General features: G+C 42.7%; 2 protein-coding genes across 2 annotated transcripts; one reads left to right on the forward strand and one right to left on the reverse strand.

Moving 5' to 3' along the window:
• Nucleotides 1-37,232: 37,232 nt before the first annotated feature.
• On the reverse strand, nucleotides 37,233-106,321 carry LOC124616565. Its single transcript, XM_047144885.1, has 7 exons — nucleotides 105,892-106,321; nucleotides 56,979-57,086; nucleotides 46,224-46,323; nucleotides 43,469-43,648; nucleotides 43,139-43,196; nucleotides 42,801-42,971; nucleotides 37,233-42,709 (listed from the first exon to the last, which is right to left on the reverse strand). The coding sequence occupies exons 1-7, from the start codon at nucleotides 106,319-106,321 to the stop codon at nucleotides 37,973-37,975; spliced, it is 5,784 nt and encodes a 1,927-aa protein (XP_047000841.1). The 3' UTR covers nucleotides 37,233-37,972.
• A 9,665-nt stretch (nucleotides 106,322-115,986) lies between these two features.
• LOC124616566 (piggyBac transposable element-derived protein 4-like) lies at nucleotides 115,987-117,639 on the forward strand. Its single transcript, XM_047144886.1, has one exon. It carries the CDS (start codon nucleotides 115,987-115,989, stop codon nucleotides 117,637-117,639), a length of 1,653 nt encoding a protein of 550 aa, XP_047000842.1.
• Nucleotides 117,640-121,896: the final 4,257 nt, after the last annotated feature.

Raw genomic sequence — 121,896 nt, forward strand, 5'->3', positions numbered from 1 at the left:
TGATTATTGATGTAACCGAATAAATGAACAAAAAAACAAAAAAAAGGCTGTTATAGAACAATAAGAAAAGGAAAAGAATCAGATTTAAAATATATATAAAATCAAACGTGCTTCAGAAGCACCATTCAGAATAGCAAACACGTTTTTTGTTAGGTCTTGGACAGTATTTAAAAAAAAAACTATGTATATTTTGTAAATGATCCTTTCATGATAAGTAATTTTAGCATTACCTGTGCTACTCTGTGGTATAGAGACACCTATATGGACACGTATGGATTGCTGCGTGTGACTCAGTGACAAAATAATGGACACGTGTGTAAAATCGTAATTTGACACATGTATGGACACTAAAAACTAGTTATCTCTTGTGTGAATAAAAACTGTAATAAACTTATGGACACGAGTGATGTTCCGCGTGTGAGGTAGCATTTCAAGTATTCTCACGTTGCAACGACGATACAGTGACTATCAGTCAAAGGATAGACAAGCTATTGTACTCACTGCAATAGGTGACAGTAGTCATTTTCATCGATGACTGTTCTTCGTCGCTGGTGCAGTCAATTTACCGTCCAGGTTGACCATGTCGCCTTGACGAGCTGCTCCATTACCCACGATTCAACAAAATGCACAAGTTAAAAAAAAAAAAAGGGTTGGCAGCCACAGAACTATCTGCCTCGTGCAGGACGCGGACTGCCAACGCTGTTAAACCGCCAGTTCGTTACCACGTGACTGTGAAGCACTGTGGCAACATTCAATGTCTGCTCGCCGGCCCGTACTCAACAATAAGCATTCCTCTCCATAACGGGCGCGAACGTGCTCCAGATTTGAGATGAAAATGGACATAAAAATAATAAAACGTTGATAAACTACGCACGATTTTACTATATTTACATTTAAAGGACACTAATGATGACTTTTCCTTAACTATGAAAATTGCTACGGCAATATTGCTAAATACATTGCTTAAGAAAGACCTGTACAAGACGAAACGTGTTTTGCTAATATTTGCTAACGAAAGAATATAAAACCTAGACAAAAAATATGAATAATATATAATGTATATGTACATAGTCTATGTAGTAATTTTTATTGTCTTAAATTCTTACTCTATATTCCCTTAGATTAAGATGCTAGTTAATGAGCAAGTCCTAATACAGATTTTTTTTCTCTGTATTTTCATGTGCTGAAACATGAATTGGAATGAGATTAAGACAGCCACCAAACTGACTCATTCGTCATTGAACCAGTCATCAACTTTCCTGATTCCCGACATGACACGATGGATCGTCGAGTCAAGAAATATCACTTTCCCCTTCACATAGTGAAATTCCCAGTGTTTTCCACCAGAATGTGAAAAGGTGATCCCCAGTTGTAGTGCAGTGAAAAGTGAAAGGCGAGGAAAGAATTCCCCTGTGAAAATCACCCGAGTTCATGGGAAATACTCCCAACTACAAAGTGAAGAGTGACGTCGCTACGAGAAAGACTGATAAAAGTTTTATGTTCTGTTCAAAATTGGTGGAAATGCACCAATGCTGTAATCGAATTTTTTTTCTTCTTGTCAATATTTATGTATATATGTATCTGTATGTGTATTTAATTTGTACTAGTATCTATGTTAGTATTTCAATGTTTCAATTGATGAATGAGAGTAATTCTTGAGAACACGCAAAAAAAAAAAAAAAAAGGAATCCTTGAACACTTATGATGGCATCATGCCACAACCAAGTTTGTTAATGATCAAGCAACTGTGAGTAGCTTTGACGACTTAGTGTGAAACGTATATAATTGTATGTGCCTTATGTTATGTTTGTTTTGCTCCCTACAAGGAGAGATCCTTAAATACTTCATTCACTAAGTACGTGAATCCAATAATATTACGACTGCGCGTGAGTCGTAACGATCTTTCAGACTCATTACTCCTCACGCGGAAAGCGGTGTAATATTATTGGTATTTCCGTCCTATGAAAGCTTTGAGTACCCTTTGAAAGACATTTGTTTTGTATAATTTACATAACTGTAAAGATGCGCATCTAGCGCGGACGCTAATACATCGATTGCGCAGTCAAAGAAACATTTTAACAGAAGCTGAACTGTCGTTCCGCTTCGATCTAAATAAAAGATGACAGTAAAAAACGTTTGTAGATCTTCAGATTTTAATGTGCTTTTGCTTGTAATGTGAAAACGTAAAGGAGGTAGACTTTAAGTTAAAAAAGTGAGCGGTCTTGCTAGCGTGCAGACAACATTATTAATTAATAAAATTAAAGTAAGTCATGTTCGAAACTGTAATTCAGCAAGTTGTTGTTATCGGAGGTGTTTAACAGTGCAAGAATTGTCTTCAACGAAAGGAGAAAAGTAGTGACTATAATTTGTCACAAAAAAAAAAACGTGAACCAAGGAGACAGCACAGGACAGGCTGAAATCTGATCGCACCATACTGTTAGAAAAGTAATTATGTAAGTTGTATTGTTTATAAATAAGCCCTAATTTGCTAGTGAGAATTGTTTGAATATATTTAGTGTTTACCAGACTTCTTATTCTGTTCTTTTCCTTTATACTTTTTTATCCTCCGTGCCATATTATATTTATAAATGTCAAACAGCCTTTACTACAGCAGAGAATACTGGTCGTAGACAGAAGGCCGCTCCTTGTCTTCTATACAACTCATAGCTGCCCCATTTATTAATGATTTCATTTGCAAAAGCAATTTTTTTTACTATTCATTGTTAAAGGTCCCTTAGGTAATTATAAAATTCATACTGATTACGTAAAGAAATCCGGGATGTTCTTTTCCAAATAATAGAAGTCTTTGCGTAATCAGAAACTAACCTCCTTCTGACAACGATCAGGAGCCGACCAGAAGACGGACGTCTTCGACCGCTTTCGTGTGTCCTGTGGCAAAGCTGTGCCAAACTGGGAACACGGCATTCTAGTATGAAATACAGATTTAAATTGATAGAACTGAAATATATTTAACGTAATAATAATAATTTTTTTATCATACTAGAATGTCACGAACTGATATATACATTATGACTTTTGAACACTATTAAGGTAAATACATTGTTTGTTCTCTATCAAAATCTTTCATTTGCTAACTATGCCTATCAGTAGTTAGTGCCTTCAGTAGTTTGAATCTTTTATTTAGCTGGCAGTAGTGGCGCTCGCTGTATTGCAACAGTTCGTGTAACGAAGATTTTTGTGACGTAAGTGATTTGTGAAACGTATAGGTTAATGTTAGTCAGGGCCATTCTCTTGTAGGGATTATTGAAAGTCAGATTGAGTTGCGCTAAAAATATTGGCTGTCAGTTTAGTGTTGATCAGAATAGGTAAAAAGCGAAATGTCTGAGTACGTTCAGTTCTGCTCAGCTGTTTGAAAAGCAAATAACGTAAGAGGCTTATCAGCACAGCAATTCATTAATTTTTCTAAGGGGACGTTTCATGATGAACGGATTATAGGCGGGCTATACGTCGCGCCTCCTATCTCATGAGTGCAAACAAGTGCTTAAGCGTTACCAACTATTAGAGTGCAATGTTATTACAGAAAAAAAATGTGGCTGGAAGTTCGCTATTTATGGTCGTAATGATCGTTGCACCCTACAGGAAAACGTTATTTTCCAGCAGGATGACGCACGACCACAACGGAATTCACGTGTTCGTGACTGTGTGGACGGAACATTCCTGTAGCGATGGACGGGACGCGGTGGGCCAACCAAGTGGCCAATACGATCTTCGGGCACAACACTTGTGGGTTTCTTCCTGTGGGGTTATCTGGAAGACGTCGTGTATGCCTGAGCTGTACGTCACCTTGGCGACTTCTGCAAAAGAATTTCTTCCGTCATGCCATACATGCTTCCGCACACGTGGGTCGGGATATAGAATCGTCTAGACATTTTGCGAATTACTGAAGCAGCCCACGTAGAAGTATGTTAAAGTTTGTGCAAACTTTCTTGACCTATTTTACACGAGCTTCAAACTGCAAATATCTATGTGTCACAGTTTTTTTAAATTTCGTTTGGAAATCCGAGGAGGGGGGGGGGGCACGCTGTACAATACAAACGATGAAAATCGGTACAAAACGGATCAAACTCGATGATAAACAACTACATTGTATTCGATTCAGTCGTCTTTAACAGACCTGAACTGTACGTTAAAAATTTTGTCTGATGCCTTGGACAACCACAAACAACCACCATAAATACAAACAGAACTAAAGTAATGGTTACAGAAAAATGGAACAAACAAGTAAGAGCAAACTCTAAGACAGAAAATAAAATGCTAGTGCAGTAAATAAATTTTGTTACTTGGGACGTGCAACTACAAATGACAACAGAAGTATAATGAATATGAAAAGAATAATTCCAGTGACTGAACAAGACTTCAGAAATCGGAGTAATTTATTAACAGTGACCTTAATATAGAAACAAGAAAGAAATTCAGAACGACGTTTATTTGGGGTATTTTAGGCTGTAATTGTTAAGTGTGGTCTCTGGGGGAACAAAAAGGAAAAAGATGAGAAGCAATGAAGATGTGGATATGGAGAAGAGCTAAATAAAACATCCGGACTTACAGAAAATCTACTGAACAAATACTGAAAGAAAGTAAAGAGCAAAGGAGATTGATTAACATGGTGTAGAGAAGAAAAGCTCAATTAATAGGACTAATTCGACATAACAGCACCATAAGAAAAAATCTTAGGAAGAACGATCCTGAGGAAAAGGATCAAGGGCAGGCCCAGAAAATCATACTAAAAATTATTATCGGTGGAATGAAATGAAGTAATTACAACCAAATAGTGCAGATGGCAACGGGTGGAGAAGAATGGCCATATCATCAAGGCGTTGTCTGTAGTGTATGATGATGATGATGATGATGGTGATGACGATGATGATGAGTCGCATAATCCCAGAGAGTTTATTTCGTCAAACGAAACAACGAACGAGGAATGCGAATGAGAATTTGAATTTAAAAAAATCATCATTTCACCAGCTACCCGTAATTCTGGGCCCTCCTGTCATCGGGGGGCCGGTTAACTAATAAATCTGGTAAGGGCAAGAGCTACGATACCGTGGTTCGTCGGAAAATTAGTTGGGGAATGCGACAATTGCACCTGGCAGCTTCAGCTGCAGCCGCGGCGATGACAGAACGGCACGTCCTACATAGAAAACCGGTCCAGGCAGTGTACGTAGCGGAGGGCTGCTGCATATCGTTTGTATTCGTTACTGAGTAAAGACATTCCATGGAACCCCAAGTACCGTTTAGGCACTGCCTCAAACGTTTCGTTACCAGCCTGTATTCGTTCCCGCACGCTTCGTGCCGAATCGGGAGTTATGCGTAATCATCCAGTCTCTTATTCTGATTGGAGCAAGTCGTTAATGACACAGAGTACCGTGTATATTTTGTCAGTCGTCATGTTTCCTTCATGCAATTCGTGTTCGACTCGGGCAGAGTCGGCAGTATTCGTAAATCTCCGGTTCCTTATTCGTCGATACGTTGAGTGCGACCAGTAGATGGACTGAGTTATCTTGTACGGGAACTGAGTGTCACCCACTTCTTTCTAAGTCAAACAGTCTCCATCAGAAGTCAGAATCACAGGTGATGCGTATTTGTGCAACTCACGTACACTTTCCTACTAGTTATTCCCGCCTATATACTCAGCTGTGAAGAATAGGCCTTTTATGTACGGACATATTAACTGTAGCCCACGATACATTCTGTAGCGAGGTAATGCATCAAGTGAGTAACATTTTATATGTTGGCATGCCATTTTCAGCAATGTATTTAACAAATCGTACCAAAACAGCGAGGTTTTCATAACTTTCTAACGTGCCTGTGACTGGAAACAGCATTTTTTTCCTTACGCAATGCAGAAACTAATGCCATGCGGCACTTTACCTTCACAACTGTGAAATCAAATGTAACGTCAGAACATAACTTTAACTGCGATATTTGACATCACAAAATAAGCGATTGTCCTGAAATTTCCGCTCCATCGCCTGTCGCGCCGTTTGTTTGCCAACAAACACCAACACGGTCACTTTTACGTAACACGCAAGTGGCCATTTTGACACAGTCCAAGCTAGTCCGTTTTCACGTACCTCCTTTTGCAGCTTCGGATAACCTCTAAACTCCTTCGCTTTCTATACAGTAAAAGGACAGTAATGATTATTTATACTGACTTCTTCACTTGAATGGTTGTTATTAAGTAATGAACGGACATAATTCCAGTTGCCCAAACTGTTTCAACGCTAAATAGTAAAGATACCAGAATGTCACAAAACAAGATATACCTTAACATACCTGCTGTTTCCTTACAGAGATCATAATATACCATCTGCTACCGAAACTATTTATTGTAACGTTTCAGGGCTGGCCAGAGTGGCCGAGCGGTTCTAGGCACTACAGTCTGACACCGCGCGACCGCTACGGTCGCAGGTTCGAATCCTCCCTCGGACGTGGATGTGTGTGATATCCTCAGGTTAGTTAGGTTTAAGTAGTTCTAAGTTCTAGGGGACTGATGACCTCAGAAGTTAAGTCCCATAGTGCTCAGAGCCATTTGAACCATTTGTAACGTTTCAGGGTTCATCAGGCGTGGAAAAATAGAGCAACAGAGGGGAATTCCCCATTCCGTACAGTGAGTTGATGGACGATGGAGAAAAATTTGATGAATATTTCACAATGACAGAAAATTCATTCAACTTACTACTGAACAAGTTGGAAGTTCATCTGAAAAGCGAAACACACACCAACGGTCGGTTGGTATACAGTATAGTTAACACAGACTATGACAGTTTATAGCTACTGAAACATACGAAACCAACATTCATCGTTATTGGTTTCTGTTGTAGGGACTTGAGCGTTTTCTTCTGTTTCGCACTGTACTGATTCATTACCGCTGAGACCACTTGTGAAATGTTCGTTTATTATATCCTCACTGTCTACCTTTTTTCAGAAATTTAACCACTGAAAAAATGGAAATGAGCGTACGGCATTGTAGGCTAGGAGTCCCCCACTCAGGGAAGTTCGACCGCCGAGGGCAAATACTTATTGCATTCGACGCCACATTGGGCGACTTGCGCGTTGGAGATGGCGATGAAATGATGAAGAGGACAACGTAACACCCAGTCCCTGAGCGGAGAAAATCTCCTGCCCCAGCCGGGAATCGAACCCGAGCCCTTTGGCGTGGCATTCCGCCGAGCTGACCACTCAGCTAACGGGGGCGGACTTAACCACTGGAGAAGCGCTAGACACGATTTCATTTAATAATCATTTGGGGCATAGTACGATTCACAAGACTGTACTAGAAACCTGCGAGATAATTACCACGATATGATGGACGGGCATTCTCCATGATAACTAATGAGGAGGTACTGAATAGAATTGGGGGGAAGAGGAGTTTGTGGCACAACTTGACTAGAAGAAGAGATCGGTTGGAAGGACATGATCTGAGGCATCAAGGGATCACAAATTTAGTATTGGAGGAGAGGATGGAGAGTAAAAATTGTAGAGGGAGACCAAGAGATGAATACACTAAGCAGATTCAGGATGTGGATTGCGGCAGTTATTCGGAGATGAAGTGGCTTGCACGGGATAGCGTAGCATGGAGAGCTGCATCAAACCAGCCTCTGGGCTGAATACCACAGCAATAAGCAACATTCACAGCGCTAGCGCAGATAAATAGAAGTTCTGCATCGGACGCCATGTTCTGTGAAACTGACGGGCTACCTGTCGCCAGTGAGAACGCCCTGACTGGACACCTGTGCCTGGCACATGTCCCTGAACGAAGTCGCGACGTACATGTGCCGAGATACTTCTGTCCCCGGCTTGTGCCGAGCACAAATCTCCGCGACAAATCCCTTAGTTTGAACGTAGCTTTAGTGTGAGAACTGTGACTGTACAGAGCGAGTGAATCACACTCTTAAGAGACGTTTGTAAAGTGCAACTAGCCAGTTAATGGAACTGGGGAAACAAGAAATATTTTACGGTAATTCTCTATTTAAAGAGGGAGTTATATCGATAAATGTGCATTTTCTTAATCTGTTCATTTAATAAATTGTTCGTAAGAGATACGAGGCTGTGATTGGTAAAACGAAAAAGATGCAATATTGCACGGTTTAATACTAATATGGGATTTGCTGTGATGTGTACCAGATTATCAGTGGAGAGAACGTTCGCGCATATTTGCTGGACTGAGATACTCGCTTTCTAAAGTGGAAGGGCAGTTCGGAGCTCAGCCATCTTCATGTTCGGACGCATGCATTAGGAGCCATGAATGGATGTAATAATTTTACGGGATTACGAGCAAAACGACCGCGGAGTGCCACAAAGTGAACGCAAACTGTGAAGACGACGAACACGCGAAATTCCGATTTTTATGTGTAAACTGTGACTTTTGAATTAACTAAAAGTGCGTGGCGCATTGTGCAAGTCGGTATCGAGATGAGTACTATTTGAACGAGCATTCTGTCACAGACAATCGGTTTTATGATGTTTTTGGTAACTGGTTCCGTGTGAGTGTAGCGTTTGGGTTTATGGTGGGAGTAACAGTTGCAGATAACAATGGATCTCCGACTGTCATTGTTCCCTAGCGGATCATTCATCCGAGGATCTCCTGTCCCAGGCGCCGGACTTCGTAGCCTAGTAAGAAACTAGTTTACAAAAAGGGACGGTAGGGAAGCGACAGACAGTGAAAGTCGGGGTAATCTGGCGAAACATATATTCAGAAATGAACACATACATTCACAAGTACTCATAATTTGTTACACACGGAATGTAGCCGCTGGGCGAGCACACTTGCTGTAGGACAAGTAGAGAGTACACAGGATCTCTCACAAACCTGCCTTGAGTATGAAGACCAGTCCCCAGAGAGAGCACAGAAATGAAGCAGCGGCATCAATATAACCAGAGAAACTAATTATGGGTCACGCTAACAGCAGCAATAGGCATCGGAAAATACAGTTTACTACGCTACATGCCGGTTTGCAGCGCTAGTACCTTGCGTACAGACGTAGCACTAACGCAGTCGCAACCATCGTTAATTGCGGAGTGCTTCAGAAACGTCACGAGTGGTTCCCGGATGGCTAAACCTATGCAGTTCCCAGGGCAACGGGAAGCACTAGCCACTAAATGGCGGTAGCTGCCGAACACTGAAATTCGCTGTATTGACTCCTCTGGAAACGGCAACGTAATGGGGCTGGTGAGCTGCTTTCCAGGTTATTTAAAGCTCGGTCGATGAGCTACAGTGCTCCTCAGCGGTAAGCGAAAAGGTGCTCGTGGCCAACCTAAAAGGGGTGAGAGGTGGAACCGCTCCTGCTGTTCCAAAGACCTTGTAAAAAATAACTAGCTCACTGATGGCGCTGCAGTCGCGGGATAATTTGAACCTTCGGCTGGACGCCATTATGGTGGTTGTAGTCTGATGTGTTGTGTAGTATTGTTGTTTATGCAGACCCTGATTCAACGTTGTATATTTGTTGGGGCGTACATAACAGTATTTGTTACTCGTAATTCTACTGTCTGTACGTTCCAATCAAAAGAAGTTCAATGGTGAAGAGTTGTGCAGCGATTAATTGTACAAATAAATTCGAGAAAGGAACGAATAATACATTTCACAGGTGTGTGAATATTTTAAGTTGTTTTGTACGTCAGTGCACTTGGCTGGCTCTGAGCACTATGGGACTTAACATCTGAGGTCATCAGTCCCCTAGAACTTAGAACTACTTAAACCTAACTAACCTAAGGACATCACACACATCCATGCCCGAGGCAGGATTCGAACCTGCAACCGTAGCGGTCGCGCGGTTCCAGACTGAAGCGCCTAGAACCGCTCGGCCAGATCGGCCGGTCAGTGCACTTGCTTAATAAATGTTTTTGTAACACGGTATTAGCAAAATGTCTGTGCGTCTATTTGCAGGTTTCCTTTCTCAAAACCACAGCTGTTACAAAAATGGTTACTCGCTGTCAGGAGGCAAGATTTCCGACCAACAGAATACCATTTTATATTTTCTGATCATTTTGAAGAAAGTTGGCTGATCGGTAGTGTTTTCATGGTTTAGATTAGGTTGATACTTGATAATTTGGTCGTGAGTTGCCAAAGCACTATGCCATATATAACGCACTTCTCGTCATAAAATCTAAAGCAAGGTAGAGTCATAAAATATCTATTAATATAGTGGGCAAATCTTCGAGTATTTTGATGCATTTTGCGTACATCTATCGTTAATGAACTACGAAACATGCTAGGGGTCCAGTACATAACTTTTAGCTACGGCAGATTCCATGTAGTGCGTAAGATAAATTCATAAACAGTGACTAGTTGCTGTTTGTTCACAAATTAAAACGTATATTGTAGTAACGTATTTAAATGAGGCATTATGTTTGTGACCTAACTCAAGGGAAGGCATTTTATAACCAAAAGCGATGTATAAACATTCGAACTCCGTGCGTCAGTTTACCACTCTAATGGCCGCCGGCCAGCTATTCAATTTGTCCGCTCTTCACAGTCGACCACTCCTGCGGTTGTGGGGGCCTGTGCTGTTCTGACCGCCTGGAGCGATACAGTTCCGCCCCTCACGTTGGATGCCCTGAACTGGCGAGCATTCTCAGAGGGCGGAAGACTGGGGAGACTGTGTGTACACCTACATCCACACCTACACGGTTACTCTGCAATTCACACTTAAGTGCTTGGCAGAGGGCTTATCGAACCATTTTCATACTACTTCTCTACCATTCCACTCTCGAATGACGCGTGGGAAAAAGGAACACCTAAATCTTTCCGTTCGAACTCTGATTTCTCTTATTTTATTATGATGACCATTTCTCCCTACGTAGGTGGGTGTCAACAAAATATTTTCGCACTCGGAAGAGAAAGTTGGTGCTTGAAATTTCGTAAATAGATCTCGCAGCAAAGAAAACCGCCTTTGTTTCAGTGACTGTCACCCCAACCCGCGTATCATATCAGTGGCACTCTTGACCTTATTGCGCGATAACACGAAACGAGCTGCCCTTCTTTGCACTTTTTCGATGTCCTCCGTCAATCCTACCTGGTAAGGATACCACACCGCACAGCAATATTCCAGCAGAGGACAGACAAGTGTAATGTAGCCTGTCTCTTTAGTGGGTTTGTCGCATCTTCTAAGTGTTCTTCCAACAAAGCGCAGCCTGTGTTTCGCCTTCCCCACAATATTATCTATGTGGTCTGCTGTGTTGGCAGAAGAGCCAACACCGTGTTGCTAGAGGAGGCCAAAATGCACGCGATTAATTACACGCAGACTGGCGTGAGGTCTGGAACAGTTAAATGTAATTAATATAGCCAATAAGGTACATTGTTGCTGGAATACTTAACTTTAATCCATAATTGGTGCACATCGCTCTTGACGGTACATTAATAATAAGCTCAATATAAACTGGTAATGGCGCCTTGCTAGGTCGTAGCAAATGACGTAGCTGAAGGCTATGCTAATTATCGTATCGGCAAATGAGAGCGTATTTGTCAGTGTAGCATCGCTAGCAAAGTCGGCTGTACAACTGCGGCGAGTGCTAGTAAGTCTCTCTAGACCTGCCGTGTGGCGGCGCTCGGTCTGCAATCACTGACAGTGGCGACACGCGGGTCCGACGTATACTACCGGACCGCGGCCGATTTAAAGGCTACCACCTAGCAAGTTGTGGTGTCTGGCGGTGACACCACATGGTCTTTCCAATTTAAGTTGCTCGTAATTGTAATTCCTAGGTATTTAGTCGAATTCATAGCCCTTAGATTTGTGCGATTTATCGTATAGCCAAAATTTATCGATTTTCTTTTAGTACCCATGTGGATGACCTCGCACTTTTCTTTTAGTGCTAATTGCCACTTTTCGCACCGTACAGAAATTCTCTCTAGATCATTTTGTAACTGAAATTGATCGTCTAATGATTTTACTAGACGGTAAATTACAGCGTCATCTGCAAACAATCTAAGAGGGCTGCTCAGATTATCACCTAGATCATTTATATAAATCAGGAACAGCAGAGGGCCTATGACACTACCTTGCGGAACGCCAGATATCACTTGCGATCTACTCTATGATTTAACGTCTATCACTACGAACTGTGACCTCTCTGAGAGGAATCCACGAATCCCGTCACACAACTGAGACGATACTCCATATGCACGCAATTTGATTAATAGTCGCTTGTGAGGAACAGTATCAAAAGCTTTCTGGAAATCTAGGACTATGGAATCTATCTGAGATCCCTTGTCGACAGCACTCATTACTTCATGGGAATAAAGAGCTAGCTGTGTTGCACAAGAACGACATTCTGACTCCATGTTGGTTATGTATCAATAAGTCATTTTCTTCAAGGTGATTCATAATGTTCGAGTACAGTATATGCTCCAAAATCCTACTGCAAATTGAGGTCAGTGATATGGGCCTGTAATTCAGTGGGTTACTCCTATTTCCTTTCTTGAATACTGATGTGACAGCCGGCCGCAGTGGCCGCGCGGTTCTGGCGCTGCAGTCTGGAACCGCGAGACTGCTACGGTCGCAGGTTCGAATCCTGCCTCGGGCATGGATGTGTGTGATGTCCTTAGGTTAGTTAGGTTTAACTAGTTCTAAGTTCTAGGGGACTAATGACTTCAGCAGTTCAGTCCCATAGTGCTCAGAGCCAGCCACTGATGTGACCTGTGCTACTTTCCAGTCTTTAGGAACAGACCTTTCGTCAAGTGAGCGGTTGTATATGATTGCTAAGTAATGCGCTATTGTGTCTGCATACTCTGAGAGGAACCGGATTGGTATACCATCTGGACCGGAAGACTTGCCTTTCTTAAGCGATTTGAGTTGTTCTGCAACACCTAAGGTATCTACTTTTATGTCACTCATGCTAACAGCTGTTCTGGTTTCGAATTCTGAAATATTTACTTCATCTTCTTTCGTGAAGGAATTACGGAAAACCTCCGCCACAGCCTGCTCCAATGACGATTTCAAATAACGGCCAGAACAGCAAGCTAGATTTCGCCATCTTCGACGTTTTCTATATTAATTTAACGGGGAATCTAGAAATTATACTGCCCCCTCTAACCGATGGTTCTCTTCGTAGACCGTACCTCGGTAGTGTCTGTGGACTTGGGAAAATTAATTTAGTGGTATTAATTCAATGATCAAGCTTTATGACTTGTTAATTAATTTTTCGAAAGGTCGGAGCTAGGTATCAGTTTACTCAGAACTTCATATGGAGTTCGAATCTGTAATCAGAATTAAAGGGATCATTTTATTTCTTGGTGGTGCGGAGTGGTCTGGACAGATGCTGTGGCACTGACAAGTGCTTGACAAAGTCACTGCGTTACATGAGTGTCGAAACTGTATCTTAAGATTGGCGTTGACTTGGCGGTGTTTTTGTATCGAACAAGTAGTTATATAGCTTGTCCAATTGAGCAACACTAATTCATTGCTAACAGAGAAGGCTTGCGTTCGAGCTGCAGAAGACGAGGAGATCACCGCAAAGTGAGTGGAAATTTTCTGTAGGACGAACAATAAGAGCCGCGACGTTGCAAATTGGGGTGTCAAATGTGTTTGTGTTAAGTTGCGACATTTAAATTAGTCGAGTTTTCTCATTAGAGCGTGGCAACTGTGTTTCATCTAAAGATATCCATGATACTTACAGGGTGAAATTTCTAATTTGCCTCGACCGATAATTGTGAGAAAAAGTTTTACCTTGCTAATTTTCATGGTCGCAAGTGAATTTTTTTCTAGTTCCGACATCACTTATTGGTCAAAGTCAACTAGGCTTTATAGTTTTATAAAAAAATTCCGTAAGTGACAAGCTCTTGTCACCCCCTGGTAACTCCTTCGTTAATGTCGCCTGTCATCATTTCTTTCCGCGCATTGTCAAAGTTCCATTGTAATCCTCCAAGTGATAATAACATCCTTAGGTGGTATCAGTAAGTTTTCAGACACTAGCTGTCTTTACAAGAGGTAGACTATGGGACGACCAGGAGTGACTCAAGAACATGGTGGATGACTGAGAGAGTGTTTCATGACCAGCCCCAAGAAATCAGTTTGGAAGGCTAGACCTGGATTAGTGATTCCAATGTCTAGTAGAGGTACGGGGTACCCTCCGCCACTCGCCCTAAGGTGAATCGCGGAGTATCGATGTAAATGTAGAAGAATCACCTCCAGCTTCTCGCAGCACAATAAATAACTTCCCAGCCAGCCTAACATCCAGCCGGCATGATTGTATAGAAATGCGTTACGGCATTGATGTAAGTTAATCTCGACACAACTCCCTTGGTACCTCTGATTTAAGCATACGTCCTTATCGTTTGCAGTTGTTACGAGTTCTAAGAGCTACAGCTTAAGGTTTACATGCCAACTCTGCAAACGAAATGTTTGAATGTTGAGTGCCATTGACAAGGGATTTCAAACTGACTCCGTATTTCTAGATTTCCAAAAGGCTTTCGACACTGTGCCGCACAAGTGGCTTGTAGTGCTTATGGAATATCGTCTCAGTTATGTGACTGGAGACAGAGAGGTCACAATTCGTAGCAACTGACGGAAAGCCATCGAATAAAACAGAAGTGATTTCTGACGTTCCCCAAAGTAGTGTTATAGGCCCTTTGCTGTCCCTTATCTATATAAACGATTTAGGAGACAATCTGAGCAGCCGGCTTGATTCGTTTGCAGACGATCCTGTCGTTTATCGTCTAGTAAACTCATCAGAAGATCAACATAAACAGAAAAATGGCTCTGAGCACTATGAGACTTAACATCTGAGGTCATCAGTCCCCTAGAACTTAGAACTACTTAAACCTAACTAACCTAAGGTCATCACACACACCCATGCCCAAGGCAGGATTCGAGCCTGCGATTGTAGCGGTCGCGTGGTTCCAGATTGAAGCGCCTAGAACCGACCGGAAAAAAAGAAAGATTTAGAAAAGATATCTGAATGGTGCGAAAATTGGTAGTTGACCCTAAATAATGAAATGTGTGAGGTCATTCACATGAATGCTAAAAGCAATCGGTTAAACTTTGGTTACACAATATAGCAGTCATATCTAAAGGCCGCAAATTCAGCTAAATACCTAGGGATTACAATTACGAACAGTTTAAAAGTGGGAAGAACACAAAGAAAATGTTGTGGGGAAGGCGAACCAAGGACTGCGCTTTATTGGCAGAACACTCAGAAAATGTAGCAGATCTACTAAAGATACTGCCTGCACTACGCTTGTACGTCTTGTTTTGGAGTACTGCTGCGCGGTGTGGGATCCATACCAGATAGAACTGACCGAGTACATCGAGAAGGTCCAACGAACAGCAGAACGTTTTGTTTTGTCGCGAAATAGGGGAGAGAGCATCACGGACATGATACATGGGTTTGTGGTGGACATCGTTAAAACAAAGTCGTTTTTCGTTGCGGTGGAATCTTCTCACAAAATTTCAATCAACAACTTTCTCCTCCGAATGCGAAAATATTTTGTTGACGCCGATCTACATTGGGAGAAACGGTCATCATAACAAAATAAGGGAAATTAGAGCTCGCACGGAAAGAGATAGGTGTTCGTTGTTTTCGCGCGCTGTTCGAGAGTGGAATAATAGAGAACTATTGTAAAGGTGGTTCGATAAACCCTCTACCAGGCACTCAAGTGTGATTTCCAGAGTATCCATGTAGATGTAGATGTAGATGAAGGTTCTGTGGATCGTTTATCTTCAATAATGAAGGGATATTCCACTTGTGGAACGGTGAACGCACGTGATGTGGGCATCAGTGGGTTAACCAAATTCCCATGAAATGCAACAATTGCAATGAGACTCCCGAAATTATTTTGTTGATGGACCTGTTTTCGGTGAAGCAGCTGTAACTGGCGTTTCATATCTTGATGCGCCAGAACTATGACCCCTCGACTGGAAGAAGTTGAACCGCAGAACTTCAGTTGCTAGCAAGATGACGTGCCGCCCTGCCGACATGACTGAGTACGTGACTGAAACCGACGCCGCAAGGGGCCAGGTGACACAATCTCTTTCGCATGGCCTGGACGTTCATCCGATCTGATGCCATGCGACTTTTGACTTCAGGGGATCATGAAAGATCATGTGTATGTGACTCCGCTACCAGCTAATCTTCCCGATTTAAAGAAAGAGGATTGAAGCAGTTATCGCAACAAATGATTAATTTTTGAGGAGAATTCGCCTATCGACTCGACGTGTGCCGTGTGTCATGAATGACGCTCATATTGAACACCTGTAAGAAAAATTATTTGTGTTGCTCTTTCATTTGATGTATTATTTACAGTTGTAAGTTGAATTACTAAATGCTACAAAGTCTTAAAACCCCGATTTTCAGTTTGACACACTCGGTCTACTATGAGAATTGTCGCAAGATGTGCTTCGAACTGTCGTCACAGGAATGTAGTAGCTACACACTTTGACAGCAATGATGCGTCGTGTTTATGGTTATTGTTGACGTGAAGCATGGAACTGTAAGAAAGTCGGCAAAGTACTAATGGCTGAAATTAGTAGAAAAGGCCGAAGGCTGAGTAGCCAGTGCTACGAAACGTGCATCTTCAAGTATACTGGTGTCCAAAATTAAAGCAACAAACCGCTATTTCCCTACCCTACGTCTAATTTACGATATAATCATGCAAATTGTCAACATACGTCCATATGATCATGTTCTGCACGGAAGATGGCGTTCCAGTCGACGGACAACCACGCCAACGATGACGTCATGGCACCTACCAAAAGGGATAGTATGTGCCGGATAGTACCACATCCACAATCGCTGTGTGCACAGTCACAGGTAGTGCAGAATGGCACAGAGAAGACGCCTTCCAGACACTGTGGTGGAGGGCCACAGGAAGGATGGAGGCAGGACAGTCGCAAGATGACGCAGCCTGACGGCTTAATGTGAATCGTTCTGTTGCTTCTCCGATGTGGTGACAGTTTATAGAGACCGAAACTGTATACCGAAGACCAGGGGAGGGCCGCCCGTTTGTGTCACACGCTTTTTTTTTTTCATATAATATTAGATGAGCACTGTTCCACAACTGGACGAATCACCGAAATTCCAAATTAGTTTATTAACAAAATATAATAAAGGGAAACAGCGACCAAGAATACATCACTAGAAAACCATAAGCTAAGATTTTGAAGTATCATGTAGACAAAATATATTTTAGTGGTATGTAAGTGTAAAATAATCTTTGGCAAATAGTATTTAAGCCGTCACAGCTCTTAGTTAGGTTGTTTGGGGAAAGAGGTCAATCTGTGGGGTCATCAGATTAGGGAAGGAAGTAGGCCATGCCCTTTTGAAGGGACCATCCTGGCAGGGTCGCCACGTGCATGGGGGCTTAATTAAATATAATGCAAATATTTTTAATTTTAGTTGCTGTCTGTCCGGTTACGCAGTCTCGTAACCGGTTGGCCCTGACTAGTATTAGCATGCAATCTGACTGCATAGAATAACAACAAGGAATGAAAGGAAATTTCTGTTAACACAATTAATTAATTAATTAAGTCCCCAGCAACTGTAAAAGCTACGAAACAACAAAGCACAAGTGTAACTGTTCTGTGTGTGGAAGTGTGATTCAACGTACACATCTGGCACGGTTCTTCCTCAATACGACAAGATGCTTTAAACGCCATTTACAATGAAGTAATTTAAAAAAACCAGAAATACTATGATTGCACATAGAAACCAGAATTACACTCTAATACATGAACACAAGCCAGATGCTTTGTTGACTGAACCTGTGACCAAGAGACATTGTTAGTTAAGAAATTTAAAAAAAATAAAAAAAAATGTTTTTTACCTTCATATATATTGACGAAAAATACACTCTGATCATTACAACATCTCCATTCGAACAACATCTGCTGTCTAGCCCATCAAAACAACTGCACACGACATGGCCACAAATAATACAGCTATCAACATCCTCTCAGCAAAGCACTAACCACCACACCTTCTGAACAAGCACTGCCAGTGGAGGCGGCTGAATAATACTCTTTGGCGCAATCTCTGGCGCTGTGACTCAGTGTAGCCACCTTTCAACATCAGAGAGAAAGGACCGTTATTTGGCTGTAAGGGCTCGATGGTACCACCTTAGTACTGCACGGCAACTGGCCTCTGACCTCGTAGCATCCACTGGACGTGTTGTATCGAGGCAAACGCTGTACAGAAGACTTCGACAGAGTGGCCTTTATTGCCGGAGACCTGCTGATTGTGTACCTCTGACGTGTCTTCACAGAAGGGACCGTCTAAGAGTCGAGTCGCCAAGCCGGTCGGTGTGGCCGAGCGGTTGTAGACGCTACGGTCGCAGTTTCGAATCCTGCCTTGGGCATGGATGTGTGTGATGTCCTTAGGTCAGTTAGGTTCTAGGGGACTGATGACCTCAGATGTTAAGTCCCATAGTGCTGAGAGCCATTTTTCTAGGCGCCAACGTGCTGCCTGGATCGAGTATCATGACATCTTGGGACCTCACGTGCTGCTGTTGCGAGGTGCTGTGGGCCCAGACTTCGCGCTGACGGACGATAATGATCGATATCATAGAGCAAGAGCTGTTGATGTTTCCTTGGGAACGGAAGATACTGCACTCACGGCGTGGCCTGTTCGCTCTCCCAGTTTGAATCTATTAGAGAGTGTCTGGGGTGCACTTTGGAGACGGGTTGTATCACGTCAGCATCCACCAACAACTCTCCAAGACTTGCGAGCAGCTCTGCAGGAAGAATGATCGTTATTGCCTCGGCGTGAGCCTAACGACATCATTCACAGCATTTCCTTACGTTGCTGCCAAAGATGGTTACACCCCATACTGAGGACATTAACTATGTGCAAATCCGTTGAGTTCGGAAAAAAAACGAACAACATTTTTATCTATCATTATGCATGTTGCAGCTGTTTACGATCTGAATTTTTTGCATTCTTTCTACTATACTATCATATGTTTAGACTGTTTCGTGCCAAAATAAACGCAACCTAGCAAATTTTCCGTTTGTTGCTTTAATTTTGTACGTCAGTGTATTTATTATCTTCCAGAAGGAGATTTTCACTCTGCAGCGGAGTGTGCGCTTATATGAAACTTCCTGGTAGATTAAAACTGTGATCCGGACCGAGACTCGAACTCGGGACCTTTACCTTTAACGGGCAAATGGTCTACCAACTGAGCTACCCAAGCACGACTAACGGCCCTTCCTCACAGCTTCAATTCTGCCAGTACCTCGTCTCCTACCTTACAAACTTTTTTATTTATATCTTTTATGAAAATAAAGAACCTGCCTTTGCTTTTATGCGAATTACGGCCATCCTCGCAAAAATAGTAGATGATAAAATGTGTCTGGCAAATGAACAGGGCGTAACAGAGTCAGACATCAGTACGAATGGCAGACTGGCCGGCAAACTGAGCCTCGTCGTTAAAATCGCCGAATGGTTTCGACCCCTATGCGACGCGCCACCCCTTCCCGGAAGCGGCACTTGCTAGGGGTAGGGAGAGGAGGATGGAGGGGGAGAGGAGGAGGGAGGGAGAGAGAGAGAGAGAGAGAAACTGGAAGAGAGGGAGCTGAATCCTCGACTTATCAATCGAGCTGACAAAGTGAATGGTTCCGGCGAGTTTTTACCGCTTTGCTCAAGAAGTCCTCTCACGGCAGCAGCATAACGTACTCGCACAAGGCCTGTGAAAACGGTGATATCCGAGAGAGAGAGAGACATAGCTATCTTCTGCTCAAGCACAACTGCAATGTGACACAAAGTGCCAACAGCAGAGCACGTTCACACCGGAGTCGACTGGACGCATCCAAAGAGGAGCTGGAAAATGGTGAGACAGAAGTGTCGTATGACCTCACAAGGAACGCCTTGAGTGCGAGGTCGCAAGCTCAGTCTTTAGTATGTATTGTGGTGGCTGGTTCACATGGCTCTGAGCACTATGGGACTTAACTTGTAAGGTCATCAGTCCCCTGTTCTTGTTGTTGTCTTCAGTCCTGAGACTGGTTTGATGCAGCTCTCCATGCTACTCTATCCTGTGCAAGCTTCTTCATCTCTCAGTACTTACTCCAGCCTACATCCTTCTGAATCTGCTTAGGGTATTCGTCTCTTGGTCTCCCTCTACGATTTTTACCCTCCATGCTGCCCTCCAATGCTAACTTTGTGATCCCTTGATGCCTCAGAACATGTCCTACCAACCGGTCCCTTCTTCTTGTCAAGTTGTGCCACAAACTCCTCTTCTCCCCAATTCTATTCAATACCTCCTCATTAGTTATGTGATCTACCCATCTAATCTTCAGCATTCTTCTGTAGCACCACATTTCGAAAGCTTCTATTCTCTTGTTGTCCAAACTATTTATCGTCCATGTTTCACTTCCATACATGGCTACGCTCCATACAAATACTTTCAGAAACGACTTCCTGACGCTTAAATCTATACTCGATGTTAACAAATTTCTCTTCTTCAGAAACGCTTTCCTTGTCATTGCCATTCTACATTTTATATCCTCTCTACTTCGACCACCATCAGTTATTTTGCTCCCCAAATAGCAAAACTCCTTTACTACTTTAAGTGTCTCATTTCCTAATCTAATTCCCTCAGCATCACCCGACTTAATACGACTACATTCCATTATCCTCGTTTTGCTTTTGTTGATGCTCATCTTATATCCTCCTTTCAAGACACTGTCCATTCCGTTCAACTGCTCTTCCAAGTCCTTTGCTGTCTCTGACAGAATTACGATGTCATCGGCGAACCTCAAAGTTTTTATTTCCTCTCCATGGATTTTAATACCTACTCCGAATTTTTCTTTTGTTTCCTTTACTGCTTGCTCAATATACAGATTGAATAACATCGGGGACAGGCTAAAACCCTGTCTCACTCCCTTCCCAACCGCTGCTTCCCTTTCATGCCCCTCGACTCTTATAACTGCCATCTGGTTTCTGTACAAATTGTAAATAGCCTTTCGCTCCCTGTATTTTACCCCTGCCACCTTTAGAATTTGAAAGAGAGTATTCCAGTCAACATTGTCAAAAGCTTTCTCTAAGTCCACAAATGCTAGAAATGTAGGTTTGCCTTTCCTTAATCTATTTTCTAAGATAAGTCGTAGGGTCAGTATTGCCTCACGTGTTCCAACATTTCTGCGGAATCCAAACTGATCTTCGCCGAGGTCGGCTTCTACCAGTTTTTCCGTTCGTCTGTAAAGAATTCGTGTTAGTATTTTGTGGCTGTGACTTATTAAACTGATAGTTCGGTAATTTTCACATCTGTCAACACCTGATATCTTTGGGATTGGAATTATTATATTCTTCTTGAAGTCTGAGGGTATTTCACCTGTCTCATACATCTTGCTCACCAGATGGTAGAGTTTTGTCAGGACTGGCTCTCCCAAGGCCGTCAGTAGTTCCAATGGAATGTTGTCTACTCCTGGGGCCTTGTTTCGACTCAGGTCTTTCAGTGCTCTGTCAAATTCTTCACGCAGTATCGTATCCCCCATTTCATCTTGATCTACATCCTCTTCCATTTCTCCATTTCTATAATATTGTCTTCAAGTACATCACCCTTGTAAAGACCCTCTATATACTCCTTCCACCTTTCTGCTTTCCCTTCTTTGCTTAAAACTGGGTTTCCATCTGAGCTCTTGATATTCATACTAGTGGTTCTCTTTTCTCCAAAGGTCTCTTTAATTTTCCTGTAGGCAGTATCTATCTTACCCCTACTGAGATAAGCCTCTACATTCTTACATTTGTCCCCTAGCCATCCCTGTTTAGCCATTTTGCACTTCCTGTCGATATCATTTTTGAGACGTTTGTATTCCTCTTTGGCTGCTTCATTTACTACGTTTTTATATTTTCTCCTTTCATCAATTAAATTCAATATTTCTTCTGTTACCCAAAGATTTCTACTAGCCCTCGTCTTTTTACCTACTTGATCCTCTGCTGCCTTCAATACTTCATCCCTCAGAGCTACCCATTCTTCTTCTACTGTATTTCTTTCCCCCATTCCTGTCAATTGTTCCCTTATGCTCTCCCTGAAACTCTGTACAACCTCTGGTTTAGTCAGTTTATCCAGGTCCCATCTCCTTAAATTCCCACCATTTTGCAGTTTCTTCAGTTTTAATCTACAGTTCATAACCAATAGATTGTGGTCAGAGTCCACATCTGCCCCTGGAAATGTCTTACAATTTAAAACTTGGTTCCTAAATCTCTGTCTTAGCATTGTATAATCTATCTGATACCTTCTAGAATCTCCAGGATTCTTCCATGTATACAACCTTCTTTTATGATTCTTAAACCAAGTGTTAGCTATGATTAAGTTATGCTCTGTGCAAAATTCTACCAGACGACTTCCTCTTTTATTTCTCTTCCCCAATCCATATTCACCCACTACGTTTCCTTCTCTACCTTTTCCTACTCTAGAATTCCAGTCACCCATAACTATTAAATTTTCGTCTCCCTTCACTACCTGAATAATTTCTTTTATCTCATCAGTCCCCAAGAACTACTTAAACCTAACTAACCTAAGGACATCACACACATCCATGCCCGAGGCAGGATTCGAACCTGCCACCGTAGCGGTCGTGCGGTTCCAGACTATAGCGCCTAGAACCGCACGGTCACCCCGGCCGGCTGTATTGTGTTGTGTTGGTTGTGTTAACAGCTTTGACAGCAAAAATGTTAGCTGCTAATGACTCACCAAGTGCAGCTGGAAGGCGACAGAAAATGAGTGTCCGGGAGGTATGTACTTCTATGTTATGTACATATTACACTTCACAAAATTGATATCGTCGGCAGTCAAGAAATGTTCAAAACAAGACGTTAACATGCACCATGTGCAACGAATGAAAAATGGCGCGCCACAGTGAACACAAAGGTTCACCCCATCAAGATCGAAGGCGAACTACTTGGGAGTTACAAACCATGCAGGACGTTCAGGTAGGTATCTACTCTTAACGAAAGCATATACACTACTGGCCGTTAAAATTGCTACACCACGAAGATGACGTGCTACAGACGAGAAATTTAACCGACAGGAAGAAGATGATGTGATATGCAAATAATTAGCTTTTCAGAGCATTTACACAAGGTTGGCGCCGGTGGCGACACCTTCAACGTGCTGATATGAGGAAAGCTTCCAACCGATTTCTCATACACAAACAGCAGTTGACCGACGTTGCCTGGTGAAACGTTGATGTGATGCCTCGTGTAAGGAGGAGAAATGCGTACCATCACCGATTGCAGCCTATCGCGATTGCGGTTTATCGCATCGCGACATTGCTGCTCGCGTTGGTCGAGATCCAATGACTGTTAGCAGAATATTGAATCGGTGGGTTCAGGAGGGTAATGAGGAACGCCGTACTGGATCCCAACGGCCTCGTATCAGTAGCAGTCGAGATGGCAGTCATCTTATCCGCATGGCTGTAACGGATCGTGCAGGCACGTCTCGATCCCTGAGTCAACAGATGGAGACGTTTGCAAGACAACAAGCATCTGCACGAACAGTTCGACGACGTTTGCAGCAGCATGGATTATCAGCTCGGAGACCATGGATGGGTTTAGTCTTGACGCTGCATCACAGACAGGAGCCCCTGCGATGGTGTGCTCAACGACGAACATGGGTGCGTGAATGGCAAAACGTCATTTTATCGTATGAATCCAGATTTTGTTTACAGCATCATGATGGTCGCATCCGTGTTTGGCGACACCGCGGTGAACGCACATTGGAAGCGTGTATTTTTCATCGCCATACTGGCGTATCACACGTCTCGGTCAGCTCTTGTTCGCATTGACGGCACTTTGAACAGTGGACGTTACATTTCGGACGTGTTACGACCCGTGGCACTACTCTTCATTCGATCCCTGCGAAACCCTACATTTCAGCAGGATAATGCACGACCGCATGTTGCAGGTCCTGTACGGGCCTTTCTGGATACAGAAAATGTTCGACTGCTGCCCTGACCAGCACATTCTCCAGATCTCTCACCAATTGAAAACGTCTGGTCAATGGTGGCCGAGCAACTAGCTCGTCACAATACGCCAGTCACTACTCGATGAACTGTGGTATCGCGTTGAAGCTGCATGGGCACCTGTACCTGTACACGCTATCCAAGCTCTGTTTGACTCAATGCCCAGGCGCATCAAGGCCGTTGCCTGGAATTTAAACAACAAATTGGGCCAAGCAGTTAGTAAATTAAACAGTTTACGAAATTACATCTTTGCTTCTCTGGATGTTCTGGAAAACTACTGCAGATACACGTCTGGGACATGTTTCATTAGATTCACCAGGTCAGTAACAACAAAATAAACGGGAATAGTCCTTTACTTTAACCTCGTACAGTTTTGTGATGGCTTCATATCAGCGAAGTTGGTAAATTTCAGGCAAAATCTTTTATTAGCCGTAACTTCGTAACAAAAAATTTGCGGACCTAAGTTTTATGAACTTCTTTCTTTAGTTTTACTTATAGAATAACATATTAAAATATTTGCATATCTTCGTGAATCTCCCTGTAGAGTCATATTGTCATAATGGGGTGATGAGAACTGATGGAATGTGATAGCATGCAACCGAATGCGAAACAGTGTCATGGAGCTTATCGTGAAACTAATGTGGTTCAACGTGGTATGAATTACAATGTCATACATTTTTCAGGAGTGATAGTTTGCTCTAAGTACAATTTTCATACGCGGACCAGTAATGAAGCAAAGCAGCTCATTTTGATCAGTTGTTGGCGAAAAGCAGTGCTCATACCAGGGTTGTAGTTCTCTTACGCCCATTTTCCCACTCCTGCTTGCTGTGACGTAAATATTCCCTACCGCCCTTGGAAGGTCACGCACACGAGAAGGAATCGTAGGGACCAAAGCGCCTCCAACTTCTTGCAGCAAAATAAATAATTTTCCAGCAAATTTATCACCCAGATTAAAAGTCGGGATAGTTGTATCCGAATGCCTTCAGCTATTGTTGTTAGTTGATCTTGATACCACTCTCTTGGTACCTCTAATTTCTGGTGCTACTTTCGTATAAATTTCCTCTTCAAATCCCGATTGGTGTGAATTGAAAAAAATTCCTTACTGAACGAGAGGATGAATTCATTTATCTCCTCTACAATTTTGCGGGCCGATTCCGCAGTTTGCTGTGCGTCGTCAAGCTAACGCTTTGTTTGAAATTTCGTTATCTTACGTCTTCCAATCCTGTAGCACTGTTTGAAGTTATGTAACCATCCACCGCTTTCCTTGAATTCACTGTAATCTATGTCGCACGCAATTTGATGTGCATAGCGTAGTAGGTCAATATCATGCACATCTTGCAGTCTGTATCGAGCATCCTCAACGCACAAACACCAGTTTTTGTAACAGGTGCACCTTGTCCTCCCTTGAATACCGGTAGTTTTTCTTATGGCCTATAATGTCGTACTGCTGCGGACTTACACGAAATCTGTTCATAACTGCTCTCTCTCTCTCTCTCTCTATTCTTTTTTTTTCTGCGGATGCTCATCGATCTACGTAATTATGTTTAGTACTCGTTCTGAGAGGCACCCACATGCCTTGCTCATACTGTGGCATCAAGCAGTCAGGCCTGCAAGATGAGAGGTCTGCCAAGCGAGTGGATTCATTCTTATTTATCGAGTAACGTGAACTCTAGTACTCACACTTAAGTTATCCTCCTATATGATTAATACGCAACGGAAACACGCATCTGACTATCAGTAATTTACAGAACTCTGACTGTACACTACGCACTGGCAATACCACATTTTCTTTCTTTTTTTATTTAACGGCTTTTGTCAACACGTGGCCACCGCACTGAATATGAATGGCGCACACACTATAAATTCGGGACATTATGGCAACATACAATTCGAAGGAAAAGTCCACCAATCTTTTTCTTTTCACTATCTTATTTATTCCGATAAATTCTCTAACCTAAACACACAAATTCTATAACCTACAACAATAACACATGAGAAATTCCGCCCAGTGGGCATGGCTTTACATTGGTGAATCTCTATATTATGGTCTCGTAATTATTTAACGCTACAGTGCACTTTCTGGATAGGATGGTGGATCTTTTGCTATACCTCACACTTCGACTCTCACAATCATCATCACGAAACTATCCTCCAGACCGAGCAGTACAGAAGGAACAAGCATAACCCACTAATCTTTTGAAACTACCTTGCTACTCTCCCATGCAAACCACACATACCCAAATTACATGACATACACCACACTACGACATGTAATACAAAACACTAAATAGTCACAACATTATCACTTTCAGCTTTCCAACTTCAATTAGTATTTATCCCAGTTTCACACGACACTGCCCGACTTTGTAATTCTACTTTCCTACTATGAACTCTGGAGATATTTGCACGTCTTCCTGTGCAATGCAAGCCAAGTGGCGTTGCTGGATAGACGGCCGACTCACCTTGCTTCTCTCTCAGAGTTTGAATCTAGCGTCACACGGAATCATATCACGCAAAGTAATATTAAGAACATATTCATCACACACGCGAGTCCTTAACTGATACCATGGACGAGTACTTCTCTTTATCCTTTGTCTCATACACAGATTGAGACTCACACAGTACTCACCACGTGAAAGTACTAGTCTCTAATTTCAAATCCTGCACACGCCATTTCTTAAATATTTCAACTTATGGTACACACGGTTTTTCTTAAATATTTCAACTTATTGTACACACGCTAGTAATTCAGCTTAACTTAAGCACACGGAAGTATTTCAACTTATTGTTACACGTGGTTTCATTGTGACCATTGGTCACTTCCGAAGATTACTACAATCCCATTAATATTACCTGCCTGACATTTAATTCTCCCCACAAAAGTTCCTGAAATAGAGAAATTATTATTTCAAACTACTCTTAAATATTCCACATGCATATCATGTCTCCACTCTTTTGTCTTTACGGAGCACAACTAAAACAGGTCTTAACAGCACAAGATCCAGCGGCAGAGTGCTGAAAAATGGCCGTTCTCCAGGTCATCTCGCACCTCTGTCGAGGTGGGGGAAGCACCTTGCTATCGTATTGGTCAGCCACATTTCAGGCGCTCAAAGCTCAGGTAAATTGCATCTCTTTGGTCCCACCAAAGGTGGCCAAAGGATCGTCTCAAAAATGATCATATATTCACATTCACTATCTGCGGTTAGCAGACGACCATACATTCATTCATTTCACAGATCTCACCAAACTGGATGTAGGGATTTACTTTGTGGGAGTGCACATGTGATCAATTGAATAAATAAATTGTCATTCTTTCCCACACTGGTATCCGGCTTCGCTGTATTAATTGAAATTGAGTTAGTTTTACAAAAAAAATGTGTTGTTCTGAGAAAAATAATGAAGTATGTTGTACCTATTTTCAATGTCATGCGATACTGTACCCTTTCTTTGGAACGATGAACTACGTGGCTCGCTACCTATTTCAGTCTAAAAAAAATGGTTCAAATGGCTCTGAGCACTATGGGACTTAGCTTCTGAGGTCATCAGTCCCCTAGAACTTCAACTACTTAAACCTACCAAACCTAAGGACATCGCACAAATCCATGCCCGAGGCAGGATTCGAACCTGCGACCGCAGCGGTCGCGGTTCCAGACTGTAGCTCCTAGAACCGCTCGGCCACTCCGTCCGGCTTATTTCAGTCTCACTTTCACTTGTGAAGTACGTATCGTCATCATTGAACTCCTCATGTACGTTGTGCGCACAGTCGAGCGTATATGACACCACGCATTCCACCGACTCCTCTCGCAGGAGCGCTAATATTTCATCTGTCACCCCTTTCTTACTCTGCGAAATCCTCTGGGTTCCTTTCTGACAAAATTTCAGCTGTGGCCACTGTTGTAGACAGAATGCAATGTTTGCTTTGTTTATCGTTGCCATTGGTCTGCTCTGTATTAACACCACTAGTATTGTAGCACTGTTGTGAGTCACTCGTCGACTAAGCAGTTCAACTACGCTCCGTAGCCTCATGCTGTGCTCACCATTGCATACCTCCAGTCCTGCCCGCTGTTGCCAATAGCAGCCGATATTACGGTTGCATGGTAGACAATATATGAACGGCCGAATGCCGCAAACATCATTGACCTTTTGTGACCTCGCACTGAAGGGGATCGTTGTCTGTGTCTCCGCTCTGTAGTGACCTTCCTACCTCAGGAAACAGGCCCAGCACCACCCGCTGGGAGGTCTACCTACTGGGCTTAGGGAACAGACAAAGTTTCAAGTCCACATAAGTTTTCACATCCTGCCTAGGCTCCAACTGTTGACCGTTGTTCCCTTTGTATCACTGCGCCTCCTAGAGCAGAAAGGAACCGTCTGAATTGTGAACTGAATTTATCAGTTGCCGCCATCTTGAGCACGTGATTAACTCCCCTCAGAATGACAGCATCTGAAATCAGATTCGGAAATACCGTTCCTCAATAGGTCAGAAACTTGAGTATTATGGCTTCCTCCCTCTCCAAATTTTTAATACTCGGTTAATTTCCATTTAAAGTTTAAGAAACCTCGAACAGCTAATGCAACGATAAGTGCACCAGTTAGTTACATAGAAACACCGAGCGAGATGGCGCAGTGGTTAGACACTGGACTTGCATTCGGGAGGACGACGGTTCAATTCCGCGTCCGGCCATCCTGATTTAGGTTTTCCGTGGTTTCCCTAAATCGCTCCAGGCAAATGCCAGGATGGTTCCTTTCAAAGGGCACGGCCGACTTCCTTCCCCGTCCTTCCCTAATCCGATGAGACCGATGACCTCGCTGTCTGGTCTCCTTCCCCGAAACAACCAACCAACCAACTTAGAAACGGGCCCAGAACGTGCAATGACATACACAGAACATTAATCGTTCTGCGTGTGAGAGCACATTTATGCGTCCTGACATTTGGCAAGCCTGGCCAGGGTCATTTTGTTACAATTACCTGAGATTTCCAGTAAATTCGGTTTCTCTGAGTTCTTTCAATTTCCATATTTTCGAGAGAAGCCGTCATACTATGCCCAGTGTATCGCAAAGGTTGTTGGTAAGAAAGATAAAGTAATAAACTGACGAGAGTCTAGATTCGCAGAAAACTCTTGGCAGGCCGAGGCATCAATGTACACCCCACCAGACACCCGAGCCAACAGTTTTGGTGGGTGAGTCAGGAGCTGTTTGCTCATACCAAACATAAATTGAAACACAAGCGTAGTTGCTGAATAGTTATGCCTAATTACCCCAGGGCATTAAAACGAATTTATACAAAGGGAATGTAGCAAATATGGATATTTAGATCACCTCATAGTTGTTTCCTGTATAATGAATGAAATGAAAATATGAAAATGTTTTGTATTACACAGATCAGATGGATGGACAGAAAAAAGCAGCTCAGAAAAGAATCTCCAAGAAGAGCCTTGGAGTTACCGAGGAAACTATGAAGGAAATAAATGATAATTAATCGAAACCCTCAGCTGCCAACAGGTGTTGTTGATATACCTCAATGGGGATAGCTGCAAATGTGTGCCCCGACCGGGACTCGAACTCGGGATCTCCTGCTTACATGGCAGACACTCTATCCATCTTTTTTTTTCGTTGCTTTTGGTCTGGGCGGACGTCACAAGGCATCTGTTATGTTGATCGTTGATTCTTTGACTCAGTTTTTTTTTTATTTTTTTTTATTACAGAGAGCACGCAGCCCTCTGACCGAACACGCTGAGCTACCGTGCCAGCATCCATCTGAGCCACCGACGGCGCAGCGGACAGCGCGACTGCAGGGACTTACCTCGTACACGCTTCCCGTGAGACCCACATTCCCAACTGTCTGCAACCTACATTCGTTATGTTCCTAAAGGATATTTGCCCATTCACTCATTACTCGCGCTAACTAGGGTGACAATTCCCGTAAGGGTTCGGGCAAAGTGTGCTCATTCGCACAGAAGGAGGTCAATGGCCGGTTAGCTTTTAACTGTATAAATATAGTAACTGTTCGGAAAGAACAGATACCAATGATGACCATGCAGCTTCTCTAGAAAGAAATGATAATTAATCGAAACCCTCAGCTGCCAACATCGCGGGTTCGAGTCCCGGTCGGGGCACACATTTTCGGCTGTCCCCATTGAGGTATATCAACAACACCTGTTGGCAGCTGAGGGTTTCGATTAATTATCACTTCTTTCTAGAGAAGATGCATGGTCATCATTGGTATCTGTTCTTTCCGAACAGTTACTATCTTCATATGAAGGAAATCTTCTGTACGAACAAAAACACTATGACGACGTAAGAGGACTTCTCGGATTTCGAGATGGGGGGTGATCCAACGCTTTCTTATTGTGGAGGGGGCTCCAATTCCAGAGCTAGAGGATGGCATGGATTAGGTGTGTGACGGGCTTTCAGTAAGTAATGCAACACATTTTTTTCCTTGGCCAATTTCCATTAAAAATGCGGAATTTGGTATGAAACATCGTGGCGTATTCCCACTTCAGCACCTATGGTTTCAAGAAGCTCCAGTAGGTGCCAGCACTATACACGGCCTTCAAAGTGGCGTCTGTAACGGAGATATGTTCCAAGCAGAGAGATGTCACTGCTTCTTTTAGCGGAAAACAAGAGCATCGCAGATACTCATAATAGCTTGTAGAATGTCTACAGAGACTTGACAGTGAACAGAAGCACAATGAGTCGTCGGGTGAGGCGTCTGTCACATGCTCACACTCTCGTTCGAGATTATCGGCAGATCATAATCTCTCGCTACTTAGTTGGACGCGTCTGTTGGTAGCGCTGACCCACTCGTCCACAAAAATTCATTGGAATCTTCTTCCTCAGCTGCCCTACAGCCAGGATCGCACCTAGCGACTTTCATCTGTTTAGCCCAATGAAGGATGCACTCCGCAAGAAACGATACATGGATGATGGTGAGGTTACTAATGCAGCAAGATGTTAGCTCAGACATCGACCGATAGAGTGGTACCATGTGGACATACAGGCGCTCCCAGTTAAGTGGCGTAAGGCCGTCGCATTGAACGGAAATTACATCAAAAAATAGGGTTTTGTAGCCAAAAGAGCGAGGAATAATATGGTGCATTGCAATCGTGAATAAATCCAACATGCTGCCAGAAAATACATATGTTGCATTGCTTACTGAGCACCCCGCGAATATACTGCAGTTCAAAACAGATATCAGTTTCTTGACACATCGAGCACCCATATGATGTAAATGGGATTCAGACACAGGTGAACCATATACAACACCCTCTTGATCAATGGTCCTCATCGGTCATAATTTCAATACAAAGACGAAAGCTGTTCTCTTGCCACGTTCATTAAGCTCCTCATTACTTACCAATACTCACAGACATAACCTCCCAGAAGAAGTCCAGCTTGAAATACACTCTAAGAAAAAAAATGACCCACCACGAAGGAATTATCCGAATGGGATGGAAATCGGTAGCCGTGACAAACAAATCATTGCAATTTCAGAAAAAAATGGATGATTTGTTCAACAAAAGGAGCTACAGAAATACAGCAAATCAGTAACGCTTTGGTCCACCTCTGGCTCTTATGCAAGCAGTTATTCGGCTTGGCAGTGATCGATAGAATTGTTGGACGTCCTCCTGAGGGACATCATGCCAAATTCTGTCCAATTGACGCCATAGATCGTCAAAATGCCGAGCTGATTGGAGGGCTCTGCCCATTATGCTCCAAACGTTCTTAGTTGCGGAGAGATCCGGTGACCTTGATGGCCAAGGTAGTGTTTGGCAAGCAGCAGAAGCTCTCGCCATGTGCAAGCAGGCGCTATCTAGCTGAAATTTAAGCCCAGGATGGCTTGCTTTGAAGGACGAGAAAACAGGGCATAGAATACTGTCGACGTACTGCTGCGCTTTAAGGGCGCCATTGATGACAACCAAATGGGTCTTGCTACGAACAGGAATGGCAACCCAGACCATCACTCCTCGTTGTCAGGTCATATGGTGACCAACAGACAGGCTGGTATTGTTTGTGTTCCACTAGTGTCCAGGGCGTCTCCAGACACACCTTCAGCCTGGAACCTCATTTACTGGATTAGAATTATCTTCAGTGATGCATCCCTCTTCGAATTGAGTTCTGATGGCCAGCCAAGATGCGTCTGGAGACACCCCAGACAGTGGTGGTATACCAACCAGACTGTCGCCCAAAATATGGACTGACAGACAAGAGTGATGATCTGAGGTGCCATATTTCTCATAGCAGAACTACTTCGGATTTCATTCACAGTACCCTTACAGCACAGCACTACATCGACAAAATTCTGTGCCTAGTTTTGTTGCCATTCGTGGCAAGCTATCATGATCTCACATTTCAGGATGATGATGCTCGCTTGCCCATGGCAAGAGTTGCTACTGCTTCTCTTCGTGCTTGTGAAACCATACCTTGACCGGCAAGGTCGCAGGATCTCTCCCCAATTGAGAATGCTCGGATCATTATGGGCAAGGCCCTCCAACCAGCTCAGCATTTTGACGACCTAATGCACCAGTTTGACAGAATTTGGTATGATGTCCCTCAGGATAACATCCGACAACCTTATCAATCAATGCCAAACTGAATAACTGCTTGCATAAGGGCGAGACGTGTCCCAACGAATTATTGAGTTGCTCAGTCTGTGAATCTCTTCCTCTTAAATCATCCAATTTTTCTGAAACTGTAGTCATTTGTCTGTCTATACATGTACATCACATTTACAGATTTCAGTCCCATTCGGATAATTCCTTTGTTGTTTTTTGTTTTTCTTTTTTTTCTTCTTCTTCTTCTTCTTCTTCCACTTATTATTATTATTATTATTATTATTATTATTAGAGTGTGCATACTTCACCTTGTTGATATTCAACTGTGCTACCTGTTACATTTGCTTATCTGGAAGGAATGTTGATACTTATGGGCTGCATCAAGATTACTTCTATGAATTTCTGTCTCCACACAGCTAATGTTCTATCTAATCGAATTTTGCTTTTCCATAAGGACAGTAGGCTAAGTAACATTACTAAAATTGTTTGCAGGAATGTGAAGAGCAGCTGATGTCCTGGGCCCCAGTTTACCCACAAATCATCCAAATCAATGCATTTTGGATTCCACTAGCCTCCAACTGATGTGTCCCATATAAGACTATCACAATTTACTGTAATTCAGTTAATTGTGTGTGGAAATTGTTGGTGAATGTTTTCTGTAGCCCTTTGTTAAGGTCTTTTATTAACAATGTTTTGACGAATATTAGGTGTTATTCATGCCCAAAGTTGAACAACACTACCACATAAATGGTGGTAATACTTGACCTGATTCAAATATTCTCACCTCTCGTACTGATTCTTCTTCGTAATTACTAATATGTTGACGAATTTCTCCACTAGGAATTTCAAGACAGCTCTTCAACACTCCTCAGCCCATGGAATCAGTTTGGGTTTTGTCTGCCTTTTGTTACATTTCCACATCACAAATCAGAAGCAGTTGTCTTCCCTCTCACTTTTTAGATTTGTTGCACTGAATAATCTGATTACTTTGGAAGCCCTAAAACCGCACGGTAAATGAGGATACTTCTGTGGCAAATGAGGACACTTCCATGATAAAACAGAAGCTCTTACCCAAACCCAAGGTACTTTCTTGATGGAATAACTTCAAGTGCCAATCAGTATCTTAACAACTGAAAATTATTTCACAGAGAAGCAGGAGAACCATCTGCAAGGGACCACATTCGTAACTGGAGAGTTGGGTGTTTGGGTGCTGACCACACAATCCACCACTAATGTCTTTGGCAGAGAACAAAGCAGTGGTCAGCTGGCAGATATTCTAGAGGACATACTAAGTGATGTCACTAATGATAGACTTCTCAGTTGGATCCTAACAGCTTTTCATAATGTACTGCACATGAGTTCACTTAAGGAATTCATTTACTAATTGTGTAAAAAGTGACACAAAGGCTATTACCTCAGTCAGTGCACCATCCAGAATGTTAATGTCACTAGCCAGCAATGTGTAGGTCTCAGATGCTTATCTCAGGATAGTATTTGTCATGTGATTGTTGTTGTTGCTGTTGAAAGACTGGTTTGCTACAGTTCTCCATGTTACTTTATCCTCTGTAAGCCTCTCCATTTCCAAGTGACTACTGCAACTTACACCCTTCTGAATCTGCTTGTCTCTTGGACTCCCTCTGCAATTTTTACCCCCCACACTTCCCTCCAGTACTAAATTGGTGATCCCTTAAAGTCTCAGAATGTGTCCTATCAATTGATCCCTTCTTGTCAGGTTGTGCCACAAATTTCTTTCTCCCCAATTCATTTCAGTATGTCGTCATTAGTTACATCATCTTCCCAACTAATCTTCAGCATTCTTCTGTAGCATCACATTTCGAAAGCTTCTGTTCTCTCGTAATGTCATAGTTGTAAGTTGTAGATGATCTTGTGACATTTTTATTGTTATGTTTGTATGCATCTTGTAGTCAGTGTTTTTTTAATAGGAGTGTTTTCCATTACGGAGACGCTTCATCACTGCGTGTGTTTATTGTTTCGCCTGCATAGCTTTCAGTGGTAAGTTTTGTATTTCAGTGATAGCCCTAACCTCACTTTTTCATATGCCTAGTAACTATGTGAGAAAACTGTCTAAAATCAGGAACCTAGCACCACATTTGTGTGACTTTGCTGAACTGTAACAGTTCGACATAGGACAGTAGTGGTATCTGACTGGTAATTGAGAGGATATGAAATCTTCGTCTTAAGAAGAAAAGGCATAAATATGTCAACAGAGAACATGATTTATGAGAATAGGTGAACTAAGTGGTGTAAAATTTAAAAAAATAGAAGATTTTAGGATTTTCTAAATGGCCTGGAGACTTCAGTATTTCTGGTACAGAATGTTTTACATTTGCTAAAACGATTCAACAACAGACATATACAGACATGAACATAAAATTTTAAAAGGTAATTATTAATTTCAATCTTTTACAGACAGTTCAGTCACTGGTAACTAATACAAAGGAAGAAAACAAACAAGGTGCAGGGAAATTGAAGTAGCCAGCAGAGATTGAAAATACTGCTTATGACAAGCAGCAAACATAAGCCGGCAGCCAGGTGCGTTCATACCTTGAGGTGCTGAGAAAGAATGTGTCAGGCCTGGTGGCAAGAAGATGCTGAGAGACAAAGTGATCTTAGGCGGAGGTTGCACAATATGCAGCATTGTTTTCAATGAAAGTGACAAGGATGGCAAAGTGGTCATATATGGTGGTAATGTGGGGCAATAACTATACCGCGACACATGCATTCACAACACACTACAATTTTAATATAATGTTTTACTAAGGCAGATCTACCAGTTATGACAGACATGTCAACAATAATATTAACAACACAACAATGTGTGTGTATCGGGCACAAAATATAAGTAAGTTTAGTTAAAACATTGTTATGCTTATGCAAGATAATATATATTAGTGTGTGAACACAGTTTTAGTTTTTCTGTGAATTTGTATAGTGGACACTATGCTCCGAGGTGATGTGGGTTTGTGGTTGTCACAAAATGTGTGCATATGAAATCTGCGATAGAGTGCTGCCCGGATATTTCTTTGTGTGTTTCATTCTTTGTCAGAGGTTGTCTCAACATTTCAGATATGTTCTATTGGTAGGCCAGGTTCCTGAAGAAGCACTCGTGTTTCTAATAACGCACATTAAAATTGGTGTATGATTTAATGTTCACCTATTTTGGAGATATTAACAATTTATGTAGTTTTCACTATTTTATTGGCTATGTAGAAGATTCAGATCATCACTGTATGTTTAATGCTATGACTTATGCAAAGTGGAGCAGATTCTTCCGTGAAATATCTGTTAAGTCTAATCTATTATTCAATTAAAGAATGTTGAAGGATTTGACAATTAATACAAATTTAGATACTTTAAGATACGCACTGGGCTGAAATCATTACAGCAAAAAATATTGGTTTTTCAAAAGCACTTCTGGCTGATTATGTAACTGTTTGGTCTCAAAAAATCCTGGGTTTAGCTCTGCACGTGAGTGTCTCCAAGTACCACTGCATCCAGTAAGTGTGAGCATTATGTAATCCTTCAGCAATCAATCCAAGAGTCCACTTAAAGAGAACATGATGAGGCTGAGTAATTTCATTGCTTAAAACAATGAACAGATTATCTCGAAAATGTGTTACTTGGTTGTATTTTAATGTGCGTTTCACCCATGTAGAACACACTGGACTCTGACCTGGAAGTCTACCTCATTTGCTGCATTTCTTTCAAGTGGCCCACGGTTTCATCTGAAATTCAGTACACACATTTATACAAGTCTATAGCAGCACCACCAGCTACGGCCAGTGACAGCATGTATTTATTGTGGGAGATTTTAAGCAGACTGTCACCTGCATGTGTTGTATGGGTATTTGATACACAAGCCTTTGTTACTTTGAGCATTAACCATAAACTACAACTAGAGAAGCTGAATCTTGTGATATTTGGAGTAGTGTAGGTCACACATAAGCAATGAAGGAAGGAAAGTATTTCATATGAAACTTTTCGTTGTTTTGATGAAAATAACACTGATTCTAGAAGCTTATGATTCATTATCTTCAGCCTTTTTTAGGTGTGGTTTAGCAATTTCCATTCATGTTACATTGCATATTTACACTTTAAACAGTTATGCTAAGAGCTGAAGTGTGTCTTCAAGAATAGCACATCTACGTAGAAATCAACTCAACATCAAGGCCTTGATGTGCCATTCAGCCGCAGCCTGCCACAGTGTCATCCATTGCTGATCATATCCTTTGTATGCAGTACAGTGGGCCATGCTTGCAGCCCTTTTAACAACTACCACTTCACTGTATCATGTAACTATACATTGTACAAGTTGCACAAGGTGTGTTCAAAAAGTAATGGGAATTTTATTTTACTTGTAGCTTTTGTATGATTCAGTGGTTCTTTTGTGTTTGTAAACATATATGGAAAGTATTTGTACACTGTTGGCCATATAGGATACGTAATCTGTTAACTGTCACAAAGGTTACATGTGTTTTGGTAATATCACTGATTATTTATTTGGTATGAAAACAGATGAAAGAACTTTTACAAAATTTTAGTATAAGAATGGTATAAACTGCACTTAAGTTAACCATTTATTGAAGTACCTAGTGTGTTTGCTTTTCAGAAATTCAACAGAATGTTATCGATAAAGCTGCAGCAGGTGTCTGGAGTTTCTTTTCTTCCTAAATAGTGAAATAAGCTGTGGAGAGAATCTGAATAAAATATGATAAACAGTAAGACCATGGAGTTGATTATTAAAATTTTATATACATATATTTTCCACCTTTGTACAACAGGTAATATACATTGATCAAACTTAATACCTAATACTTTTACTAATAAAATAACAATATATCATACATATGAAAACAAACTGCATCTACAAGTATACACAATATACAACTACGCAAAACTGTAGTCTCATCTTACACATTTTAGTAACAGAGTGCAAAGAACATGAAGATTCAGGGAAGTAACAGTTCAGCCATTACAAATAATAATAATAATAATAATAATAATAATAATAATAATAATTAGGAACTAATAAGCATATAAGTACAAACAGAAGGATCAGAAGAATGCTAGTCCTCACAATATGGCTACAACTGGCCAAATGCACAAAACAATACTTACAACTGGATATTTCAAGAAGTAACCTTCAAAACTGATTTTAAAGAAAATATCATTACATACTAATGTTTCAGATCTTTAAATGATCTCTCAGCTGTACATGGGTAAAAGAATTTTTCCAATCTCACAAACTGAGTAGTTCACACAGTATTTATGAAAATACTTTTTACCAATTATAGTCTTTTCAGTTTTTATATACCTTAAAAAGGTAATATGAGACATTTTACAGAAGCATGAAGTACATACACTGCATTTGTAAAAAGTCATTGACAATATATGTTTAATACATGTACTTCTCTCACACAGTCAGAAACAGCTCCATAGTGAAGAGACATCTCACAAGAGAAAACTACGTTAAATTCAGCTTAAGAGTTATTTATTAGCAGGGTTTCTTCTTGAGGGTTTAGTCTTATCATGTGAAACAAAATTTCCAGAGTTTAATGCCAAAGCAGATGCCGTGCTTGTTGCTGGAACATTTTTTGAGGCACTGTTACTAGCTTCCAGTAGCCTCTGATGCAAGAATGGCATTTTGCTGCTCAAAGAATTGTTTGCTGAGGTGGATGGCACATTCTGTGGTGCATTTGACGGAGAGCAGTTTCTGCGTTGCTGTCTGAATTGAAGAGTTGACGGGTTTGGGATGTGACGAACTGTTTGACTGGGTCCAGGGTTCCTGTGTTCAGGCATGAGATTCCTTTTTGCTCTATCATACGCTATTTCAGAACTGGCAGGGGTAAATGTCTTGTACAGTGGATGTGGATTGTAAGTAGGACTTAAGCACCCAAAATTTGCCATCACCTGATGTGTAGGAGAAAGTGGTGAACTAGCAGGTGTCGTTGGAGACAAGGGAATAGGAGATCGTGGATCAGGATATTCTTTTGGTCCAGTGGGACTGGTTTCTGGATAACAAACTGAAGGTGTGTGGACGTGGCCCATGTGGACTCCAGACTGCATCCTCACATTTCTTCCATACATCATTTGTGATGCAGGACTGTTAACATTTTGATTTGAGGCAGCAGCAGCAGCAGCAGCAGCAGCAGCAGCTGTATGGGCAGCTTTGGTTTTCTGTTGGATGTTTTGATATAGCTGTTGCTTGACCGATTTTTCAGTTTCATCTTTAGCATTACAATACTGCATTGATGCACCAGATAGTGTGTTTCTGTTCACCATAAAGGCCGGATTTGTCACAGCAGGGTGAATTCCATCATTTGAAATACCACGTGCTGCTTGTGAGGAGGTCAGCGTACCGCGCAAAGCAGAGGAGAGTGCTGTACCCAGTGCACTGGCAATACCAGCCTGTGGAACATTCTGAGGTGGTGTATTAGCACTAAAATGATGCTGGAAGTGTTGGAAGTTTGAGGCCAGAGTCGAACAGAGAGAGGCTCTATTTTGTGCAATCTGAGCTGCAGTAACATACGATTTTGGTGGCTGTAATTCATTCGGAGTCTGGTTCAACGATTCTGGCGATGATACCTTATACCTTGTCGATTTTTCTGACAAATCCAAGACTGCTTCTCCAGCACGAGTATTTTTATTTGATGTATTTTCAGAAGATTTACTGTTAACATTGTTTGACACATTGGTTGTTGTAGCAACGGGTTTCCGAGAACTACTAGAAACTACTTCACTTTTAGTACTAGTTGGTATTATTTGTAAACCATTTTTTGTCACTGTTTCAGTGGGGAAATTCTGTGCCTGAGAGACTATGTTTTGTAGAAGCTGTGGTGGTTTCAAAAGTGGCAAATTAGCTGGTTTCCTTTTTGGGGTGAAATATGGGCTGCCGACACTAATTCTTTTACTCCTGTCAGTAGCTGCAGAGTGCTGAGCGCCCGAAGGTTTGACCGGCAGTATCTCGAGGGAGGGCCTTTTATTCTTAGTGGAATTGCTTGTGTCAGTCCTCTGTTTTGGTTTTAAATTAGAATTGAGCCTACTAATTGTAATGGAAGGAGGTGGAACAATTGTATTTTCTTTGGGTTTTATTGTAAGCTCATATAAATTTCCCACTTTAGGTTTTTTATCGGTCTTATTGGCAACAGTCTGTGGTATCACAGGGTTTGAGTTGTTGCCTTTGGGTGCACACTGTTGATGAGAACTGTTACTACTGTTAACAGGACTGACAACATTTCCAGTTCTGTTGTTGACAGAATGAGAGGCAGATAAAGTTTTATGAGAAATCACTTTATCAGGTCTATTTGTCTCCGACCAACTTTTCTGCCCACTCTTGGGCTCTTTACCTTTCTCCTTTGAGATTCGTTCAGCATCTTTCATTTCGCGGCCAGCAGGTAGAGGAACTTCTGGGAATTTTTGTCCCCCCTCTTTAGATTTGGCTTCTGAGCTGCCACTGGTTTCTGATACTTCGTCTGAATTATTTTTTGGCTCATCTGCGACTATTTTTTCTTCATTAGCACTCTTCTGAAGCTCTTGCGATTGTACACCATTTTCATTCATAATTTCATCATCTTCACGATCAGACACCCTCGATGTTACTTCATCATCCTCATGCTCTGAAACTCTCAAAATTAATTCATCTTCCTCAGAGAAATCATCGAATTCTGAGTAATTACTTGACTTATCAGAGTAATTACTGTCTTTGTCACCTGCTTTGGAAGATTTATTGGAGCTTGTGCTTTCCTTGGAAGACATGTTGGGTTCTTTTTTCGAGTTTTCTTTGCATTGTACAAGCTCATTTTTTACAGCACTGTCGGTAGCCATTTTTGAAGGATTTGTAATGACAGGAGCATGGTCCGTTTGGCTGTTCTGAATATTAATAGCTTCATTTTGCAACGTTTTTCCACTTCTGCTATGAGTATTTGGTACCTTTGTACCATCTACATTGTCAATGCTCAAAGAGCTACGAGAACTAGCTTCTTTTGTATTGTTAGTTGTCAAGGATGTTGTACCACAGTTATTCTGCGAACTACTAAGTGCATCAGCCTGACTGCCATCTGTACAATTGTTGGTGTCTTGTGTTTTATCAGTAATTTCATTTTCATTTACATTATTGACAGTTTTCAGAGATCCTGCATCTGTCTCTCTTGAAAGATCAGCATTAACACCTACCGCTGCTAGCCCATTAACCTTCCCACCAATAACATGCTCTTTGTCAGTTTTCTCACAAGTCTCTGAGAATCTTCTCTTCCTACTTGGTGTGACAACTTTTTTCCAGATCACACTTGAGCTCTGATTATTTTGACATGTTTTACAATTATCCCTATGAAGTGGAGATGGGTCATGAAGTTCTGACTTGCCTTGATCTAATGACTGCACAGCCACTACGTTTGAAATGTCACCACTGGAATGAGTAGCAGCACCATAATCAATGTCAAACTTTTTAATAAGTACTGAATGCATGATTCGTCTTTTCCTATCTTTACGAGAAGTATCTTTTGATCTGCATCTCCCTTTGTTGCAATTCATATTTTTGAAGCCTACCAAACCATATACTTTACTAACCATGCATTTTCGACGGAGACTTGACGATAGTGGCTCTAGTGTTTTGAAAAGTGCAGTTCCTTTTAACTGCATTCTCCTCTGCTTCATTACCTTGTTTCGATATCTCATCTTTGCTTTTTGTTTACTACTTCCCGAAAAATTTTGTTCCCTATGTTTGCTTATCAATTCCATATTATTGTTGACTTTTTGTTTCATGTCTCTGAAACCATTATTCACCTCAGGTCGCTCAGTCTCATAGTTGTTAACAGAGGCATTCACTGCATCTGCAGTCTTAAGAAATTTTGTGCTTTGTCTTTCAGTTGTACATATTTTCTTTTTAGATTCCACTTTATTACCATCTGTACCTTCCAGTCCTTCCAACACATCTTTGCCTTCCCCTATGTTCTCATTTAGCACTAAGCTCTGTTCTTGCTCTACACACAGTCTCTTTGATGGAGGAACATAATCTGCTGCAACTGGACATTTTGATTCCTTTACTATTTTGTCTCGCTTTTCACTACTTAGCACATTAACATTTTGCTGACAGTTGCTGAGAATTTGGCCATTCCCATCGACTTTTAAGTCAGCTGTTGCACTTTTTCCACCTTTCTGTTCTGTGACTCCAATCATACTTGAAGATCGATTACCAGAAACTGATGATAACTGACTGCCTTGGGTTAGAACACTATTATCCACAATAGAGACATCACAGAATTGCTCTCTAACACTACACTGTGTACTGTGCCTATTATCAAAAACATCAGAATTATTGCATTTGGAGGAGGTAGTTCTTGGAGGAGACATCATCGTTCTGCTATGACGTCTTGTGGACACCAACTTCCCATGTGTAGCAGTTTGCTGTGATGCAGCACCTTCATTATGAGGAGTACACGAGTTGTAGGAAGAATCATGTTTGGGAGACGCTACAGCACTTTTACAGATAGGAATCCTCTCTCTTCCACTGTCTGAAATTACTTCACCTAAACTGTCTTGTGTTTCGCCAAGTTTGATCTTGAAAGATTCAGAAGGTGTTCTTAGGTTTTCTTCCACGCAAAAGGCATCACCTTTAGTTGCAACTGCAACTCCAACTTCTGCTGTAGGAGTTGCATCCTCTGAAAAAGTAACAGGAACAAAAGGCATACTGACACCATTATTGTCTTTGGTTGAGGCTCCTGTTTGATGAGTAACTCTTTCAGGAGAAGCACTTTTCTCAGTCATTTGTTGATTAATGTCTTCACATTCAGTCACACTATTACTTTGGTAATTACTAGTAGAAGCAATGGAATCAAGTTCCATTTCTAAGAGATGACCTGCTCTCAGCATATCATCATCAAGGGATGCAAAAGAAATTTTGTCTTTACGTGTCCCACTTCGTGCCCTTCGGCCCCGTCCTCTACCCTTCCCTCTTTTACTCTTTGTCGTAACATCAAATTCTTCACTTACTGCAGGCACAATAGATGACGGTTCAGGTGAGTCAATGCAAACAGATACATTGGGTGTAGACTGCGATCTGGAAAGCTTGCTCCGGGTCGGTGCAACAGGTTGTTTTTTCTTCACTGCCGATTTCCTTTTGTATTGTCTCCGACTCTTTTTTTGCACAGAAGATGCATTCTGAGCACCAACATTCTGTTCTGCAGGATCCTGAAGATATATTCTGAAGCCAAACTCCACTGTTTTGTACTGAAATATAAAAATATATAAATTACACAAGTGAAAAATTTCCTTATTTTGTATTCACTTTATACAAGTAACACTTCAAAAATGGACTCACCTTGTCCAGAGAGAAAATATACATGACATCTTTAAGAGTAAAGTTTTGTGGCAGACACTCGTCATTATAAATTATATCCACCCTATGGGCTTCACTGAGTCCATATTTCATTCTTATAAAGTGCTGCAAATATTTTATGCGAACTGCAGCTGGACAATTGAGGTACCGTTTCTGGAAAAGAAAACCATTTCATTAATATTTATTTCATGGCATCAGTAAAGAATTCAGTCACCCCCTCCCCACCACTCTGCTTTCTGCTTCTCTTACCAGAAGGCATAGGATTTACAGAGATATTATTGTCAAAAGGAAAATAAAGCAAAATACTATGAAATACTTACTGCTTCTTTATCTTCCTTTTTTATATCACCACCACCACCACCACCCTCATTTTCCACACTGAAAAGGAAAGACCAGATTGCTTATTAATATTAGATAACAAAAAGATTTCTGCGCTTTAATCAACCATAATGTATCTGATAGAAAATGGAAGAGTTACACACACACACACACACACACACACACACACACACACACACACACAAACCAAAGCATGGAACTGGTAATCAATAATTCTCACTTTATCAATCAATTTGTCACATAGCTCATGCAAGTGTTTCCAGCCATTTTGGTTAGTAACCAAAAATAATTCCAAATTCACTGTCACTCACCATTCATCATATTGCAGTGAAATATTTATTTTGAACTCGTCTGTAAGTATGTTCTTTGCCGGCTTAGGTATTCGACGCTGCTGTGGGTCCTGTTGTCCAAACGTTTTACGACGTTCTCTCTCTTTGCGGTAAAGTTCAGGCACCATCTTGTACACCAGAGTTTGCAGAGTATGGTCTCTCCTATTAAAACAGAGGTTTATATTATTGCTGTTTGCCATTTAAATAGAAAGTGTGACACTAAAAATTGTTTTTCATTAGATAAGGTGAAAACTCTTGATACTTTCCCGAAATTTTACTGTTTGAAAGAAGTCATTATTTACAAAATGTCTTTTTCTTTGAGAGTCTTTAGTAAATGGGAGAATGGTAATGTAAAATTTGTGTTTATCTCATACTGTCAATACATTTACCATTCACTGATGGAAGTATGATTATATGGGGTATCAAACAAAATATTTGAAAGGATTTAGAATTTATGGTAGGGATGATGCAGCATGTTATCTTGACTGTAGAATCATTGCAATACGTTGAATTAACTTCAGGCATGCCCCAGGGAAGTATGTTGGGATGCTTTTGTTTGTGTTGTGTATTTAGAACTGGAAGACAATGGAAACCTCAGACTTTTGACGAATGACTCCTTTATAAATAAAGAAGTACTGAATGAAAAAATTGCAAAAATATCCAGTCAGACCATAAGATTTGAAAGCAATGCCAAGACTGATGACTTCTTTTAGATGTTCAGGAATGCAAAACTGTGCTCTTAACGTAATACAGAGAAATAGTATCTTATGATTATCACATCAGGAAGCCACAAGTAGTGTCATACAAGTAACTGGGTGTAAAAATTTGAAGGATACAAAATGGATTGATTCTGTGGGCTTAGTCATAGCAGACTTCAGTTCAATGACAAGATACTGGGAAAATACAGGTACTATACAAAGGAGACTGCTTACAAATAAGTAGGGCAGTCCATTTTTGAATACTGTTTAAATTGGCAGCCCATTTTAGAATACTGTTTAAGTTTGAGGGACCCATACTAAATAGGACTAAAGGTATAGAAAGGGACGCAGCAATGACCACACCAGTTTCCGATTTACTGAAGAATCTCAAAGAGATGCTGAAAACCTCATTTGTCAGATGCTTCAAGACAGATCTCATTTATCCTGCAAGAATCGGTATTAAGTGAAGGATCTGAAGATATGCTTCACCCCCCCCCCCCCCCTCACCCACATATCACTCCCATATGGAATGAGAAGAGAAGACATGACTAATCACAGAAACCACAGAGGCATTTAAGCTATGATTGTTCCCACACTGCAAACGCAATTTTAATGAGAAGAAGCTTTAAAAAGAAGTGCTATGCTAAGCACACTCTGCCATCAACATCAGAGTGGTTACTTGCAAACATGTGTGTAGGTATAGATGTGTACTATGAATGACCCCTACTTCTAATTATATAAATACTGTGGTGACAGTTATAGAAATTTTTGACATTAATTCCATGCCAGTTAAGTTTTACCCTCTAACACTTTAAGACCAACCCTCATGTGATACATTTAACTGTCACACTGAAACCTGTATAACTTTTATGCCAGCCAGGCAAATTCTGAACTACTTGTGTGTTATCTCTATGACCTCAATTGCCGTTTTTTACATCCAGAGAAGAAGAATGGTACTAAAGTGTGCACTGCAAAACTGTCTGACCTATACAGCAATGAAATTACTTGCAAGACAAAGTTGAAATTTTTCTACTAAGATGCCTTTGTCTCTCTAACCAAAAAAAACTCTATTCTTCACTATGAACACTTATTAGCCTTGTGAGGACAGTCTAATTTATTCAAAGAACTGATAGATGCAATATTATATCCTTTGTATCACATATGTTAGTATCCATCATCATTTGAATGTGGTACATTCACGAGTTTCTCACTATAGTGCTCCACTAAATAGGCACCTAATGTGTAATGAAATACTGACTACAATCCAAGCAAGAAACAGGGTGTATATTTCAGCTGGTAAATTACTCACATGTAAGTTTGTTTCAAGCACAACAATGACCATAACACAAACACAGCAATAATCCAGTCATGGAGCTGAGACACCAACCTTTACCCAAGAGATGGAGAAGTGGCAGTTACCTTAAAAAACACAGTCTTCATGCCGACACTTTAACCAATAAGAAAAGGAGACAGGTAGAGATGTAGTAGAAATAGTTACTTGCAGAGCACTAGTGGGGAATCAGGAATGATAACACAAGTTGAACAAAGTAATTAGCTTGTTATGATCATGTAACGTGAGATGGCTGGAGACACAGTGAAGGAATAGCATCAGGAAAGACATTGCTAAGTTGGGGCTATATAAAGAAGGGTACGCTGAAGGGAAAATGATGGCTGGGGCTAACTGATGGCACAAAGAGATGAACTTTGTTCTGACTAGCCACCACAGTAAACAAGCAAGCAAATAAATAAGTATTTGGTACAGATTGTTGATACACAAGTCAGTCTTTCGTTTCTTATTGTCCCACTCCTTATATCTCTACCGGTCACATTTCCCCTCACACTGGTGACCTCTGTAGTGTCTCACATGAACTACAAATAACCTCCACTCATGTTAAGGCATCCACTTTACGAAACATCCAAACGACAGCGAAATGACAAACTTTAATTTAATTAATATAAACAACCAATTTTAGATAGTTTTGCAACAAAATGGTCATCAGTCGTTCATGTATAAGGTGTTTGAAGAAAGCGAGAATTACCTGAGGCCGTGGAGTGGAGGATCAAATCTGCGGAGGATTTGTTCACAAGTTGGGCAGAACGAATTGCTTCGCAGATGCAGTATTATACAACTTCGGCAAACTGGAAAACAGAGAAACACAAATGTAACAAACTTATCAAACAAACAAAATTTATTTATTTACATATATTTTTACATAAGACTTGACTTTGCTGCGTATTTCTTTCAAGCATTTAAAGTCCTAAGAGTACACATTTGAGGCGATTGGAAGCAGTCACAATATCGTAAATAACGAGGGCATTGCAGTGAGATTTTTGGCATCACAGAGAAATTTATTACATTGTGGGTCGAAGGAACATTTCAGGACTACAAAGACAAGTGGCACCCATCGGTTGTACACTACTGGAAAGTGCTGCACCAGGAGTAACTTCCCACACAGTTCTCACCGTCATGCTGACCACCCGGCTCACCGCCAAATGTAACCGAAAGCTTTAGGGAAAACTTCAGTTCATTGGTCCAGTCGCACCGTCACCACTGGAGGAGATTTTAGCCAACCATCAATCAACTGAGAAAATAACAGTTTGTAAAGCAGTGGGCGCGACAAGACGCCTGCGAAACATTACTAAGAGCAATAGACCTGTTCTCTGCGAAGATGTCCGTTTTGAATGAAATTCGGGTCAGTCATCAAGGCACAGTTATGAGGAAGAAAGCATCTTTCCATAAAATCAAACGCGTCTCAAATGGCTGAACTTCCATTAACCATTCTTTTAAAAATCTTGGCGATTTTGCGAACTGAAGTACCACGTATTCAATGAGACGCCAATGGGAATTTGTCATGAGGAAGAGCATGCATGGACTGAGAGGTTAATACCGACTTGATTCCTATCAGACGTCCACTGAAAAATTTGGCCAAATAAGCCTCTACCAATTAATGACAGATATTTATACACAGCAGGTTAAATTCGTTTATGCTGAGGGTCAAATGCCAATGCCAATCCCTGCACATAGTGCCCAACCACAGCACGTCTTCCAGCACTTCGCCACAGTTTTATAGAGTTTCAACTTTTCTATATAAAATAGCATCACCTGCAAATAGCCAAATGTAACTTTCAACACTATCCACTAGGTCTGAGGGACTTTTAGTTCAAGGCTCTCAGGCGGAGACCCCCAGCCGAAAGCGAGAGTAAAACATATTTTTCATTAATGCATTACAGAAGTTAAATAATCAGGAAGCACTGCTAATGTTTCCACTCGGATTTACGTAAGGACATTCAACGTTTTTCGTGCTTTTGATTTCGAGAGATATTTTTCAAACATGTAATAGGCATTAGGTCGCGCCTTCAAATGCCAGTTCTTGTCTCATAGATATTAGGGGCACTGGCTTCTACCGAGTACAGATCTCAAGGGCTTCCAAAAAGCTCAAAAAACAGAGCCTAATGGAGCTGTACCAACCTCTATAAGAGTTTCACGTCCCACTGTCAAACGGTACATCCGCCTCTAGCATTACTTTTCCTCAACAGTAGTTGTCGATACCAATATTGTTTTTCGAATTTTGGCCAGGTCAGTATTATCTCAGTTGCTTTTCTGAAAACTTTCATATATTTTTATACACAGTACGTTATATTTCAAGATGAAATTTACGAAAAGAAACTAATTTGTAAAATATTTTAGTTTCCATGCTATAAACGAGAAGTACTAGTCCTGAATGTACAGTTAAAAAAAATTTTTTAGAAACATTTGAAATTACGCACACAATGTGCACACTTCAAATCTCTATTATCAATTACACAATCCTGAACTGTTTACTATGTTTATTTCTGGATTCATTTATGAAATAATAATAATAGAAATTAATAATGTAACGAAAACTAGCAGGAATTCATTTGCTAAGAAAAATTGTAAACCCTTTGGAATATGGTTATTTTCGCCGAGTGGAGAGTCGTCGTCGTTATTATCCCTCTTATACATTGAATTGTTATTACTTAGTTCCAGTATGATGAATGAAGAGGAATTAAGTGTGAAGTTTAAAGGGACTGTAAATCGTGCTCTGGTTAAGTATGTGCCTAGACAAGTACATTAATGACGAAAAACCCGCTGTGGTTTAACAACAAAATTCAAAAATACTGAGGAAGCAAAGGCTGTTGCATTCTCGGTTCAAAAGAAAACGCGCAAACGGCGATAGGTAAGGGTTGGTAAAGATTCGCGCGGCTGTAAAAAGATCGATGTGAGAGGTATGCAACTACCGCTTTCATACCTTAGCAGAAGTTTTTGCCGACAATCAGAGGAAAATTCTAGTCCCGTGTAAAATCGCTTAGAGGGTCGAAGGCTTCTATTCTAAGACTCCTGTAGGCCCAGTTCACACAGAAATGGCGTGCCACGGATGTTGAGCTGTTTCGCGCCACATCCATCTTAAGAAATGTAGCAATTCACACAGAGATGGCGTGGCGGAGACGCGTCGCTTCGTAGTACGCGCCACGTCCATTTGTCGCCACGAGTGGTACACCAAAGGGACGAGTGGCGGAGACATCCAACTGGCGCGCTGGTTTCATTAATTGAAGTCGTCTGATATACCTAAAAAAATCTATTTTATGCAGACGAAGCAAAGCTACATTCGTCTCTGTAGATAGTTTCTCAGTAAAACTATTACGAGGGCGAGTAAAATGAAAACCTTAAATATTTTTTTTAAATATTATTTATTGTGCAGAAGTGGTACAAAGCTGTATCACTTTTCAACATAATCTTCCCCACGCTCAATGCAATTCCTCCAGCGCATACAAAGTGCACAAATTCCTTTAGAAAAAAATTCTTATGGTAGTCCGCGCAACCACTCATGCACCGCGTGGCGTACCTCTTCATCAGATCGGGACTTCTTTCCTCCCATTGCGTCTTTGAGTGGTCCAAACATATGGAAATCGCTTGGGGGCAACCTCTGGTGAGTATGGTGGAGGAGGAAGACACTCAAAATGCAGGTCTGTGATTGTTGCAACTGTTGTACCGGCAGTGTGGCGCCTTGCATTGACATGTTGCATAAGGACACCTGCTGACAGCAATCCACGTCGCTTTGATTTGACTGCAGACCGCAGATGATTTTTTAGGAGATCTACGTATGATGCACTGGTGACAGTGGTGCCTCTACGCATGCAATGCTCCAAAATGACGCCTTTTTCGTCCCAAAAGAGTGTCAGCATAACCTTCCCTGCTGATGGTTCTGTTCTAAACTTCTTTGGTTTTGGTGATAAGGAATGGCGCCATTGCTTGCTCGCTCTCTTCGTTTCCAGTTGGTGGAAGTGAACCCAGGTTTCGTCCCCAGTAACGATTCTTGCAAGGAAGCCATCGCCTTCTCGTTCAAAGCGACGAAGAAGTTCTTCACAGGCATCAATACGTCGTTGTCTCATTTCAGGAGTCAGCTGCCGTGGCACCCATCTTGCAGACACTTTGCGAAACTGGAGCACATCATGCACAATGTGGTGTGCTGAGCCATGACTAATCTGTAAACGTGCTGCAATGTCATTCAGTGTCACTCGGCAGTTTTCCTTCACTGTGGCTTCAACTGCTGCAATGTTCTGCGGAGTCACAACTCGTTGTGCCTGACCTGGGCGAGGAGCGTCTTCCACTGAAGTCACATCATTTGCGAACTTCCTACTCCATTCGTAGGCTTGCCGCTTTGACAAACATGCATCACCGTACTGAACCTTCAGTCATCGATGAATTTCAATACGTTTCACACCTTCACTACGCAAAAACCGAAAAACAGAAAGCTGTCCTTCCCTGGTGCAAGTCGCAAGTGGGGCGGCCATCTTTATACTGATACTGCGAAGCTGTGTGTGCATCTGCAGTATGCTGCCACCTACAGGCCATTCTGCACGCTGATTTTTGCACGCTTACCAACTTACAGGATAACGGCGCGAAATTTCGATTTGTTATTACAAATTTGACTCACCCTCGTACTTCTCACCTAAAAAAATTAAATACCATTGTGTTCTCCACTTTGGAGTCTGTCTTATTCGATTTTGAAGAAGTATTCGGAACAAGAATTCGGCATCTTATAATCAATCACAGCTTGGTAGTAAACTGGGGTTATTTTCGCCATCGCCCATAGTTACTGTGATACTTCCAAAAGAAGTAATCCACCGGGCATATTATGGAAAGTTTGCAGTGAAGAACGTAGTCGCCGGCCAGTTTAAATTTTTGAGTTTTAGGATGTAGGTTGCTGCGTACCAAATATAGCTAACATATCGAAATTGGTTTTAACAGTGGAAGGAGAGCGATACCTCTTTCCAGTCCCGAGCAAATAAAGTGATTAGTTTTTTACGTTTAGTCTACACGAGCTACGACGTACAACACTCAACGTTATGGCCGCGAGCTAAGCGATTTGTGGCTCGTGTTTTTCCTCTCGTATATGGTTTATGGAGTCAGTTACAATCACAGTTTTAGTTAATACTGCATTAGGAGATATTTTCATTTTAAAAGTAGAGGTACACAATTGCAGATCTAGCAGCAGAGTTAGCATAAATTTGTCTTGTCAACACTAACAGCTTCATTCATCAAACATTCAATAACTATTTTCGTTCACATATTGTCGAAAGAAAGGGCGTGTTCCAGCGACCAATGAATGAGAGATGAGATCTTTCCATTGATATACCGGCAGCTGAAGTATTCTCTGTTCTGGATATTTTATGCTTTCTGGATATTTGGGCTTTCATGGGGCAGGCAGTGTTTATGAGGTAACACGCAATTTTGTACCAATAATTAGATATTCACTTGCATTATCTTTGAAAAAATAGTATTTTTTTATGCACGAAGAACGTTGAATCTTTGTAATTATAACGTTGTGCTCCTGGAACATTCTGGTTTTTCTATGTTACTTATTGCAGAAACAGAAACATTGGTCTGAGAAAGAACAACAAAGGCCAAAACACAATGTTTACTGGAATACAAAACTGCACAAACACCAGCTTAAGATACGGAAATATTTAGCACCATTCTTGTTGCAATTACACTAAACATGTATCCCCAGCATAATATGTTCTGTCGTCAATCAATGCGTTTTGCCAGGCAGTTGTTCAAATCCACTATTCACTGGTTACTTGCTTGTGGAAATTCCGTTTTTCAGCTGGTATCATCACACGTCAAGTAAGGCTTTCTACTTGGCACTTTTTACTGACCAAATTTTATCACACAAAGGGAAAACTCTGATGTTATCTAGGTTCCTTTTTCCAGTACCCCTCGGCTTCTTTGTAAGGCTTAAACAAATGCACTGTTGCAGGTGTTTCGACTTTTCTTTCCCCGTAGTGCGGTAGTGTTGTCTGAAGGAGTGTGTAGCCAGAAATGCTCTTATTTGTGAAGAGTCTTTGTGCCCCGCTTTGTCTAGTGCGCTAGATTCCTGAAATCCTCTGGTCCGATCTTGCACAGAAGCATCCGTAGTCCTCGGCGTTGGTCTCATCTGGCATCCAGTGAGTGAAAGGGTAGTTTGTTTCTCCCTCTAAGGACAAACTATATTACATGATAGGAAAATACGCCCCGTAACGAGGAAATTGTGGTCTACAGCAGTGAAATATCTACGGATTATCAGATTTTGTGAACGTGTCGTAGTATTTTTAACGTCTCTCACAAAATCAGCAATATTTAGGCTTACGTGCAAATGAAAGTCATACGAAAAAATTAGAGTTATGACCAAAACAATCCGATTTCGTTTCTTCTCTCTGAATGCAGTCGTTAACTTCGTCTAAAGCAAAAGAGAAACCCTCACTTTTGACACATTTTGTAAATATGTCGGAAACATTAGAGAGACACGTTCACTTCTTTCATCACGTCGAATGTGCTACATTTCTTCCCTTTTTCTGCTGGAACGGATGCGCCGGTACATTCGAGTTGCAAAAGATCGTGAGCATCAACTTCTTCGCCTGATGAAGACGACATATTCTGATGCAGTCGCAGCGCGAAGACCCCGCGCCCCTCTGACAGCGCCATTTCTGTGTCAATGAGGCAACTCTCGCCTAGGAAAACAAGTAAATCGTCAGGTCTGGATGGAATCGCAATTGGGTTTTAAAAAATTTTACTCTACGGCCACTGGTCAGTCATTTAGCTTGCATTCATCGCGATTCTGTCTCCTAGAGCAAAATCCAAAGCGACTGGGAAAAAACAGCAGGTGACTCCTGAATATAAGTAGGCCTAGGGCAAAAGAACGGACCTGCAAAATTACCGATCAATATCCTCAACATTGGTCTGCTGCAGAATTCTTGAACACTGAAAATGAAACAAATGAGCCCTCGATCACACATTTGTTTTAGTCTTATTAGCCAAGTTTCAACACTTCTAAGAGTGCCTTCACAGAATTTAGACATACAAAATGGTTTATAACCTAATTACAAATTTATGGCTGTACAGGTATGAGCAGTCCTAAGAGGCTCGCCTTCACACATTCTTGTCGAATTTTGTGGCTAAAGCCCTTCTCGCTTGTTATTTATGTTATACTTGACATGTGAGTACTGTGCGTGTCTAATGGTTCAAATGGCTCTGAGCACTATGAGACTTAACATCTATGGTCATCAGTCCCCTAGAACTTAGAACTACTTAGACCTAACTAACCTAAGGACAGCACACAACACCCAGCCATCACGAGGCAGAGAAAATCCCTGACCCCGCCGGGAATCGAACCCGGGAACCCGGGCGTGGGAAGCGAGAACGCTACCGCACGACCACGAGATGCGGGCTGTGCGTGTCTAATATTGTTAGTCAGTACGTACACTTTTTTTATATATTAAAAACAATTTCTTCCACAAATTTGTAATTATGTTATAAACCACTTTACATGTCTAAATTCTGATGAAAGCACTCTTAGAAGTGTTGAAACCTGGTCAATAAGACTAAAGAAGTGTGACCGAGAGATCATTTGTTTCATTTTCAATTTATAAACGGTCACTGAACCAAGCAGCCATGTTTAAAACTTTTCGATCCTTGAATACATTCTGATTTCTAACGTAATAAATTTCCTTGAGATTGAAAAGTTTCTGTCCGCAGATCAGCACGGTTTTAGGAAGCATTGCTCGTGCGAAACTACAGCTTGCCCTTTTTCTCATGGTATACTGCGAACTATGGGTGAAGGGCAACAGGCAGCTCGCATATTCCTACATTTCTGAAAAGCATCTAACATGGTGCCCCCTTGCAGACCTTACGGAACATAGGTCCCGAGTTAGAGTCTCGGTCCGGCACACAGTTTTATCTGCCAGGAAGTTTCATACGGCACATGTTCCCGGACATGTGAATCGTTCGAAGACATTTTAAGTAATAAGAACCCAGCACGCTGGTCTCGACGGCGAGGTTCATCAGAGACAGGGGTTTAGTTAGTAGTGCCCCAGGGAAGTGTAATAGGAGCGCTATTATTCTCTCCATATATAAATGATTTGGCGTGCACGGTGAGTAGCAATCTGCAGCTATTTGCTGATAATGCTGTTGGTGTACGGGAAGGGTAAAGATGACAGACGAAATTTCTGGCTGGCATAATGAATCGCATATAGCAGTAAATGTAGAAAAATTTAAGTTATGCGGATGATTAGGAAAAGGAAACCCGTAATGTTCGAATACAGTATCAGCAGTGTGCCGCGTGACACAATCACGTCGGTTAAATATGTAGGTGTAACGTTACAAAGAGATATTAAATGGGACGAGCATGTGAGCATTGTGGTAGGGAAGGCAAATGGTCGACGTCGGTTTATTGGGAGAATTTCTGAGAAGGTGTGGTTTTCCTGTAAAGCAAACCGCGTATAGGAAACTAACACGACCCGTTCTTGAGTATTGTTCGATTATTTGGTATCACCACCAGATCAGACGAAAGGAAGACATTGAAGCAACACAATGGCGTGTTGGTAGAGTGGTTAAGAGAAGGTTCTATGAGCATGCAACTAATACAGAGATACTTCGTGAACTCACAGGAGAATCCCTGGAGGTAACACAGCGCTCTTTTCGTGAGGGTAAACCAGCAGTTGAGGGTGACTGCGTATCGATTTTACTGCTGCCGGTGTGTATTTTGAGCAACGGCCACGAAGACGAGAAGAGAGAAACTGGAGCTCCATCGGAGGCTTTGTAGACAGTAGATTTTCCCTCGCTCTATTTGCGAGTGGAATAGTAGTACGACAAAGTACTGTATGCCACGCAACGTAAGGTCGCTTGCGGAGCCAGTATGTGCATATAGATGAATTAGATGAAAATGTGACGTATTTTTAAGATGCCATTCGCTCGATGTGTTCGCCTCACTTCAATAACAAAAAAGGTTCACGCACATCGAAAATACGGTAACGACATCCGAAAATGCATCTTCGAGAACTGCAGGTACGGTATATCGTATTAAGTATTTATTGCTGCGAATAAAACTAACATGTAAACCTAGTGCAGTTCTTCCAGAGCACCTTGATGCCGGTTCCATATTTATGAAGTGACTAGTTTGCCCATATGTCCGCGCAGGATGTGCGGGTATCCTAGTGCTTCTTCAGAAGAGTCAGTCCCAAAGTAATTTTGAACAGATTTTTTCCAGTCGCTCCTTCACAACCGTCGTTAGAGCTGCGGAACCAGAGTCTCCTAGACGCTGAAAAAAAAAAAAAAAAAAAAAAAAAAAAAAAAAAAAAAAAAAAAAAAAAAAAAAAGTAAAAAAAAAAAAGTGGAAGAACTCCTATTTTAACTAATGAGTTGGCGCGAAAAATCGAGGAAACTATTCGTGAAGACCGCCGACTGACACCAGAAGAAATTTTTCTGCGGAACTCTGCTATACGGGTCTCTCAAAGGAACGCTGCGATACTGCAAACCGCGTTCAAGATGGGTCCCAAAACAGCTGATAGCGCAGCACAAGAAAAAGAGGGTGAATAGCGCCCGCGAGCTTCTTTAGCGACTTTAATTGGAAGAATAGGATTTTCTAACCTCTGTTATGACTGGAGATGAAACGTGGATCACACATTACGCGTCTGAGATGAAAATGTAGTCGTCGCAGTGGTGTCACACCTATTCGTCATCTTCCAAAAAATTCAAGACCAAAATTTCGGGCAAAATAATCACGGTCTCATTGTTTTAGGACCAATAAGGCACCGTTTCGGTCGAGTTTTTGCCTCGGGGAGAAAGCATCAACGAGCAGCGATATGGCGAGACCCCCCAAAAAGCTCAAGAGAACCGTTCAAGACGAAAGGAGGGTAATGCTGTGGACAGGAATGAGTGTTCGTTGTGCGACAACGCCCGTACTCACGCAGCCTCAGCCACCGAGGCGCTCTTTGACTCATTTGGTTGGGATGTTTCCAACAACCCCTCCGTTTCCCCCCGATTTGGCGCCTTCAGACGATCATCTGTTCACTTGCTGAAGAGACATGTGGGTGCAGTTAGATTCTGAACCAACGAACAGGTGCAGAACGAGGTTCTGAACCGTGGGAAGGAGCCGGCGTGGGAGTTCTTTGAGGAGGAAATAAAGAAGCTAGTGTTCCGGTTCACCTCAGGCACCAAACGGGATGGCAATCGTGTGGAAAAACAGCCAACAAGTGCATCAATAATATCCTGCAGCTTTTTAAATTATTGTTTTTAATTAACAACCTAGTACGAGATGTGTTTTTATAAGTAAGTACCGTTTTGAAATAAAAAAAAGACGTGCTAAGATATATCAATAATTTTATTTTTACATGAGAGCCTGTACCTTAACCTACTTTTCTACATAATCTCCGTCAATATTGAGGCACTTGTCATAACGTTGTACCAGTTTTTGAACACCCTCCACATATAAGTCTGCCACCTGACTTGTTAACCACTGCATCACCACTGTTTTGACTTCGTCATCGTCTTGAAGACGCTGACCGCCCAGGTGTTTCTTGAAGTGCGGGAACAGATGGTAGTCACTGGGCGCAAGATCGGGGCTGTACGGAGAATGATCGAGAGTTTCCCATCGAAAAGAAGTGATGAGATCTTTGGTCTGATTCGCCACATGCGGACGGGCATTGTCTTGCAGCAAAACGATGCCCTTGCTCAACTTCCGTGGACTGTTGCTTTGATTCTGGTGTGACTTAGGCCACCTATGTGTCATCGCCCGTAATAAGTTGGCTTAAGAAATCATCACCGTCGTTGTGGTACCGCTCAAGGAAAGTCAATGCACTGTCTAAACGTTTGGTTTTGCGCACATCCATCAACATTTTCGGTACCCAACGTGCGCACAATTTTCGGTAATTCAAGTGCTCGGTCACAATGTCATACAAAACACTACGACAAACATTAGGAAAATCATCCCCCAGGAAGGAAATCGTAAAGCGCCTGTTTTCACTCACTTTATTGTCCACTTCCTGCACCAAACTTTCATTAACAAACGAAGGACGCCCGCTCCGTTGTTCATCATGCATATTTGTGCGGCCATCTTTAAACGCTCTCACCCACTTTCTTACCATTTCGTCACTCAATGTTTTCTCCGTAAACTGCACAGATCTCACGACGAACATAGGTCGCTTGTAGGCCTTTAGCACTAAGAAATCTTACAGCAGCCCGTACTTCACAGTCAGCGGGACTCACAATTATCGGAGGCATCTTAAACACTCAGTACACAACGTAAACAAGGAAGAATCAGATTGTAATGGCGTCAGTGCGTAGATTAAGGTACAGGCTTTCATGTAAAAAATAGAATTATTGAGATATCTTAGCATGTCTCTTTTTAAATTTCAAAACGGTACTCACTTAAAAAACACGCCTCGTATATTTTCTTTCTGGATGTCCCTTCTATTAGACTCTGTAACTTGTTGATTAGGCGACAGCGTGTACTTACAGGAGTGCATGCAGTCGACGATGGTGGTGGCGTCGATGAGGTATCCGCTGCACAGGCCGCACGTCAGGTACGGGTTGACTGGGTGAAGTAGCGGCCAGCCGCTCGGACCTGCCGCAACAAAAACACTGCCATTAGCGTGCTAGCTACGGGTTGAATCGCCGGACACTTTTTATACTACTTTAGTTACATAGAGTTACATTTCGGGCTGTCACCCTATTTTTAGTTAACGAATACATGAAAATCGAGTCATTACTAAGCTGATGTGGACTACTTCGAAAGATGCAGCTGCCTTTTACTGCGCACTGCCAAGTCTCTATATCGTATTTATATGCATGACGCGCACACCTGCAGATTCTTCTCGATACGTTTTCCAAAGCTGTTTCACAGAGGAAGACCGCACTGTAGTTCCTTCTCTAAATCCTCACACAAACGAAAAAAATGGCTGACATCGAAATAAATGTCCGAAGAATAGAAAAGCAATTGAAATCACTCAACAGAGGAAAGTCCACCGGACCTGACAGGATACCAATTCGATTCTACACCGAGTATGCGAAAGAACTTGTCCCCTTCTAACAGCCGTGTACCGCAAGTCTCTAGAAGAACGGAAGGTTCCAAATGATTGGAAAAAAGCACAGATAGTCCCAGTTTTCAAGAAGGATCGTCGAGCAGATGCTCAAAACTATAGGCCTATATCTCTGACATCGATCTGTTGTAGAATTTTAGAACATGTTTTTTGCTCGCGTATCATGTCATTTCTGGAAACCCAGAATCTACTCAGTAGGAATCAACATGGATTCCGGAAACAGCGATCGTGAGAGACCCAACTCGCTTTATTTATTCATGAGACCCAGAAAATATTAGATACAGGCTCCCACGTAGATGCCATTTTCCTTGACTTCCGGAAGGCGTTCGATACAGTTCCGCACTGTCGCCTGATAAAGTAAGAGCCTACGGAATATCATACCAGCTGTGTGGCTGGATTGAAGAGTTTTTAGCAAACAGAACACACCATGTTCTTCTCAATGGAGAGACGTCTACAGACGTTAAAGTAAACTCTGTCGTGCCACAGGGGAGTGTTATGGGACCATTGCTTTTCACAATATATATAAATGACCTAGTAGATAGTGTCGGAAGTTCCATGCGGCTTTTCGCGGAAGATCCTGTAGTATACAGAGAAGTTGCAGCATTAGAAAATTGTAGCGAAATGCAGGAAGATCTGCTGTGGATAGGCACTTGGTGCAGGGAGTGGCAACTGTCCCTTAACATAGACAAATGTAATGTATTGCGAATACATAGAAAGAAGGATCCTTTATTGTATTATTATATGATACCGGAACAGACACTGGTAGCAGTTACTTCTGTAAAATATCTGGGAGTATGCGTGCGGAACGATTTGAAGTGGAAAGATCATATAAAAATAATTGTTGGTAAGGCGGGTACCTAGTTGAGATTCAATGGGACAGTCCTTCGAAAATGTAGTCCATCAACAAAGGAGGTGGCTTACAAAACACTCGTTCGACCTATACTTGAGTATTGCTCATCAGTGTGGGATCCGTACCAGATCGGGTTGACGGAGGAGATAGAGAAGGTCCAAAGAAGAGCGGCGCGTTTCGTCACAGGGTTATTTGGTAAGCGTGATAGCGTTACGGAGATGTTTAGCAAACTCAAGTGGTAGACTCTGTAAGAGAGGCGCTCTGCATCGCGGTGTAGCTTGCTGTCCAGGTTTAGAGACGGTGCGTTTCTGGATGAGGTATCGAATATATTGCTTCCCCCTACTTATACCTCCAGAGGAGATCACGAATGTAAAAGTAGAGAGATTCGAGCGCGCACGGAGGCTTTCCGGCAGTCGTTCTTCCCGCGAAACATACGTGACTGGAACAGGAAAGGGAGGTAATGACAGTGGCACGTAAAGTGCCCTCCGCCACACACCGTTGGGCGGCTTGCGGAGTATAAATGTACTTACAATCGCACCAGAAAGTATTGGCACAAGTGCGTATTTATAGTTGCTGGTTACAAACGTCGCACCTTGCGGTACACGTACATACCAGACATTACAATTCTGCCCACAGTGCCTACCATTAACAAAGAAATGCAGGGTTAAGGGCAAACATGTATCTCCTCTGCACACAAAAAGTATTGTCACAGAACGTGGCTTCTCGGTATATTGCTGGGTTTTCAGGTACCGGAAGTGTCGTCCTGGACGTCCGAAAGTGCTTACAACTTGAGAGCGTCGCCGTACCATCGCATTTGCTCGCAAGGAACCTGCTAAAAGTGCAGCTGAGGTTGTTTAGACAACGTCTGACAAGACGGTTAGTGTTCAAACTGTATGAAATGTGTTGAATGAGGCTGACATGCATGGACGTTCTCCCAGGAAAAAGCCATACGTATCGGAAATTAATCGGCAGAAACGCCTGCAGTTTGCCAAGCACTACATCAGCAAGCCGATGGAATTTTGGAACACTGATATTTAGCGACGAAACGAAGCTCAATCTGTTCGGATTTGATGCAAAAAAGAAAGTTTTTGGCAAGCCGAATACGCACTTCGACATCACACATGCATCCCACACTCAAACACCGTGGGGGCGGTGTAATGGTCTGGGGCTGTATGGCGGCGTCCGGCGTTGGAAATCTAGCTGTAATCCACGGTACAATGGATCATATGAGATACATCGACGAGTTGCGAGGTAATTTACAAGCTAATGCACGGACATTGGACCTTACTGGTGTGTTTCATTTCCAGCAAGACAACGACCCAAAACATACCGCCATGAAAACCCGGGAGTGGTTACTGCACAATGCCCCCAGAAGGGTTCTAACACCACCTCAGAGCCCTGATTTGAACCCAATTGAGAAACTGTGGGCTCATCTTGACGCACAAGTCAGAAAAAGGCGTCCGTCCGGTAAAAACGACTTGGAGAAAGTGCTCCTGGAGGAATGGTCCAAAATTACCCCTGATATCGCCCGGAATTTAATACAAAGCATTCCTAGGCGTTTACGTGCTGTTATAGATGCTGAAGGGATGCACACCAGCTATTAGAAGGTGAACATCAAGGAAGAAAACGAACACAGTCTCCGATTCATACGCGTGTGCCAATACTTTTTTGGATGCAGAAGAGCGATGTTTACTTTACGGACAAGTTATTTGGACATATTTGTAACCTACGTAATGTTTCGTTTAACATAAAACCACTAAAATGTAACTGTGCCCATACTTTTTGGTGCGATTGTATACAGCGCAGCGTTCGCCAAGTGTCTGACTTATTCATTTGTTTTCACCTGAAAACACATCAGAAGTTACAATTTTTGTGAATGTCTGAAAACTATTGCTAAATATTTGAAGAATAAATATTACCGACCTTAAAACATGATGTATACCTCTGTGCGAGCAAAAATGTCACATTACTTGTATGTCAAGCAACGAGTATGACACCACGTCAGGACTGTGAATTAGATCTTGTCTATAACCTCCGTTAATCCAACGCGATAAGAGTCCCAGATTGATGAGTAAAACTGAAGGATCGATCGTACAAGTGTTTTCTAAGCCACTTCTTTCCTGCAAGGACTAAATTTTCTTAATATTCTTTCTATGAATCTCCATCTAGCATCTTTTTCCCACTCACTTTACTTCAGCTCACTCCGGAAGTTTACTACAATGTATTTTACGATAGCTTCTATTTTGTGTAATTGTACAGTAGTAGTTTTTTTTCTTATATGTATACGCTTATTTGCGTTCAGGGGCAACTGCCAGTCACTGTACCATTGGTCAATTACGCAGGTCTTCCTCAATTTCTCTGGTCTTCTGTCGCTGCTACATTCTCCATGGACAACCGCGTCATGTACAAACACCCTCAGGGAGCTTCGGGGGTTGTTCACTACACCATTTATACACATTGTATACATGAACGCTCCTATCGCACTTCCTTGTAGTACTGCCAGTATTTTTTTCACTCTACGACAATGCGTAACTTTATTAAAAGCGTTCCTGAAATTACTTAACAATACATTCACGTGAGCGAAGATGTGTACGGCATGCTCGATTTCACGAACGAAAAGAGGGAGCTGAGTTTCATAAAATCTCTGTTTCAGGAACCCGTGTTGATTTTTTCCAGGCGGGGTTTTCGTTCTCTAAAAACGTTGTCATACGTGAGGGTTAAGACATATACTACACTTTCACAACAGATTAACGTCAGCAACATACAGATATAATTGTTTACAACTGTCCTAAGACCTTTCTAAAAAACAGGAATGACCTGCCATTTTTCAAGTCGCGTCAGGTAATGAACATGTACATGTACATTGCCACCTGGATTTTTCATTCTTCAACTTGTGTACAAGCCTATATTTTTTGCTACCCTGACTTGGAGACCTCACTGGACGTGAGGCCATTTCCTAGGATGGCCTACGGCTGTGTGTCTGAGAAGGACTGTGTGATAACTATTGAGGCTCTAATAATTGTACCACAGAGGTCTGTATCTACCCTGTCTGAAATCAAAATATCGCTGAGCACATCGTATACCGTTTGGCATGAATACAAATTCCCTGTAGGCGTCCCTAAATTGAAGTATCAATTGCTGCAAATTTGGCTTATAAAACCACAATTCTTCTAGAACAATGACAGCAGCGGAATAGTTAATTTTATTCCCATAGAATGTTAATGCTAGATCGTCGATACGTTGCTGCGTAGTTGGAACCAGGAAGGCGAGGCGTAGGTCATCAGGATAATTTCTTATGTGTTCCCAATTGGAATAAAAAAATTCCAACGAAGACATGAGCTGTAACAATAATCTTTATTTAGAACGTGACAGTTCCCTTCCTTCTACAAAACGTCATATACACTATTTCTTACAATGAATGTAACATATTTCACTTCACTCTGTACTACATCATTTTTAGCTGGTTCGTCGCCTGCGATCTGAACACCAATATAAAAAGGGTTTACTCCTTGAAATAGTTTATTCTTACATTTACATTGATTTTCTAAATCTACCCACGATTTAACTTTACCAATTTCGGCACTGGTTTCTGGTTTACAATATGTCACAAACTTAAATGCATTACGCCTACTATATTTTCTCCAGGGTACGCCGGATGATTTATCAGGTTTCAGACTAAACGGACCCAAGGGAGCAAGTTCTTCCGCATAAGCTTTGTACAATCACACAGGTGTCTGATCTGGTTCCGTTGCCTTCTTACTGCCAAGCGATTTTAATTAGTTCTCTATCCCGCGAACATTTGTCTCAATATGCGTCATTTAGGTGCGATGATTGAAAAGGGGGAACGTATTACGATCTTCCGCGGTGAATAGTTTCGGAAGATCGAATGCAGTATTTCGGCCTTGTCTCTGTCATCTTCCGTTTCAATGCCGCTACGGTCAGTGAGTGCCCGAAAGATAATTTCGATCCGCCCACTGATTTTACGAAAGACCCTAACTACTTAGGGTTTTTAGTCAGACCGGGGGGGGGGGGGGATTTTAGTTTAAACATCATTGAATGCTCCTCTCATTGCTGTCCTTAACCTCATTTTCGCTTCGTTCGCCTCTTGTTTAACAATTAGGTTTTCACCTCTCTTGGTCTGGAGTTGAAAGTTTCGTTGCTTGCGTTGTATCTTTCTGACATGGCTATAAAACCATGGCGATTTTTTTTTATCCCTTAAAATTTTGTTAGCGACATACTTCTCTCAGGTTTACTGAATGATGCTTTTGAATTTTATTTATTTTATCAAGCATTTGTTGTTCCAAAACAACGAACGAAATTAGATAACTATGGAAAATACGTCAACGAGAGATTTCACGGTTTTCTCCGTCAAAGAATCTACGGATTCACGTGCTGTGTGACAAGCGGCTTTGTAATCATTAACAGTGAAGCGAAGTTTTCGTTCATTTTTCATTATTTCATCGCTGAAGGGTGGTGAACAACTTTTTTTTATACCGTTTGGTATAAAGTGTTCAACTGTGTAAAATAAGGGTTTTGAAGTGCCCAGTACAAGCAGAGGAACAGCTGATTACAGCCCATGTTATTGTTTTTATGCAAACACGGACCAGTGGAAAAGTTTCAAGATAAAATGATATTCGTTGGTCACTGCTTCGTTCCCAACTCGCAAACTTATATCCAACTTTCAAGTCCCGCTACCGTCTTGCATCCTGATTTTATATTTCCTCGACTGAAAGTTTTGAGCATTTCTTTACATCAAATAATGCGGGCCTGCTTTTAAGCTGCAGCTAAAAATTTGCAGAATCCGTCGGGAACAGATCGTTTTCATACTTAAATGTTGGTGTAAAATCGAGTGAACTCCCATTTTCGACACGTCTAATGGTGCCCTGTATGACGCCGAGTCACATGCTGACCCCCTTCAAAAATATTGCGCACAGCATTCGTCTTTCGGAACAACAAACTATTTCTGTCGACCTTCACGAGATAACCGCCAACAGAAGAGGGTCCACAAGATTCTGCAGACCTATTTAAAAATCCTCTTCTAAACGTTATTTATTACCAAAAACTAAAGAAGCGATGCCGTGTAACATCGTCGAGAAAGAAAAACATTCAACTAAAAACTATCGCGTGAAATCTGCATTTTCTTTAAACGCTGTAAATATCATTTGGCCTATATCTCAGCTGCCACTATTTTAACAACAAATGACAAATTTTAGAACAATAATAATGCCACATCTCAGTCGCGCGATATAGAAACACCCTCACATCACACAGAATGGAGGAATGCTGAGTCAAGCCGGCAAACAAGTTGATGCGCGTACAAAAAGATAAAGGCATATGCAACACTTACAGGTAGTCGATAACTACAGTGTGGCCCACGGAAAGGAGGACATTCTCAATTTGCCACCTTGGCAAGATGTAGATGTGCTTGCGCCGTTTACCGCTTCTAATTGGACCCACATAGTATGCCACTCAGTTCAGTGTGGAACAGTTTTCAGTGTAAATGCTTATTGAGGCGCGGTAGTGTAAATGTTGTGTGGAGAGCGCTGCGGCTTTCTTAACGCGCAATGCGCCGTGGAAAAAGATAGGAATCCGTGCTCCAGACAAGACAATTCCAGGTGGACGAAACACTGGCACGAGATGGGTTCTGTACCCAACATGAAGCATAACGACCCTGAAATGACACTTCGAAAGCCAGATAATATCCAACGAGTTCGTGCAGCTCTTCAACGAAGTCCACAGCGACCTGTCTGTTGCCATTCCAAAACATTAAGAATACCGCATATGAGGATTGTGAAACAGGGTTTTGAAAAACAGTTGCGGCTGGGAGATGAAAGTGAGTAGGTGGGCACAACTGCTGGACAGAATTGACACGGATCTTGAAAAATCTTGCGTTGTCTGACGATGCAAACTTTCGTCTGAATGTGTTTGTCAATAAACCAAACTCCCAATACCACACTGACGCGAACCTGTATTTCAATGATATAACGGCCCATGGTAGCCCAAAGCTCGACGTATGATGTGCTACAGGATAGTAAATTGAAATCTTGGCGCACATTTGAACTAACTACTGGCGACTGCGTGTCAGTTCCAAGCGGTATGCGGTCATGATTAACAATATTTTCATTGCACGACTGCACTAATATTGTTGTCTAAGCGTGATACGGTCCATAATTCAATGACGAATGATATATAAACTTCGATTACTTTCATTAGTCGGTGATATCTCATGGCCGGCGGTGTCACCTGCTCTTCAACCTCCATTTTTATCCGTGTGGTAATTCAAGAACGAAGTTTTTTATGGCGAATCCACAATACTGACAAGATGAAAGCCGCCAACCGGAAAGAGATCCCATTCCTCAAGAATTGATTGAGAAAGTTATGAAAAGTTTCCGTGAACTACTTCAGCAGTACACCACCAATGATGAAAGACATCTGCGTGACGTTCTTTAGAAGTAAGTAAATGTGTTTCAGTAATGGTCGTATGTCTAACAGTTATCTGAAAGAAACATTGGTATAAATATACGCGAAATCTCCTAATAATCAAATGAAAATATATACTTCCCATGAGCCATTATGTACAAGAAACACCGAAAGTAATCTTTTGGCAACGAACAATTCAGATTGCTAAAATTTAGACACTACGTTATATCAGCCGAAAAAAATAGAAAACCGTAGCCTAATGCATAATCAGCATAAAATCAGCTCAGTTACCAAAGAAGAAAGTCAAAGATATTCACACCTAAGCTTATTAAGCCAATCTGATACGCGAGAGGCAAATACAACTTTCATAATACACCATCAGTGCAAGCAAAGAAAACTGAAAACCCTTGCAGATGAAATTTTATGTGCAATCTTTATTTGAAACATTATTAACTGAAATTACATTTCATGTGTATGACTCAGAAGACGCGCTTCGCGAGGACTCGCTGCGCAAGTTTTCGTGCGAGCCAGATTCGCGCGCCGCGCGGCCGTTGAAAAAGCAGTGCGCGTGCACCGGCTTGTACGCGGCGGCCGCTCATTGGTGGACTCGTCGCGACTGTGGCGCCTCGCGCGGCCGGCTCGCCTACTAACCGCCGTGCGTGAGCGCGCCACGTTCCATGACTGCAATCACGCGACTGTACTCTGCGGCAACCACTTTTTGAGTCGCACACACCGCAGAATACGCAAGCCGCCAGAAATCACTGCAGAGCATTTATTCAGGTTGCGAACCGCACTATCTTCAAAATTTGCTCCTTCAATTAGAATACAATACATGCACTACACACGTAAAATAGCATCGAGATAGACGTTTTAGTGAATCGAGTGACTGCCACTGTTTCTACTCGAGCGCCCTGTGCTCGCTGTGTTGTATTTTGAGTAGGTGCAGACCTTGCCAAGCCGGCAACATTGCCCACGCCACTGCAATCTGTGAATCATGGAGTTGTTTTATTCTGGATACAATGTATCTACAAGCTGCCAAGTGAGTGCTGTAGCAGTCTTCCGACGCTATCTAATCATACGGATAGCAACTCGGGAAATATCAGCGCATGTGTTTAAGCTGTTTCGTTTAGCCACAGAACGTGATTAAATAATCTCTGTTTGTACCAGTAACTCCGAACAATGTTTGTCGACACTCTCTTCTCTTACTTCGACAGGTGCCGGATTCCACGTCTTTCTTGGGGCACAGGAAAAATGTTTAATGGTAAAAACAAGCAGTTTAATGCCAACAACGACATTACTGCGCAATTACGAGCAGATAGCTTCAGAGTGCTTTGCTATAAATACAAGATATCTGACCAAAAATTTTTAAATAAGGTAAAATCATAGGCCCTATCAAAGAAAATGGTTAATTCCGGAAGTGACACCACCACACTATGGGCTCACTGTTCGAATGGATCCTAAACGTCTGAGTAAGGTCTTCCTCCATTTTCGGAACAACAAACCCAAGGAGGCGCTGTTCTTCGAAATAGAAAATTACACACAAGAACTGGGGATAAAACTGCAGGATATTCGTAAGCGCCTTCCGCTCACGAGGAGATTCCAAGGGCACCTCGATTTCCAAGATACGAAAATACTTATAGCTGCAACGCGTTTGGAATACCTTTTATTCATCTTCAGGTTGTTGTAACAGATACTTCGGTAAACAAGTGTGTAACTGATACATAACGTTTTAAAGTAATTGCAACCGTGCACAAATTTGTTTAGTGGTGGAACCCGATGAATCACTAACTTAACAACCAGGCACACGCAAAGGGGCGATGATGGCGGTTCTCTGTTACCCTCGAGTCCAATATGTTCGCGATGTACAGATCCACGGGCTCAATCTGTGGTGTCGGTCTGTCATGGAAGTAACCAAGCGCGCAATAATAGCATTTTAGAACAACATTCAATTAAAAGCTTATAAAGTGGCGTCTAATGTTTATCATTAAGTTTTACTATAAGCGTTGCGGTTCAATGAACTTATGAGATAACACTTAGAAGAATATTCGTTTGACACTTATCACTTTTAAATTTATTTCTTTTCATAGGGATTTGTTTTTAGTTTACGTTGGCCCTTAACAACAGGTTACGTGGGAAAATATAAAAATCGTCTTATTGTAACGATAATTTTGTTATGTTGTTGCGATGTCCACAGTTACGGGTAGAGACGCCGCGCCAGTTCTGTGTATCGCGGTACCAAAATAGTTACAACCGTCATAATAGCAGAAGACAGCCGACAAATTTTTGAAGTCGTTTCTAATATGTAGTAATATAGGCATTACGACCGAAGAAACTTTTTGTATCATAAAATACATTATTTTTTAAGGAAACTCATTTGTTTATTTGATGTTGAGGGTGATCCTATGAAATTGCTTTGGCATCACGAGTCAGAACGGTCTGCCTTACACGCTACTAACGCTCGGACACTGTACGGTTCCCGAAATAATTCGTTAACAAATAAAGGTCCCTGAAAAGAGTTTGCCCAAGCTTCACAAACGAAACAACCCGCTGCTCTCGAGATGAAGTAAAAGTTATGGGTTCTGGTTGGGATGAAACGAGATATAGAAGAAAAAAATGTATGTGGAAAGGCTTTTGCCAATTGAAGCGACCGCTTTTGACCCGACGCCAATGGAAATCTGAAATCACTATATGGAATTAACATCACAAAAGTTAATAATTGATAACATAGTGTATTAATGCTCGAATTTTGTAATTCTTGTGGTAGCTTGTTGAAAATGGACGCACAAGAGTGAAGAAGGTGCGCTCCAATACATTATCTTCCCAGCCGTGTAGGCTCGTACAAAATAATCACGTCAATGTCTTCCGAGTCGAGTGCGCGCAAATATTTTCCTTGGTACATTGCCGTCACCCCTGCTGTATCGAATTCGCCTTGCAGATCCTAATAGCGGTACCATTTTTATGTTCATTTGTGCTGTTAACTACAGACATTCTTTTGCGTACTATAAAAGAAATGAGATCAAAGAAACAAATCACTTGACGAGAACGGGTGACGAGTTTGCATCAGTGGCTGGAATTATCTGCGGAGCGTCAAGGTCCCTGCAAGCGACCAGACTCGTTTATACATCGCTGTCTCCTATTCACGAGTTTACCAATCAAGCGTGCACGCGTACCAACCAACTTTGTAAAATTTAACCTCACTTTTGAAACAGCTATTACGCTGCTGCGAAGTATTTCAGACTACACTTCGTTCATCATAAGAATAAACCTACGTAAGCAAACACAAACGCGATGATTGGTCGATAGTCGTAGCACACGTACACTGGTGTTGTTACGCTCTTAGAAGTAGGTCCTACTTGTGTGTTAGATATCTTGCTACAATTTTACTGTAAATGAATTTTTATTATATTCTTATGCAGTAACAGCTGCCAACGTTTTGTTAATCATACTTTAGCAATGTATTTTTTTATTTCAAACATCGTGTATAGTCGCTGTCTCTGTCGAGTCTACTCGTTGCGCTCCGTTTGCCGCGCTGCTAACAGGTAAAGTGAAAATGGCTACGCTGTTTCCTGCTCCGTGGTGAAACACGTGCGTGAAACACCATTAAAATGGCGAGAGACAGGTTTTACTTAATGGTTTCCACAAGTTAACAGAAAAAGTCTATTTTGAAGTTTTCCTTTCGGCGCACACAGTTAATGCGTGCCTTAATCGATAGTAATGGAGAAAAGTAAAATGATATTTTGTGCATCGCTGGTTCGTATCTTGCAGGGGACTTCTCTCTTTTCTCGATATTTTTCGTTCAGCTTGAATACCCACACCATTTAAATATAAAAATTCGTGAAATACATGCTAATTTACACATACCTAATCATTTTTATGAAAAATGCACGTTTTCTTGTTTCTAAGTATACATCACACGAAAAATTCCAGTTTTGATCGTAAATATAAATTATTAGTTACCGACATTTTATAAAAGATTGTTGATAAAGAATGTCCAAATTAAGAAAACATTACAAATTAAATTTGGGACAAAAATGTCGAATCTAATAATCTTGATTTGGACAACGTCACAGATGTGGTCTCATACGTGCCAGAGTGATACGCGTCGTAGAAACGTGGAGAAACGTGAAGAAACAGTTTTCACGGCCTCTAGCATACAGTACAGATGCTGCGTATTTGCATTTGATTCCGTATCGCAGCTATAGAACTGATCTGCATTCAAGTTAAGGGACTCATCGCAGTAAATAACAAGACGTTTGATCTGGCAGATGTACTGGAACTATTGCACGAATCTTTTGTCACACATCACTGGCGGACGCTTGCGTGATGCAGAATAGGATTGTCGTAGAAGATGAGGAGAATATGTTGCGCTTTGGTGGTTTTACGGGTTCTTTGGCTGGTCACCTGGTTATCAACGTAACCGATGAAAATTCCAGTATGTATTACTCTGATTGGGATTTGGAAATACTTCAGAAATTACCAGACAGCTGACTTTAATACCTTCACTGGCTTTATATTTAATTATAGGGTGAAATCCCAGCTATACGCTTTTACGCCACACATGGATCACGAAAAAAAAAAAAAAAAATGTTAGGAATTTTCATCGCTCTTGTTTCTGATTGCAGTACTATGTTAGCTAAGAACGAGAGCATTTTGTTTTCGGTCTGGTCCCGAAAGAAGCGTATTGACGGAGTTTTACCGTATATTAATTCACTCAGTTGACAAATTAAATGCCGTTCGAAGGTATATTGTTTCTTTGGCTTCTCTTTTTACGTCTCCGCTGCAACTTTTCACGTCGCTGCAGGTTAGTTCGACCAGCCTACTGGCCACTGCTGTCCAATGTAAACGCGACGATGAAGCTGTTGTCCCGTATTTTCGCCGATTACATGTGCGTATAACGCACAGCACAAAACGTACGCTCAATATCGCACTTGGCTATACTACAGACGGCTTGGCTTCCGCCCCACTCAAACAAAATCCAACAACATTCTACAAACGCACAAGAATGCATGGTGTAATGTCCACATTAGGCTTATTCTTTGATGAGCATATTATAGTGGGAATGGCTACCAACGCAGACAGCATTTCTTGGTTCTGTGTATAAAGAAGAAAAAAAGAGATAGGTTGAAATTTGGAGATAAATATAGCCATTAAAATTTAATGGAAGTTCATTAAAATACCACAACGGAGAAACATATACAGGTTGACCCAAGAGTCCGATAACAATTAAAAATTCAATACTTCTCGGCATAATGTAGGGTACAGAAGTAAAAATTGATATACATGCTCGAAATGACGTGGTATTTGATTGAAACAAAAAAAAGTGCACAAAATGACTAACAGACGACGCTTCATATAATGCGAAAGTAGTGATTACCAGAACTGATTTTTAGCAAAAACAATGCTCTTTATAACTAATGCTCAACATGTCAGCCGTCATTCTTCAACAATAGCTGCAGTTAGGGAACGACTTCACCATGCGGACATGACCCCGCTAAAGTCTCTATTTCTTCCTCAATTGTCCGGGCTGCAGTACTTATTGTGTCTGATCGCCCACTGGGGGCTGATCGTCTAACAAGCCGTGGGTTCGAACAGTGATCATTTTCTTCATAGCGACACTTTTCTCACGACGTTCACCCGTTCGAATAACCTTCTTATGGCTGCAGCAACGAATTCTCCAGTGTGATAGCAAAGCTTCACGAACAGTGTCGTTTTCTGTTAAACACAATACGCCGCGCACACGTCTGCTTCACTCAGTACAGTTCATTTTATACACGATTCTCATGCGACGGGACTCACGTGTTGCCGTCCAGCGCCAACTGTTTGCCAGTTTTTACACACTTTTCTCGTTTCAGCAAAACCCCAACTCATTTCAGGCATGCGTGTCAGTTTTTACCTCTCTGCCTACCTTATCCCGTGGAATTACTGCACTTTCAAATTTTAACGGACTTCTGGGGAAGCTTGTGCATTGTCCGCGAAAGAACCGCCACGCTTCGATTTTTTTTTTTAATTGTTGTTCTACTGAACTCCCGCTTGTTATGTTATGAGCAGCATACTGATTTTCTTCTAACGTCTTCCCGCGTATCATTCGACGGGGAAAAACGCAACACCTCTATCATTTTGATAATTACCAGTTATCTTTCGGTTTTATCCGCATAATCTTGATCGCGTTTACAAAATTTTGGAAAATCACTATACTGTGAAAAAATCTTTCCTGCGCTGCGAAAAATCATAAACAACATCCGACATCTTGGCAGAAATAAAGTTCGACGAATATCTTGATCGCTGACTGTGGCCTTCAAACAAAGGCGGACAAAGCAGAAGAAGTGACGAAGCTCGTCCTCTGACTTACTTTGGTAACTCTTTTGTGAACGACTAGCTACACATTATTTTGTTATTCGGATTGCAGTACAGAATCAGCGTAAGAATTCTCACGTCTTAAACGACTCAGCAATATCTCCCCAGCAGATATAAATCTATACAGAACAGAACTAATCGAAGGAAATGTGAGGACTCCTGCTTCGTGTTATGACACCTAAATTTGGAGAAAGCAGGAAATTAAGCTGTTTTTGTGTTCATGCGCCCACAGCTGCAGTTCTACGAATATCACAGTGGTTCCCAACCTGTTGATAGTTACCCCCTGAGGGGGTAATATGTAATTTTTTGCGGTGCAAAAACAGAAAGGACCAACTGTGTTCCGGTTACCAACATAATTTTTAAAAGATCATTACTATTATCACCGTTTAGTAAAACCTTAGCACTGAAGTAATCAACCTAGTAAAAATACGAACATTAATGCGTGACACAATTTGGTGGAGGTTTCAGCTTTGAAATTAATGTAGGCCACGAACATCTTCCTCACTTTGTTCGTACACTGCGCACAATTTGTACCACGCATCCACGACAGGAAATTACGACATATACATCACATGTGCTTGATATCTTATGAAAATGCATTGCCCGAGTTGCTACGTAGTTCCCGCAATAGACCAGAAATTCCTTCCTTATTAACTTCGGAACAACAAACTAACTACTGCCGGCACAGAGGAACAGTGACTAGACATAATGTCTGCCTTGCTACTGTAGTGTCCATACATTGCTATTATTAGTGCCAAATGTCAGTCATAACAGCATTGGCAGAGTTCCGCCAGCTCGTAAGTATGGAGTCCCGCACACAAGCGGTCCACGAACAGTATGCCTACGTATAGTGGATCTTGGGTATGGATGAAACAAGCGTCGCTAGGGAGAGGTCTGTAGCAAAGGCGGTATGTTTCACAAGTGTCTACGCTCACTATGGATATAGCTTCCTTTCCTGAGAAATAGTTGCGGGTAGCACTCGCGACGTATTTAAAATTGCCTTATCATGCTACAAAAAAAAGGTTGTTAAAAGTAAATACGAGTATGAGTTGTCTCATTGACTCATTATTTGGTGGTTTAATGAATCACCTACGAAAACTGCGTATCATTTCGTCATTTTGAGAATGATTGTTCAAAGAAAAATCTTTTTCGATCCAAAGTTTAGCTAGGCGATAACGTTGAGTATGATGGGTGGAATGATCAGATACTACTTAATACCTGATTGCATTCTCATAAAGGTTGGGGCCACTGGATCATCATCTGGGCTATGACTTCTTTTGCAACTGCAGAAACATCTAAATAAAGACTTTTGCAATTAAAAGATGCGTTAGAGCAAAATTATTACGTTTGCTTTTATCTGATCAACAAAAAATACAACCAACAATTCGAAGATAAATTTTGAGGTACAAGCTTTTCGGAAAACATAGGACACTGCTTCATAATACAAACAGTGCAAAAACGTAAATGCTCGGTAAACTTTTTGCCTCTACTTCGACCCACTCGTCCATGGTGGTGCACAACACCAAGGTGCGATGTGAACAAAACCGATCCGTGAGAAGGAGTGGACCAGCGGACGCGGCCGACAATCCAGCATCGAATACAATAGTGTCAGGCTTGACGGTTCTCTAGCAGCACGGCTTCTCGATGTAACGCACAAGTTTGCACGAAAATCTGTACTGCGGTTATCGCATTATATGTATCTGCCCTTAGGCAGATAATCCTTTCTTTCCTGGAATAATTTCACTATATAGCTACTGAATTTTACCTTGGCCGTCAGCGTGTCCCGAAAATGGGGCATAAACTTTTCCCTAAGGACGACACAACTTCGCTTTTAACGCTACCCTGTGTTTATTGAAACCGTTTTTAAGCGTTTTCTTTTGCTCATTTATCTACATAATCAACATAATTCAAAAATGTTTATTAACAAGCTTAAGTTATGCTGTAGGCGGTTGTAAGATGTTGCGAGAAACCACAATAAAAAGTATACCGTACATATAAGGAACTGCTAACAAAACAAACCTACCAATTACACGAATCAGCTACCTCAGTATTGTGGTACTTAACAACATTTTTGCTATGACAAGCTACCATCAAGCTATGGGATTACTGACACAGCTTTTGCAGTCTTTTTTCAGGAAACTGTCTTTGTGCCGGGTATGATACCAGGCGCTGTATCTGCCGAAAAATCCGCCCGCCATGTTGAAGCTAATGAAGAAATTCGATGCCATGGCTAAGTCACTTCTGTTTGAAAACTAAACGAGGTATCATTCGAAAAAGCTAACAAATGCCGTGCACCGCTTACACAGAAGCTACGAACTAACCTTGCATATTTTAAATTTTACTGAACTAGAATCACGCCAACATACCAGGTAGAACGCAACGAAGCAACTAACCGAGAGCAAAAGTAAAGAAATTTATGAAAATACAGCTGTACAATGCATGTTCTAAGAGCAAAAAGCCGAAGACAGTACTAAGCAAAAACGAAATCAAATTACGGTGACGTTGCCTTACAACTAACTGCCGATTCTATTTATACTAACTGCAACGTATACAGGGCCAGACTTCAAAGGCAAAAAGTAAGAAATATAAACTACGAAAATATTAGAAACGAAAAAATGTGTTGGCGATTCCCAATACTTATTCACTCATATTCATGGGCTCTCTCTGAACGGAACAATTTTATATTACAGCGCAAAATGGGAAAAAGGAGCGTTTCACTGAAATTATGTGACAGTTCCAGTTTGATATTGGCGACAGCTCAGTAATCATAGACGTTCTGCATAGAAATCTACTACAACATTTATGTTTTCCACTCTCTAGCTACCTTCAGTCACTGAGATGCAAGCTGGTTGTTAAATTTCAGGACACGATGCTAGTCATTTTGAGTGAGTTTGAAGGTTGTAAAGCAAACAGCAACAAAAATTTGATCGCACCGCTTGGCAGAGGGAAAATGTAAGCTTGGTATCAAATGTACTTTGGAAACTATTTTCTTTTATTAGTACGTGACTTACTACAGATATCAAAATTTTAAAAAACGAATTGTCTTAAGCCGACGTCGGGCTTATCCAATGAAATACGAATCCGATATCAAGAAAACATACTTCAAGGAAAAAACGTAAATATTATGCTTCACGCGGAGAATATCAACAACAATTTTACTCCGACAACTATTCTAAACTCCTTAATGTTTTTAGAGCGGATTAGAAGCCATATTTAGAAATTACGTTTTTAAGACTTTTCCCTTTAATATTACCACTAAACGCTTTAACAAAGAGTAACCGTAGTTTTAATGAAATGCATAAAATGAACGCAGCTTTATATTCCGTCTACAAAAAAAATAATTAGAAAAGAGAGAAAACTAAAGAATATGGTGGTAACATTATACGAATAACTTACTTAAGAAGAAACCAGGCGCGTGATACTTCTTTCGCAGAAAAAAGCTGAACGACACACGTAAGACGTCATTATTGAACCACACAGTAAGAATATCTGTGGAGGCAGCACAGAGTACTGAGCTGTCGCCAATATCAAACTGGAACTGTCACATAATGTCAGTGAAACGCTCCTTTTCCCATTTTGCGCTGTAATATAAAATTATTTGTTTATTTATTTATTAGTAACAGCTATGGAGAATAACTGTTATCGCTGCGGATGTAAATCTAAATACGCGAAAGCGAGGAAATAACGCAGCACAAAATCACGTGACCTGGAAGGCGACAAAAACCCTGTTATGTCGGTCTCTATGTATCAAATCAGAGATGATATCGCCGTATTCATAAAGCCTTGTGGAACAGATTAAGTAAGCTGGTTGTCGTCAAGCATGCTGAAACGTGAGTACTCTTATGATATTCCTCCATTACGAAATACAGCTAATTTTCTAACGCTATGCAACAGCATCAATGAAAGTATTTTCATTTAACGTGTATAAAGCAAAGGATGATGTACGATTAATTTTCATTCAGAGAATTTATTGTGAATTATGGCTCAACAGAAGACGGTTCTGCTTAAGAATTCATTATAATCACAGATTTTGTTGTATGTCGCGTATGTTTATAGTGAAAGAAGAAATCAATAGTTTCCGGAAATGAAGGCCTTACGTAAAAAAAAAAAAACAGACAATTCTTCCGCTACAAATGCTATCAGACTGTTTCCCTCAAACTTCACGTTTATTTTGCTACAAAATTATTTTCACTACATGACATTTCTATTTAATGAAAATATTTTTAATCGTGCGTATCCGACAAGATAGAAAATTACGTAGACGTGTTTACTGAAGCTTCATTAGGAGTTTTTTATAACTAATTTCAGCATTAAAAATAACTTGCATAGAGGAGTACAGCAATGTTTAGTATTGAAGGTGTCCTGCAGGCCTTATACATTTTATAAACGACAGTTTATATATAGGACTAGGACAATGAAATAGTCTCGTTAGTGAAGGAGTAAATTAGTGTGAGCGTGTATAGAGAATGCACTGCGCAAGTTTGTCAGATGCAATTCACTTTATCCTGTGCATTCTTTGTGTAATTTATATTACGATTCATGAACAATCTTTCAAAGTAACGCGCCTATATTAAAAATGGTTGTCCCGGTTTCTTGGTTCACAATCACACTTGGCAGGTTGCCTATCTAACGGCATGTAGGGCAATGAAAATCTCGTTTTTCAATATTTCGCTTAGTTATTAACCGAATTTAAAATTTTAAAATCTATTCATCTTATGTTAGAAGTTTAACACAGTATAATACAAGTATTACAATTAGAAACTGTATGGATATCTTGAGGCAGCGCAACTCTTCTCTCGAAATTAATCACATTATATTCATCCAGTATTTGAGAATGTCTGCACTTAGCGACTTTCACAAGCTTCACACCTAGCTTCGAACCCTTACAAAACTTTTACTCGCTGACACCCTTCCTCCACTCCTAACAAACACAAAATGATGGGAAAAGATTATCACTTACTTGATTTCCGCAGTTCGTGTTCATCCCGAATCAGGCACGTCGCTTCATTTATTTGCAGACATTTTTTACATATGTACCTGCGGTATTACATAATTGTACGGCACACAGATACGTGAGAAACTAGCTTTTGCTTAAAACGGAGCGCCAGTTGCTCATCCTGTTTTTCATAATGAAGCACCAGCGAGTTCCAAAAAAATTTAATCCTAATTTCAAATCTTACGTAAACTTTTTTTCACCTACAATCTTAACGAGAAATATTTAACTCATTAACTTAAATAGAAGTTTGAAGCTGCTTTATGTGTGAAGTTGAGTTCTTTAAAGCAGGTATGGGCAACCTCTGATAACCCACTGGCCTCATTCACATACTTAAGCCCGCGGGCCTCGCGCAAACTTTGTTGGTGAATAATGCGGAGAAGTGTTGTTAAATTGACTCTCAATATTTAATCTGCCAGTTTTTTTTCACACACGATTACAGTTTTAGCTGTCAAATTTATTTTCTGAGGATACGGACAGACCCATTTCTTCCCCCGGCCCTTTTATTAGATTGTAATCCCTTAAATTCTAGCGAAAGTAAAGAACTCTGTATGTTGCGAAAATTTAGATTTCCACATATCTGTACGTATTATAAACCTCCAAATTCCCTACAGCCGGCCGGAATGACCGAGCGGTTCTAGGCGCTACAGTCTGGAATCGCACGACCGCTACGGTCGCAGGTTCGAACGCTGCCTCGGGCCTGGATGTGTGTGATGTCCTTAGGTTAGTTAGGTTTAATTAGGTCTAAGTTCTAGGGGACTGATGACCTCAGAAGTTAAGTTCCATAGTGCTCAGAGCCATTTTTTGAATTCCCTGGAGTTTCTGAGTAATGTATTGAATATTCTCGTTCGCAAGATCAATAATTGCACAGAGGTTTGTATATGTTCCCTGCAGTTTAGAGTGAGTACGCACTACATCACAGTAAAAATTGGAATCTTAGAAGAATCATTCAGTTGTTTACTTCACCACAAACTATTAACTGCCAACGAACGTCGAGTAATTCTTTCGCTTTGTGATAAAAAGAGGAATTATAGGTGTGATTTGTGAAGACGTGCCGATCCAAAGCCCCAAGAATTCGCAGAGTCGGTCACTGCCGTCTCAAAGATTCAGAAATGCGGCACATGAGTGAATCTATACACCGACTAGCCTGTATGCCGATGGGTCTTGCAACGTAGAGAGTGGCTCACGAAAAACCGGCCCCGAGTACACAATCCTCTCCAGTCACGCACGAAATGTTGTCCGCCACGAGCAGATACAGCGAGAAACAGATAAAAATAATTAGATAATAAAGAAATAAATAACCTAATTCGAGCAACAGCTTCGAAACAATAGATGACAATTGGCGGGCGAAAGTGAGCAGACTATGGAGCATAAGCTTGGATGGCGAAGGAAATCGGCAGTGATTTTCTAAAGGAACCACCCCGGCATTTGCCTTAGGCTGTAAGGGAAAACCACGAAAAACCAAGCACTGGACGGACGCCAGAGTACTGAATACGAAGCCAATACGCTGCATTGCCTAATCCCACCTACAAGATTGATTGCAATGGTCAGCAAGGAAACTTCCTTTACAGTGTTGCAATAATTTTCCATTTGCACACCCAGAGGCGCTTCGCCTTTCAACGACGCATCCTCGGTGTCCCAGAATATTACGTAATTTTTCGTTTTCCATATTAATTTTTAGATTCCCATCAACTCACGTAAATATTTTAAAACAAAATGAGAAGCGGCGGTATAACGTTTGCTCCGTTACTTTAAAATCTTGCAGTTTTCCGTCCCTGTCGAAAACTGCACGATCTTGCAGCACATTACGAAATATGTCATTTTATTATAAAAAGGTTTACACGAATTATTTTAAATCAGAAAACTAATATGTCAAAACAGAAAATTATCTAATATTCCAGGGCACCCACTGAGGACGCGGTGTTAAAAAAGACGAAACGTGTCTGGGTGTATAAAAAGGATACACGTGAAGCTTTAAGCTACTGCTGCGAGAAACTTGTTAGCCCAAAGATGATTAGGCCTATTACCAGGTGCCTTTAGGCGGCAAATGGAAACAGAAGTAATTGTGACTACAAGTTACACGTTCTCTCCTAACGCCCGTTCTAGAAACGACCAGAAGTACAAAACATCACAATGTGGACGCAGGCGGTAACTACTGATGATGACAGATTTCTAAGCAGAAGTCAGTGGTTCGAAGCCCACACTGCGCTTGCTTACGTGCACAGTTCGCGATACAACGCGTAATAGCGACCTAGGGAACCTATTACACCGGTTGGTTACTGCGAATCCTCACCCAGAAACAATTAACTATCACATGTGCGTTCTAGAGCACTTATCGAAACTACAGCACTGATTTATCTAAATAATTACGTATCTGGAGAAATCTAAGAACTGAGAAACTGGCCGCAAATATTGTTGCATTCCTACATTCAGCTAGAGCTACGAACACAGAATGTAGTGAAAAGAGGTTGCTGCAACAAGCGAACACCACACAGGAAAGGCTGAAGGGCCAAGCGTCATCAATCCTCCCCTCCCCACCCCCCCATAGGGGTGATGGAGGGGGGAGGGCACAAGAGGGGATCTATTAATGTAAGAGAAGGGGACGAGGCGAGAGGGGGAAGGGAGGGGGGGGGTGTCCGGCGTGAGGTCACGCCACGAGCCGTGGTAGGCGCAGCGACCGCCGATCCATCTCCAAGGTCGCGCCGGGCGCCCGTGTCATCAAGATGGCCGCCGCGCGCCGCGCTCGTCCGCACGCGCCGCCGCCATATTGCCGCCGCTGCTCCACTTTCTTTTTCAGTCATATCGCGCGCGTTGCTTATATATTTCATTCTCGCATCACACAACAAGTTGGATTTACAACCCATTGACGTTTATTAACTGAGAAAAATAACGAGATTAAGACAATTAAGTTCCTAAAAACGTGGAAAACAAATTTATCCATGACTATTATACAGAAAACGACCTAATTACAGTCACGTATTTTTAAAGCTTTTACGACTGTCGCAGATATGGAAATTGTTCCTTGTACACTTTCGATACCTATCGATATGCCGGCGCCAATAAAAGAATCGATACAAACTCAAGGGATCATATTCACAAAAAGAAATAAATGTGATTCCTGTATCTTTTCAAGTGGCGGAATGGACATCACAAAATGAACCGACCATTGGCTAGTTCAGTATTCCTTAAATGACAAAGACATGCAAAGGGAACTGCATGATAATTTAGTGTTCACGTCGACGGATTCAAAATTGGTAATTACTTTTGTTAACTTAAAATACAGGAGTGCTACAAGGTAAATAACCATTCTAGCAAGAATTTTCGAACAAAGCTGATACTTAAAAACTTTCAGTATATAGGTTATTTAGATGTTTCCGTTGCAGACATGTTCTTCAACGCAATTACACACCATTTCGCATGTCGTTAAGTTACTGCCTCACAAAACGTTTTTGAGGAAAAGAGCTGTCAGCAACGGACAATCAATACCACGTTCGAAAGCTTTCAAACTGCTGGATGTTGTACATGAGACTTTGCTGACGGTTAGTTATCGAAATTCAAGCGATGCTGTTTTTGGGCTATTGCTAGTAAAAAGGTTACATGGTCTTACTGTATGTTAAACTTAATAAATCAGTGTGTTATTTATGACAACACTACGTAGACGAAGAGATTTTTCTTTTTTTAACTTTGTTTCCTCCTTCATTTATAAGTTTTTTGTTTCTTTTATTTTTTTAGGAAGTAACAGTTTCTTCCCTGCCCTAGATGCTCACCGAGCATAATAAAATCTCGATTAAACTCTGCCAACAGACTGAATTGTAGTTCCTAAAATGCAAATTTTAAAGGTGTTAACCTGAATTCATTACGCAAAACTTTCTAATAAAAAAATCTTTATAATTAGAAACTTAATAGAAATAGGAGGGGGGGGGGAGAGATACGAAAAACCGAAACTTACCCGTAGATTTCAGCAGCACATGGAAATACATGATCACGTAGTCTGTCAACGTACTTGTTGCGCCCGACATTCGCATAAATGCGAATATTTTACTATTACCGCGTTTCCTAGTATCCGAACTTCGACTTAGCATTATCATCAAAATCTACTTCTTGTGGTCTTTTAACAGCTAATTTTCACAGCAAGATAACACGACAGCTTCCTTTAGTCAGGACTATGTGCTTTGATCTATCCTGTGGAGACGTCTGTACTTAAGTAGAAATATTCGGTTGTGTCATGTCGTCGCGGTTCTATCCACGCATTTTCTCATGAAGTCTTATCTACAGAAGTGCGGCATGCCGCCGGTAACTTTTCGCATTGATTCTCCATTTAAGAAAACCGCATGTTACGGAAAAAACATTTTACGTACAAATCGTTAGAATTTATATACGTTTCTGGATGGGACCCGTCTTTAGCGAAACCCAATTTGGTTTTATATCCCACTATAAAAACACAAAGGTATGAATACATAACTTTGTGTGTTCTTCAAAACTTTGTAATTACGATTTAGAAACTAATATTTATATGTGTACAAACAGTAAAGAACATTCTTTATGTTTACCAGCCATAAAATAAAAGTCTACTGATGATGCTGCTGCAACTGCAATGAAACATGTTTAGCATGGGATATAAAACAAAATTGTGTTTTGCTCAAGGCGGACCCCATCCAAAAACATACATATTGTTAAAGCAAACACGAACAAAAGATCTTCAACCTCAAGATGATTAAATAGTTCGATTGTTTTTCAAAATGTTATTCGCCTCTAAAACTTATACTTTTCCTTGGTTTGGAATCAGTTCTGGAATCAAATGTTCTTCTCTGATGTTGGCATCTCAAAAACCTGGTTCTAGAGGTGATGAGAATTATTCTCCACATACAGGGTGATTCAAAAAGAATACCACAACTTTAGGAATTTAAAACTCTGCAATGACAAAAGGCAGAGCTAAGCACTATCTGTCGGCGAATTAAGGGAGCTATAAGTTTCATTTAGTTGCACATTTGTTCGCTTGAGGCGCTGTTGACTAGGCGTCAGCGTCAGTTGATGCTAAGATGGCGACCGCTCAAAAGAAAGCTTTTTGTGTTATTGAGTACGGCAGAAGTGAATCGACGAAAGTTGTTCAGCGTGCATTTCGAACGAAGTATGGTGTTAAACCTCCTGATAGGTGGTGTATTAAACGTTGGTATAAACAGTTTACAGAGAATGGGTGCTTGTGCAAAGGGAAAAGTTCTGGACGGCCGAGAACGAGTGATGAAAAAGTAGCACGCATCCAGCAAGCATTTGTTCGCAGCCCAGGAAGATCGACTCGCAGAGCTAGCAGAGAGCTGCAAATTCCACAGCCAACTGTATGGAGAGTCCTACGAAAAAGGTTAGTTATGAAACCTGAACGTCAACTACCCGAGGCGATGGATCGGCCGCCAGGCAGCCCGTGACAGAGCACTTCATCACTGGCCTCCAAGAAGCCCTGATCTTACCCCCTGCGATTTTTTCTTATGGGGGTATGTTAAGGATATGGTGTTTCGGCTACCTCTCCCAGCCACCATTGATGATTTGAAGCGAAAAATAACAGCAGCTATCCAAACTGTTACGCCTGATATGCTACAGAGAGTGTGGAACGAGTTGGAGTATCGGGTTGATATTGCTCGTGTGTCTGGAGGGGGCCAATTGAACATTTCTGAACTTTTTCTCGAATGAAAAAAAAAACCTTTTTAAATACTCTTTGTAATGATGTATAACAGAAGGTTATATTATGTTTCTTTCATTAAATACACATTTTTAAAGTTGTGGTATTCTTTTTGAATCGCCCTGTATTTCTTACTTGACGTAAGGAACTAAAAGGAAGTCTTCATATCGAGGAATCACGTGAATACGAGCATCTACTTCGACGTTGTTCTCCGCCAAATAATCCTTTGTCCGGCGTGTTGTGTCATAGCAATCATTGTCACGAAGAATGATGTTACGTAAAGCAATGGTCGCGACAACTCATTTTCTTGCAAGTGTTTCGCGAATGAACAACTTTCATTGAGTTTGATTCACCACGGAACACTGGCAGTCATTCGCTGGTCAGTTTTCGGCTTGCTGGAATATATGCAAATTTGGTATTGTATTAGAGTGTTACATACCAGTTTACATTTCCTCGATTAGAACTGCTGAGCACTTCCATTCATCAAGTGAAGCAGGCCTGTTTTTCAGCTTCGGTCAATTTGCGTGGAATCCACTGGGGACATATCTGTTTCGCAGCTAAACGTCCGTGCAAAATCGAATGTACTGTAGTCTTCAACACGCCTAATGATTCCTCCGTCATCCAGATTCGTCTCACGGCAATGCCCTTTACTCATGTCGCGCGCAGTTGGAACAATAACAAATTAAAGTTGACGGTCGCTGCATTCATTGCCAACGGAAGCAGGGCCACTTTGAAATTCTGCGAATCAGTGATAAGCTGTCTGGAGGTGACTCATTACCTATTACGAAGTAATTAGAGTCATTGTTGATAAGGCACGCCTTTGTTAACATCGTATTTTTTTGTAAATAATAGATTTGGCTATGAGTCGTCCTTTTAAAATTTTATTGGAAGATCTAGATTTCAGTTAGAAATTAGCCATTCTCAATGCACTATAATTTTTGATCAATGCATGTAATGCCTGTTGGTCGGGCTTCATCCACAGTTCATTGAATATTCGTTGAGTATTCAACGAATTGTGGATGAAGCCCAACCAACAGGCATCACACGCATTGATTAAAAATGATTGTGCATTGAGAATGGCTAGTTTCTAACTGAAATCTAGATCTGCCGATAAAATTTAAAAAGGACGACTGATAGCCAAAATCTACTATTTACAAGTCTATATAGACTAACAGTCGCCGCGTGCAACACTTCTGAATGGAAGGTAGCCTGATCGTGTTTTTTATTAATTTTTTTCGTCAGCTATTGGCCAGTTTCTGATTTGCGCTGTTTTAACAACAGCAAGCGACAATTTTAAAACAATAATTACTGGAATATCTCAATATCAACGTCCAGACGTCATTTTGAAAAAACTTGACAGAAGGCTCCGTACTCTTTACTGTTGTCTGCACCCAAATGACGTACCGTATTACGGGACATTTTCAGTGATTTTTTTTTTTTTTTTTTTGTTTGCCTCATCGACACATAAGTACACACAAAATGCCGAAGCTGCAACAACGGATTTACTGAATTGCCACTTAAAATATCTTCTTATCAGAGTGATCCGTAATATACTATGCTTGTTACTCTTTAAAAATAATTTTAGTGTGTCTCAGACATTTCAGTTCACCCACACCATCTATACTCCGCAAGCCACCTTACGGTGTGTGGCGGAGGATACTTCGTTTATTACTATCACTTCGCCTTTCTCTTTCCAGTGGCGAATGGTTCACGGCAGTAAACGTAGTTGGCGAGCGTTTGTGCCAACCTGAATTCCTCTACTTTTACCTTCGTCGTCTTTAGGCGAGGTATACGTGGGAAGAACCAATATAAGGCTGATCCCGTTATGATATTAGAAACTTTCAGGGATGGCGGAGAAGGGTAAACGAATGAATTTGAGGTAAATTACACTGGTCGGGAAATGAAAGAGTCGAAAGTCGTTCTGATGCCTCTAACAGTGGAATACATGAGCTGGTACTGTACTGTTGTTGCCAAGATTGTAGGATAGGAAACTTTCAAAGATGATAGTACAGACCAAAACAACAACAAAAAATGTCCAGTAAACATGGGTTCTAAAATGCATACTTCAAAAGCTACGAGAACTTTTTCATCTTTGCTACCTTTTTTTCTGCTGTACAATTGCTTGTAGCTCTTAAGGTATGAGCCGGCCGATGTGACCGGGCGGTTCTAGGCGCTTCAGTCTGGAACCGCGCGACCGCTACGGTCGCAGGTTCGAATCCTGTCTCAGGCATGGATGTGTGTGATGGCCTTAGGTTAGTTAGGTTTAGGTCTAAGTAGTTCTAAGTTCTAGGGGCCTGATGACCTCAGATCTTAAGCCCCATAGTGCTCACAGCCATTTGAGCCATCTTAAGGTGTGCATTTATATAGTTCATGTTTACCAGACTTTTGTTGTTTTGGTCCATACTGCCATTTCTGAAAGTTGCCTGTCCTTAGCGAAAACAGTACCGATCCACGTATTACACTGTACGAGGTATCAGAAAGACTTCTACTTGTAACTGTGACCTGGGTCCGTTACGTCAAGTTGGCATTTTTACCTTTCTCCGTCATCCCTGAAAGTTTGTACATCACAGAGTCACCTACATCTACATTGGTTGACTCTTCTAGGTACAAACCATCTCGGAACTAAACCGATAAATCACACTGTGATGCAAATTATCTCTCTTGCAGCGTCTGCCACTAGGAGTTAGTTGAGCAAAATGAAGCTGTAACGAAACGTGCTGCTCTTCTTTGGGTCTTCACAATGTCCTCTATCAATCTTATCTGGTACTGACTCTAGCCTGCCAAGCAACATGTTACCTATTGTTAGAACGAGGGTTTTGTAAGGTAGGGCCTACTTCCTTTTTGGATGGATTACACTTTCTGATAATTATTCCACAGTATCTCAGTGTGGCAGCTGCCTATACTACGATTAGCTGCGTCGCCATTCCACTTCAAATCGCTCCGTAATGTTTTATGGGTATGACTGATTTCACTCTTTGTTCTGCATTAATGTACTCACACAATAGAGCGTCTTTCCGTCTCTTTCATGAAGGCAGTAGTCAAAATTTGCCTCTGCTTCTCGAATAAGCCTGTGAAGAACTCCTTTTCGAGCAGAATCAATTATCTGATCCCATTTGTGGACGTCGCCGATTCATATACCACGGGTTTATTGACTCCTAACAATAATAATGTTTTATGTGCTGTTTCGGTTGTCAGTTACCGATCTTTAGATTGATTCTCATACAAGGTCAGCGGCCCGGAAGGATTCACACGTCACAGATGAGATGTTAGAACACACTGTTAACTACGGCCCTTGTTCCACAGGGAGTATGATTTCCTGTAAGTTTACAAGATGGTTCCCAAGTAGGCGGGCGCCGTTGGTTGCTAATAGGTTTGTGTGGAGAAAGTTCCGCACGTTTTCTGATGACGGCTCCAGTGAGCTTTTTCTTCCAAGATTCTTTGACTTATTTGCACTGCCAGGAATCCTGTCGGTGTTTGACGTCAAAACTTGGATGTGCTGACACACTGTAAAGACTCTTTGTTGGCACGTAGATTCCCACTGTTTTCACTGCCGCGAACAGTTAACTAGGGCACTAAAGAAATCACTGCTGCTTTAATTGATGTACGAGATGGAACAGTCGTACCTACACACTGTAAAAACACAATTATTAAAATAAATGTTTCTACATTTATATCTACACTGTGCAAAGCACTGTGAAGTGTATGACAGAGGGTACGTCCCTTTGTGCTGGTTACTAGGGTTTCTTCCCGTTCCATTCACGTATGAGGCGCAGGAAGCATGACCGTTTGAATGCCCCTGTTCGTGCAGTAATTATTCTGATCTTATCCTCACGATCTTTGTGGGTGATACGTGGGTGATTTTATGTTCCTGGAGTCATCATTCAAAGCCGGTTCTTGCCACTTTGTAATAAACTCTCTCAGGATAGGTATTTGTATGAGTTTGCCGATTCCAACAGTAACTCACTGATACTATAGTCATAGGATACTCTATGCTTTTCCGTTTTATTAAGTGCACAATTTTACTTTTTTTTACGTCCTGAAACACCAGCAAAAGTTTCGAGAGCTGTATGCGTCGAGTAAGCAAATATATTCGCTATCCTATTAAACGTTGTGTGTTACAATTACTGCAAACGTACGAGCACTTCCAGTTCCCGATTATATGGGCTCGGATTATTATCCGTGCATATTTCGCGACATTTTATATCTACAACTATTCTGTCATAGCTAGAACGAATGGTTTTGTTTATAATACCAATTTGTGTTTGCGAAGACGTATCCTCGAGTGGTTATCAGCCATGGCTACGAAACGGTATTTAAGCAGCTAAAGTGACGCCGATGTAGTGGACAAAGTGTATTCGGCAAATGAAGAGAGAAAAGACGAGGACTCTATTATGATACACACCGAGACACTGAAATGCGTTGCCATGTTTTTGGAGTATGCACGAAACAATTCGCGCGACTATACCGACAACTCTTCTATCATGAAAACTGCACGTGTTTTACGGTTTCAAGTCCACATGAACACGGCTAATCGGGAGTTTGCTGTAGTTCGAGCGTAAAACTGTAATCAAATGCACACTTATTAACACAGCGCATCGAGTTAAAAAAAAGGTTTCACATGAACGGTAACGTCGATTTGCCATGAAACTCTGCAAACCAACGTGAGGTGCATGGCAGAGGATACGTACCATTGTGCCAGTTATTTAGGTTTCTTCCCGATCCATCACGTATAAAGCGTGGGAAGAATGAATGCGTGCAGTAATTATTCCAATCTTATCCCCACGATCCCTGTGGAAGCGATACGTAGGGGGTTGTAGTATATTCCTAGAGCCATCACTTAAATCTGGTTCTTGAAATTTTGTTAATACTTTCTCGGGATAGTTTGCACTTCAGTAGTGTTGCTGACGCTCCTTTCTTTTGCTCTGTACACAGCTCATCATCAAAAGAGCTAATAACGCTAACGACTTGCGAACGTCGGCAGTTAGAACAGACACGTTGCCAACATACAAGTTGCAGCAGAGTGTGGCAGCACTGGCAGGCAAGCTAGCCGGCTGCGCGAGACGCGGCCAGGGCGGCAGCAGGGTAGTAGCAGTGGCGGTGGCAGTGGAGGAGCCACACTTGCTTCGCGCGCTGGCTGCCAGGCGGCGCGCCGGTCGCGCCTCAATGACGGCCCAAGGGCGCCGGTGCTCTGTTTACGCTGAGCTGCGCAGCCGTCTCTGCGCACCCCGCCGCCGGCCGGGCCTGCACGTCCGCCTTTTACGTAACGACGCGCCTCGCCGTGCCTCGCTGCGCTGCCAATCTGGACTCGATGACGGGTGAGGAACGCTAACGTCCCTGGCATTGCTGCCTCAGACGGGCCAGGAATTTCTCGCCCAAACTGCTGCAGCGCCTGTACTCTCGTCAATCGTCTCGAGTGACAATTAGCGGCATGTACAACCAGCCACGAATACATCGAACAAGCCCTCGAAACCACACTTTGAAGTGTATGGCAGAGGGCAGTTAGCACGCTACCGCTATGTTACGGTTCCTTCCCATTCTAAACGTGCGGCAAGAATGCCTCCGTGTGTGCTGTAACCTCGTAATCGCGAACGCTCGGGGATCGATACGCAAGGGGATGAAGGGTAACCGCCTATTCTTCACTAAATACCATCTCATCAGTCTTTGTAAGCAGTCTGTCATGGCGATACGTGGCGTCTATCTTCAAGAGTCTGACAATTTAGGTTTTCCAGCATTCCCGTTACGTTCTTCCGTGACCCAAACAGGCCTGTGATCATTCGTGTGGTCCTTGTGTGTTTAAGTTCAGTATCTATCGTTAGCCCAGTTTGCTAACGGAAGACAAGAATTCCTTATAGATGTCTGCGACCGTGATGCACTTACCAGAAAACTATCTAACCCGGCAATGCTTCGCAACTGCTAAATATGTATGGGAATTGTATAAACGATCCCTGTTTATCTCCTTCTCCTCCCCCCCAACTCTCCTCCCTTTGTCCATTAGCTCCTCCCACTCTATTTCCAACTCCTCCTCCTCCTCCTCCTCCTCCTTCCTCCCTCCCTCCCTCCCTCCCCGTCTCTCTCTCTCTCTCTCTCTCTCTCTCTCTCTTTCTCTCTCTCTCCAGCTTCATTACCTCCCCCTGTCCATTTTCTCTTCTCTCTTCCACTGACCCTGAGGGCTATTTATTATTACAACCAACGATTTGGAACTGAAGCAGCTTAAAATAAGTGCGTAAATCGGTTGGGGTCATTGACATACGCGGTGTGAGAGAGACGTCTCCTGCTGCTGGTACTGTCAGAACAGTAGCTTCAATGGCAGTATTTCGCATTGCTTTAATTTGTAAGTAGGCAAAATCTATAGCCTACGTCCGAGTGAATGTTGATTACAGTATCGTATAGAACTTCTCAAAATTTCTTCTAACACATTTTCCTCTACATCTACATACATACTCCGCAATCCACCATACGGTGCGTGGCGGAGGGTACCTCGTACCACAACTAGCATCTTCTCTCCCTGTTGCACTCCCAAACAGAACGAGGGAAAAATGACTGCCTATATGTCTCTGTACGAGCCCTAATCTTTCTTATCTTTGTGGTCTTTTCGCGAAATGTAAGCTGGCGGCAATAAAATTGTACTGCAGTCAGCCTCAAATGCTGGTTCTCTAAATTTCCTCAGTAGCGATTCTCGAAAAGAACGCCTCCTTTCGTCTAGAGACTCCCACCCGAGTTCCTGAAGCAATTCCGTAACACTCGCATGATGATCAAACCTACCAGTAACAAATCTAGCAGCCCGCCTCTGAATTGCTTCTATGTCCTCCCTCAATCCGACCTGATAGGGATCCCAAACGCTCGAGCAGTACTCAAGAATATGTGGTATTCGTGTTTTATAAGCGGTCTCCTTCACAGATGAACCACATCTTCTTAAAATTCTACCAACGAACCGCAGACGACTATCCGCCTTCCCCACAACTGCCATTACATGCTTGTCCCACTTCATATCGCTCTGCAATGTTACGCCCAAATATTTAATCGACGTGACTGTGTCAAGCGCTACACTACTAATGGAGTATTCATACATTACAGGATTCTTTTTCCTATTCATCTGCATTAATTTACATTTATCTATATTTAGAGTTAGCTGCCATTCTTTACACCAATCACAAATCCTGTTTAAGTCATCTTGTATCCTCCTGCAGTCACTGAACGACGACACCTTCCCGTACACCACAACTCTTCAAATATGTATGTATTTAAAATAAATATCCCATGTGCGTCTGAATGTTCATACACTATCGTTTAAAAATGTGAAGTAAATCGGCTAAGATATGTTCGAGATTTTTGCAAACAACATTTCCCCTGAAACTTCCTGGCAGATTAAAACTGTGTGCCGGACCGAGACTCGAACTCGAATTCTCAGGAGAGCTTCTGTAAAGTTTGTAAGGTAGGAGGCGAGATACTGGCAGAAGTAAAGCTGTGAGTGCCGGGCGTGAGTCGTGCTTCGGTAGCACAGATGGTAGAGCACTTGCCCGCGAAAGTCAAAAGCTCCCGAGTTCGAGTCTCGGTCCGGCACACAGTTTTAATCTGCCAGCAAGTTTCATATCAGCGCACACTCCGCTGCAGAGTGAAAATCTCATTCTGGAAACATTTCCCCTTTATACCGCATATATTAGATGTATATAGTGTGAACATTAATAAAACCGACAAACTGTTTGGACAGACCGCTGACTGGAAATGGACGAAGAAAGGTCCTCTGAACACGTGTCCCGAAATGCATCGTTGGCACGGTAGATGGCGCTGACGAATGGCAGTTCCCCTGACCATGTGCCGTGTGTTCGTTGTGTGATTGACGCAGCGCACTGAAGCAACAGAATAGTTGAAACGCGTATGTATTTAGTACAGCGATGGCGAGGCATGACAGAGTCTCTGACCAGAGAGTTATTTATCGTTGCTAGTCTGCGCTTGACCGCGCGAGAGTTCAGTTGCATGTAGGGAGTCGGCAGAGCAGTTGCGGTCGAGTTGCGAGAGAGTTCAGTTGTACGTAGCAAGTCGCGAGAGCATGTAGTAGCGCGCGAGAGACAGTCGGAGTTGTGTGTGAGGAGTCGGCGGGCGTCGACATGGGGCTCTGGTCAAGATTCAGGACGAGGTATATTTTTTAAATAAGGTAATGAAGCAGCATTGCGCTCATCTGATAATGTAATGCATCTTAAGTGTAATTAATTTGTTCAAGAATCGCCCCAATAATAATTTTGTTTTCAAACCAAGCATTTTAACAAAACAAACATTTTATTGAAAAAAGTTTCCTTAAAGAAAAAATTTACTTAAGTTCAAAGAATTTTTGCGATGCATTTCCTCCAAGCTATGGCGAAAAATAAGAGCAGATGCAATTTTACTTAGGTAAGAACAGGGCCTAAGATCGACATTTCGGTCTATTTGCGTTTTCATTGTCACTGAGATTTCATTTTTATTGAATTAACTTTCATTTTTGTGGGGAGCTTACACATGGCTCAGATTGCTAGTTTTCACATTTATTGTCATTGATTAACATTTATTTGCTGGGAGGTTACACTAGGTTCTATTCTCGTTAACATTTAAATATTGTCTTTCTAAATTTCTCTGGGGAGGTTACATAGTCCGCTATTTCTATCGAGAACGAGACGAGATGGTGTTTATGTACGGCCAAGCAGATGGAAACGGTCGAGAGCCAAAAGAAGTTCCCTCACAGACAGCAACAACATCACACAACATTTAAAGCCCTTTTCGTGGGTCCTTTGAGACAGACGAACGCGCCGGCGGAACGTGCGTACATCAGATTTGGAGGAGCGGGTTCTACACTGTATTGAGACGAACCCTAGTGCAAGCTCCAGCCAAGTGGCCCGCCAACATGGTGTAAGGCAAAGTATGACTGTGCTTATCCTGTATGACAGCCAATATCTATATGACCTGCAATCCCAGGAAGGCCACTGTGACCATCTGCTTGGTGTGACGTCGATGTGACGCAGCTCTGTACTGTGTTCTGGGACGATGTGCTATCGTTGCACGCACACCGTCCGTTTCCGGACACATGTTCATAAGCACTTTTTCCTCCATTTCCAGTCAGGAATCCGTGCCTGCAGTTTGTCGGTTTTATTAACGTTCAGCCTGTGTATTAAACAGTATGTAACCTACGTCCGTCCGAACGTCTAGAGCATTGTATAAAAATTTGAAGTAAGTAGGACGAGAACTTTTCCAGATTTTCAGTAACAATATTAAACAAGGACTTGTCTGTTTACATCGCACTTTATTTGTTCTAATGGATAACGCGTTTGCCGCGCGAGATTAGCCGAGGGGACTCAGGCGCTGCAGTCATGGACTGTGCGACTGGTCCCGGCGGAGGTTCGAGTCCTCCCTCGGGCATGGGTGTGTGTGTTTGTCCTTAGGATAATTTGGATTAAGTAGTGTGTAAGCTTAGGGAGACCTTAGCAGTTAAGTCCCATAAGATTTCACAAACGTTTGACATTTATTTATTTATTTATTTATTTATTGATATTTTTTTATTTTTTGATAACGCGTTTTGGCACATCAGCTGTAATGAAATCTTTCGTAAGAGAAGAAAGCTCTGATGATGGTAGACTGCCGAAACGTGTATCCATTTGAAGAAATGAAGTGCAGTCTAGACAGACAACTTTTGTAATCGTTAACACCACTTACGGATTAGGCCTTTGGCCTGTTCCGACTGGCCGAGTGCTGATTCCGACAGCCGTTATTGGCAGTAGCTGAATCGTGGTTACGCCGCTGCTTCGTTATTCGAGAGCAGTTCCTCAGCTGGTCTCACAAGGGCTGAGTGGTATTCTGACCAGACCTTCCTGCCTCACAAAAAATCTGAGGAGACACCAGGACGCGAACCAGGCTCCTCCCTCACTGAATACAAAGACGGAACCTTTTTTTTTTCTCTGTGGTGTCCGCAGCGGCGAGACGGCGGGGTGTCCAAGTCATCTGTCATCGAGGGTTGAACACCCTTTAATTACAGAATATGCCTCTGGTCAGTCCATGCTGTGCTGTATCATCAATCTCTTCTCACACCCAGCGCACCCCATTGCTCTGGAGGATGCGGAATGCGGAATCATTCGGGTACAAGGTACAAGCATTATTTAATATGGGGCGCACACACTTTAGCAGTATTCTAATATGGGACGCACTAATGATTTATAAGCAATCTCCTTTCTAGACTGCATTTCCCCAGTATCTGGCCAGTGACTAAGTCTGCTACATGCCTTACCTACTATTGAATTTGTAAGATCGTCCGATTTCGTATCCCTCCAAATTGTTACACCCAGACATTTGTATGAGTTGACTGGTTCCAGTTCTGAATCTTTGATATAGTAGTCACAGCCCACTACGTTTTTCGTTTTGTAAGAAACGTCATTTCAGATTTCATTACGTTTAAGAGAACATCTACATACATACTCCGCAAGCCACGGTGCATGGTGAAGAGTACCCCGTGCCACCACTAGTCTTTTCCTTTCATTTTCCACTGGCAAATAGAGTCAGCGAAAAAGACTGTAAGAGCTTCCGTACGAGCTCTAATTTCCCTTATCTTCGTGGCCCTTGTGCGAAACATTCGGGAGGACGACGGTTCAATCCCGCATCCGGCCATCCTGATTTAGGTTTTCCGTGATTTCCCTAAATCGCTCCAGGCAAGTGCCGGGATGGTTCCTTTCAAAGGGCACGGCCGACTTCCTTCCCCGTCCTTCCCTAATCTGACGAGACCGATGACCTCGCTGTCTGGTCTCCTGCCCCAAAACAACCCAACCCAACTCCCTTGCGCGAAATGTACGTTGGCGCAAGTAGCATCGTTCAGCAGCCAGCTTCAGATAACGCTTCTCCGAATTTTCTCCAATGTCGTCGTCTTTCCAGGGATTCCCATTCGAGTTCGCGAAACATCTCTATATTACTCGTGTGCTCGTCTAACCTACCGGTAACAAATCTTGCGCTCGTCTCTGAATTACTTCGGTGTCTTTCTTTAGTCCGACCCGGTGCGGATCCCCAACATTGGAACGTTACTCAAGAATGGGTTCTACACACAGGCCCCCTACTAGATGAGTTACACTTCCTTAAAATACTCCCAAAAATTCGAAGCCGACCGCTCGCCTTCCCCATTATCGCCTTTCCGCGCTCGTTCCTTTTCAAATCGCTTTGCATCGCTACGCCCAGATATTAAATCGAGGTGGCTGCGTCAAACAATGCTGTATCCGAACATTGATTGTTTCTCCTACTCAGCAGCATTCACTTAACATTTTACAACATTTAGACCCACGTGCCATTTATCCAACTAGAAATTATGCATCCTCAAAGTCACACAAGTTGTGAATCTTAGCGGACCAGTTTGAAATCTTTACAATATCTGACTGAATATTTGTGCAGCTTTCTTCAGACAGTATTTCATTAGAAATAACTTCACGATATGCGCCAGGTATGAGACTGCCTTGTAATTAATTTACGACAGAAACAACGTGCTTCCGTGGGACATGCCTGAAGTTACTCTTACTCTCTTCCACCATTCCCCATCATGCAGCGGCCAGCCTATCGACACAGTCACCCGTTTCGTTTGATACGCCGTATCAGGACGTCACGTGACGAAAGCGCAAGTCGGGGCCCGCATGATCGTTGTTTACGAATTCATGCTGGTTACCATCGAGTAGGTCACTCTGTTCGATGAATGTTAATATGCTTGAGCCCAGAAGCATGTTTTAATAATTTACAACATCAGTGAGACTGGGCGATAGTTTTCTGGATCACTTCCGTTACCCTTCTTGTAGACGGCTGAGTGTCAGCCGGATTTTTTTTTCCTAATCACTGGTCCAAGCTTGCATAAAAATGACTTACAATGTGGATTTTTATCAAAACACGTTATATGTTTGTTTTTCCCCTGGACTTCTACATCTACATCTACATTGATACTCCGCAAGCCACCCAACGGTGTGTGGCGGAGGGCACTTTACGTGCCACTGTCATTACCTCCCTTTCCTGTTCCAGTCGCGTATGGTTCGCGGGAAGAACGACTGTCTGAAAGCCTCCGTGCGCGCTCTAATCTCTCTAATTTTACATTCATGATCTCCTCGGGAGGTATAAGTAGGGGGAAGCAATATATTCGATACCTCATCCAGAAACGCACCCTCTCGAAACCTGGCGAGCAAGCTACACCGCGATGCAGAGCGCCTCTCTTGCAGAGTCTGCCACTTGAGTTTATTAAACATCTCCGTAACGCTATCACGGTTACCAAATAACCCTGTGACGAAACGCGCCGCTCTTCTTTGGATCTTCTCTATCTCCTCCGTCAGACCGATCTGGTACGGATCCCACACTGATGAGCAATACTCAAGTATAGATCGAACGAGTGTTTTGTTAGCCACCTCCTTTGTTGATGGACTACATTTTCTAAGCACTCTCCCAATGAATCTCAACCTGGTACCCGCCTTACCAACAATTAATTTTATATGATCATTCCACTTCAAATCGTTCCGCACGCATACTCCCAGATATTTTACAGAAGTAACTGCTACCAGTGTTTGTTCCGCTATCATATAATCATACAATAAAGGATCCTTCTTTCTATGTATTCGCAATACATTACATTTGTCTATGTTAAGGGTCAGTTGCCACTCCCTGCACCAAGTGCCTATCCGCTGCAGATCTTCCTGCATTTCGCTACAATTTTCTAATGCTGCAACTTCTCTGTATACTACAGCATCATCCGCGAAAAGCTGCATGGAACTTCCGACACTATCTACTAAGTCACATATATATATATATATTTTCTCGTAGACACCACGAATGCAAGATTACACTAATACACGGGCGGAAAAAAATTAGTACGCCCTTTCAGAGGTTTCCAGTTCACCCTACATTTATTGTTGCAAAAGTGCATATGGGGTACATGAAGTGATTACATATACAAATCAATAGCACAAGGTACCAAGTATGAACAAGTGCTGAAACACCCATCCTACTACGTGGTGTAGCCTCCAGGGACGACAACGCAAGCGCTGACTTTCGCATCTAATCGATCGTACAGACCGTCACTGGTCTCCTGGGTACGTTATTACCACGCCCACTCGACCTGTTCACGTAGTTCTCCTATAATGGCTCCAAGCACTATAGGACTTAACTGTCCCCTATACTTAGAACTAATTAAACCCAACCAACCTAAGGACAGCACACACATCCATGGCCGAGGCAGGATTCGAACCTGCGACCGTAGCAGCAGCGCGGTTCTGGACTGATGCGCCTAGAACTGCTCGGTCACAACGGCCGGCCACATAGTTCTGTAAGATGTGTTAGATGAGGTGACACACGAGTCACTTCTCGTCACATCACATTCCGCACGTGCTCTAATTGCGCCAAGTCCGGAGAACGTGCTGCCCAGAGAAGCTGCTGCACGTCTTGCATAACTCGTAGAGTTTCAGGGGCAGTGTTTGGGCGAGCGTTATCCTATTGGAAAAACAAAACATTTTTCTGTTGTGCGAAGGGTCTAACAACGTTCTGCACGCACCTAGCGCTGGTTAGCGTCCCCTCCAGTAACACCAAACGTGAACGAGAGTTGTGGCTTATCGCATCCCACACCATAAAGCCTGGGTTGGCATGGTTGAACTACAGACAACACGAGCCGTGTACTTCCTTCCTGGTGGAATTAGTGGAACTGATTGGCTATCGGACCCCCTCCGTCTAATAGGCGCTGCTCAGGCACGGTTGTTAACATCTTTGGACGGGTTTAGTTACGTCTCTGAACATTCAAAGTCACAGTGTCTATGATACAATATCCGCTGTCAACGTCTGTCTTCAGTAGTTCTGGGAACCGGGTTGCTGCAAAACTTTTTTTGATGTGTGTATAAAGGTTGAACAAGAGAGAAGAAAGATTGTACACCGCCTTCTGCCCTTTTTGTTCGTACACTTCTCTCTTTGTCTTCTCCTGTTGTTGTAAGACACACACACACACACACACACACACACACACACACACACACACACACACACACACACACACACAGACAGAGAGAGAGAGAGAGAGAGAGAGAGAGAGAGAGAGATGCAGCGGCGGGGCTGTGTTTGTTTGGGGAGTCTGCGGTGACGCACACGATACGGCGCGCCTGCGTCACGGCCGGCCACAGCGACAGCACGCCGCCTCGTCCCAGTCTTCAATCCGCCAGCGCGCAACTAAGTCGCCGCTTTCCATCCGGCCATCTAGAGCTATCGTATGATGCGATAAGGAAACTGATGACGCGCTCATTTGACGAAAGACAGCGCACTGACGTTGACACTGCGTGTACTTAGACAGGGTGATTCAAAAAGAACACATTTCGGTTGTTTATGACAGACAAATCATAAAAGACAGAAACACACTGCACGTGCCACCGAATAGAGAAAGATTCAGAGTTTCGACACAGCTGCGCTGTTTGTTTCTACCAACACTGCGACCACATCACAAGCGAAATCATTTCTTGTGTTGGAATTTACACGAGGTCAATCCACTGTTTGAGTGCAACGTGCTTTCCGCCATCGATTCAGCTAGAAGTCGCCTCTACGCAAGGAGAATTAAGACTGGCATACAAAATTCGTGGCAGTTGGTTGTATATACAAACGGAAGAGCACTGTTCGCCCATGAACGTCTCATAAAAATCTCGAGCATATCCGAGATACGTTCACACGAAACCCTCGAAAGTGCCCAAGACGAGAAGGCCTTCAGCTTCCAGAAACAAGGGTGTGGCGTATTCTGAAACACCTGCATACGAAACCATACAAGAGGCAGTTACTGCAGCAATTGCGACCCGGCGACATCAACAGATGTTAACAATTTAGTATTTGAGTTCTCCTGTATATGCCAGAGGAAACCTTCTACAAACTACTCATCTCTTCGGAAGAATCGACGTTGCACCTCTGGCGTGAAGTAACTCGCCATGATTTAAGAATTTGTGGGTCACAAAATCCTGGTGCAGTCGTCGAACATAAAAGAGACTCGCCAAAACATAATGTATTGCGTGCCATTTCTGTTCACAAAGTTTATGGACCTTTCTCTTGCGGAGGACACTGACAGGAATGTCATACCTGGATATGTTGCAAAATTGGCTGTTTCTTCAACTTCACGAAAATTCCAATGATTCTATTTTTATGCGTGGCGGCGCCCCGCCTCACTTTCACCTTGAGGTTCGGCTTTATCTTAACGACAGCATCCCACAACGATGGATTGGGAGAGGTGGACAAATAAGCTTTAATTTTTTTTTTTGCACGTCCAGGTCACCCGACCCCATACACAGAGATTAATTTTTTTGTCCCACTTATGGCAACTACTCATCGAGAGCTGAGAAATCTAATTGTCGAAGCTAACGATTTAGTAAACAGGGACCTGTTGATTCAAGCGTGGAACAAAATGGACTACTGTTTAGATGTTTCGAGCAATGTTTGGCGCTCATGTTAAATGTATGGGACAGTCTCCCTGCGGACAAAAAACTTTGAACCTTCCTCCATTCAGTGACATGCGCAATGAGTTTCTATCTTTCACTGTTTGACTGTGATGAACAACTGAAATCTGTTCCTTCGTTTAGAATCGCCCTGTAAAATTTACGTGCCATACCGGGAAGATGGTTAGCCGAACTATCGCTTGGCAGATTCTTTTTGCAAAAGTGTTTTTCCGAGATTATTATATTTGTAAAAGTAAAACAAATATTTTTTGATTTGTTTAAGTCTGCATGCTTTTGTGGCCGTCAACATCTTTAAAATTCTTCCTATACAATCGCCGGTGTGACTGCCGCGTTGCGATATTCTTCAAGGATCTTCAGGTGTTCCTGGTCAGCTAAGGTCCTATAGAAGATCATACCTTGCGATCTCGTTTATATTTCATGAACGAAGAGTGACATGGAAACGAGCTCTATCCCGCACAACAGGACACGTTACATTAACGTGTATTTATTCCACTTTACTCTTCTATCATCCAAGATAATGAAGCAAGTGCTTTTTTTGAAACAGTAAACCGACGTTTTACTGTATTACTGTATTTGTCTTCTGTGCTGTCTACGTTTCGGCTTTCATGCCATTTTCAAGTAGAGTGCTCAAAGTTCTTACACCATTTACATGTCTCATCTGTTAAGGGCCGCGCGGGATTAGCCGAGCAGTCTTAGGCGCTGCAGTCGTGGACTGTGCGGCTGGTCCCGGCGGAGGTTCGAGTCCTCGCTCGGGCATGGGTGTGGGTGTGTGTGTTTGTCCTTAGGATAATTTTGGTTAAGTAGTGTGTGAGCTTAGGGACTGATGACCTCAGCAGTTAACTCCCATAATATTTCACTCACATTTGAACACATCTGTTAAGGCAGTCCAAAGCAGGTAAACAAGACTAACATACGTCTTTACGATATAACGCCAGTAAGTAGGCCTGTCTTTTTGTTGCGTATTGTATCGACGGATGACAGTTGCATCTTAAAGACATGTATACAATCGAAGCAAAACAGTTGAGATGGTATGAGCGTGTACGTCGTATGGATGAGGATAGATGGCCCATGGTGATGAAGAAATGGATTGCAACGAATTTTTGTACTTACTTTAATGCTACAAGTGGTGTCACTCTATAAAGCTCTACCCGTTTGACATATAACCACTCACTCCATTCTCTAATATTGTAGTTCACAGTTTACAGTGGCGAATACTATCATAGGCTTTCTTAGTATCAGTGAAAACGATATCCGTCTCAGAATCCCTCTCCAATCTTTGTCCACGAGCTGTTTTAGGCAAAACGCATCTCCCCGCACGGAAGAAAAAAATGGTTCAAATGGCTCCGAGCACTATGGGACTTAACATCTGTGGTCATCAGTCCCCTAGAACTTAGAACTACTTAAACCCAACCAACCTAAGGACATCACACACATCCATGACCGAGGCAGGATTCGAACCTGCGACCGTAGCAGTCGCGCAGTTCCGGACTGAGCGCCTAGAACCGCTAGACCACCGCGGCCGGCCCGCACGGAAGAGTTGGGAAAGTGTAACGAAGAGGACTCCCAAGTATTTCCATATGTTTATTACTACTTTTTCTGTGGTAATCACGACCAGTGCTAGTAGCTTCGTAATGGTGAGCCAAAATCCCAACTGTCGTTACGTCAGACCTTCATACTCATCGTTCAGCAGTAGCTATGGAGTTTAAAGCGAGAATACAATGTTAGCATGGCCACAATGAAGGTTAGAGCGGCCCAGTGTTTGGATTTATAGAGTGTGTATCAGTTTTTGATCATAAGGACCTTTTTAGTTAATCAATAGCTGACTCAAGTGAACATTTACTATTGTAGCTAATCTGTTGTACGCAACTGTGAACTCTTTATAGAGCCAGTCGTGTGCCGAGTTGTACCATGGCTTGGAGTCGCGTTGAACAGTAGAGCCCCCTATAACCAGGTGGGTTAATCAGTTCCGAAGTCGGACGAAGGCAACGGCACACCATGCTCTGCAAAAACGGTTTTGTTCAGAAAAACCTTCAGGTTTATGATGGCTTTACTTTCTTCTTGCTGCAGATGCAAGCACACTCAGTATGCCGGTGCTGACACCGATTGTGTGCGTCTCGTACACCGTCTTCTGAATTTATTTTACACTGAAGCAAAAAAATTCAAACATCAACGAGGAGTTGTTCGACAGAAACGAAACTTAGTAGGCGTGTTTCTACATCTGAAACATGACGTGTATTCAAATTTCGCACCAGTTGCATAGGAGTGACGCTTATAGTGCTACTGTGAGGATTCAAATCAGGTCTGCTGACTGGCTGTAGCGAGCTGATCTGACTAAAGAATACCTTTAAGACGACAAAGAAGACCATATCAACAGCACACTGGGTTTGAATGATGTCGTGTAACAGGGTTACGAGAAGCTGTTGTTTTCCTGCCGCGATACTGCAGAATGGCTTAGCAGGAATGTAGCCGCTGTACGTGATTTCTGGCAGCGGTGGCCACGGGAAGGTACGGTCGCCGGAAGACCGAGCTCGGGACGGCCACACGGCACTACCGAGAGCGAAGACCGTAGTTTTCAGCGTATGGCCCTGGCGTATCGTACTGCATCTGCAGCAGCAATTTGAGCAGCAGCTGGCACCATAGTGACACAGCGAACTGTTACAAAGCGTTACTTAAAAGACAGCTCCGAGCTAGACATCCTGTAGTGTGTATTCCACTGAGCCCAATCCAGCGCCGTTTGTGATTTCACTGGCGTTAAGGGAGAGCTCATTGCAGGGCGAAGTCGTGATCTATTATGTTTTCTGACGAACGCCGGTCCTGGCTCGGTGCCAGTGATGGCCCTGTGTTGGTTAGCAAGATATACACGGGCCCCACAACGAAGTTGTGACGTCACACTAGTCGCCTTGTCCGCCACACTCCGCGAACACTCGGCTCCGTACAGTGCCCTGCCCACGGAAATTCAACGTTTAATTGAAAAGATATCCACTGAAGTTCCTAATTTTGTAGTGTGGTATTGAGAACTTGCGAGAGGCACTTGTAAGACTTGCAGTGTCACGTGCTGCGACGTACAAGCCACGACCTGTGATTCTCGTAGGGCCTCGCGAAGAGGCCAGGCAAGCGCCTGCAAGGAACCTGTCTGTGGCCTAGATACAGCTGAGCTACACCGGGAGTTGTGGTTTGAGGTGCGAATTCATGTGACAGCAGAAGCACTCTCGTGGTAATCCCGCGCACCCTGACTGGCCAGTTCGACCTGTTGTGCTGCCGTGCGTGAACAGCATTCCAGGGTGTGTTTCCCAACAGCATAACGCTCGTCCACACACCGCTGTTGTAACCCGTCATGCTCTAAAGAGTGTTGGCAAGTTGCTTTGACCTGATCGGTCACCACATCTGTCCCCAGCAGAGCACATGTAGGGCATCATCGGGCAGCAACTCCAGCGTCATACATAACAAGCATTAAGCGTCCCAGTATTGACCGACCAATTTGAACAAGCATGGAACTTCATCCCACTAACATCCTGCGCCTGTACAACACTACACATGCACGTTTGAATGCTTGCATTCAACATCCTGGCGGTTACACCGGATATTAATATACCAGCATTTCACATTTGCAATGGCTTATCTCGCGCTTACATTAACCTGTGATCTTGGTGTTTAATCATTTCGTTATCTCTTAGTGTTCATATTAATTTCCATCAGTGTGTTGCAAATATTTTCGGCCCGGTAGCCGAGTGGTAAAATGCCGGACTATAGTTCCAACAAGCACGCATGCCATGTGAAATAATCTTCACGTGACCAATTAGAAGTGCTGTTGAATTTTGTAACACGAAGGTTACTCCACTTAAACAGGCCTGAATATGACATAATGTACTATCGAAACTGGTAGCCCAAAAATAAAACCTAAATAACGGCGACTGGGATTGTATTATTGGAAACTGACCAGCCGTAGACCTACACTCCAGACAGAGGATGGATTTACATTCATAGTTACAAAGGTCTCCGGTTCGACTCTCGGCCACTCCTGAGTCACTTCTTTCACCTCTGGCACAGTTTGGTAATAAGAGAAACGGCCAGATGTACATTTGTTCTGAGTCCATGGAATCTCACTGTAACTGGCTGGGTTAGTCAGTACGACGGTCAGAGCAAGCCAACGCCATACCACCGCCAACAGGACTGTGTCTGGAAAAGTACTGTGGTGTACAAACCACTTTTATTTATATTTTTTGAGGCTGTGAGTTTTGCGAAAGGTGTGCTTTATACAGATCCACTATTTCCTTAAAAGGTATGTTCGCCTTAGCTGAACAGTATGTGACTGCCACGCGGAAGCTCAGGTTTCGACTTCCGATACTGTATGGGATTTTTCGTTGCTGGGAGGGCTGAGCCTTGTGGGGTCAGTCGAGGAACTACTTGAGGGTCCCAAGGTCTGGACTGCCAGTAAAGCTGTGTGCTGATCCCATACGTGCCCATACTGCATCAAAATGACTGCACACCACCTAGTCACCTGGTTGTGATCTCGGTGTTGTGTTTGTTTATGTTGCTCTACGGCTTTTCGTGTCTTATTTCTACATAATTATTATTGCCAATACGTTCCAATTTTGTTGCACTGTTCCCACTAATATTTATGGCCGTTGTTTCCATCTTTATCGGAGACCGATCTGAAGTTTTTAATCGACGGAAACTCAATAAAATTTAAAAAATCCTTTTTTAGTGAAATATGATGACTAGAATAACACAATGTTTAAAGTTTGATCGCAATTTTGTTCTTTAATTTACAATTGGTTTTGATGGATGCAAGCATCATCATACGCATCTGTCTTCCTAAACTAGTAGACAAAACAGAGAACAAGAGAGGCACTGTCAAAATACTGTGCAGTATGCTGCAGGTGACCCCACTTTACGAGTAATTTGTGTTTATCACAGGTGTACTATGTTTTCAAAGATTTTGACGGTAGAGATGACAACTCTGCAGAGCTCCTACAAAACAGTAGTGACGATCAACAGTAGGCTGTTTACTGTGGTATCTTAATGTTAAAAAGATGATATCACACGACCTGACTTTCCAAAAGTAGAATTAGTGCATTACCCAACACAGTAAATGCAAATGACTGTACAAATTTTAGAATACTAGTCGTTCTGCCATAAGCATCAAAAATATCACTATTAATGTCTACAGAGACTACTAAAAAGAAAACAGGTTAGAACTCAGATAGTGATCAATTTTGCGTGAGATTAGAGAAACGAACATGGAAAGCAATATTGGCACTATATGAAATTTTGGAAAGATTAGAATTGGACAGAAAACAATGTGTAGCGTTTATTGACCTAGACAAGGCATCTGATACGGTTGACTGGAAGTCACTGTTTAAAGCAATGCGTAATGTAGGACTTTACTGGAAGGACAGGCGACTAAATTTGAGTACATTAAGTTTTTGTACCGAACTGGATGTTAATGGTAGATTGCAGAAGTCAAAAGGCAACTGAGACAGGATATCCTCTGTCAGCCTGCGTATTTAATATGTTTATGTGGAAGGTAGTAACAGCAATGAAAGGAAAGACGACGGAAATCAATATTAATGGTATGCATATTCACTGCATCAGATTTGTCGATGATATTACATTGGTGGGAGAGACAGAGAGAACCAAGTAAAATGCTAAAGGTTTTGAATCAGAGATAACAAAACTAAAAACGAATAAATACCAAGAAAACAAAAGGTATGGTTATAGAGAAGAAAGTAGGTAGGTAAGACTGACTTGAGAATAGGCAATGAGAAACACAGAAGTAAACGAATTTCGTCCATCTTGGTAGTATTGTGGAGTAAAACAAATTCGCCTCAAGGAGATTAAGAGACCACTAACACTGTTCAAGAGGGATTCCGAAAATAAGAATCTTCTATTGAATGAGTGCACCAGCTTGCACATTAAGAAAAATTCTGTGAAGACCTGTGTTAGGAGTGTCTTCATATAAGAAAGTGATAACCTCGACGTTAGAAATGCAGGAGAAAGCCGGCCTCGAAGCTGTGGATATGTGGTTCTACGGCAGACGAACTAATTCGACTAGCAGATGAACTAATGAGATGGTTCTACAGAAATCAGAAGAACCGAAAGCTATACAACAACGGAAATCAAAACTCACTGGACACTTAGACATGGCTTTGTTTCAAAACCATTTTCATAGACAAGACTGGAGGGAAGAAAACCAAATGACGACCGAGAACATGCTAGATAAAAAATAGGAGCAGGTACGTGGGGTGTCCTTTATACAGGGTGTTTACAAATGAATATCGGGGTTAAAAATGATTCAAATTGCTCTGAGCACTATGGGACTCAACTTCTGAGGTCATCAGTCCCCTAGAACTTAAAACTACTTAAACCTAACTAACCTAAGGACAACACACACATCCATGCCCGAGGCAGGATTCGAACCTGCGACCGTAGCGGTCTCGCGGTTCCAGACTATGGCGCCTAGAACCGCGCAGCCACTCCGGCCGGCGAATATCGGGGTTTTAACGCTTTATAATATTTATTTTATTAAACTTACGGTTATAAATGATGTGTCAAATGAAAGAGCAACTGAAACTGTTTTACCAAGAACCTTATAAATGTTCAATGTGAGCACTATTTGTCACACGGCACACATCAAGTTTGTAGCCGAGTTCTTCAGTGTCTTCAGTGATGGTAGAAACAGCTGCTTCAATCCGGTCTCTTAATTCAGGGAGGTCTCCTGGTACCGGAGACACGTAGACACGATCCGTGATGAAGCCCCAAAGGAAAAAATCACATGGCGTTAGATCGATGAACGTGGCCATGCAAAGCAAGCCGTGTCAACGTTTGCGAAGAACTCGGCTATTGACTTGATGTGTGCCGTGTGACGACAAAAGGTGCTGACACTGAACATTTATAATGTTCTTGCTAAAACTGTGAGTTGCTCTTTCATTTGACATACCATTTATAACTAAGTTTAATAAATATTATAAAATGTTAAAACGGCGATATTCATTTATAAACACGCTGTATACTGAGGTAACACATGGCATAGGATAGTTGCTAATATCGTGTCGGACGTAATGCGCCAATTCGATGTGGGATGGACTCCGTAAGTCGTTGAATAACGTGCCATACTGCCTCACAGCCGTCTATAATCGCGAAAGTATTGCCAGTGCATGATTTTGTGCATCAACTGACGTATCGATTATTTCCCGTAAATGTTCGAGGTGACCCACGTTGGACGATCTGGGTGGTCAAATAATTCGCTCGAATCGTCCAGAATGTTCTTCCAACCAAACGCGACAAAATTGTGGCCCAGTAACATGGCACACTATCATGCATAAAAATTCCATCGTTGTTCTGGAATATGAAGTCCATGAATGGCTGCAAATGGTCTACAACCAGCTGAACAGAATCATTTCCAGATAATGACCGGTTGCCGCGGGGGATTAGCCGAGCGGCCTAAAAGGCGCTGCAGTCATGGACTGTGCGGCTGGTGCCGGCGGAGGTTCGAGTCCTCCCTTGGGCATAGGTGTGTGTGTGTGTGTGTGTGTGTGTGTGTGTGTGTGTGTGTGTGTGTGTGTGTGTTTGTCCTTAGGATAATTTAGGTTAAGTAGTGTGTAAGCTTAGGGACTGATGACCTTAGCAGTTAAGTCCCATAAGATTTCACCCTTTTTTTTTCTTTAAATTACCGGTTGAGTTGGATAAGAGAACGCAGTCGAATGTTTTATACAGCTCCACACTATTATAGAGGTACCACCAGCTTGCACAGGGCCTTGTTGACAACTTGAGTACCTGGCTTCGTGGAGTCTGCGCCGCATCTGAATCCGACTACCAACTCTTACCAGCTGAAATAGGGTCCAGACGGTACGTTCACGAGCCTAGGAAGAGGCGCTGAAAGCAACATCGTGCTGCTGGCAAAAACACTCGCGTCTTTCGTGTACCGCCATAGCCCATTAACGCCAAATTTGGCGCCACTATGGTAACGGATACGTTAATCGTACGTCCCACGTTGATCTCTGCCGTTATTTCACATAGTACTGCTTGTCTGTTGGCACTGTACGCAAACGGCTCTGCTCTCGGTCGTTAAGTGAAGGCCGTCGTGGACTGCGTTGTTCATAGTAAGAGGTAATGCCTGAAATGTCATATACTCGGGACGCTCATAACACAGTGAATCAGGGAATATTGAATTCCCTAACGATCTCCGAAATGGAATGTCCCCTGCGTCTAGCAAGAACTACCAACCCGCGTGTGAAGTCTTAACTCGAGTCGTACGGCTGTAATCACGTCAGAAACCTTTTCACATGAGTACCAGAGTACTAATGACAGCTCCGCCACGGAAATGGCCTTTTATAACCTGTGTACGCGATACTGCCGCTATCTGTATACATGCACATCGCTATTCCACGACTTCTCTCACCTCAGTGTGCACAGATATAAAGAGGACTGCTGAAGACAGGAATCTGTGGCTGCAGAGAGAAGGGTTAGCCTTTAGAAAGAAGAAGATAGTACGCATTTAGGCTTTGAGGGTTTTACGATTAATATTGTAGGAGGAGAGACGCGCCTCCGGTACTCACGCAGATGGAATACGGTGATAAAGCGAAGGAAGACGACTGACCTGTGGGCGCGGGCTGGAGGCGGCGCGAGAGCGGCACGTTGTCGGCGCCGTCGGCGTCGCTGTCGGAGGCGGCGGCCTCGTCGGCGGAGAGCGCGCCCAGGCCGAGCGGCGCGGCGGCGGCGCGGTCGGGCGGCGGCGGCAGCGAGCAGCGGTGCCTGGCGCCGCGCCGCAGCAGCACCACGCCCTTGGCGTCGGTGCGCAGCGACGCGGGGCAGCCGCGCGTCGCGCACGTCCAGCGCACGCTGCCGTCCGCGTTGGCGCGCGCGCGCGTGTAGCGCCGCCCGGCCACCACCAGGTCCACGCCGCCGGCGCCGCCGCCCACGCCGCCCACGGCGCCGCCCACGCTGCAGCCGCTGCTCCAGCTCGCCCCGCTGCTCACGCTCGCCGCAGGGCTGCAGTCGCGGCCGCCGCGCGCGCCTCGCAGCGGCATCGCTCTGAAACACGGAAAACTCGCACTGCGACACGCGATCTCGTTCCAGATCTTACTTGACTTGGTTGGTTGGCTGTTGCAGTTGAAGCGACCAAACTGCGAGGTGATGATTCCCTTCATCCTATACAGGGTGTTCCAAAAAGGTACGGCCGAACTTTCAGGAAACATTCCTCACACACAAATAAAGAAAAGATATTATGTGGACATGTGTCCGGAAACGCTTAATTTCCATGTTAGAGCTCATTTTAGTTTCGTCAGTATGTACTGTACTTCCTCGGTTCACCGCCAGTTGGCCCAATTGAAGGAAGGTAATGTTGACTTCGGTGCTTGTTTTGACATGCGACTCATTGCTCTACAGTACTAGCATCAACAGGTTAGTGTTCATCACGAAAGTGGTTCTGCAGTCAGTGCAATGTTTACAAATACGGAGTTGGCAGATGCCCATTTGATGTATGGATTAGCACGGGGCAATAGCCGTGGCGCGGTACGTAACGAGACAGATTTCCAGAACGAAGGTGTCCCGACAGGAACACGTTCGAACCAATTGATCGGCGTCTTAGGGAGCACGGAACATTCCAGCCTGTGACTCGCGACTGGGGAATACCTAGAACGACGAGGACACCTGCAATGGACGAGGCAATTCTTCGTGCAGTTGACGATAACCCTAATGTCAGCGTCAGAGAAGTTGCTGCTGTACAAGGCAACGTTGGTCACGCCACTGTATGGAGAGTGCTACGGGAGAACCAGTTGTTTCCGTACCATGCACAGCGTGTCCAGGCACTATCAGCAGCTGATTGGCCTCCACGGGTACACTTCTGCGAATGGTTCATCCCACAATGTGTCAATCCTCATTTCAGTGCAAATGTTCTCTTTACGGATGAGGCTTCATTCCAACGTGATCAAATTGTAAATTTTCACAATCAGCATGTGTGGGCTGACGAGAATCCGTACGCAGTTGTGCAATGACGTCATCAACACAGATTTTCTGTGAACGTTTGGGCTGGCATTGTTGGTGATGTCTTGATTGGGCCCCATGTTCATCCACCTACGCTCAATGGAGCACGTTATCATGATTTCATACGGGATACTCTACCTGTGCTGCTAGAACATGTGCCTTTACAAGTACGATACAACATGTGGTTCATGCACGATGGAGCTCCTGCACATTTCAGTCGAAGTGTTCGTACGCTTCTCAACAACAGATTCGGTGACCGATGGATTGGTAGAGGCGGACCAATTCCATGGCCTCCACGCTCTCCTGACTTCAACCCTCTTGACTTTCATTTATGGGGGCATTTGAAAGCTCTTGTCTACGCAGCCCCGGTACCAAATGTAGAGAGTCTTCATGCTCGTATTGTGGACGGCTGTGGTACAATACGCCATTCTCCAGGGCTGCATCAGCGCATCAGGGATTCCATGCGACGGAGGGTGGATGCATGTATCCTCACTAACGATTTTGAACATTTCCTGTTACAAAGTATTTGAAGTCACGCTGGTACGTTCTGTTGCTGTGTGTTTCCATTCCATGATTAATGTGATTTGAAGAGAAGTAATAAAATGAGCTGTAACATGGAAAGTAAGCGTTTCCGGACACATGTCCACATAACATATTTTCTTTCTGTGAGGAATGTTTTCTGAAAGTTTGGCCGTACCTTTTTGTAACACTCTGTATGTATCAAACCGAGAATAGCCCTCAGAAGGATACAAAAGGCAAATCTCGGGAAGCCCGACAGTAAGCAAGATACAGAGAGACAGAGATAAAATCGAAGACTAATAGGAGAGGAGTGAGAGTGGGCGAGCCGCTCTGACCAGAACGCAGTTTAAGCTCCTCAGAGTTCGCCACGAGCCGAGAGACGCACCCTCCGAATCCCACCAGCATCACCTCACCGTGTTACCCCAAGGATTGGCTGATTGGTCGATTTGGGGGAGGGGACCAATCAGCGAGGTCTTCGGTCCCATCATATTAGGGAAGGATGGCGAAGAAAGTCGGCCGTACCCTTTCCGAAGAACCATCCCGGCATTTGCGTGAAGCGATTTAGGAAAATCGCGGAAATCCTAAATCAAGATGGCGGGACGCGGGTTTGAACCGTTGTCCTCTCGAACGCGAGTCCATGGCGCTAACCACTGCGCCAACTCGCTCGGTACCCCAAGGAAACAAACACAGCCAAGATGACGAAAGATTAGGAAAAGTAAAACATTAAAAACGGCAAACAAAAGAACACGGAGAATGAAAGTGTGGGCAGGGTAGGGGCCAGACCAAACCGCCGAGCTAGGGCCGCCATGGGAACCCGGGGCTAGAGCACGCGAGCCGTGCCTCAGGCAGTCAACTTGGCCGAACTGCCCCATTTCACAGAGTAGAAGCGACCTTCACCTTACTTGAACTGCCTGTGCCACGCCTAGACGTTTGCAACCGACATTCAGTTCTCTCCGTACACTTGTCCCATTCTTCGATGAATTTCCCTTCCCCGCACTCCTTCCGCCTTAGAGAAACGCAGTACACCCCTTTGCTGTTCTACTGAAGCCTGCATTTTACAGTTTCCAGCGCGGCTGAGTGCGTGTGCGCCCATGTACCTCTAGCGGCAGTACCTCTTACAGGGACCACTTCTTCCGTAGGCAATGGCATCCCCATCCCCTCAGGGGTTTTCCATTTTACAGCCTCCGCTTTGTTTCTTTTTAAATAGCCGTAAAGAGTCGCAGGATGCTGATATAAACTATCAGACTGATACAAAGAGGTGGCAGGCGACATATAACTTATGGTCCAATGAATAGCTCGGTGGTTCTCCGACTCATCAAGCAGCGAAAGACCACGAAACAGTGTAGCAGGAAAGGAAAGAAACGAGGGTCAAATGGTTCAAATGGCACTATTTGACTTAACATCTGAGGTCATCAATCCCCTATAACTTAGAACTACTTAAAGCTAACTAACCTAAGGACATCACATACATCGATGACCTAGGCAGGATTCGAACCTGAGACCGTAGCAGTTGCGCGGTTCCGGACTGAAGCGCCTAGAACCGGTCGGCAACATCAGCCGGCAAGAAACGAGGAAATAACTCTGTCCTGCGTGTCAAAGCAAAGATAGGGGAGCGTGCCAAGGGAGCGGGGGGAGGGGGAGGGGGGGGGGCACTACAACTATCCAATGAGCGAAGGAGTGAAGGCATCGCCGATAAAATGTTTTTTCCGTCAACTCGCGACGTGCACCGCGCATCGCCAGCACGTCGTGCAGACGGCTGCTTACGCCCCCGAGCACGCGGATGATGAAAGGAACGTCTCAGTATATTTGCGACCGAACGAAAATACGCGGCAACGCGTGCGCGCACGAGGTTGGTGTTCGCTACAACACGAGAACTACTAAAGTTCTGAAGGCCAAAAACACAGTTTTGGCAAAAAGCTAAACATTTGCTCGAAACAACAGACGTTAATACATGCGCTGTTAACACAGACATTTTACCGAAAATAGAATGGGACAGTAGTGTTGCTCGAACAGTGCACAGGTATACTGCCGGTTCATAGTGTCCAACGGGCACAATATTTCGGCGATCAGACATGTCGCCATCGTCAGGTGCGCTGACGAACTGAGCTCCTGAGCTGCTGCTGCTGCTGCTGTCTATTACTTTCCCCTCTTTGGGGAAGTGTGAGGGGGAGTTTGTAGCCTTTAGGCTTGTACTCCCCTGTGTGCGGTGTGTGTGATATTTCTTTAGTTTTTTGGTGTCTGTGATATGTGATGATTGGTGTGAATGTGTCTGGTACTTGCCTGAGGTAGGCGAGATGATTGGTGTTATGTGGGGAGGATCAGGATTAGGAATTGGTTATTGGAATTTTCTCTTCGACTTAATCGTCGAAGATCGTCATGGGGCGCTTGTGTTTATCGCGGGACATGTCATACCGACCTAGGGAGTGGATGAGTGCGTTTCCGGATCTGGAAGAACCCTCATAGAAGGCCCTTGCCAGATCCTGTAAACGCTCTCTCAGGAGTGGGATTTCAGCCGCGGCGTGCAGGTCGTCTGTGGGGAATCCAAGAGGCAGATGCAGTGCCCTTCTGAGGGCGCGGTTCTGCAGCCTCTGGAGTTTGTCCAGGTGCTGCTTTGCCGCGTATCCCTAGACAGGGCACGCATATTCCATTACTGGCCGGATCAGGGCCTGGTATACATTTACTGCTACTGGGCTGGGAAGGGAGCTGGTTGTGTTCAGGATAGGGTATAGGATGGACATTCTGGCGCAGGCCTTCCTGTGGACCTCGTCTATGTGGGGTTTCCACGTAAGACGAGAGTCCAAGGTTACGCCAAGGTACTTGGCGGTTCTGCGCCAGGGGACTGAGCTCCTGAGGGCGGGCGGCCTATTTAAATCCCCTCCCCCCACGGGCCGCTCACTTCGCCGTCCGCGCCCGCGCGCCGGCGGTCGGGAAGACGTGGCCGTCGGAATCTGTCGTAGCGTCGATGTGCTAGCTACGTCCGCCCTGGTCGCCAGTTCGTACTCCTTGCTGAGAGTCTTCTGAATTACATTCAATGCCGGGTCCCAAGCCTTGCCGAGATTGTAGCCGCAATCTCGGTTGATAAGATCTTCCCTGGTGCGAATTTCGATAGCCTCACTTATAACGCTGTCCCAATATTTAGAGGTCTGAGCCAGGATCTTGGTACGCTCATAATCCATCTAGTGTTTCTTGGACAACTCGGACAAACAGTGCTCTGCTACCGCCGACTTATTTGGATATTTCAGTCGAGTGTGCCTTTGATGTTCTCGGCAACGATCTTCGATGGTGAGTACTGTTTTCCGATGTAAGTCTTCCCACAATCACAGGGCATTTGGTATATGTCGGCCTTCCTCAAACCGAGGTCATCTTTCACACTTCCCAATAGTGCCTGTGTTTTATTGGGCGGGCAAAAGACGGTTTTAACTCGGTGTTTCTTTAGTATACGGCCGATTTTCCCCGATAGTGCCATTGTACGGAAGCCAGCAAGTAAGTAGGTGCCCTAATGTTGCTGACAACGTTCTTCTCTTATTCGTCCTCAGGCGCAAATACGGAATTTCAATACAGTGATTAAAATACAGCGCAATAGAACACCTCTGGTACTGATATGCACAATTTTAACATGCAACCAGGTTAGCAGTTTACGATTCGTAACGACTCAGCAAGTGCTCACGTGTTTACATCGAATGTTTGATTAAGCTAAAGACACCATTCCATTGAAACTATGTCTGAAGTATTTTTTCAATAACCTAATGATTCATCCACTGTATTCATTTACATTCAAAACTTTATTTTCTTTTTATTCTCAGGAGAAAGACGACACTGTGTCCGCTATCGCTTAGTCGAAATTTGGCGCACTACCTTTGAGATTTTATGATGAATTTTATTAAAGTGGTAAGTTGCGAATCGAAAGTAGCTTGCGTTTATATTTAATATTTCTAGGGAGTACTGGCATTCCTGAGAATGCTGTAAGGCTGTGATTAATCCGAAGGTCGCACTGGATAGCACAGTGCTTTGCTAGGCATGATGTTCCTGAAAGTGGCCTGCTATTGCCTTCCTCTGACCTTTGGACGCTTACGCACCCAGTTCCAGCGGGGCAAACACTTTGATGCGGACTCCGGTCCACGGAGGCACGTTTCACATAAGCGTATCATTGCCAGAGGTGAAAGGTGCCCAAAAAGGGACGCAAACAGTGCTAGGAATGACTAATATCTTGTCCCACACTTACTCGCTTGGATACTGAGTCACGCCTGAAGTCAACATGGATTTTAGAAAGTTATAAGAACAACAGTCTGAAGAAGATAGAAAAATACAGAGATAAGCATTCTTGCATGCATGCATGCGCACACACACACACACACACACACACACACACACACACACACACACACACACACACACACACCATTGTTTCTGATTACTTTTTCTTTACGGTTGCCTCTCAATTTCGTGTAACCATGCCGACTGTCTACCAGTTCCTGTCAACCGAGTAATTTTCTGAGTACAAAATGTGGCACTGCACGCAATTAGCGTACTAAAACTGTCGATGCTTTCTCGAAATAAAATGAAACACTTTACCAAGGGCCCCGAGGCAACGCATTTGCTAATGTGAAGAGCTGTAAGAAGCGTACTGGTACACAGTAACTGTGGACCAAAAATTACAGTTTACTGTCCTCTAGGACGTGAAAGGGAAAATAAATACGCAATCGATCCACTTTCCCGCTTTATTTTCATAGAGATGTGACTGACTCTACGACGTACGTTGTCCTGGATGGGGAGTGTTAATCAGAACGAAGATAACGCCGGCAGTTCCCCGGGGAACTGTATAGGATGGTTCCTGCTCTCCATGTACAACAACCATCTGCTGGACACGGTGTGCAGCATTCGTTCTGTAACTGCTGAAAGATCAGGATGATTCGACTGAATTTCTGTTTGGTGCCACCCGGCCGCTGTGGTCGAGCGGTTTTAGGAGCTTCAGTCCGGAACCACGTGGCTGCTACGGTCGCAGGTTGGAATCCTGCCTGGATGTTTGTGATGTCCTTAGGTTAGTTAGGTTCAAGTATTTTTTAAGTGTAGGGGACTGATGACCTCAGATGTTAAGTCCCATAGTGCTTAGAGCCATCTGAACCATTTCTATTTGGTGCGATCATTTGGAGGCCTGCTGTGAATATGGTGGTTAAAAGAATAGATAGGAGAAACATTCCTGTAATGTTGGAATACAGAGTTGATGGTACGCTGCTAGCTCCAGTGAAGTCGACTAAAGGCCTGATAGCGCATCTGTACTGTAGAATGCTGGTGCCACCCATTCTTGAGTGCTGCCCAAGTGTTTGGGATTGCCGCCAATTCTGACGAAAGGGCGATATCGAACCAGTTCACATACTGGGTGCTAAATTTGTTACAGGTCGATTCGAGATCAAGTGCGAGAGTGTTACCACAACTGGCGAGAAGAAGACGCCCTTTTTTCGTGAAACGCTATTGAGGGCGTTTAGACAACCAATTTCTGCGTCAAACTGCAGATTTTTATAAAAGAGGCCATTATCAAGTGCAAATTTTTGTGGCTTTAAGCCATGTTAACTTAAAATGAACTGACAAATTTATATGTCGTTGTAATTACTATTAAATACATTCGTGACGCTGTTACAAATTGCAAGCACACATATCCATATGTCATAAAACAACAGTAATCTGCCGCTGCAGTTTAGTGCATAAGTGACTAGTGATGGGCTAACGAACATGAGTGTCTACAGACTATGTTGTTTTATGACATATGGATATGTGCGCTCGCAATACGTAACAGCGTCACGAATGAATTTAATAGTAATGACAACGACATATACAGGGTGTTTCAAAAATGACCGGTATATTTGAAACGGCAATACAAACTAAACGAGCAGCGATAGAAATACACCGTTTGTTGCAATATGCTTGGGACAACAGTACATTTTCAGGCAGACAAACTTTCGAAATTACAGTGGTTACAATTGTCAACAACAGATGGCGCTGCGGTCTGGGAAACTCTATAGTACGATATTTTCCACATATCCACCATGCGTAGCAATAATATGGCATAGTCTCTGAATGAAATTACCCGAAACCTTTGACAACATGTCTGGCGGAATGGCTTCACATGCAGATGAGATGTACTGCTTCAGCTGTTCAATTGTTTCTGGATTCTGGCGGTACACCTGGTCTTTCAAGTGTCCCCACAGAAAGAAGTCACAGGGGTTCATGTCTGGCGAATAGGGAGGCCAATCCACGCCGCCTCCTGTATGTTTCGGATAGCCCAAAGCAATCACACGATCATCGAAAATTAGGAAATTAAAGACGTCGGCCGTGCGATGTGGCCGGGCACCATCTTGCATAAACCACGAGGTGTTCGCAGTGTCGTCTAAGGCAGTTTGTACCGCCACAAATTCACGAAGAATGTCCAGATAGCGAGATGCAGTAATCGTTTCGGATCTGAAAAATGGGCCAATGATTCCTTTGGAAGAAATGGCGGCCCAGACCAGTACTTTTTGAGGATGCAGGGACGATGGGACTGCAACATGGGGCTTTTCGGTTCCCCATATGCGCCAGTTCTGTTTATTGACGAAGCTGTCCAGGTAAAAATAAGCTTCGTCAGTAAACCAAATGCTGCCCACATGCATATCGCCGTTATCAATCCTGTGCACTATATCGTTAGCGAATGTCTCTCGTGCAGCAATGGTAGCGGCGCTGAGGGGTTGCCGCGTTTGAATTTTGTATGGATAGAGGTGTAAACTCTGGCGCATGAGACGATACGTGGACGTTGGCGTCATTTGGACCGCAGCTGCAACACGGCGAACGGAAACCCGAGGCCGCTGTTGGATCACCTGCTGCACTAGCTGCGCGTTGCCCTCTGTGGTTGCCGTACGCGGTCGCCCTACCTTTCCAGCACGTTCATCCGTCACGTTCCCAGTCCGTTGAAATTTTTCAAACAGATCCTTTATTGTATCGCTTTTCGGTCCTTTGGTTACATTAAACCTCCGTTGAAAACTTCGTCTTGTTGCAACAACACTGTGTTCTAGGCAGTGGAATTCCAACACCAGAAAAATCCTCTGTTCTAAGGAATAAACCATGTTGTCTACAGCACACTTGCACGTTGTGAACAGCACACGCTTACAGCAGAAAGACGACGTACAGAATGGCCCACCAACAGACTGCGTTCAAATGGTTCAAATGGTTCAAATGGCTCTGAGCACTATGGGACTCAACTGCTGAGGTCATTAGTCCCCTAGAACTTAGAACTAGTTAAACCTAACTAACCTAAGGACATCACAAACATCCATGCCCGAGGCAGGATTCGAACCTGCGACCGTAGCGGTCTTGCGGTTCCAGACTGCAGCGCCTTTAACCGCACGGCCACTTCGGCCGGCAACAGACTGCGTTGTCTTCTATATCTTTCACATCACTTGCAGCGCCATCTGTTGTTGAAAATTGTAACTACTGTAATTTCGAAAGTTTGTCCACCTGAAAATGTACTGTTGTCCCAAGCATATTGCAACAAACGGTGTATTTCTATCGCTGCTCGTTTAGTTTTTATTGCCGTTTCAAATATACCGGTCATTTTTGAAACACCCTGTAAATATGCCAGCTCATTTTAAAGCCACAAAAATCTTCACCTGATAATGGCCTAAGGCCGAAATTGCAATCGTGAAATAAAGAAAGTGTTACGGTCACTGGCCTAAATATGCCTTTTATAAAGTTCTACATGACTGTGAATCCCAGGTACAAAAGGTTAACACTCTAAGCGCCAAGCCCGTAAAATTTACGGGCCTGGGATCGCGCGAAAATCACCAAGCCCGTAAAATTTACGGGCCGCTACATTTAATTTCATTCAAAACACTGCAACGTTATTTCTACGGGTTTGGCCAGCGCTATACGTTTTTCAGATGTTTATTAACAAAATGCGTCCATAGATGTCACGGCAGCGCTGTAATTCATGTTAAAACTTATCTTTGCGTTCTCAGTCTGTATATCATTCAGTTGTTTGTCATCATGTTTCGGCGCGGTTTATCAGACGCAGAAATTGCGGATTTGATCAATCATAGCGACACTCTGGATAATGTAGAGAGTGATTCAGACGATTCTGAATGCAATGGTGTGTTTGAAGGTACGTATTTCCGAATTTTCCACGTAATTGTGCAGTACGCACATATCTGTTGAACATGTGTAAACGATGTATGTAGTTACACATAATGTGATATTCTTTTTAGAAGACGAGATTGATGACAGTTTGTCTTCAGATGAAGACGAGAATGATGTTGAAGGTGTTGCTTCAAATCCAGCAGCTGTGCCGTATCCGAAAGACAGTGAGTGGACTGCAGTTGACACCTACCGACCTCTGCCTGTCAACACGACACCCAGGCAGATACTAGTGGATATTGATGAGTCGAGTTCTGTACTGGATTGCAGTAAAGTGTTCCTTACTGACAGTGACGTAAATGAACTCAAGAGACAGACAAATTTGTATGCATCACAGACAATACAGAAGAAAAGAAGAGGAAATAATCTGAAGCCCCATTCAGTTTTGAGTTCGTGGAAGCCAGTGACTATAAGTGAGATGAGGCGTTTCTTGGGTATTATTTTCCACATGTGTGTTTCGAAAAAGCCAAAAATTGCGGACCATTGGAGCACTAATCCTGTTCTTAGTTGTAACTTTTGTCCCCATGTCATGAGCCGTTTGCGTTTCACTCAGATACTGTCATGCTTGCATCTTGTTGACAATTCAAATCAGAAAAAACCAGGCGAAGATGGATTTCATCCACTTTACAAAGTTTTGCCATATTATAATAATTTGAAGGAGCGATGTATCCAGGCATATCGTCCCTCAGAAAAAGTGACAATTGATGAAGGAATTTGCCCATTTCGAGGTCGTGTGAGTTTCCGTGTTTACATGCAAAATAAGCCTCATAAGTATGGACTGAAAGTATATGCTGTTGCTGAAGCCAGTAGTGGCTATGTTGTAAATTTTGAAGTTTATGCTGGTAAGCATATTGTTGACAATTCTTCGTCTGCGGTTATTTTGCGATTGTTGTCTGACAGCAGCTTGCTGAACAAAGGCCACACTGTGTATTTAGATCGATTTTATTCCAGTCCAGAGCTATTTCAGCAACTGGCAGAGAAAGGCACTGGAGCTGTTGGTACTGTGAACAAATCCAGGAAAGGATTGCCTAAAGATTTAGTATCTGCTAAGCTGAAAAAGGGCGAAATGTCTTTTCGGCGTAAAGATAATGTATTGGCAATGAAGTGGAAAGATAAGAGAGATGTGTATACATTGTCTACAAGGCATCAAGCAACATTTGGTACGCATACTAAGAGAAATGGGTCTGTAGTATTGAAACCACTTCAGGTACTTGATTACAACCTCAATAAAATTGGAGTGGATATTGGAGACCAACGCCTGCAGTACAATCCGTTCCAGCACAGAACTGTGAAATGGTGGCGAAAATTATATTTCCATTTGCTGCTTATGGGAGTATCAAATGCATTTTGGCTGTACAATGCAGTGCACAGGAAGAAAATTACAATAACAGACTTTATAACAGTGCTTGCAGTTCAGCTTGTTGAAGACGACACACTTGAATTCATTCCAAGAAATGAAGGAACTGTAGGTCGGCTAACAAAGAGACATTTTTTGCAGCACATACCTGCAACTACTAAGAAGTATGCTGCTCGTGTGTGTCACGTGTGCAGTTCCAGGAGCAAGAAACAGAGTGGCAAGGCTTCTCGCAAAGAGACACGATACGAATGTGAACAGTGTGGCGTTGCACTCTGCCTGGAACCTTGCTTTAAAATTTTCCACACTAAAAAACAATATGATTCTGTGTGAAATTTATATGTAATACTGTATACTATCAGAAACATGTAATGTAGTGCCACAATTTTGGTTAAAAATAAATCACAATTGTATTCCCTTATTCGTATGACTTTTTCTAAATTCTTAAAACATCTAAGTGATTTCTATAACTGTACCTTAAAGCTGTGCATTGTAAAGTAGTTTCTTTCACTCAGAATTAAAGTAGAAATGTGCAGCTTCAAGATGGTACCAAATTTGCCACAATCCAAACAGTAGATTTGATGCAGTAATTTTTTTAATATTGGTAAAATTGCCCGGTTTCTAGGGACGGGTGCATAAAATAGGCCTGGTACAGAGAGTGTTAATAAACTGCAGAACCGTTGCTTCCAACTTTCACGTTGCTTCACGACCGTGAGAACAATATATGAGAGGTAGGATTCGTATAGATGCGCCTTCTGCTCGCCCCACAGGCGAATGGAACACAGAAGGAAATGGCTATCAGTTCAGAAACTGAATCTGCCCTGAAGAAACGTATATGTTCCGCAGCTAAGAAAAGCTGTACAAAATTAGCTGCATTATAAACGTCAACAGGACGCTCACACCTCTCTCTCTCTCTCTCTCTCTCGTGCCCATTTACGGTCTTAATTCAGCCCTCGTACTGAAAGAACCAGACTTTTCATTCATCAGTTAATAAACAGTTTACCAAAATCACACGTTGTTTAAATGTTCTGAATGCTCTCTCAAATAGCGTGCACATCATCACTTTTGAACGCCACGTTTGCGATTATGAATGCGTGAAACATCAAGCACAATTTAAACCACCGGAAGAAAGTGTTCATCCTCATTGAAAAATAGGAAATTTTCGTAGACGCCATCCACGAACGGCCACGAACATTCACTGATATATCAAATTCTCCGAAAAACCACTGTAACTCAATCCACGCCAAACTGTCTACAGCACCGGGCTTCGTGACCTTTCACCACACGAGCTGACCACGGACTCCCCGGCTCGTGAAATCCGTCTCCCAGAACCAAAGCGCGCGAGATATGTCTCCTCTGATTGGCCCAGTGGCACAGTGGCCACTCAGCTTAATATTTCGGTTCACAAAAGTCGGTACTGCTGTCCTCTTTGCAATAATCGCTGTTCCGATATGAGTTTAGATGAGATTACACAGTAACACTTTCCTCGAAAGGAAACAAAAGAATATACTTAATTGCCTGAAGCATTAAACCAAGTTTTATATTTGTACAACAACAAAAACTTGCTGCTTACAGTTAGTATTTTGCCCCCATCTATGTGACTCACATCAAGGCCGAACCATCGGGTTCCTGCGCTCACTCACATTCTTAGTTATTCAGTTTCAATCATTCCTACTTCACATACATTTCGCACACATCCCCTGATTCACTAAGACAGCGCAACAGATCGCAATTGTATACGACATATTGGATAAAGAATTACTTTCTGTAAATTGAGAATATTGAGTAATCTACACTGTTAAATATAACACAGTTTAATTAACTATTTTGGTGACAACTGAGCTTAAGTTGTCATCTGCTGTACTTTTAGAAACATGTTGAAGTGTCTGATGTGGAATGTAAAGTTGTAAATTTTAGCTATCTAGGTGATTTTGTTGTCGAATTAAGTCAGGTGATGCTGAGGGAATTAGGAAATGAGACACTTAAAGTAGTAAAGGAGTTTTGCTATTTGGGGAGCAAAATAACTGATGATGGTCTAAGTAGAGAGGATATCAAATGTAGACTGGCAATGGCAAGGAAAGCGTTTCTGAAGAAGAGAAATTTGTTAACATCGAGTATTTATTTAGAAGTCAGGAAGTCGTTTCTGAAAGTATTTGTATGGAGTGTAACCATGTATGGAAGTGAAACATGGACGATAACTAGTTTGGACAAGAAGAGAATAGAAGCTTTCGAAATGTGGCGCTACAGAAGAACGCTGAAGATTAGATGGGTAGATCATATAACTAATGAGGAGGTATTGAATAGGATTGGGGAGAAGAGAAGTTTGTGGCACAACTTGACTAGAAGAAGGGATCGGTTGGTAGGACATATTCTGAGGCATCAAGGGATCACCAATTTAGTATTGCAGGGCAGCGCGGAGGGTAAAAATGGTAGAGGGAGACCAAGAGATGAATATACAAGACAGATTCAGAAGGATGTAGGTTGCAGTAGGTACTGGGAGATGAAGAAGCTTGCACAGGATAGAGTAGCATGGAGAGCTGCATCAAACCAGTCTCAGGACTGAAGACCACAACAACAACAACAACAACAGGTGATTTTGAATATTTTGCGAATTATTTCAAATAACAGAGTCGTAAAACAGTGGTCAGCTCACGTCGTGAAAGGTCACGTAGCCCGGTACTCTATGCGCTTTCGCGAAGATTGAGTTCGTGTTTTTCCGGAGAATTTGATTTATCAGTGAATGTTCATGATCGTTCGTGGATGGCTACGAAAATTTTCAGCTTTTCGAAAGGCTCTATAAAAATTTCATACCGCCTGCTTTACAGTGTCCGTAGATGTATAAAGATTCCAGTCCGAAAGAAGAACATGTAGAAGAAAACCACTTCCCCGCACGAGCGTACATAGTGAAGACCAGAAATAGCCGGTAATGGAGATCGCTGTTCTCGCTGCAAGGCGGAGAAACCGGTTTTGGAGTGCGCGCACTCGACGAGTCAGCCGAAAGTAAACTCTTGATTCGCGCGCCAATTAGGCGCTGTGTGGAGGCACTCCCGCACGCTGAAGCAAGGAGTGAGTGAGCTGCCTGCGAGAGCCTACACCCGCACAGGCCCACAGCTGACAGGCACTGAGAAACAAGTGAGGCTGGCTGGCGTGAGCGAGGCGCCAGGGACTGCCTCAATGATACCGTTACGTAGGGTGTCTTGCGCAGCGAACATTCCAGCTTCTAAATATATACAACTTCCGGTATGTCTGACTCTTTAGTGGTGGAGTAGAAAACGCACATCTACGATCCCTTCCGAGCTAATTGACGTAAACGCGACGAACAGGTATGAGGAGGAATAAGGACATATACCATAACCTTATATCCAACGGCGTTCTAAGACAGAAAAAAGTAAAGTTGGATGACAGTAAATTCTTTTATCAAACGCAAAATTTCATGGAATCTGCGGAACACAAAAAAGACGGCACCACTGCCTCTGAAAATCTTTTGGCTCCTGAGAATCGACAGCTTATTTTAAATCAAATCACAGTGAAGAATTTTATTCGGAATTATTGAAACTGACGGAGTATTACTTAGCAATTCCAGGCCCAGACCCCAACCATGAAATGGCTTTCTCTTTCATAAACGCACAGTGGCCACAGGAACGCAATAGACTGTAAACTGACGCGATCACAAACATGATGTTCTTGTTTTGTAATTTTAAATTGTTGTGTCACAGTTCTACGACATGATTTATACGAAAAGCAACGTTCTTGATTACGAAGGTCGAAGTGACAAATATTAATTCGTAACTACAGATTGTTCTGAAACTTCCTGGCAGATTAAACCTGTGTGCCCGACCGAGACTCGAACTCTGGACCTTTGCCTCCCGCGGGCAAGTGCTCTACCACCTGAGCCACCGAAGCACGACTCACGCCCGGTCCTCACAGCTCTACTTCTGCCAATATCTTGTCTCCTACCTTCCAAACTTTACAGAAGCTCTCCTGCAAAGGTCCCGAGATCGAGTCTCGGTCGGGCACACAGTTTTAATCTGCCAGGGAGTTTCATATCAGCGCACACTCCGCTGCAGGGTGAAAATCTCATTCTACAGATTGTTCTTTCTTCGTAAGTGTAACAAATTACCAGTTTTCTGGCCGGCCGAAGTGGCCGTGCGGTTAAAGGCGCTGCAGTCTAGAACCACAAGACCGCTACGGTCGCAGGTTCGAATCCTGCCTCGGGCATGGATGTTTGTGATGTCCTTAGGTTAGTTAGGTTTAACTAGTTCTAAGTTCTAGGGGACTAATGACCTCAGCAGTTGAGTCCCATAGTGCTCAGAGCCATTTGAACCAGTTTTCTGACAGACGATTATCTTAAAAGAACACTGAGCAATTAATAATACTGAGCACTTAGTTGCTATCGTAGTAGCCAAATTATAAGGCTGTCTACTGATTGTTGTTTTATTTTATGTACTTTGAGGTTTAACTCAGTAAAAACTAACTAATTACGCTTAAACGATTGAAAATAGCCAAATCACTACTTCCATGTAAACCGATAGTCCGGCAAAATGTCCGGCCAAACTTAACTCAGAGTCCGTCTTTCCTATTTCAGGACCT

This window comes from Schistocerca americana, chromosome 5, assembly GCF_021461395.2.
Source record: "Schistocerca americana isolate TAMUIC-IGC-003095 chromosome 5, iqSchAmer2.1, whole genome shotgun sequence".
Lineage (NCBI taxonomy): Eukaryota > Metazoa > Arthropoda > Insecta > Orthoptera > Acrididae > Schistocerca > Schistocerca americana.

Excerpts from the sequence above, each read along its gene's own strand:
- LOC124616565 (XM_047144885.1), bottom strand. The coding sequence starts at position 106,321 with ATGCCGCTGCGAGGCGCGCGCGGCGGCCGCGACTGCAGCCCTGCGGCG. Across the intron at positions 57,087-105,891 it reads CCTCCAGCCCGCGCCCACAG|GTCCGAGCGGCTGGCCGCTA; the intron begins GTCAGTCGTCTT and ends TTGTTGCGGCAG. Across the intron at positions 46,324-56,978 it reads CGTCGACTGCATGCACTCCT|TTTGCCGAAGTTGTATAATA; the intron begins GTAAGTACACGC and ends TCTGTTTTCCAG.
- LOC124616566 (XM_047144886.1), top strand. The coding sequence starts at position 115,987 with ATGTATGTAGTTACACATAATGTGATATTCTTTTTAGAAGACGAGATT.